Source organism: Capra hircus, chromosome 3, assembly GCF_001704415.2.
Source record: "Capra hircus breed San Clemente chromosome 3, ASM170441v1, whole genome shotgun sequence".
NCBI lineage: Eukaryota > Metazoa > Chordata > Mammalia > Artiodactyla > Bovidae > Capra > Capra hircus.
The window spans coordinates 589,536-727,106 of NC_030810.1; the positions used below are offsets into that span (position 1 = coordinate 589,536).

Genomic DNA, 137,571 nt, shown 5'->3' on the forward strand with positions numbered 1-137,571 from the left:
CTGTCCCTACCGTGAATGAGACCTTGCTTCTCTCACGTTTTCTACCCGGAGGGCAGACATCGAGCTCTCATTAGAGCTCCTTTTTATCAGTTCCCCTGTAAATCCTTTCTTTCCAGGCTTCGTGGCTCCTTCTTTCCAGCTGGGATCACCAGTACAGAGCTGTTATGTACTGATGTTCATGCGAATAATTCCTCCCCATTTCTTATACACAGGAAATGCAGAACTTTCTCTGAGTGTTTCCGAGATCTTACACCTTTACCTTGTAAAGAGCCAATAATGAGAACTACTCACTTAATATCTAAACAATAGTGCTTTATTGGTGAAAGGTTAGTTTCAGCGGATACAAAATTGCTGTGTAAAATAAGTTTTCAAAATACATTTTTGTAGGTAAAGTTTTATCTCTTAGTAACTAAAGAGCAATTATCCATTAGCAAAAGTATTTAGATTGGGGCAGCAAAACAGAAGGGAATTTGAAAGTGCAGGCCCACCCACACCCACGCATCCATTAGGTGGCAGCTGGCACTGGGCTTATTGGGCTTATACCGTCTACCACTTTCAAGTACTGCCACCCCACCCCCTTTTAAAAAACTGCTTTTACTAGCGTAGTTGATAAATGCCAAAATGGAACACTTCTTGGTAAATAAAACCTGTACACTGCACCCAAACCTATAGCTCTTGACCACTCACAGTCAGGCAGCAGTCAAGGGCAGTCGGGAGAACACCCGACGGCCTTCCGCAGCGCACCTGGCTAACGCTGCCACCATCTCCCTTCCTTCCCGGGTGGCCTCGGCCCTGGAGCGCAGCGCTTCTCCACATCAGCCCCCGTGCTCCAGTGGGATGAGAACGCTGAGCCAGCAGCCACTCCCTCCAGTCTCCTTCCATGTGGCACTTCTGGGGACCGATCAACCGCAGGGCAAGGAAACCAGCCAGTGCGGCACCCACGGTGGCACCGTCAGCCAGCCCACAGAGCAAGTCTGAAAGAGCCTTCACTCTCAAGCCACCTGTGGACAAGTCTGTGCTAACACGTCAGGAAGGAAACCACGGCGGCTGAAAACGGACGGGACAGGCCACACACGGCTATCTGCCTGAACACCGCTGAGAGTGGGGTTAGTCCAATTGAAGCCAAACCAGGAGAACTGCGCTGGGAACCGTGGCGGCGCTGCCCAGACGCGGCTTCCACACCGCAGTCACAGGAAACACGCCAAGCCTGCCACAACGGCAGGCTTCTGCACAGACCAACTGCTAACTCCCCGTAAGAAGTTACGCTTGAATCTAGTTGAGTACAGAGCTCACCGACTCTCACCACACAGGCCTGGGTCTCAGCCATGACGTGGAAACGGCCGCTCGCGGGCTTTCGTGGCAAACTCTATAGAACGTGGCTTGTGCTGAGTCCTCTGCACAGTGGTTTAAAAAATGGCCTCACAATTCAAAGACTTGTTTAAAAACTCACCCCTAACAGCCTGCTTGTAAAAAAGCTATTTAAGTATAAACATGTATCCAATTAGACACCTTTTCATTTGGTAAACAGATAATGTGCAGATGTATTAACAGCATGAAGTTATAGCAGCAGAACTGGTTTTGGATGTTGTGGTCAAACGAAAGCAAGGCAGGGAAGCAGGTGCCATGGCTTGGGGAGAGACGGCCTGGTACCTGGGCAGCTCATCCTTCTGTGTTCATGTCTCTGCTGCACAGGAACGTTCTCGGAAATCTGAACATTCTAGAAGTAAATCTCGATTAGTCGGTTAGGCCAGTCAAACAAAATTCCCCTATTAACTATACGTGCTGACTGGTCCCTGGGAATCAGTTCTAGCGTTAGTGGTTACTTAAAGTGGAAGAATAAGGAAAATGGACAGTTCACTTCACAAAATATAAAGTATAACATAACAATGAAATGCAAATGTTAAGGTACTTCATACAAAATAACACAATGAAAGTTCTAAAAAAAATCAAATTCTTAGGCACAGGTACTGTGAAATGTGGACAGGCACCCCCCCAACAGTCTTGAAAACACGCAGCTGTGTTACTCATCGGAATAGTTATCTTGCAAAGTGTTTCCTGGAAAGACAAAACACAAGACATTTATGTGGGAGTGAGGCCCTGCCCACTACTCAGACCACAACCAGCAGGATTTTTCTGTGTAGTAACAAAAGGGCAAAGGTTGAGTAGACAGTGGGCCCCAAGGACCACAGTGTCTACTAAAGGCAAAACCTCATTAACAAAGTTCTTGGAAACCGGGATGAAACGTATGCAGAAATGTATTGGTTTTATGTACCCAAAGTGGAATTCTCATAATTCCGTAAAGCTTCAGAAAGAGGAGCGGCAGGACAGAGAAGTGAGCCAATAGCCATGGCTCCCTCCCGCCCCAGGGCAGCCCTGGCGCTCCCGGGCCCCTCTCCCTCCCACCGCCTCCCGGCAGGCGCACACCTGCCCAGGCAGCACCGCCCCCAGCGTCAGAAGGTCCACCAGCTGCCAAGGGTGTGACCACAGCGCCAGCGTCCTCCCTGCTGAAGCGGGGCCTCCACACCCACTCAGAGAGGCCCCTGGGACCTTCCCAAGGTTCCAACACGACGACCAAGGAGAAGCAGTCACCCCTGACCCAGGTGGGTCCCCTGGATGCTCCCTCTAGAAGTGCGTGCTTATACCCTCCTGCCTCCTTGTGTCTTTCTGTGCAGCGATTTCACAACTAAAACCTCTCCCAATAAGCCACCAAGGGCAAGGGCTTTATTTGGTGACCAGCACCCCCAACCTGGCCCTGCCCAGGTCCTTCATCAGCTGTGTGTCGTGGAGACCTCTGACAGGTGCCCAACCTCAGGGCCCCTCACCTTCTGTCTCACCGGTCCTGCAATGTGGTAGCTCAGCCTTCAGCTGCTCACGTCGTCACAGAACGTAAGTGACGCTGCTACAGTCCCAAGCCCCTTAACCACACTGGAGACCCTCTGCCCAAATCCCGGCTTCTCCCTAGACCTGGGCTGGCGCGCACTGTCTCGCCCCGGGCAGCTCCTCCAGGAAGTGGGCCGGCCTCCACCCCGACCCCACTCCTCCTCCGGGCTCTGACTTTACCTTCTGCTCCCTCCTCTTGGAGCTAGTTAGCCACTGCCTGGACAGCTCTAAGCGTCCCCTGTCCAAGGGGCAGGGAGAGGGCACTGCGGAGAGGCCGCACAGCCCGGCCAGATCCCCGGAGCCACCGAGGACGAGCGGTCGGGGCGGCAGCCTCCCTCGAGGGGACCCCTCAGCCCACCTCTACTTCTGCTCTGCCTGAGCTGCGCCAGTTGCATGAAGTCCCCTCTGGCTCCTTCCTCCACTACCCTACATGCGGTTGAGTCTGCTCCCACCATGTCTTCTCATAAGACTTTTAGGATCAAGAGATTTCTGGCCAAGAAACGAGCAGAGTCGTCCCATTCCTCAACGGACTCGAGTGAAAACTGCTAATAAACCCGGGTAACCCCTCCGAGAGCAGATCCTGGAGCCAAGCTGGGTCTGTCAGGGCCTCACACGGGAGCTGCGAACTGCGCTGCCACGCCTCCCGGCCCCAGCAGCGAGCGTGCCACTGCCGCCCAGCGGCTCACGGGAGGGGGGTGCTTGGCTCCCGGTGCTCCCTGCTTTCTCACTAGTGGTCCATGCGGCTTAGCAAGAAACACGGGAAAGCTTTCACTGGAAAAAATTCTCTTTGTAAAGATACTTTGAGCCTTAACAAATTTCAAATTGTACGACCAACAAATTTAATATACAATTTTCTCCTACTGTTGAGATATTAAATCTCTAAAGTAGGAGTCTGGAGAGTTCTCGGGGGTGAATCCACCGCTACTGGGAAGGTGACAGACCCAGCTCCTCGGGGACAGAAGCTCTGCACTCGTTTCAGGCCTCACCCTGTAGGTCTTGTCATCTGTATACTGAATTTTATCCTTAATAAATGTGATCTAGGAAGTCGGACATTTCCTGTAGGAGTGTGGGTGGCATGGGAACCTTTAACCTCTTGCCAGTCCGTCCGAGGGCAGCTGACAACCTCAACTTGTGACTGGCATCTGAAGTGGGGGCAGACTGGTGCCCAGTCTGGGACTGAGCCCCATGCTGCGGGGTCGGATGTGAGCTCCAGGCGGCAGGCGTGGGGACCCGCATGCATCTGGGAACAGGAACGAGGTGTCCCAGGTGGGAGGCAACACAGGAGGGAAGAGCGGCCTTCTTCCCTACACAGGAAGGACCAGCTCGGCTTCCCACTCCAGCTGCTGACCACGCTTCCAGGCTGAGAAAACATGGCTGCCCTCCACTAGATGGGGCGTGGGAAGCCTTGGCCTCCCGGGAGCCACCCTCCCTCAGGGGCCGCGGCCGCTCCCCGGGCCGGGTCTTACCTCACACGTGGTGCCCGTGGACTCCGCCGTCACCGTCGCCTCCCTGCAGCTGCAGCTGCATCTGCGCCTGCATCCGCGCAATCATCTCCTGCATGCGGCGGAGCTGTGGGTGCGAGCGGGGCACGTGAGCCTGGGGCCCTCATGGGGCCTCGACTGCAGCCCCACGAGCCAACTCTCGCCGACTCTGACCAGCCAGTGAAAGACCCAGTCTCAACAGAACACCGAGCACACGAGAAAAGGCAATTCAAATGAAAAATGAAAAAGACCAAGAAACGGGAGAAACAGGAAAGGAAAGACAGCACGAGAGCGTTTGACGTAGAAAGGCTAGAAACAGCTGCTGCCCCCCGGCAGGGACCATCCCTGAGGGGCCCGAGACCCGGCCACTCCCGAGGGGACCGTCCCTGAGGGGCCCGAATCCCATGGTGACCGTCCCTGAGGGGACCGAGGCCCGGCCACTCCCACGGGGACCGTCCCTGAGGGGCCCGAATCCCACGGTGACCGTCCCTGAGGGGCCCGAGGCCTGGCTGCTCCCGTGGGGACCGTCCCCGAGGGGCCCGAATCCCGTGGTGACTGTCCCCGAGGTGCCTGAGGCCCGGCCGCTCCCGTGGGGGCCGTCCCCCCATCCCCTCACGGGCACGCTGCGCCTCCACCCCAGGTCTCCAGGGCAGGCGGCCGCCCCGTCAGGGGCCCTGGGGCACCCGGCAGGCAGGCTCTGCAGGGACTACGCCGCGCTAGAAGCCGCGCCGCCCCCTGCCCCCTGGAGCTTCCTGTCGGCTCCGACTCAGCACACTTCTCGGGGCAGCTTTCTCTAGCTCCATCCCCCGTGCGAGTCACGCGTATTCCCTAAGTTTTTCTTAATGATGGTGAGTGACAACTTCTGTCGTTATATCTTCACTGTCTGTGTGTATGAAAACTGCTGTTTTTTAAACCTTATACAAATCAGCCATGTTACTAAACTCTATTTCCAACTTTTCCCATTAAATTGCTATTGAACATTAGAAACTACAATACTTTTCAACTTACCTCAGCTTCCTTCTCCAGCAGTATCTGGTCTTTATTCATGTCCTCATTTTCCACTTTCCTAAGAGTTGAAAGAAATCACAAGCATAATATTACGACAAATACGGCTGGTCGTTTCTGATGAGAGATACCCAAAGTAAAATTTCACTTTACAACTTCTCAGAAACACAATTTCTGAGGAAAATCTATTGGAAATCATACAGACTAACTATTTTTCGGACTAACAACATGAATAAGAAAAGAAAAAACGGTCAAAAAGAAAACACAAAATGGAAAATTCAAGACATTTTTCTTACTCTAAGCTGGGGTGCGTGGGTGGGTGGAACACTACCAACTTCACTCCCAAAACAGCAGATTTTATCTCAAGAGTAGGTTTCTAAGGTAAGTTCTGAACAAAGACTACAACCGTCACACTGTGAAAGGAACACGCTGTAAGCATCCAGGCCAAGAAGCAGGCGTGGAGGCCTCTGAGCCTGCAGACGCAGCTCCGCACGGCCACTGCACGGCACCACGGCCTGATGGTCCGCGGACAACATGCTCTCACTGCCTCTAAATCCGTTCTTAACGTCTGGTCCCCAAATTAACACCACCTTAAAGTAATCTCCAAAGTGCACCTCACACATGGGTACAAAGGACCTTCTATGGAAAAAGGATTCAACACAAGCCTGTGGCCTTTCTACTAGAACTGTTCTTGATATAAATGATTAGAGACGCCTTTCAACAGGCAAAGCAGATCAAAAACACACCCGGCCCCATGAGCGATTAAACTAGCAACAAGTATGTGGAGATAGCTCTGGGCAGGACGCCGAACGGCGATGCTGGCGGCCAGCTGAGCTGGGCGAGGGAGCAGAGGGGACGGCACAGCTTGGGCAATGACCTGCCGCCTCTCTTGAGCCTCTCGGACCGGAAGTTCTCATAGTGCAGGTCCTGGGTCACCTCCTGGAGATCCTGCATGTGAGTGCTGCAAGACAAGAGACGCACCGGAGTTGGGCGGCACACGCCAGGAACGAGACCCCGGGGCACCTCCCACAGGAGACCACCGCCCACAGTCAGAGGGCGCGCCGCCGAGGTGAGCGCTGCCTAAGCCAGAGCACACTCCTCTGAAGGGACTTATGAGAACATGCGGTTCAGACGCTCGTGACTCCGCAAGCTCAACCTTTATGCCAGAGGGAGCCTGTCACTGCCGCCCGCGGAGAAAACCATCAGGGCGTCCGAGCCTGAGGCGGAGCACGGGCCCCGGCAGGAGAGGCCAGTCTGCAGCAGTCAGAAGTGGGCGGGCCGCCACACTGAGCTGGACTGCCTGCTTCAGGGGCGCAAGGAACCCCCGCTTGGAAGCCCCGCTCTCCCCCCAGGCGCCGCCACGGGGACAGACGGCACTCACATGAGCATCGTCCTCAGCTTCAGAAAGTCGTTGTGCTCTGGGTTCTCCACCTCCACGACGCCCCAGGGGTACAGGCGGCCTCTGACCTTCTTGCCTTTGGCTTCAATCAGCTGATTGGATCCAACCACAGAGAAAGGGATGCTGGCCTAGAAGGAGACACACGGGGTAGGCTGACTCCACACGGGGAACCCCAGCTTTCACTGCAAACACAGGGACGCGAGCAGAGGACGTGCACACTGCCGCCCACCGCAGGCCCACTGCAAAGCCGAAGGTGCACAGGCCGCTTACAAGGGGCGGCTGTCTCCACGGGGGACGGGTGTACGGAGCTCAGCCTTCAGGAAGGGTTCTAAGCCTCGGGTGACAGCTGTGCCGAAGCACGCCGAGAGCCAAACCACTAGTGTAACTGAGCCTGCCTGGGCAAGCCCAGAGGTCAAGCCTCCAGAAATCTGGCCCTCCGCCAGCTCCTTCCAGGTTAAATGTACTGACTGCAGGAAGCGGGGCTTCCCGGGTAGCACTAGAGGTGAAGAATCCGCCCATCAGTGCAGGAGACCTGGGTTCAACCCCGGGGTCAGGAAGATCCCTGGAGAAGGAAGCGGCAACCCACTCCAGTGTTCTTGTCTGGGAAATCCCAGGGACTGAGGAGCCTGGTGGGCTACAGTCCAAGGGGTCACAACAGAGTCAGACACGACTTAGCGGCTAACTAGCAGCCACCACAGGAAGGTAAGAGGGACCGACCCTGCACATCTGGAGACCCAGCGCCCACCTTGAGAAGCCTCGTCTGCTCTTTGAAGTCCTCATCTTCGTCGGACTCTGCGTCGGGTAAGTGATAGATCTTGATGCTGTGTTCCTCAATCTCATCCAGAATCTGAAAGGATGGCCACACCAGGAGCAACTGTAGCACACTGCGTACTGTTCCAGCCACAGTTAGTGCCCCGTATGAGAAATCTGTCGCAGCTATCCAGCCGTCAACAAAGAATCCTACTGACTAAAACCACTTTCAAATGACCTTACAAACCACTCGAAAGCCTGGCGGGCACTCCGAGGGGTCCTCCGGCCAGAACAGCGACAGGAATGCAGCCCCCGCCCTGCCGAGGCCGCGGACTGACAACCGTCCCCGAGCAGCGCAGAGGGCGCCGCGCGCAAGCAGCCCGGCGAGGGGCCGCTCGGCGGGGCCGGGGGGGGGGGCAGGGGGACACCTGCCAGTGGCCGGAGGGCAACAAAGAATCCAGGAGGGCTGGGAGGCAGGGCCGGGTGTGACTGGGGCTGACAAGCAGGCAAGTCCCTAGTGTCAGGAAGGGATCGAGGGTCTCGATTTCATCTAACAGGCCGAGAGTGCTGAACCAAGTGGCAGAGGTGCCTAGAGGAAAAAGACTGGGCTGGAGTGGCAGCTAGCACGCATTCACCCGCCAAGTCTACCAGAAACCTAGCCCCCAAGCCCTCGCACGTGCTGGGCCTCCACCAGGTCTGGGGCAGGCTGGGCCTCTGCTTACCCTCACGCTAGACTCTGGGCTCTGAACGGGAGAGAGAACGACAGGCCAAGGCAGCAGGAAGCAGCTCTGCTTCAAGCCTGCTCCCAACTTGTTCTCCTTAACGTGGCTAGGGCCTCGCGTGGCCAAAGGTCCCGGATGAACTCGTGGTCTACACTAGGTCACGAGCTAAGAAAAGGCCTCCCTGCATCCTGGCCTCAGCAAGCTAGCCTTGACCTGCTCAGGATGGCTCACTCCCTCCCTGCTGAGATGGAGAAGCTGAGCAGGGAGCCGGAAGCTGCTCTGTCCCCTGCCCCACAAGACAAGGCTTACGCTGGGGATGAGAACAGAGCAACGTTAGTGACTAGGCCACCCAGAACTGGAAGAGAGAAGAAAGTGATAAATCAACACTAACCGTGCGAGCTCAGTCTGGCTGACGACAAGAACCGTGGGATCGTTTTGACAGGGAGGGAGGGGCGGACAGAGGCCTGGGGACAGACGTCTGTAGACAAGGAAAGGAGCGTGTGGACAGGCACAGGAGAAAACCCAGGTAAGAGGGGACTGGAAAGGCCCAAGATTCCATTTCACTTCAGACTCTGAGATCAAGACCTATGAGCTCTGCACACATCATCAGCGATGGATATAGAGCATTCTAACCCCGACAGCTCTTTTCACTGCATGTCTGAAACATTATCTCCTATTAAGGTGAAGTCCCCTTCAGTGTGAGCTGCTCAACTGTTTACTGTCAGGAACAAAAGTGCCTAAGTTCTCAGGTGCTCTTCCAAGGGCTTGCGTGTTTTCTAAAAAACTGGCAGCATTTAAGACAATAAAGGAGAAGACTGACAGAAGACATCAGGAGAAACACAAGAACAGAAACGTCAGTAGACGAAATCTTTTACAACCCGATAATCAGCGTCTAAAAATACAGGCGCATCTATGAGGCGGTAAAAAACGCAATGGAGCAGCAAGGCTCTAAAACCCGGGAAACACCAACGGGGTTCAAGCGCCTAGAAGAGACTCGGACCAGCGACCGGGCGAGGGCCTCAGAAGATGGCTACCCTAAACACGGCAATGGTCCAGAGCCGGCCCGGGGTGCTGGGGAGGCCCACACCCAGGCTCCAGAGAGGCAGACAAGACGCCAGCTCATCTGAGGAAAACACTCTCTTTCAAAGCACAGCGCACATCCATTTCCCCCTAAGCTTACACGACCGTGAGACGCAGACGCGCGCTCACGCTAGCAGCGCCAGCACCAGGGAGGCCTGCTCGGCGGCCACCCGCCGCCCCTCCCCGACCAGGAGGCCTGCTGGGTGCCCCTCCCCCCAGGCCCGCCCCTCCCCCCTGCTGGTGCCCCCCCCCCAGGCCCGCCCTCCCCCTGCTGGGTGCCCCTCCCCTCCCAGGCCCGCCCCCTGGAGGCCTGCTGGGTGCCCCTCCCCCGCCCGCCCCTGGCCTGCGGTGCCCCTCCCCGCCCTCCCAGGCCCGCCCCGGGAGCCCAGCACGCACCCTTTTCTTCAGGCGCTCCCTCTCCTTCAGGGTGAGCGTGTCGGCTTTCGCGATGACAGGCACAATATTCACCTTGTTGTGGATCGCCTTCATGAACGCGACATCCAGTGGCTTCAGTCTGAAAGTCATGTTTAAGGGAAGCATGTTTCTCAGGACCGCCTCCCTTCTGACCGCGGCGCACGCAGGTCGGGCGCGGCGCGGCGCGGGCGCTCAGGCAGGTCGGGGGCCGCGCGCGCGGGCGCTCACCCGTGCCCGAAGGGGGAGATGAAGTAGAAGCAGCAGTGCACCCTGTTGTCCACGATGTGCCGCCTGTTGAGGCCGCTCTCGTCGTGCAGGTACCGCTCGAACTGCTCGTCGATGTAGCAGATGATGGTTTTAAAGCTGAGAGACACAAACACCAACCATCACGGGATAGGAAGACAAACACGTTTCTCTAGCCCCCGCCCCTCTAGCAGATGTGACTTAATAACCCAACTGCAGGATGGAAACAGAAAGCCGACTCCTAGCTTTGGCAACACAGTGGCTTTTGGAAACTGCGCCAAGAATCATCTCCTCTACGCCCGGATGCGATAGGTTACAGAGCCTGCGCTGGCTGACAGGAGACAGACAGGAGCCCGGGGGAGTGGGAGCAGGACTCCCGCAGACGGGCTGCAGCAGCGACGGCAGGAGCCAGGGAGGAACCTCAGGAGGAGGAGAGAGATGAGGGAGGCCCCCTGCCCCTCCCGCCCTCTCCCCGTCAGTGCTGGAAAGCTGCTGCCTTGGGTTTGCAGGATTAGGACCGAGAGCGGCTGTACAGTGAAAGCGGTGCTCTCTCCAGGGGGCACAGCCCAGACTGCCCTCACAGTCCACCTCCTCACTTCCTTACTGTGCAAAGTCGCCAATAAGCAGCCAACTACAGACACTCGGTCTGGAGCAAGTCTCTTCAGAGATCTCATCTTCTTGAATATGTAAAGGAGGAAGACTCCTATAATATCTCATTCACTAGCCATGGTCCAAATGAAGGTGCTTTATTGATGTTAGCATTTGCTGTTTGGCTGGCTTTGTGATATCAGATCTCACTAGAATGCTCTTAAGAGAAAATACTCATTCCTTGGGAAATTCCTCATTAAAAACGCTATAATGAGAATGGTTTAAATCGCCTTATTCTGTCACACACAGCTACCCCAGACCCAGCGATTGTGAGTGACATGACGGACTGAAGCACATGGAGACACGCTTGGCAGGGGCACAGCCGCATCACCGAGGGCCCTGGGGACGCACCAGTCCCTGCAGTTGATGGCGTCCCCGTAGCCCGGGGTGTCCACCACAGTCAGACGCAGCTTCACCCCTCGCTCTTCAATCTCAACAGTGGAAGCCTCAATCTGGACAGTTCTTTCAATTTTCTCTAAAACAGAAGCAACCTTGTTACTTTCCTATTATTAAACAAGTGACTCAGAAGTCGCTATTTCTCTTTAAGGACAGTTCTCAGAAGGTAACATGAAGATTGTGTAAAAAGGATCCCAGGGACAGCAAGAGAAACATTGTAGCTGAAATTAAAGGGCTGTAGTGAGGTTAAAAAAATGTCAATATTGAAAATTGCAACTTCTCTTCCTGGGACAGGAAGAACAATGAATGACTCATTTAAAGACTGCCCAGGGACTGCAGCCCTATTGTGGGGGCCTAGGGCCCAGGCATGGATTCACAGCCGACTCAGCAGCCTCACAAAGCCCAGTGGTCAGTGCTGGACACACACACCCAAGGGAAAGGGGTCAGATGACACCCATGCCCACAGAAACTTTCTCTGTATGCAGGTTTTTTCATGAGCAACCATTTTCACTTGATCCTCATCAAACACGTAATACAGGCAGGAACTATCACACCCTGTAGACAAAACAATCAAGTGTGGGAAAGACGGGCCACCGGCCATGCAAGCACGCCGGGGCAGCGCCCCTTCCCCTGCCCGACAGCTGTGCCCTGCGTCCAGAGCCACAGAGAGCAGCAGGGCCGAGGCACAGGCCCCTGGCTGCGCTCTGCAGCCCCAACCTCGCCGCGCTGCCACTGCGGCGCGGGGCCTTCTGTACCTGCTGCTCCAGGGATGACTCTTTCCGGGTAGAGGTCGGTCAGAAACAGGCTGTTGATGAGCGTCGATTTTCCGAGCCCCGATTCACCTTGAAATGAAAAGGAATGTGATGTCATGATGTTATCTGTGCGACACAGTCAGGCCTGCTGAGTGCTGACGTGAGGCCTGGCCCTGGACTAAGCACCTCACAAACATCCTTCTCTGCATCCCGTGTGACCACAATGGATTTGGCACAACCGCCCTGGTCCCACTGATGGGAACAGGGGCTCTGAGGTCACTAGCCTGCACGCTCGGGCTGCTGTCCAGAGCAAGGCCTCAGTTGGAATCCAGAGAAATCTGGAGAAATCTTGAGAAATCATAAGACCATAATTCCGTATGTGGTGGTTTAGTCGCTCAGTTGTATCCGACCCCTGAGACTCGCCATGGGCTGTAGTCTTCCAGGCTCCTCTGTCCATGGGATTTTCCAGACAAGAATACTGGAGTGGGTTGCCATTTCCTTCTCCGGGGGATCTTCCTGACACAGGAATCAAACCAGAGTCTCCTGCATTGCAGGCAGATTCTTTACTGACTGAGCTACAAGGGAAACCCAACTCCATCTGACCTTTTGCCAAATATGTGGAATGGACTTGAAGTGGCTCCTTATTTTTTGATAAACAGAATGCACAGATTTTTAGGTATGGGCTCTGCTAACCTTTAGACTTAACACATTTCAGAAAGCTGAACAGACACAACAGTGTCAAAGGCACCCAGCTTCCCGAGCTGTGGGGGCAGGGCGGGGATGCTGGGACACCCAAGACTCCCGTCACGTGACTGGTCACGTGACCAGCCGGCCTGCAAGGTGGGAGCAGGCCCCCCCCCCTTCCTGTTTCACTCACAGCCCCACACCCCCTGCTGGTGGCCACCACAGGCAGGGCAGGCAGCTTCCCACTCCTCTGTGGGTATCACACCCCACGGCAGGCAGCACATGTTCCCCCAAGCAGTTAGTGAGTTAGAAACTGCTCTTCAATATTGTACAGTAGCCTTCAATTAAAATAAATTTAATTAAAAGAATTAAAAAATTCCTCTTCAACCACTAACTACGTATTCTGAATATTTGAAACTTAACTTCAAAGAAGATGTAGAACACCAAGAAATTGAAATGTATATTCCAAGGAAGAACAACCAGACCCCACCACTTGGCTGGAGGTTGTCACCTAAGGCTCAGTTTTGTACGTGTTGGTCTGACCGGCCCTAGGCACCTCAGCTCCACCCCCTCTCTGTTATGTCCTGCAGAGTCAGGGAAGGAGCACACATCTGATCTGAAAATTACCTCTGGGAATATCAAGAACACAAAATTGAATCTGAAATTGGCAGACACATAATTCGGACTGTACTTTAACTAGAGTGCCGTTTTCATAGATGAGAAGTAACATTAAAGGGGCAAAACCAGAATCACATATTGAGCCTTTCCAAATATGAGCGTAAGAATATGACCAAATGCGTGCTCTCGCGTAAGTCACGCTTTTAATAAAGTGTCCAGTGATGCTCGTCCACTGCAGGTGCAGGGGCCCTGACCAGCTCGCCAAGCCCTCTCCGAGCGCCTGCCCAGGCGCAGATGGGGACACAACGGCGAGTCCCTGCCCCCGTGGGGCTCTGCAGTCCAGCAGGGGAGGTGACGGACAAACAAAGCCACCCTGTTACCAACAGAGTGGTGACAGCTCTGAGTAATCCAGCTGAAATCGGACCCAGGCTCGAAGACAGCTCAGCAAAGGCGTCTGGGCAGAGGTGCCCGACTCTGAACCATGAGTCTCAGCTTTTAGGGTGTAAGTGACTGTTTCCCTGGGCATCACTTTGGGGTGACATCCACAACCTGCTCATTAGCTCAGCAGACGAGGCCACCCCGGGCGGACCTCTGAGCACACCCAGCCCTGCTCTGTTCTGCACTAGCATCTCCATCTCCGCTGAGAGTTTCCCTAACAGGTACCTGGCGATGGGCAGACAAGACACACACACGAGGCGTGGGCCAGCGTGAACCCATCGCCACTAACACGTCTGAACGCAAAGCACAGGACGCACTGTGCTCTCCAGCTCTCACGCAGCACACGCTCGGCTCCGGAGGCTGCTTGTTGCCGCCGCCCCTACTGGTAGCCCATTTCTCTGCGCTGTCGAGCAACGTTCCTCGAGTGGATACAACCCGTGTGGTGCTGGGCCGACGCCTGCGCGTGTCCAGAGAGGCGGACCCAAGCACTCACCCAGGCTGCAATGAGCCATCATTCCTCCTGGGCACACACCTGGGAGCGTGCGGCCGTGAAGAAAGCCCACGCCTGAGCACCGCGCCCGCAGTGAGGCGGCTCCCGCTGCTCCACCCCCTGCCCAGCGCAGCAGCCATCTGAGGGGTGCGCGGGACCACCCGGTTGTGGTTTTAGGGGCGCTTTACTGTGACCCGAGGAGACGACACCCTCGTGCGTTTGCCAGCCATCTGCTTATTCCTGTGAAGCGTCTGTCCACACCTTTTGACTCTCACTCGTCTTCTTACTGAGCCTGCGGAGGTCTTCCATATTCCAGATAGGAGTCCTGTGTCACAAACGCTACAAGCGCTTTCTCGGCCTGTGGCCCACTTTCCTATCGCTGCCTTTTGAGGAAAGCAAATCTTGAATGAAGCACAATGTATCATTTCCTTTTGTGATCAGTGTTCCTCATGTCCTAAGCAATCTGCTACTCTGAAGTCATAACCTTTTTATAGCTTTCCAACTAGGTCAACAACTGGTTGAGTGAACAGGTGATGCTCAGGTTGGAATTCATTTTCTGCCCATCATTCAGTTGTTTCAGCACCGTTTGTGAAGACTGACCTGTGCCCATGCCAGACCTCCTCGGCACCTCTGTCCACCGTGAGCTGAGTGCCTCTACACCTGCCTCACACACTGTGTGGGTGCGGGAAATCAGGCTGTTGCTGTCATATCCTGGGCCCTCTGCATTTACAACTGCATTTTAGAACCAAATGGTTAACTCCTGTTGTCAAAAGCCCCTGCAATTTTGGCTGGGACTATACTGACTCTACGGACCCATCTGGGGAGGGTGGACACCCGCAGAGCCCAGCGCACCAGGGCAGGGGTGAGGGTTCACCCTTCCTCAGCCTTCCCCTGGTTTTTCCTGGCAGCGCTTCACATTGGCAGTGTAGGCCCTGCACACGTTAACGTTTTGTTAAGTTATCCCTAAGCAGCATGTGGGAGGAGGAAATGGCAACCCACTCCAGTGTTCTTACCTAGAGAATCCCAGGGACGGGGGAGCCTGGTGGGCTGCCATCTATGGGCTCGCACAGTCGGACGCGACTGAAGCGACTTAGCAGCAGCAGCAGTATGTACGTCTTATACTACTGTAAATGGTACTGTCTCTTAAGATTTTATTAATGTAATTGCCTTTGACATTATATTTTTAAGTTTGTTTTTAAACTACTTGTTGGTAACATACAGAAATAAAGCTGGTTTTTATATACTCACTGGGAGCCTGCAACCTTGCTATTTTGATCTAGTAGCTATGTAGTTTTCTTATGATTTTAATATACACAAGTACATCATTTGTAATTAAGGAGAGTTTACTTCCTTCTCTCAGTTTTTTATCAGTGAGAGTGCTGCTAACTACAGGTATTTCCCCTTCAGAACCAGTGACTGCTTTCCCGTATTAAACCATGCATTCCTGCAATAAAACCCCCTTTGTTTAGGAAGTAGTCAGTCTTGCTATATGACATTTGCTTTGAAACTGACAATCTGTTCCAACATAACGGATATATTAGGGGACAATTTCCACATAATACAAACCTCACACTTTCTTACAGGTGATGAGAAGCCAAGTCCAGCCAGCAGAACCAGCCCGAGGAGCACTCCCACGGCACCCAGCTAGCTGTTTGCCATAGGCCGCCGCCAGGCAGCACCCCTGCTCACAGCAACGCGCAAGCTGCACTCTGCCGAGGCCCGCTTTCCCACCTCGGGCTCAGGGGCTCGTCTGGTGTGGTACTTTCCTCAACCAGTTCACGTGTAGACAGAGGCGGTTTTTGCTACTGTTCAATGTGCGGTAGAGGAAGGCTCTGAGTGGGCCCGCTTCCCCACAAGCTGCACGGCCGCACAGCATGACGCCTGCTGAAGACGACGCAGACACCGCATCACGCTGGAACTGAGTGCAGCAAGCGATTTCACAGCGCAGGACTCGCGACCACCGCAGTAAGGTGTCATGTCTACGCTCCTGAGGGGGTCAGTCTGCGTCTCCAGCCACCTGTAACAGGGCAGCGCTTGGCCTGGCATTCTCCTCGGAGAGCGTCTCTGCTGAACGCTCCACGTGCGTTCACAGGATGTCTGCCCTGCAGCTGTTCAGCAGTCCTGGCAGCGGCGCCATAGTTTGATGATATAATTTAAACATTCTACACGACTGACTTTCTATTTGCTTCCTCAGCTACTGTGAGGAGTGCTGGAAACTCTTGTTAGTATCTCTCTCCTCAGATCCTGCATCAGGCATATTTAAGATGGTGCCGCTCTGAACAGACCCCTTTCTCGTTAGGATATGACGTTCCTCACGTTTGGCATTCCTCGGGGGCAGACGTAGAGTCTGCTCTGACGGGAATGAAAGCACCTCAGCTTTCTTACGATTGGGGCGTGCGTGATGAGGCCCCGCTCCTTTACGTCTCGCTGGTTCTGCACAGAAGGGCCTTCCTGGCACCGCGGGACCGCCGTCCACGTGCACACACCACCCGGGCTGCGCTCACGCCCCCGGACGCCGCCCTGCTTCTCCTCTCATCTACGCTTTCATCTTTCTCCACTCTCTTTTGGACTAAATACTTGTTTACATTCTGTTTTAACAAACCTATGGCTGCCAGCCAGATCTTCATTTTCCCAGCGGCCGCTCTGAGGTTCACAGCGTGCACGGGTAACTCAGCGTCTCCCTTTCAAGCACTTTCTGTCACCTCACCCATCATGAAAGCTCACAGCCACACGCTTTTATCCACCCCCTGCCCGCTGTGTGATCCTGCTCACCTGACCCGTGCACGTTTCACACTATGGATTCTCTCTGAAAAGAAACAAAAAGCAGACAGTCTTACTTACCAACCCCACCTGCCATTCCCAGCGCTCCCCTTCCTCCGCCAACCTGAAAGTTTCATCTCTCTATGGTGTAGTCTGATACCCATCAACTCTTTCCACTAACTTACAAGAAAATGTCTTTATCTTCTCTTTCCAACTTCCGTTTCTCAGGGTGATTTTCGATGGAGCACGGAACTCCCGGCTGTTAGGAACTTCAAGCCGTCCTCCGCAGGGTCTGCGTCAGCCCCGATGGGCTGTCAGTGGCCCTTCCTGCCTCTGACCCTGTGTGTGCTGCTCTTCTCTTTTCTGGCTGCCTGTGAGATGGTCCCATTCAGCAGTGGTTTTCACCTTCTGATCCTGGGTCCTGGTGCACTTTTCTATTTATTCTTCCTGGTTCCCTGGATGCTTTCCATTATCCCCTTTCTTCTGCAGTGAATAATCTGTTAAGCCCATCAGAAGATTTTTCATCTCAGGTGCTGTATCTATTTTAATCTTTACAAGTTCCATTTTCTTCTTTTCTGGATCTACTTCCACTGCTCGGTCTCCCTCCTGCTTACAGGCTGCTTTCTTCCCCCTTGTCTGCAGAACCAACAGCTTTCTGCCGGATGCTCAGCACTGTGCGCTACGCTGCACATGTCCAGACACTGACGTCCTTTAATAAGTCGTAGGCTTTGTCCCGGCAAGTAGCTGGATCATTTGTAAATAAACTTGATCCTTTTAAGGTTCATTTAGAAGTTTTTATAGGGAGGGTGTAGACCAGCCTTTTCGTGAGTTTATCCCTGCTCCCACGCGAGGGCTCTGCTCAGCGTCGCAGGCGCTCTCGCCCCTGGTTGGCTGGACTCCACTGCCTCCTGACGCCCCTCCAGGCAGCCTCCAGCTCTGCTCCGCTCCTTCCTGGTGGCTGTGTCCTACCGGACTTCCTGGAAGCTCCCCACCCTCTACTCGCACGAGGACCACCTGCAGCCCCAGGTGAGAGGGAGCCCCCGCAGAGGCGGAGGGAGGCGGCCTTGTCTCCAGAACTCTGCTGGGGCCTCAGCCCCTGAACTGTGGTCTTCCTCAGCCAAGACCACTTGCTCTGGTTCACTCCTCCCTGGGGAAGGGCAGGCGGCTGGCAGCAAGTTGGGATAGCTTCACAGTTCATATAATTTTTCTCTTCTCTCAAGGATCCAGGCACTGCATTCCTGCTCAAAGTCTTAAAAGGGCTGTTCCATGCATCTTGCCCAGCCGTCTGGTTATTCACACCAGGAGGACTGGTCTGGTATAGTCATTTCAGGATTCAGCAAACTACAGTGCTCCAGGAAATCCAGCCCACTAGCTCGCAAACAAAACAGCTTCACCAAAAGCTGTGAGGCTCACGGTGCCTTCAACACTCACTGTCTGACCCTTTGCAGAAAGTTGTCAACCCGAGTCATTCCACCAGGGCCGGAAATACAAGGAACGGCCTGGCTTGAGCGAAGTGGCGGACCCGTGTCCCAGGCTGCACTGCGTCTCTCTCCCGACTAGAAACCTGAGTCTGCGCGATCACCAGCATCACGCAATCAACTAGAAACCTGAGTGCGCGATCAGCAGCATCACGCAATCATGCTCCTCAAACGCGTCGCTAGTCACGTCTCCGGGCCCAGCGTCCCACACTTCTTTCTCCATCTCAGATCTGTGAACTGGTTATCCTAGGAAACAACTGCTTGTCCCATTCCTGCGTGACCACCCCATCAAGGTTTTCCAGGGGCATCTTAGCATTTGGGGAGAATTCTGCAGCTATCGAGACTGTAATACAAAGTGATACAGTAAGGAGAACTAACTGTTCATCAACTTCACTTTGCTCTGGATACACTAAAACCTGATATGCATGCCATAATCCATGATAAAATGCATCTGATGTAACAGGAAGAAATTTCAGGTAAGCACTCGACTTCAAAGGACTGTACACACTCATTTAAAAATATGTGCGTAGTAAGGACTGTCCCTTGTTTAAAATAGATCTACTACAAAAACTATAGTTATTTTTATGAGTATTAAATAAACACTTCTAGTTAAAATATATGTTACCTTTAAAGTACAACAAATTACTGTAAAATTCGGAAGGCTAAACCAACCAGACACTCATCATCTCATGGACTCTCTGGGTTTGAAGTTGGGGAGTATCTAAGGTGGGTCCTTACGGCTTGAGGGTCTCTCTGTGGTCACAGTGATGTCAGCCAGGAGTGGTGGTCACCAGCAGGCCTAACTGGAGCAAGGATGGTTCTGAGATGGGAGCCTCAGTGCCTTGCCTGTGCACCTCTCCATAAGGTACTGACTGTCCCCCGAGGGACTGCTGCAGAGAAAGCGAGGCACAGGCCAGTCTCTCTAGGTCACGTGTCCTCATCTGGCAACGTCCCATTGGCTGCCCGGGGAAGCCCTGCCCTGTGGGGGAGGGACCAGAAAGGCCGATGGGGCGGGGGACCTCAGAGGCTGTCACAGCGAGCACACCCTCTCATTGCACACAAACGAGGGAATGACAGGGCAGCTTTCCCTTTGTACTCCAGGAAAATTCTCTAGAGAGTTTCCCCCAAATTCTCGAGGTGTTTGATTCTGTCCACAGAGGAGTCCGTGGCTCCGGAGGCCACACTGTCACACCCAAGGGTGGGAAAGGGAGGCGCCCAGATTCAACAACCCGAGGGCATAAGTGAGTCTCTTACCAACCACCATCAGTGTGAATTCAAAACCTTTTTTCACTGACTTTCGGTGAACTTGATTGGGAAGGTTTGCAAATCCAACATATCCAGGAGTTTCTGGATTTATAAACTGAGCTGGTTGTTGCTAAAAAAAGAACAATTAAACACCTTATTAGTTGCTTTTAACATATTATTAAACCTGTGACAAACATAGATATCATTAGTGTTCACAAATCAAAAAGTATACACATAAATCAATACTTCCAAAAAGTCACTGCTATCAGAAAGCTTAACACCATTTAAAAAATCAATCCAGTATCATTTCATACCTACACGCTGACCTAAAATAACATTTCTGTTAAGCAACACACCAAAGATACGTTAACTCATCTCAGTACCATTTCAATCTTGATGTGAGAAACTGTCTATAGAGTGAAAGGAAAGTCAGTCAAACTTACAAAGTAAGGCCCAACTGACAGTGGTTTCATCCATCAAACTCAGCTCAAGAGCAGCTTCAGGAGAAGCAGGAAGCAGCCCTGTCTCCTGCGCAGGCCCAGCTCCCCAGAGTGGAGCCAGGGGTGAGGCAGGCCACCGAGGGGCGCCATGCTAGGAACCCCACCCCCCAGACGGAGAGAAAGAAGACAGAGAGGCCCTCGGAGAGCCCCTTGACAGCCTGTCACGAGGGGATGCCGCACCGCGAGGTCGCTAACACTGAGGGATCTAGGCTGTGGCTTACTGACCACGGGAGGAGAGCAAGACACAGCGATAGTTATTAGACGTAAAGCAAGGCACAGCGATAGAGACTTATTAAATGTGAAGCAAGACACAGCGATAGAGACTTATTAAACGTAAAAGGCAAGACACAGCGATAGAGACTTATTAAACGTAAAAGGCAAGACACAGCGATAGAGACTTATTACACGTAAAGCAAGACACAGCGATAGAGACTTATTAGACGTAAAGCAAGACACAGCGGTAGAGACTTATTAAACGTAAAAGGCAAGATTTAGAATGGTGTTTCCTTTGAGATATATTAACATATTCACATGTGTGTGCACACAGATATAAAAACAATATTCAGAAATGTTGCAATGTTACAAGTGGTTGGAGAAGGCAATGGCACCCCACTCCAGTACTCTTGCCTGGAAAATCCTACGGATGGAGGAGCCTGGAAGGCGGCAGTCCATGGGGTCGCTAAGAGTCAGATAGGACTGAGCGACTTCCCTTTCACTTTTCACTTTCATGCACTGGAGAAGGAAATGGCAACCCACTCCAGTGTTCTTGCCTGGAGAATCCCAGGGACGGGGAAGCCTGGCGGGCTGCCGTCTCTGGGGTCACACAGAGTCGGACACGACTGAAGTGACTTAGCAGCAGCAGCAGTAGCAGTACAAGTGGTTATTCTGAATAACGGAATTATGGTTAATTATTATTTTCTTTTCTGCTTATCAAAGATCCATACTGATGCCTATATAAAAAATGAAAATTACTGTGATGTTTCTGTATCACAGTAACAAACACCCAAAGACTTAAAAGGCAAAGAGAAACAATAATCTTGCAACTTTAACCACAAATTCTGCTTTTCTCAGCATGTCTTTTAGAATCAACTTCTTTCAGGGCTCTGGGCTAATTTGTAAGAGCTGATATAAGCCAATTTATCAAGTCTGAGAACCCCATCAATTCCATCATGATAAATTATTACAATTTTAAAATTATTATTTGAATGGTCTGCCAGGTATAATCTAAGGAGGCTAAACAGATCATCATTAATGCTTTTAGAAACATATTGAAAATCTGGAAAAAGATACCTCAGACCTTTTAGGATGACAGGAAAACTAGGACTGTCTTAATGAATCACACAGTTAGACAGTGACTCATATAAACCTTGACAGTAAACGGCTTGAAAACAAAGCAGTTTTCTCCTTATACTGTGGATACATGATGAGGTATGACCTCTTACCTTAGACATCTTTACTAATGAAGTTGATGAAGTTTCGTCAGTCTGTTAAAAAAAAAAAAAGTACATTCACACACACACACATATTTAATATAGTACGAACTGATACGCAATTACACATGAGGCGCAAAAGCTTCTGATTCACTCAGCTTCTCATTACATCAAGTACTTCCCCAGAAATGATGGAATTTTCAGCTCTCATTGTCTAAGTTAGGCACAGAAAATCGAGCTATGGAAAGCGACCATCTCTATGCCCGTATGCATATGTGCCCCGTGTCCTCAGCAATAAACACCTTCCTACTCCTGCTCATACACTGGGCACTAGATATGCAGCAGGAAAAGAAGACAAAGGCCCACCGCCTCTGGGACTGTGTGAGTTCCTTTCTTTCTCTGAAAACTCTGCACACGGAAGAGATTCCTGTCGGAGTCTGTCTGTCTGCTGCCTGCTGGGGAGGGTGCCTGAGCTCCGCAGACTAAACGCTGATCCTGGGACACAAAGAGCCAGCAGCTACGCTTATAAGTAAAGGAGAAAGGACCGAAGGTGCCTGAGGTTTGAACCGTGGGAGACAGGGACTGTGCTGGCCAGCCTTGGTTAAAAGTCAGAGATGTGAATGCCCTCCCATCTGATTCTTTCTGGCGCTTAGAAAACAACCTTCACTTTCCTGACTCTCCATATCCCCCAGATGGATATATTCATTCCTGAATACAGCACAAAGTTTCCTTTTTGAATGGAAATGGTCCAACCAGCCCCGAAAAAACGGTGAAGTGAGGTTAAGACAGTTAGAAATTGTAACTCTAATTCCCGGGCACGATGTCACAGAAGACAAGGGCAGAGCCTGGGCTCTCCCTTTCAGGTGCCCTTAAAAAGCCAACCAGAGGGGAGGGGGCGGCTGGAAGGCGCGTCTTCCTGGGGCCGATCCCCACCGAGAGTGGGGGAACGCTGGGTGAGTCGAGCGCACAGGAAGGACCACTGCTGACCCAGGAGACAGGCCAAGCCCCATCCAGGCTGCCCAGAACACGGCAGCCAGGGCAGCAGAGCCGGCGCCAGCCTACAAGGCAGCGGGGATGCTGGGCAAGCAGAGAAGCAGGAGATGAAGGGCCCCTCGGAAGGGAGGACCGGAAAGGAGCCGGCGAGGAGCCTGGGAACAGACCGCGGGGGTGGGGGCTCCAGGGCAGGGAGCCGGCCCCGACAGTGCGCCCTCTTTCCCGGCCTCCAGGACGAGCTCGGCGGGGAGGAGAACGAGCGGGACCAAGAAGGCGGCAGCAGCGCGACGAAGATGCGAGTCGCCGCTCCGCCACGTCGCCGTATCTGACTCTCTGCCACCCTGTGGCCTGCAGCACGCCCGGCTCCTCCGACTTCCACCGTCTCCCGGAGCCTGCTCAAAGTCCTGTCCACTGAGTCTGGGATGCCCTCCAACCATCTCATCCTGTTGCCCACTCCCCCTCCTGCCCTCAACCGGTTCCGTCTTTCCCAGCATCAGTGTCTTTCCCACTGAATCAGCTCCTTGCGTCTGGTAGCCAAAGTTTTGGAGCTTCAAATTACAGTTTTCCAAATAACACTTTCTGGACCTAAAATCCATGATTTCCAAACTCAAACTGTGGTAGCTGAATTGATGAAAGGTCACAGTAGAGACTTGAAATGTGACAGGGAAGACCAAATACAAGACACTTTAGTGCACGAGGCAAACGAGAGAGAGGGAGAGGGAGAGAGAGAGAGAGACATCGTGGGTAGAGGACAGCCTCAGAGGAAACAGCGAGGAAATGTACTTGTTAGCAGCGAGACTTCCTCCCGTGACTGAGAGGGACCGATGGAGGAAAAGAAAACGGTGACAGAAGAAACACTTCCCAAGAAGAGCAAGCCCAGGTCCACCTGGAGTTGCGTAACACAGGAGTGAAATCAGGGTCTCTTGAACAGAAGGGGCGTCCTAGGCGAACACTGTTCACAGTCCAGAACTTTAAACATGGAACTTCTGCAGCAAAACCTAAGAGCTGGGGGCAGGAGTAAGACCGGAGAGCTGAAATCTTTAAGGGGGAGAAGGGAGCAGTCAGATGGAACTCAGACGGTCCTGGCAAAAGAAGCAGCGGACACTTTGCTTTACATAATAGAGAGATAAGCATCTGACAATGAAACAAAAGGGGAAGGCAGCCATTAAAAAAAACTTACTTCCAAATTAAAAGAAAAAGATGAAAGACCAACTTGATCAAGCCAGTAAAAATATGGTAAAGAAACAAAAAAATTCAAGAGTATCAGTCATCAGTTTAAATGTGAATTCTCTCCTTAAAAGAGGAGACAGGTTGGGGTGCGGTGGTGGGGAGGGACACCAGAAAACCAGGGTACATTACATAAGAAACACGCTTCCAAAAAAGTAGCTGAAAAAAAGATGCTGAAAACAAAGGAAGAGATGCGAAGCAAGTGCAAACACAAAGAGCAGGGAGAGGTACTGTTAGCATTAACGAGGGCGGGGTTTAAAGGGAAGCTCGGCATTCATGGAGAAGGCAACGGCACCCACTCCAGTACTCCTGCCTGGAGAATCCCAGGGACGGGGGAGCCTGCCAGGCTGCCGTCTATAGAGTCGCACAGAGTCGGACACGACTGAAGCAACTTAGCAGCAGCAGCGGCATTCGTAAGAGGAACAGTTTATAAAAATTAAACATTCAGAAACCTGCACCCATGAACACTTCCATCAGATAAACACACAAAACAGAGACTAAGCGAACTTAACGGGAGTGCAGCCCCGGTGGAAGGCCTAACAGCTTCCCCCAGAGCTGGACAGACGCCAGCGAGCACAGTGTGAGGCGGGCCGGGGACTGCTGCTGTGAGTGTCCACAGGTCACCCTCGCTGAAACAGAGGCGGAAAGGAACTCCTGGCTGTTCAGAGCATTCCTGGATAACCCAGGGTAACAAAGCAAAGCCCTAAGTCACCTAGAAAGCCATGGAAAGAAGACAGTCGCAAAAGCAACGCGACACAGCACAGGCTCTCACAGACTCAGGAGATCCAGGTTTACGTATTTTCATTACTGAAGAACAATGAAAATAAAGAACTGGAAAATAACCCAGCAGAATAGTAAACAAACCCAAAGTTGGTTCTCTGAAACAAACTACTCACAAGTTCCATTAAGGAAAAAAAAATTACTGCAAAGAAGGTATAACACAGTCACAGGGACCACGGGTATGAAGATGGCCACACACTTGAAAATCCAAAGAAACGCATGATTCCTTAGACACTGTAAATGACCAAAACTGAACCAAGAACTGAAAGCCTGACTAGACAAGCATCACTGAACAGCAGAATAAAGAACCTACCAATGCAAAAGGGACCACGAGTAGACAGAATCAGAACTCAATTTCATCCAAACCTGAACAGATAAACGCCCCTGTGACCTTGACCAGAGCCGCTACGGATGAAGAGGAAGCACTCCAATTTATTTTACAAAGACAGCACAACTCCAGTAACAAACCCAGATGAAAAAACGGTGAGCAAGTGGGCTGGCTGCCGGTCAATCTCACTCAAGAATATGAATGCAAGATCCTCAATGAAATACTTGCTAGCAATTATAAGCCAGAAATGGACCAAAAGCAGCTATTAATGCAAGCTGCTACAACAAATTAGAGAAAACCATATGTGAATACATGCTCAAGATCAAGGTGATAAAACTCAGCAACCAACTCTAATAACACTAAGCGAGGCAGCTGCTTCGTACCTTTCAGATCTCTAAACAGTAGATGCTGAATTATTTAAATTGCAACCACTAATTAGGAAGGGATGCCCATTACCACCATAGCTGTCTTAAAACACTTATGAAAAATTCCAGACATATACAAAAATAGAACCCCACATAACACCCTCAAATATCCCCTCAGCCGCTGTTCCCATCCTTGATTATGAATACTAGATAGTTCTAAAAAGTTCTGTTCTGTGCTAGCGCTGAACACCGAGAAAGGGGAATGGCAGGGGCGAGGGGATGCCACTGACAACAGAGGAGAAACAGAGCAAGTGTGGGAACAAATCTAGAAAGAAAGCAGCCCTCGCAGAAGCAATTCATTTTTATTTTCCTAAATTAGTACGTAAACGTGGTTTAACCCCAGGTGGACTTCCTAATGATGCTTTTTTCCTGTAAGGACTGGATAAAATGGCTTTCAAGTTCACCTGAAGAATGAACGCCTGAGGACAGATAGGAAGACCAGCTGTCACAGACACCTGCTTCAAGCTGATCCCGAGTGGCCGAGGACTCTTGCCCAGTCTCTCTGGAGCTTCTGCAGGCCCGCCCTCCCAGAACTCGGGGCCCCCGCCTGTGCTCTGGCCAACTTCAAGGCAGCACCCTGACAACACTGAACCTGGAGCACACGTGAGCCCAGGACTGGGCTGCCCCACAGGCAAGAAGGGGACCATCACCCCTACCGGCCACCTCTCACTAAGACTCGTCTTGATGGACACACATGGGGAAAACGAGACGACTACTACCTGGAACAGGATGTGAATTCTTAAAAATCATTTGTCTAATTTTCAATTCTACCAAGTTTCTCTTATCACAACGCATTTCTTTCATACAATACTAAGGATTTTTTCCCCCTGAAATACAATTTGGACGCACTATGATTTTCCAACAGTTTAAGTTATTAACTGATTACTCTCTCTAAGATGAAAGTTGAAAGAAGTTCAACATTCTTCTGTTGAACTTAACTACCTGCTTATCAGTGAGAAAGTCTCAACCCAGCAACACAAAAAATGCCAAGCACTGTGATTAGTTTAAACCTTGGAAGAAGATCAATCAGATCCCCAAACCTCAGAAATTCAGTTAAAGAAAAACTTTTTGTACTCATTTTAAATAACAGAAATTGCTTAAAGTTCTTCTCTCCTGGACCCACGGCTTCCTTCTTCCAGACAGGAATAGCACGCCAACACACAGAAGTCAACTCTTCTAAAGCAAATGGAGACAGAGAACAGATGGCTAAAGCTCGCTTCTCGGCAACATAAACTTGCTTTGCTCAGTAGCGTGTGTGTGTATCAGTGGACCACCGCAAACCACCCTTCACTGACATGTCATCCTTGTAGTTCCATACATTACCCTAATGTACAAATGACCCTGCAATGTAGGACCTCAGGGTCTGTAATCCCTCATGCAGAGCCCCTGGAACACTTAGCATTCAGCCTTTGGGTCTGACAGTACACCACAAACGCTCTTCACCGCACAACAGCAGCACCCCACAATCAAATTCCTTTTCTCTAATGACAGTACGGCTATTAGCACAAAATGAGACAACTAAGACTACAAAAATGGCTTCATCCCAATTCTGCCTCCAGATGACTTTTCATTCTTTTCTCCCTGGAAAAAAAGCCAAAACCAACTTTTTCTTTTCCAGCAGTTTTTGTTTTTCGAGTTGGGTACAAAAAGGGCCTGAATCACATTTATTAAAGACCACACAGAGAGGTTCGTGCCTATGGGTCCTATCCCCATTTCCGTAGGTCACTCTGCTAGTTTAAGAACTGTCAGAATGCAAATTGGACAGAAAAATGAAAAAAGTAAAATAAAAATTATGATAAAGTTAATGTGGAGAAGATCACTGGCAAGGTTCATTGAGAGTTAGGAGGCTGCACGATGCAAAGAAAGCCTGAGCGGGAGCTACCGAAACCGGAAGGAGAACCTCAGCCTACAAACAGGAGTGGGCCTGCACGGCCCCGCACCGGCACCGCCGCTAGCCGCTATCAGCTCTCCCAAGGACGCGGTGGGGGTGGGGGCGGGGCCCCTTGGGGCCCTGAATTTGTCTGGAGGTATCGTGAGGATCTGCGTCGTTCGAGAGAGCTCCGAAAGTCGGCTATGTGCGGGTCACCGTGCCAGGCAACGAGTAATGCTGGGCAGGTCCGCGCCCCTGCCCCTCGCAGAACGGCGACCACACGGAGCAGCAGAGGCTGAAATCGGGCCAACACCTCCTTCGGGGGAAGTCTAATCCGGGCCGAGTCCGGGGCAACAAAGCCAGTACCAGGCAGCGAACGCTGGAAACAAGCGGCCCCAGACTCGAGGCAAGCTCTGCACCAGGGCAGACAGCTGGAAGTAACAACTCAGCGTGGAGGGGCCCGTGTGTACGTCTAGGGGACCCAGACAAGGTGGGGGAGACGAAAACTGGGCGGAAAGCCAACCGGCGGTCCTTGGGCCTTGCGGAGCCACAGGTCCACCCCACTTCGGGCCTGCGGGAGAACCGACCCCCTCCCCCTCGCCACGGCGCTCCCGCCCGCCCCCGGAGTCCGCGCTGCACGGGCCTCCTCCCCCCAGTCCTGTCCACCGCCGAGCGGAGGGGCGGCCGGCGCCTCGCGCGCTTCCTCTCGGCCGGGGCGGTCGGGAGGGGGAAGCGCCCACGTCGGCCCGACCCGCACCGTCCCTTCCGGACTACGTCCGCCGGCGAGCGCCCGGCGCCCCGGCCCCACTGCTGACCACGCCCCGCACAACTCCCCCGGGGTTAGCGAGGGCCACTCGGCTTCCCCGAGGACACACCCCGCCGCCTCCGCCCGCGCCAGGGCCCCGGGGGCGGGAAGGGCCGGGGACCCGCACAGGCTAGGGGAGAGGTGAGCGGGGAAGGCCCGGGGAGCGGGAGAGGGCCGGAGAGGTGCGAAGACCCGAGAATGGGGAAGGCCTGGGGAGATCCGGGGAGTGCGGGGAGGCCCGGGGGGATCCGGGAAGCGGGGGGAGATCCGGGGAACGGGGGTAGCCGGGGGGGGGGTATCCGGGGAGGTGGGCGGAGGCCGGGGAGTCGAGAGGGCCCAGGAGCCCAGGCCGGCCGCCCCTCCTCCGCCCGCGTGTCTTCCGGAGCGAACACGGCCCGGAGCGGGCGTCGGCCCCCAGCTCGCGCCTCCAAGGCGGCCGGGCCCCACGGGGACAAACTCACCGCCGCCTCGCCGAAGAACTGAGACCAATCGACCGCTCTGCAGACCCGCCCAGCGCCCGCCGCACGCTCGCGCCCCGCCCCGCCCCGCCGCGCGCGCGGGCGGATTGAGTCATCACGCCGCCCCGCCTCCTTGCCAACGCTCTCCTCCCCGCCCCTCCCGCCAGCTCCCAGGTGCGCAGGCGCAGCCTCGGCCTCCCCCGTTTCCGCCTCTGCGCAGGCGCCGTGCCCCTCCCACGACGGTTGGCCATATAGAGGCTGGGGGGTGGGGGGGAGGTCAAGCGTAGCCTCTTCTCCTTTACCAAGATGGCGGCTCGTCCCTGTTTCGCCACAGTTCCTACGTTATGAGCTTGATTTCCTTACACTGATAAGAGAGGAACAGGTAATGTAACACTTTGCCTTGTGGATAACGAGAATGAAGGGAAGAGAGTTTAGGTGGAGCTTAGTGACCAGAGAGGAGGAGAGAGGCGGACGGGGGGAGGGCAGGTGGCAGTAAGAGTTCGGAACGACCACGGGGAGGGGGGACCTTTCACATCTGAGTCTCTCCTCCAGGAAGATGGCGGCAGCACCGAGCAGGGAATGCTGGAGCTGGGCCGGGGAGCGATGGCGAGCGGCCCGGCCGGGCTGCTCTAGCCCCGGGCCGCCGTCGTCTCGGTGGTCGGGCCCGCGCCTCCATTGGCTGCCGCGGGTCACGTGGGCCTGCGGCGCCTACGCGGACCATAGAGTTGGGCGCCCGTCCCCGGGGACGTGGCCTTCTTGAGCCCAGGGCTGGGGCCCGCTCCTAACGGGAGGGAGGGTGGGCCGGCGGCCCCCGTCTTTCGCTAGGTGAGGCCTGGGGGCTCCTCCAAGCCCACTGCGGCTGCGCGGCTCGGGGCGGGAGGGCCACGTGCCCGGCGGGGGCCAGCCGTGTCTGGCCGGTTTACCCCGGCTCCCGCGACCTGCAGGCTCGGGAGGCTGGGCGCGAATGCCTCAACTGTCAGTAAACACTACTCTGGAGTTTCCATTGGGCGCCCGCGCGGTGCGGGGAGCCGGAAGGTGCTTGTGCCCAAAGGGCGTCCTGACGAGACGTCTTTGAAAAGTGAAGCGCTCAGGGCCCGGCTTCCCCTCCCGGCCCACTCAGGGGACGGGAAGGGCAGCCCCTGCGTGGCGTCCTGGCGCCACGTAAAACCGGTGGAAGGCCGGCCTCTGTGTCTTATTAAGCACCGTCCGAAGGAATGTAGATGAGTCTTAGCGGAATCCTCAGGAACAGGGTGGTTTACCCTTGAGGTCCTCGGTTCTTGTCCTCGGCTGCCCTCAGGATCGCCTGCACCTGCGGCGGTGTCCGCAGCAGGACACGACGGGACGGGCGCTTCCTCTGCAGCTGGCTTTCTGAGGCCCTGTTACGACGGGGTGCGTCACAGTTAGGGTTTTGTCTGAGGCAGCAGCCGGTAGTGCTCTTCTACAGAACAAGCTCCATGGGGGTTTCTGGGAGCAACCTGGGCTAATGAGACGTTGGACGAAGTCTAGTGCTCAGGGTGGCGTTTGATGACTCTGAGCACAAAGCACCCCCACGCTGAGTTCAAGAAGTACGGTTTATATTAGAGTCCTAAAGTAGTTGAGAAGGTATTTGGTTCAGAGTGGCTTCTGTTGTTTGAACTCCCAGTTCTCCGGATCTGAGACATCAACCACCCGCTTATCACGAGAGTTTTAGGTTTGGAGAAAACTGAGCGTACCCCCTCAAGTCTTGAAGGACATTTGAAAGCCATTGGAAACAGCGAAGATGAAACTTGCCTGTAACTGCTGTTAGTTCCGCTCTGTGCCACGCCCTTTCGGGCCTTACCTCCTCTCTAATCAGATTGAGGTCACCTGAGTGAAGGAAAGCGCTCCTAAGATGTCGCTGGCCCTCATTCCTGGGCACTCGAGACCCCGCTGGATCCTTGTCACATCGTGCCTACTAAGGGGCCAGGCTGACCTCTCACGGTCCTGACGGGAGAATTTCTTCTTGAACCATCAAGTATTTAGTTTCTCCTTGGGTTTTGTTGTTTGGGGTTTCTGGTGGTTTGACTTTCACCTCATGACTACTTCAAGGGTAGAAAATATTTTTTAAAAACTTACTGGAAATGGCACTGTGCCATACTCTTAAGGTTTCTGAGGATGCGTAGTAAGGAGGACATAGACCTTTGTTTTCTCTTCCTCAGGCAGTTTGTGGTCTAATAGGGGAGATCGCCTTGTTAAGGAGTAGGTTACAGTGTTCTAAGTGTGGCAATGGAAGTAGGTACAAGGTATGGAGTAGGAAAGGGGCTTCCCTGCTGGCTCAGACAGTGAAGAGCCTGCCTGTAATGCAGGAGAGCCAGGTTCTATCCCTGGGTCAGGAAGATCCCCTGGAGGAGGGCATGGCAACCCACTCCAGTATTCTTGGCCTGGAAAATTCCATGGACAGTGGAACCTGGTGGGCTGCAGTTCATATAGGGTCATAAAGAGTTGGATACAACTGAGCAACAAGCACTTTCACTTTCGTGGAGTAGGAAAAGGGGGCAGGGATTGCCTGTTGGAAAATCTTCACAAAGAACCTTGTCCTGAAACTGGGGTTTAGAAGATGAATAGGAGTTTTTCCAGGTGAACTGTGCTAGAAGGGACTAGCTTATGCAAAGGGGACAAGCAACTGGTATTTGAGGTGGCATACCCTCAAGAGGTTGAGAATTTGGTATGCTGCTGGTTTTAACACTGACTTGGTGTCACAGGGTTGGTGAACACTCTGACTTGGACAGGATTTCAACTGATGAGTGTCCACCAAGATGACTTGGTGATGTTTAGTCACGAGTGGATCGCACGGATTCACTGTTAATGACGAGGACCCTTTATAGTACCTGTATATTTGGTATGGCCCATTCAGCACACATTCATCTCACAGAGCTAATGATCAGAGAAAGGGTCTTCCTTTCCCTGTGAAGAAATAACCTGGTTCCTGGAAGAAGCAGAGCACATAGCTCAAGTCCAGTTGCTGAATTTTGGTAGCGAAAAGTCCAAGGTACATGTTGTAAAACTTTCTGATCAAGTATAGAAAGAACCTTAATGTGTCTTTTCTCTTGAATCGTAAAAGTGCCACAGCATTGAACGTTTGAAGACCAAAAAACTAAACTTTTTTATGTATATGCCATTTGAAACTTGATTATATAAGTTGTTTCGAGCTGAAGTAAGATTTTCCTTTCTTTTTACCTTTTTGTATTTTAATATCAGAGACATTTTAGGGGTGATATTTCCAGTCAGCTGCTGTTTACCAGGCGCATTAGCGTTGGTTGATGCCATTTGATGAGCCAGACTTGCCTAGGCACACTGTTAGTTGTCTTGCTGACGCTGGCTGACAGCCTGGCAGTTGTGCATGGGCCATTCATGCTCTCCCTTAGTACTGCTTATTGGCACTCATGGTTTTTAAAGTTAAAAATTAATTTTACTTCAAACCAGGATTATATCTTCATGCACCTTTTAAAAGATCAAATAAACCTGGAAAGACTTGAAAGAAAGAAAACCTATCAGTTTCCTTCCTCTGATCATGTGTCCTCCCCTGCAGAACACCTGTCTTTTCATTTTTTAAATTTATTTTTATTTGGAGGACAATTGCTTTACAGTGTTGTTGGTTTCTGCCGTACAACAGCAGCAGTGTGAATCAGCCATAAGTGAGTATACAGGTAACCCTACCTCTTGCGCCCCCTCCCAGGCCCTCACCCACCCCTGTAGGTTGTCACGAAGCACAGGGTTGGGCTCCCTGTGTCACATAGCGACTTCCCTCCAGCTGCTTCTGTTACTGTTCAGTCGCTCAGTCGTGTCCGGCTCTTAGCGAACCTCGTGGGCTGCAGCACACCAGGCCTCCCTGTCCTTTACCATCTCCCGGAGCTTCCTCAAACCTCATGTCCGTGGAATCGGTGATGCCGTCCAACCATCTCATCCTCTGTCGTCCCCTTCTCCTCCCGCCTTCCATCCTTCCTGGCATCAGGGTCTTTTCTAATGAGTCGGCTCTTCACATCAGGTTGCCAAAGTATTGGAACTTCAGCTTCACCATCAGTCCTTTCAATGAATATTCAGGTTCCTTTTCTTTAGGATTGACTTGTTTGATCTCCTTGCAGTCCAATGGACTCTCAAGAGTCTTCTCCAACACCACAGTTCAAAAGCATCAGTTCTTCAGCTTTCTTTATGGTCCAACTCTGGCATCTATACATGACTACTGGAAAAACCATGGTTTTGACTATGCAGACCTTGGTTGGCAAATTAATGTTGGCAAACTAGCTGTATAACATATAGTGTATATTTCAGTGCTCCTCTCTGTCCTGCCCACTCCTTCCCACCCCCAGTGTACCACAAGTCAGTTCTCTACCTCTTTGTGTCTATTCCTGCCTTGCAAATAGGCTCATTAGAACCATTTTCCTAGATTCTATATGTATGTCTGTAAGTATACAATACTTGTTTTTCTCTTTCCGACTTGGTTTTACCGTCTATAACAGGCTCTAGGTCCATCCACATCATTCCCACTGCCTCGTGTTCCAGGACACCTGTCTGTGATGCCACCTCTCACATCCATGCCTGACTTGCTCGCTCACTTCTCTTCCCTCCCTGTCCCACACATCGTCTCTTCACTTGTCAGGAGGTGCACCATTTCTTGCTCTCATTCGCCCCTCTGCCTTTGCTGCACAGACAATGCCCGCAGTAGGTGCCCCTTTAATCTGCTTGTTGGGTGTTTAGTCTTTATGACTACTGGCATACTGCTAACAGCTGTGCCAAATGGTATAATGGCACTTCTGGAGTTTTTGTTTTCCCTAAAGTTCATATGAGTGGTTTTGGTGGTTTTCTTAGTTTTCTATGTATTTGCTGCTAGCATTCAGCCCCCAGTTCACCAGTTGTCTAAACCTCCATCAGGGGACCCCGTCTTTCACCTGGTCAGGCTCTGCTGGCCCATGCCTCCTGCCTGCTGGAACCTCACTGCTTTCGGTTTCCTGGAACCCCTGTCTTTCTCATTCTTGATCCCACCCCCCGCCCCCCGCCCCCAGCCCCCATTTTGATGGAGCACTTCCACAAGGAATTGGCTGGCAAATAAATTTTGAGAGCCTGGATATCTGGAGTGCATTGTTTGGCCCTTGTACTCGAGTGAGAGGTTGGACATCGGTTGCCCGCATTTTCATTTCTCAGTGTCACCCTAGAAGTGTTCGCAGTTCTGGTTCTTGAGCCTTTGTGTCTGACTGTGTTTTCTTTGAAGCTTGCAGGATTTTGTGTGAAATGCAAAATACCCAGTGCAGTGATGGCCCTTGGAGTCTGTTTTCGTCTAATGTCCTGCCGGCCCTTTGAGCCCCTTTATTGTGGAAACTTCTGATCTTCAGTGCTGGGTGTTTTTCTCGATGCAGTTGATTTCTTTCTGTTCTCACACTTCTTTCCAGAATTCAACTGTTGGCCCTTCTGGAGTGGCAGTGTGACTTCCTGAGGCTCCCCGTTTCTCTCTGGAAGCATCCTTGTGGCCCTCCTGTTGAGCTCTCCTCACTCTGTTAGCGCTTCTCTCCACCTTTCTGTGTCTTGTAGCTCCTCCTCTGTTTGTTTCCTGGATGTCCTCTGATCTCTCTGAGGACGTTGGAGAGTTTTCCCTGAGGTCACCACTTGCTTCTGGTTGCTTTTTGTGTTGGGGTGTTGGCTTTCGGGGGGTTAGAGCCTTTTCTGGGATCTCCAGTGAACTTTGCTTGCCTGCATACATGTCAGAGGGACCCTGGCCTCAGGGTTGGTTGGGGTCTGCTTCCTGTGGCACGCACCGTGGAGGCACCTGGCTGGGCCATTCTGTACAGCGCCCTGTTGGCTTGTGCAGGTCTCTTTGGATTCTCCGGAAGAATACCTCCCAGACTCTTGCCTGGCTTCCTGTCTTTAAGGGGCCTCCAGTGAGAGGAGAAGGCCAGGACCTTAGCAATGTCTGTGTTGGAACTTCATTCCCCTGCCTGCAGAGTAGCTTCCCAACACTCTGCTGTTACTGGCGTCCCCAGGGCAGGGATTCAGGTTCCCTTTTCCAGAGGTGGGGAGCCACTGCCTTCGGCCAAGAGGCCTGACAGGCAAAACAAAACAAAAAATGGTCTTTTTTGGTAGTGTTTCCTAACTGCTTCTGTCTGGGCGCCCTTTCGCAGCGCTATCTTAGCTACAGCTCGAGTCCTGCTCACATTTCCTGCTCTGTCTGCTCTGTCGCTTGGAGCCCAGCTGCGCGTTTTCCTTGTCTTAAACGTGTGCTCAGGCACCCTGGTAGGAGTGTGGATGGAGGCTGTGAACAGGTCAGTCTCCACAGTCAAGAAGTTCACATGGCAATGTGCAGAGCAAGATTTCAGTTGCTCATGATCAAAGATGACATTAAAATCATATTTTCCCTACAGATGCGAAAAATAAACATGAACATTTTAGTTGATGAGGGTGAGGGGTACAGGTACACCCAGATGTCATGCGGTGTTTCAGTAGCTTGGTTCAGTTCAGTCGCTCAGTCATGTCCGACTCTTTGCGACCCCATGGACTGCAGCACACCAGGCCTCCCTGTCCATCACCAGCTACCGGAACTTGCTCAAACTCATGTCCATTGAGTCGGTGATGCCATCCAACCATCTCATCCTCTGTCATCGCCTTCTCCTGCCTTCAATCTTTCCCAGCATCAGGGTCTTTTCAAATGAGTCAGTTCTTTGCATCAGGTGGCCAGAGTATTGGAGTTTCAGCTTCAGCATCAGTCCTTCCAATGAACATTCAGGACTGCTCTCCTTTAGAATGGACTGGTTGGATCTCCTTGCAGTCTAGGGAACTCTCAAGAGTCTTCTCCAACACCACAGTTCAAAAGCATCAATTCTTTGGTGCTCAGCTTTCTTTATGTTCCAACTCTCACATCCATACACGACCACAGGAAAACCATAGCCTTGACTGTACAGACCTTTGTTGGCAAAGCCATGTCTCTGCTTTTTAATGTGCTGTCTGGTTTTTCAGTCAAGGAGAGAGGAGCCTGGGGGTTGAAGCCCCTCGCAAGAGTGACTGAATTAAAAAAAAAAAAGATTAAAAAAATTAAAAGAAATTAAGAAAAAGAAGACGGAAGCGTGGCTGAGTTAAGGCCACGCCGTGTGCACTGCCGGAGTCCTGCTGTCAGAGCCAGCGAGGAGGCCCTGGTAACAGAAAATCCCCCAGCTTGCTCTGCCAGGCCAGGTTAAGCGTCCGTGCGTGAGCTCCTGTAATCCTCACAATGACACCAGAGGGCGGGTACCAGTGTCCACTCCCTTTGCAGGCCAGGGAGGGGCACACCGCAAGGGTTCGGGATCTGCCCTGGTCCTCGCTCTCAGAAGTTTGCACGCTTAAACATTCACCCTTGACAACTTACCTGGTGTTTCCTCTCAAGGTCTCCAGAGGTGATAGAGCGTTCAGGGCTGGGGCCAGCCAGGCCTCTGCAGCAAGGTAGGCATTTTCCCTCGAAGGAGACACTGGAAAATTGTCCTGTGCCCTTTAGAATTTTGATTATCGTTGAGTCCATTGTCAGGCCTTTGTTTTTCACAAAGTGCATACCTGTCAGTAGATTTTCTGGGAGGAAGTGAACAGATCAGGGTCCCCAGGCCTGAAGCCACTGAGCGCACAGGGCCTGCGCCTGCAGGGACATGCAGTGCCCTGTCGGGCCAGCTCTCACTCTGCTGGGCTCGTCTTCCCACCCTCCATTGCTGCCGCCTGGCTCCACCACCCGTGGCTGCCCCCGATGTCACCTTGGGACTCCACAGGCTCCGGGGTCGCCTCCTCTTGGTTTTCCCCATCCCCAGCTTCATCTGGGCTGCAGGAGAAGCCCGCCCGGCGCCCTGTGTGTTTGGAGGGGTGACCTGACGGAGGACAGTGTGGCTTCTGCACCGTGTCCTTGACTCATTTTGCTGAGTTGCAGGGGCTGCTGCAGGCTGTGGCAGCTTTCGAGGCTCGCAGGTACCGCTGCCCCTGGTGGCGCTGGTGTGGGCTCTGCTTGCACAGAAGGGTTTGGAGCAGCCTCCTCGGCCTTCTGTGTGGCAGGTCAGCTCACGCCCGGGCCGCTGGAGCCCGGAAGCCGAGTGTCCTGCGGCCTGATTTCTGTGCTTCCCACCTTTATCTGCTCCTTCGCTTTCTCTCCATTTCTGGCAGCTGGTTGGGTCAGGGCTGAGCGCGGGGACTGAGCTCCCGAGGTGGGGCAGTAGCCTCGGCCCAGATCTGCGGGGAGGGCCCTGTGTCTTAGTGGCAGCCGCTCTCTCGGCAGGCAGGGTGCAGTGTCTGCTCGCCTCAGGTCAGCACCCCCGCTCCCAGCTTCTGGACAGGACGGCCTGGCCCAGGCTGCTGCTGGTTTCTTTGTGGAGGGAGGAAACGACTTTGGTCAGAGGCTGCGTACAGCGTTGGCTCTGCTGCATAAACCGGAGTGTGCTCCGGGGCAGTTCCGTGGCACAGACGCGGAGGGGGGCCCCTCCCGCCCCCCAGGTACCGTGTGGCCTGGGCGGCTAGGGTTAGAGAAGGGGGGCTCTGCCCCAGCCCCCCACGTCCATCTTGCAGACCCTGGGCGTGTGCTTCTGGGGAGCGCAGGCCGCGCGCAGGTGCCTGGGGAGCGCCGCCTGCCTGGCAACCTCCCCGCCCCTCGGGAGGCCCCCCGGGCCCCTGGAGAGCGCTGCTGTTGGGGTTGCCACAGCAGACGGCCTGGGGGAGATGGCCCAGCACAGCACTTGCTGCCCCCAGAAGGGCCCGGCCCCTCAGCACCAGGAGAGGCCAGAGCGGGAGAGACAGCCGTGGAAGTGTAGAGTTCAAAACCAGTTCTGAAAAGGCGGTGTTCGTTTGGCAGTTTCTGCCACTGTTGAGACTCTGGTTGAGGTGAGTGATGTCTGAGAAGTGGTTCTGCCCCTCAGGGCTCCCTTCTTAGCAGACAGGGTGTGGGTTCTGATGCCTTGAGAACGCATCGTCCTCGCTTTAACTCTCTCTCTTTGAAATTAAGGAAGAATGGAGAATGAGGTGTTCTGTCGTTCGGCCTTTCCGATGTGCTCTTCTGACAGTTGTGAGCCATGCTTCACTCGGTGGTGTCCTGTCACTTACAAACAGGAGGCCGTGGGCTTTGTTGGGACTGTGAACTCACTCTTCACCACTGTAAGGTGGTGCCCTGACCCTTGGACGTAAGGTGTTAGGTGATGACCGTTTGGGGTGGACTCCCAGCTTCTGCTGGCCACTGTGAACAAAATCAAAGAGAACGCATCAACCTCATCAGTTTTGTTTTGTGTGTGTTCCTGGCTTCCCTGGTGGCTCGGTGGTAAAGAATCTGCCTGCCAGTACAGGAGATGCAGGCTTGATCCGTGGTCTGAGAAGAGCCCCTGGAGAAGGAGGTGGCAGCCCGCTCCAGTGTTCTTGCCAGGAGAGCCCCTTGGACAGAGGGGCCTGGAGGGCTGCAGTCGGGCACGGAGAGTCAGACACGACTCAGCGACTCAGCAACTATTCATTCACCTCACTGTTACGTGGTAGCTTCTCATTTCATTAATACTTAGCTCATTTGTAAGCATCTTTCAGATGGAATTGCTGAATTACATTGGCAGTTTTGACTTTTTCACCTGAGTATGAGATTAGTTAGGTGGTCCTGTCGCCCTGGCTTGAATCAGTGTGTGTGAGATCAACTTGAAGAATAGTTTTTTCCTTTAGAAACGTGTTCCTTTATGTTCTATTTTGACACGTGTGCTTTTGCTTGGAGCGGACTCCCCGCCCCGAGACCAGGGTTCTGTGCTGCCTCTGTCACCGCAGCAGTGAGCTCAGCGGAGCGGCCGGGCTGCCTGAGGCCCAGGCCCATGGGCCGCTCCACTTAGCCTGGCGGTTTCTGCAGCGTCCAGACCGGATCCCACCGCAGGCGGTGACCTCAGACTTGCTGCTGTTGGGGGCCGTCCCGTGATTTCACAGGTGCTGGACATGAGCATCGTGTTCCCTTGAGATTGGTGCTTGTGGTTCTTTCTGAAAGATGGGGCAGAGGCGATAGGGTGGTGCTGCTGGGAGGGGCAGCCTCCTGGGATCTTGGAAAGCACACTCGGCTCCCCCGGACCCGGAGGCGCGTCCGCTCCTGGAGCGCTGAGGCGTGGCGCGCTCCGTCGCTGGGGCTTGAGGTGTGCCTGGGGCTGGGGCGCCCAGGCACAGGCCACAGCCCTGACTCCTCTGCACAGCTCCACACCGTGCGTCGGGTCGGGCCTAGGTCTCTGGGGGAGACGTGGCATGGGAGGGCTTCCCGTCAGCCCCACGGGGATAGTTACAGGTTCCTGTTACCGGTTAGTGTGTGGCTTCACTAAAGGTGTTTGGTTTTTGTTTCAGCCTGTTAAGAACTTACTTCTATGCGTTAGCAGGCTTCTTACAGGGCTCTTCTAATTCCCCAGTGTCCCTTTTCTTGGCCCCCTGTCTCCTCGCCACGGTCCTGCAGTGGTGGTGCCATGTGTCTCTCCTCCTCCAGCCCGTTGCTGATGGGCAGGCGGCCTCCTTGCCCAGCCTGAATGTCGCCGCGCTCTCCCTGGGCGGTGTTCCCTTCATGCAGCGTAGCTGGCCCAGTGCTGCTGGCTCAGTTTTGCTTCTTGGTTAGAGAGCAGCCTGTCGGTGGTGGCTGGCTCCGAGGGCGCATCCTTTCCGGACGTGGTGTCTGAAAAGCTCTGAGAGCGCCTCCGGACTCCGTTGGGCCTCCTGCCACTCTGGGGGCACGGACTGGGCGTCCCCGTGGGGGCCCTGGCGTTGTTTGAGGTGTGCTGCTCAGCACGTGGCAATGTACTGTCAGCAGCTTCCTTGACGCTGTCTGATGGTTTAAAAGTCCGCTTTCAGGAACTCTGAACAAATAGCATGTAACAGGCTCTAGTATTGTTCCGGTATATCATATTCAGCTAGAAGCTTTGTTACGCTGCATAAACTGTGAGTGGAAAGTGCACTGATCTAAATAGTGGGCTCGGTTGTTGCTCGGTCACTGAGTTGTGTCCGACTCTGGCACGCCAGGGACTGCGGCCCGCCAGGCCCCTCTGTCCTCCACTGTCTCCCGGAGCTTGCTCAAACCCATGTCCATGGAGTCGGTGATGCCATCCAACCATCTCATCCTCTGTCGCCCTCTTCTCCTCCTTGCCCTCAATCTTTCCCAGCATCAGGGTCTTTTCCAGCAAGTCGGCTCTTCGCATCAGGTGGCCAAGGTACTGGAGCTTCAGCTTCACCGTCAGCCCTCCCAATGAACACTCAGGACTGATTTCGTTTAGGATAGACTGGTCGGATCTCCTTGCAGTCCAAGGGACTCTCACGTCTTCTCCAGCACTGCAGTTTGAAAGCATTAATTCTTCGGCGCTCAGCCGTCTTTAACCCTCACGTGACTGCTGGGAAAACCACAACCTCAACTAGATGGGCCTTTGTTGGTGGAGTGAGCGCGCCGCTGAATGCGTGTGATTAAACTGGGTTTTGACTTTGAGTGAGTGCTCAGCGTCGTGCACCACCCCTCTCCTACATCAGTGTTTTTGCTTCCAAATCAGGTGTTTATTTTTTCTAATTACAAAGGTAGTACTATTCTCCATTTAGATATTTAAGAAAAAACATTCTAGCTCGTACTTTCCGAGCAGTTTCCGCTATGGTGCAGAGCAGGTTTCTGCACCGCCTGCCGGTGGCTGGGGCCGTGAAGCCCTGGCTGTTGGTGTGTGTCCTGCAGACAGGACTTGGCGCAGCTGTTGCCACGCGCCCTTAGCACCTGAAGGCCGGTTCGCACTGGCTCCGCCTGACCGTGGCGCGTAATGGCCGCAAGCAGCTATTTCACGGGCGTCTCTCAGAGCGGGCTTGTCGGTTTTCTTTGGGTTAGATGCAGGTTTTGCGTCTGCGGCTGGAATGGCACAGAGGTGTGCTGGGCCTTCTCTGGGCCTTGTGTCCGATGGCACAGTTTCAGTTTGTCCCTCCTGGGGATGGGTCACTTGAAGGTGGAGTCTGCACACTTCTGGGTTGTGAAGTCTTTGTGGTTAACCAGTGTGTGGGGGGAGGTGCTTTTGAAACTAAGTATCTGTTCCTTCAGGCCCTCTCAGTTTACTGGTTTATTTCTATCAGTCTAGGCCAAGCGTTTTCCCGTTTTATTCAGCTGGTTGTCCTCTTTTGTGGTGGTTTATTTTGGTGTGCGTGTGCTCCCGGGTTTGGCCACTGGAAGCCCCTTAGAGCCAGTCCCGTGTCCTGCTCTGGTGAGTCCCCGCCGCTCGCGTGCAGCTCCTGCTGTGTGGCCAGCCCTGCGCGCCCTCACGTGGCCTCAGCCTGAGCTCTGAAGGCGGCCTCCCGGGGCTGCCGCCTGAGCCCCCGCTGCTTTGCTGGGGGCACCTGCCGTCTGGCGTGGGCGCGTCACTGTGCAGGCCGTGACCACCTCCCCTCTGGCGCACACGTCTCTCTGCCGCTCTCCACGTGTCGCGGCGCTGCTGTGAGCCTCCTGCCCCTGTGCTCTGTGCTGCTGCTTCTGGTGAGCAGCTCCTTTGGATGTTACCACTGAACTGGATTGTGTGCGTTTTACGAGTTTAAGTTGCTTCTGACTTTGCACATCCTCGGTGATCAGGAGCCTGTTTCCCTCACCATTTCAGAACAGATGGCATCACTTTTGTTCATCCTTGTTGACCTCATGGTATAAGGACTGAGTGAGGATGAGCGCACGAATCCCTGTGTGTCTGTAGTGTGTCTTAGTCTTCTATGAACTGTGTGTTCAGGTGTCTTCCAGCCAAAGAGCTCTGTGGACCCTGACCTGTGCATTAGGTCGCCTTCAGCGTGTGAAGCCGTGGAGCGCTCGGAGACTCGAGGGAGGCTGCACCTTCCTTGGTGGCCTCTGTAGTCTGGCTCAGCGGTAGGCTCTCCTCCCCAGTCTTCCTGTTCCTCAGGCTAAATTCTTTTCCTTCAGGTTTCTAATCCAGCTGAAATTTGCTTTGGCTCTGTTGTGAGGTGGGGATCAGTCACATATAGTTTTTCAAAATGGCTTGCAAGTGGGCCCAGTTCTGTTGATTGTCTAGTCCATCCTTCCTTGCTGACTTGAAGTGGCGTTTGTTTCAAATGCTAAACTCACGGATACACCTGAGTTTGTTTCATTTATCCATTTTCCTCTTCCTTAGCCGAAACCCCAAGTGCTAGTGACTATTGCTTTATGGTGTGCTTGCTAGTTTTAGGTTGACTCCCCCACTTTTTTTCTTTTTTTCAAATAACCTGGGACAGTTTTATTTTTAGATGAATTTAGGAAGCCCCCCCTTTTTTTACAGTACATATCTATATTTTTAAAAAACCTACTGCGACCTTGTGTTATGCTTCCTATGGCTGCCAAAGTAAATTATGACAAATTTAACAGCTCAAAACAGCAGGAATTTACTCTCTCAGTTCTGGAGCTGGAATCTGACCCCTGACCATCCGCTCTCCCTCTGGGGCTCCTGCCTCCAGCGTCTCGTGGCTGCTCCCGCGCCCCGTCTCTGCCTCCAGCTTCGTGTCAGCCTTGACCTCTGTGTTCTCTCTTCCTCTCTTTCAGAAGGACCCACTCAGATAATTCAGGGTAGTCTTTACTCACTAGTGGAAAGACTTCTTTTTCCAGGTAAAGTAATGTTTACATTCCAGTAGCAGGACCTGGTATCTTTGGGTGGCTGTTGCTCTGCTGACCGCAGATGTCATCCGGCATTTCTCGGGGTGTAGGTGGACTCGGGAAGACAGGCATCTCGGAGGTCAGTCTCCTCGCACGTGGCGCTGCTCTGTGACTCGGGCGTCCAGCGAGCGCTTTGTTTTGCCAACACCGAGCCTCCCTTCAGTTTCCTAACTCTTCGTTGTCGCAGAGGGGTTTTCTAAACAGGTGGTCATCTGCAGGTACTGGCGTTTGTCTCTTAGCTTAATTATTTCTCCTTAAGTTGCATGTCTGGCAGTCTTTGACCCTAGTGTCAATAGACATCTTTGCTGGTTTGTTACTTAATAGGATGATTTTGGCTTTTCGCTAAATGTGGTATGTTTCTCTTCCGGGAAATGTTCTTCACGTGGCCATTTCCTTCTGTTCCTGAAGTTACATTCCATAAGAAGCAAGGAATAGATGCTGAGTATCATCAGCCAGACAGGCTTTTTCAAATGGCCATCTTCCAGCTCTGCGTATATGTTTGTGCCCCTTCTCTGAGCTCTGCATGTGAGACTACATTACCTAATAACGAATCCTCACTGCGTCCCTAGCACAGACCTACTTACTCATGGTGCCTTGTTCTCTGAGTTTAGAGTGGATTTGCTGGGCTGGTGTTTTAAATTTTATGTTTGTAAACTGGTTTGCAGTTGATAATCTTCTCTGCAGCGCCCTCTCATTGTTTTGGGGAGGCACCCTTACTACCATGAGCAGGCCATGTGTTGGGGATGAAGTGGCCCAGCTTGTGGGAGCACCGTGGTTAACTGTGGCTAACAGGCATACTCCATCCCCTTGGCCCCTGACGGGCTCAGAACCCAACCAATGCCCGTGAGACACAAAAGTAATTCCTGGAGCTCTCGCAAGATCTAACTACTGCCATTTATAACCCTGTCCTCACTTCAGCCCCAGGTGCCCAGAGCTCCCGGCTCTGTGAGCTTGTGTCTTTGGTTTGCTCTTCCCTTGTCTGACAGGCTTGAAAGAGTTAATTGCTTTTTTTTTTTTAGAGAAATTGATTTTAGTTAAGTTTTTCTTTTTCTGATTTTGGTTTTGATTTACCAGATCAGCTGTATTTTGCTTATTTTTGTTTTCTGTTTCACCAGTTCTTAGTTTATTTATTCCATGTACTTTCTTTGATTTTTCAGTTTTCCATCTTAAATGCTTGTTGGCTTGTTTATCTTCATTTCTCCTTGTAAAACTTATAAACTCTGCAAGTTTGATTCATCCTCAGAGGACAGCTCTGTACACCCTGCTAGGCAGCGCTCTTCCACCTTTTGCTTTCCTGAGCCCCTTATTGTTAGGAAACCCTTCAAGCATACCCAGATAGGAGAGGATATGGGTACTTCATGTACCTGTCACACAGCTTCAACAGTGGTCGCGTTTTGCCGTTTTTATTCCTCTTCCCTGCTTGTTCCACACCTTGAACGTTGAGTATTTTAAGGCAAAGCGCACTCTTCATGTCACTTGTAAATACTTTAGCATGTATCTTCAGTAGATGAGGGCTTTAGTTATACCTAACAAAACTAGCTACATTTTGTTACTATCATCCAGTATCTATCCTGTGTTCAGTTTTCTCCAAATGTCAGAAGATATTTATAAGGTCTCCATGTTCTGGACTGGGTCAGTTGTTTGTGATGGTGGCGTGTCCACTGACCCTCATTATTTCCTGTAAACTGGTAGCTAGATCTGGACGTTTAATTTGTTGGGGAGGGGTGTTTCGGATTTGGGGGTTTTGTTTCTGCCAAGATGGAGCAGGGAGGGTGTCAAGAGCACAGCCCAGATTGTGCCGGGCACCACCTGTGCGTTCTCGTGTGCCTTCCACCAGGAGGCACGGCGTCTGGCTGTCTTTCTGTTCGCTGTGTTATGGCCGATCAGTGAATGTAGTGTCAGCAGGCTGATTCTGCCCCTTGTAAAGTTTTTTTTTATCATCCATTATCTAATGGGCTCCACAGCCCTTTGGCTTGCTTCCCCCATTTGGTTGGTGTATTGGTTTCCTGCTGCTGATGTAACAAGTCACCAGGAACTTGGCTGAGATCAGCCTCTATGGGGTCAGGTTGAGGTGTCAGCAGGGCTTCCTTCGGGGGGTTCTGGAGAGACTCCATCTCTTGCTTTTCACAACTTCGTGTGCCCCCTGCAAGCGTGAGTGCCCCTTGTCACGTAGTCTTGCCATCTGAATGGCCTTCACTTAGCTCGTGGGTTGCATCCGCAGGTTCCAGGGCTCCGCACGTGGGCGTCTTCGGGGCCGTGATTCAGCCTACAGGTGACAGTTGCCAACGGATGGTCTTTCTAGTTTTGCTTCTGCGGTTACTTACTGGCGTTTTTATGTGAAGTTTTCTCTTACTAATTCTGATGACTTTGAAATACAGTTCCTATTGGAGAGAAAAGAGAAATTATTTCTTTTCATTTATTCATGTTTAGAGTATATTTGGACTAGCAACTTCTGAAGCAACAATGCATTTTTGCTACTTCCCCCCCAGTATTCTGACCTTGTAGATATATATATATGAATAACATATAGAGTTGTCTTTCAACCCCCTGCAGCAGTTTTTTCTGAAATTATCTTTCACTGTGCTGGGTCCTCCGTGTTGTCCAGGTGTGGCACACAGGCTTAGTTGCTTTGTGCATATGGGATCTTGCTGGCTGCTGCTGCTAAGTCGCTTCAGTCATGTCCAACTCTTTGCGACCCCACAGACGGCAGCCCACTAGGCTCCCCCGTCCCTGGGATTCTGTAGGCAACTGGAGTGGGTTGCCATTTCCTTCTCCAATGCATGAAAGTGAAAAGTGAAAGTCAGGTTGCTTAGTCGTGTCCGACTCTGTGCGACCCCATGGACTGCAGCCCACCAGGCTCTGTCCATGGTATTCTCCAGGCAAGAGCACTGGAGTGGGCTGCCATTTTCTTCTCCAGTGCATGCATGGTAAGTCGCTTCAGTCGTGTCCGCCTGTGCACCCCTATGGACAGCAGCCCTCCAGGCTCCCCTGGCCACAGGATTTTTCAAGCAAGAGCACTGGAGTGGGGTGCCATTTCCTTCTCCCAGGATCTTGCCGGACCAAGGATCAGACTCGTGTCCCCTGCAGTTGCCACTGTGCTGCCAGCGTGATGTCCAGGTTGTCCCCGCAAGTTGGCTTCTGCGCTCTTTGGAGGTGACCCCTTTGGTCTGTGGCTGCACCCTTGTTCTCTGCTGCAGCACGATGTCCCGCCATGTGGCCGGGATGCAGCCATCTTGTCATGGTGGGGAGTGGTGGCCACGGCCACGGCCCGCGTGCTCAGGCACCGCCTTGCTTTCGTAACAGACGGGCCTGGGAAGCAGTCATGAGTGCAGGTGTTTCCCACTCAGGCCACCGTCTGCATGGTTTTCACTTACGCTGAAAATTGGTTTTTAAGGATGATGACCTTGTCTAACAAAATAAAATAGTTTTAGAATAACAGTAACTAATGTTTCTAGGTTATCTCCCACTTGGAATATACTGTCGAGTTATTGTGTTTTAAATTTCTCTGATGCTTATGCCATGTTGTCACATTTTTATTTAGGTTGCTTTCCAACTTTTTTACTAAAACTGTTAATGAAGTATGGTAAACAGAGAACTGTGCAGACCCTTAGTGAAGATTCATGGAGCCATAAACAGTAACTGAACCTCCCATATAACCAGCATCAAGATAAAGAAGCAGGACTTAATTGTTCTTAGAGTTTATTTTTCTCTGATTTATATGGTTCTAGAGGCAAAGGGTCCATACAGTCAAAGCTGTGGTTTTTCCAGTAGTCATGTACAGATGTGAGAGTTGGACCATAAAGAAGACTGAGCACCAAAGAATTGATGCTTTCAAATTGTGTTGGAGAAGACTCTTGAGAGTCCCTTGGACATCAAGGGGATCCAACCAGTCAATCCTAAAGGAAATCAGTCCTGAATAGTCACTGGAAGGACTGATGCTAAAGCTGAAGCTCCAGTACTTTGGCCACCTGGTGTGAAGAGCTGACTCTGGAAAGGACCCTGATGCTGGGAAAGGTTGAGGGCAAGAAGAGAAGAGGGATGACAGAGGATGAGATGGTTGGATGGCATCACCAATTCAGTGGACATGAACTTGAGCAAGCTCTGGGAGACAGTGAAAGGCAGGGAAGCCTGGTGTGCTGCAGTCCGTGGGGTCGCAAGGAGTCGGATACAACTGAGCCACTGAGCAGCAGCAGAAGCAGGCAGAGGCATGGTGTTGGGTCGGCCAGTCAGTCAGCCCGTTTCCCCCGCGTGGGGACTCTGGTGGCGCTGAGTTGTCCTCAGCTTCATGCAGAACAGCTGTCAGGTTAGACTGGGACAGTGGTCCTTTCAGTGTGCATTTAAAAAGCCACAATTGGTGAATTTCTGTGTAGCCGTTTTAATGTTGAAGATGGAAGAAAAGCAATATTTTTGCCATATTATGCTTTATTATTAAAGAAATGGTAAACACACAACTGAAACACGAAAAGAGATTAGTGCAGGGTATGGAGAAGGTGCTGCCACTAATGGAATGCATCACAGGGGTTTTTGAAATCTGGTGCTGGAGACTCTGGACGACGCTCCATGGTCGAGTAAACCAGTTGAAGTTGACAGCGGTCAAATCAAGACATTAATTGAGAATAGTCAGTGCTGTACCACACTGGAGACGGCTGACATACTTGAAATATCCAAATCAAGCATTGAAAATCATTTGCACCATTTGATGTTTGGGTTCCCTATAAGTTAAGTGGGGAAAACAAAACAAAACACCTTTTTCATCATATTGCTGCAGGCAGTTCTCTACTTAAATGTAACAAAACTTCTCCATTTTTGAAACAAACTGGGGGCAATGAAAAGTGGACCCGGTACAATAATGTGGAACGGAAGAGATCGTGGGGCAGGTGAGGTAAGTACCACCAGCCACACCACAGGTCGGTCCTCATCCAGTGAAGGTGATGTTGTGTGTATGGTGGGATTGGAAGGGAGTCCTCTATCATGAGCTTCTTCTGGAAAACCAAACCATTAATTCCAACAAGTCCTGCTCCAAATTAAACCAGCTGATAGCATCACTTAATGAGGAGCGTCCAGCATAAATCTTCCATCAGGGTAGCCAAGACCGCATGCTCCTTTGATGACCAGGCAGTAACTGTTTCAGCCTGACTGGGAAGTTCTGGTTCATCCTCGTATCCACCAGACATTGCACTTTCAGATTTCCATTGATTTCGGGTTTGACAGAATTCTCCATCTCCTCCTGACAGAGGAGGAAACATGGCCTTTGCGGAGATGGATGCACTCAGGGTCGCCAAGCAGACACGTGCCTGCCAAGGCCACTGCTGGAGAGGAGAAAATCTGAACACCAGGTGTTTCTGCTCCGTCCGCTGTAGAAAAGCACTCCGTTTCTGTTCGGACAGGACTGGTTCTAATTCTTAAATATTCAAGTGTAGGTTTAGCTAGCTCTATATTCATAGCAAAGTTCGTTATAAATTTGAGCTAAGCTCATTCTAACTCATGGAACTTTCGAATGTAAATTGTAGGAAGAAAAACACCTCCAAGTATATAGCCCTAGGTCAGATTTGGGATTATTTTGTTTCTTGTGGCTCAATCGCAGGACTGGGGGGGAGCCTGCCCGAGCCCTCCTGCGGTCACCTTCCTCGTCCTGCTTTTCCAGAGTCCCCAAGCCTGTGTGTGGAAGGGCTGCTCTGAAGCGTGGCCTGCACCTGGAAGCAGGTGTTGCTTTCTCTAATGACACAATCAAAGAGCGCCGAGGAGTCCTCTGATGGAGACGGCCGCCCAGTGAGGCGCGGGGAGGCTTCTCGGTCTCTGGTGGGAAGTGCTCTGCCTGGTTTCCAGGCGCAAGGCCCCGAGGGCGCGGCCTGAGGCGGAGGGAGTCTGTGCGCGCCCGTTTGTGCTGCAGACACCGAGAGACTGCGCGGGCGTCTCGATCCTCGAGGCTTCACGGGGTTAGGGGAGAGCCGCGTCCTCTCTGCTCAGCAGCCCGTCACTCAGACGCCACCGCGGAGAAGGCGTATTGCTGTAAACGTGGTCTAAGACCACAGGAGAAAGGCCTGTGACCCTGGCTTCTGCTCTCCTATCGCATCCGAGCGGCTTCAGGCGGGGGTCTGCGCTGGAGAGAGGCGCCTGTGTGGTCTAAGGCCTCTCTCGCGTGCTTGCCTGCGTGCTCAGCCCGGCACGCGCACCATCGCTGTGAGAGGCGAATGGAGTGCGCTCAGCTCCCAGAGCCGCAAACCTGCTGTCTCTTCATGTCGGTGAGAGCGCTCCTCCATCGCTCCGCTCTGCTACCGTTCGCTGTCCGACCGTGCGCTGGGCCTGGTCTCCCTGGCCCGGGTGTCCTAGAGGTGCTTCATGCGGACAGACGTGCCTCTGACACGGCTGGGCACGCAGCATCAACACAGCGGAGAGCGGCCCCCCTGCTGCACGCGCTGCACGGACGCTGAGCCTCCCTCTGACGCAGGGCGGCGCTGCCTGAGCGCCTGCGGACCGGCCCTCCACGACCCCGTCCTACACGCGCCAGACTGCTGGCGCGTCGTCCAGGACAGTCACTGTCAGTGTGGAAACAGTGTTGAGGTGTTCCAGAAACCTTTCTCTTTGCTTTTATTTCCTTGTTTGGTGTTATTTTTACATTACGTGATTAAATGAGAAGCAAGCCTGGCGTGAGCGTAGGGGCGGGGGGTGGGGGCGGGTTGCGGCGTGCAGTGTCGCAGGCGGGGCTGGGGTCAGGGCGACTGTGGGCGCAGTGGCGTCAGGCATAGCTGCTGGGAGAACGGAGACTCGGACCTGTGTGGATGTCGGTCAGGAGGGTACCGTTCTCTTCCTGCTAGGAACAACACAGACGGCCAGCCTTTCGCTCCTACGAGAATGCAAACAGTACCTGTATCTTTGGGTATGTTGAAAATTCTGAGAGAGATGGGAATACCAGACCACCTGACCTGCCTCTTGAGAAACCTGTATGCAGGTCAGGAAGCAACCGTTAGAACTGGACATGGAACAACAGACTGGTTCCAAAGAGGAAAAGGAGTACGTCAAGGCTGTAGATTGTCACCCTGCTTATTTAACTTATATGCAGAGTACATCATGAGAAACGCTGGGCTGGAAGAAACACAAGCTGGAATCAAGATTGCTGGAGAAATATCAATCACCTCAGATATGCAGATAACACCACCCTTACCGCAGAAAGTGAAGAGGAACTAAAAAGCCTCTTGGTGAAAGTGGAGAGTGAAAAAGTTGGCTTAAAGCTCAACATTTAGAAAACTCAGATCATGGCATCTGGTCCCATCACTTCATGGGAAATAGATGGGGAAACAGTGGAAACAGTGTCAGACTTTATTTTGGGGGCTCCAAAATCACTGCAGATGGTGACTGCAGCCATGAAATTAAAAGATGCTTACTCCTTGGAAGAAAAGCTATGACCAACCTAGATAGCATATTCAAAAACAGAGACATTACTTTGCCAACAAAGGTCGGTCTAGTCAAGGCTATGGTTTTTCCAGTGGTCATGTATGGATGTGAGAGCTGGACTGTGAAAAAAGCTGAGCGTTGAAGAATTGATGCTTTTGAACTGTGGTGTTGGAGAAGACTCTTGAGAGTCCCCTTGGACTGCAAGGAGATTCAACTGGTCCATTCTGAAGGAGATCAGCCCTGGATTTCTTCGGAAGGAATGATGCTGAAGCTGAAACTCCAGTACTTTGGCCACCTCATGCGAAGAGTTGACTCATTGGAAAAGACTGTGATGCTGGAGGAATTGGGGGCAGGAGGAGAAGGGGACGACCCAGGATGAGATGGCTGGATGGCATCACTGACTCCCAGAGTTGGTGATGGACAGGGAAACCTGGCGTGCTGCGATTCATGGGATCGCAAAGAGCCAGACATGACTGAGCGACTGAACTGAACTGAATGAGTGTATATGTGGAAGCTCTGAGAAGAGGGGAAATTGTATTCAAATTACGATGTGTAATCAGACTGGTCCTCAGAGAGGCCACTCAGTCCTCCTTCCAACCACACCAGTGTGCTGACACCATTGCTGTCCTCAAAGTTTTATTTTTTTGCCAGTTTGAGAGGTGAAATATAGAGTCTCCTACCTTCAAACTTTTTTAAAAATTACAAATTAAATGTTTCCTGCATGTCTGTGAAAGATCTTTGTATCTTTTGCCTTTTTTTTTTTTAAATGGGTTTATTAGAGTGGAAGAAATACTGTACGCCCCTTGGTCACTTCTCTCTTAGATCTTTGAGGCTCATCCTCTGCCCTCAGGTGCGGTGGGAGAGGAGAGATTTTCATGACTAAGACAAATACTCATTCTGTATTTTATAAAGTTTATTAATAAGAAAAATATTTTGTCAGGTTACGTTTCTTTCTGCCTTGGTTTGGGAAACCAACTGTGTGGCACTGCTGCTCAGTAAGAGCTACAGATGTAATAGAAAATTTTCTAGTATCCACTTTAAAAAATGTAAAAAGATGCAAGTGAAATTTAAGTTTGATACTGTATTGTTTAACCTAATGCAAAATATTATCATTTCCACATGTCATTAACATAAAGTCATTAATAAGATGTTTTACATTGTGTTTATTGTACTGCCTCCAAAAAACTGTATTTTAGACTTTGCAAAATTGTATATACGTACATATTATTTTATGATAGTTATAAAATATTTATGTACATGTGTATAGAAATACTGTATGAATGAAAATTGTATAAAGTCTGATCACAAAATTATATACACATGCATGTGCGTGGCCCTCTTGGGATTTAAGTAGGGTTTGCACTGAATTTCTATGCAAGAAAACAGAAATTATTTTTCTACTTATTCTACTTAACTAGAGAATTGCAGTCTGTATGTTTAATTGGCTTTACTGTATAGAAGAGTAGGTCGTTTCTCCATTTATTTTGTTTTTTTTTTTTTCTGTATTTTGACAAAGGTTTTTACAGTATTCTCCATAAAACCTACTTTCTTACTAGATTTATTCCTAACAGTCTGTTGGTGGTGTTTTAGAACATAATTGATTTTGTGTGCTGATCTTGTTTCCAGAAAACTTACTGAGTTCTTGGTCTAACTCTAACAGTGTGTTCATACAGGCCCTCCTGGGTCTTGTGCTGGACAGATGCACTGTCCGACACTGGCAGCCTAATGTCCAGCCATGCCTGCCATCTTCCTGCCTCACTGCCCTGGTTAGGCTCCCTCTGCAGGTTTGAATAGAAAAAGCTCAGCAGCCTGTCTCCTCGTGACCCCAGGACAAGTGCCTCTGATGAGGTGCCTGTCATTGAGTTAGGGAATGTGTCCTTGCACTCCTGGTTGTTATCAGGAATGGGCAAACTGTCTCTTTATTCTTTATCCTCAAATAAACCACATTCTTTATTTGAATGGTTTGAGATGATCAAATCATTCCTGCTCCAGTGCTAATAATGTGGTGAATTGTTTTAATCTGTTTTCTTGAAGCTTACCACCTTGCATAACTGGGTTGAACCTGACTTTATATATTACACATTTGCTCTTACATCTTTGAATCAGTTTGCTAGATTATTTTAGGCTTTTGTTTTTAAGTACCTAATGAAACACACACATTTCCTCTTCTCATCTGGGAGGTACTGAAGTTCCCTGGCTTCGTGAGTAAGTTGGGAAGACGATTTCTTGGGGCTCCTTTACAGAAGCATCTGGGTCTGCCTTTCTGTTGTGACTTTTATGTTTGTGTCTTCAAATGTTGGAGAGTGTTGGTTATTTAAACTTTCTTTTCCTAACAGATTCAGTTTGGGTAACTTATTTTCCTAAAAATTACCTGTTTCATGTAAGTTTTTGATATTTCAGAGTCTCTATTGTAGTTGCAGCTTTTGACACCCTCCCTTACCCCTTTGAATTCTTCCACCAGCTTCCCTGGTGTCTCAGATGGTAAAGCGTCTGCCTGCAATGTGGGAGATCCAGGTTCAATCCGAGTTGAGACAATCCCCTGGAGAAGGAAATGGCAACCCACTCCAGTGTTCTTGCCTGGAAAATGTCATGGACAGAGAAGCCTACTAGGCTACAGTCCATCGGGTTGCAAAGAGTCGGACACGCCTGGGCGACTTCACTTGGAATTCCTCAGTCCCCTCAGTTCACAATCTTGTCTGACTGTGGCCCCGTGGACTGCAGCACGTCAGGCCTCCCTGTCCATCACCAATCCCCGGAGCTTGCTCAGACTCAAGTCCATTGAGTCGGTGATGCAATCCAACCATCTCATCCTCTGTTGTCCCCTTCTCCTGCCTTCAATCTTTCCCAGCATCAGGGTCTTTTCCAGCGAGTCAGTTCTTTGCATCAGGTGGCCAAAGTATTGGAGTTTCAGCTTCAGCATCTGTCCTTCCAATGAACACCCAGGACTGATCTCCTTTAGGATGGACTGGTTGGATCTCCTTGCAGTCCAAGGAACTCTGGAGTCTTCTCCAACATCACAGTTCAAAAGCATCAATTCTTTGCCGCTCAGTTTTCTGTATAATCCAACTCTCACATCCATATATGAATACTGGAAAAACCATAGCTTTGACTAGGTGGACCTTGATTGGCAAAGTAGTGTCTCTGCTTTTTAACATGCTGTGTAGGTTGGTCATAGCTTTTCTTCCAAGGAGTAAGCATCTTTTAATTTCATGGCTGCAGTCACCATCTGCAGTGAGTTTGGAGCCCAAGAAAATAAAGTCTCTCACTGTTTCCATTGTTTCCCCATCTATTTCCATTGTTTCCTCATCTATTTGCCATGAAGTGATGGGACCAGATGCCATGATCTGAGTTTTCTGAATGTTGAGTTTTAAGCCAACTTTTTCATTCTCCTCTTTCACTTTCATCAAGAGGCTCTTTAGTTTTTATTTGCTAAAATAATCTAGCAAACTAAATTCTTTGAATTCTTAGTATCGCCTATTCTTGCATATTCTGTTTTTTTTCATTGATCATTTTTGCTGGAGATCTAACTAGTTTTTTTAGATTTAGCTCAGTTTATTCTGTGCTGTGTGTCCTTAACTTCATTGATTTCTTTATTTCTATTTCCTTTAGGTTTATTGTTTTTCTAATTTTAGAAGAGGTTAACTAGATAGTTTTTACAGTTTCCTCTTCACCAGTATGATGGCTAAGATACTACTTTCAGATCTTCTTTGATCCATGAGTTATTTAGGAGCAGGTTTTAAAAGTTCTAGGCTTTCAAACATTTTAACTTCTAATTAATTGTGTTGTGGTCACAGAATATCTAATTTTTTGGCCATTTGTTGGAAAAGATTTGTTTTGGCCTTAGCTCCTGGTCAATTTTGTAAAAGTTAAATGTATTCTTGGAAAGAATGTGCTTTCTAATCATTGGGCAAAGGATTATATAAGTCCAATAAAGTAGGTTTTAATTGCATTGTTTTAATTTTCTGTGCATTTTTTATCTCCATAATCTGTTACCAAGAATTGAGTCAGTCTTCCCTTGTAATCTTGGCTACATCAATTTATAATAACCTTCAGTTTTTACTTGATATACTTTGTAGCTACAATTGGATACATAATCAGAGTTGTTTTTATTCTTGGCCTTCTTTGTTGTCAGTAATGCTGCTTGTCCTACAGTCTGTCTTACCTGACAGTGGCGCAGATTGCCCAGCTTTCGCTCTGTCAGTGCTTGCCTTGAGTGCTTCCTCCACTCCCATCTTCTCACCTTGAGTGTCCGTGTCCTCATAGCTTGGGCTTCTTAGATAGCTTGCAGCTGGACTTTGTAAGTGGGCAGTTGGCATATGCTGACATTAGACTGCCTCCACATCTGGATCCGTCTCTCCCGCTGCATTTTGTGCTGGATTTACCTTGCTTTTACATTGCTTCTTGTTTTACTTCTCTTGCTTCCCAGTGTCTTGTTTTTTCTCTTTTACTTGGTAATTAGTCATACAAAATAACCAGTAAGTAACGTATGACTGTTTCTGAACCTACAGTCTGATACAAGTTCTAGAACGTTGCCAGTGACTTCCCGGTGGCTCAGATGGTGAGGGATCTGCCTGTAACGAGGAGATGCAGGCTCAGTCCTTGGGTCAGGGTGACTCCCTGGTGCAGGAGACAGCAGCCCTTCCCGTACTCTCGCCAGAAGAATTCCATGGACAGAGGAGCCTGGCGGGCTACAGCCCACAGGCGTAAAGAGTTGGACTCGACTGAGCCACTAACACTTCATTTCCATTTGAATGACAGTTTGGATTTTGGCTTGAAAGTTTAAAAACTTTCTGTTTTAATAGATTTAATTTTTATTTTTATCATTCATTTAACAAGGACTAAAATTAATCTGACTTTCATTTTATTGTTGGTGAAATATGTCCTTTAATAGTTGTTTTAGCAGTTATCCATTGATAGTAGTTGCTCTATTTCTGTCTGAATATGTCTGTGTCATTCTTAAATAAGATAAAGAATTCCAAGTTGACAGTTACTTCCTTCAGCGCAGTTTCTAGGTGTTGTTTCATAAGTTACCAGTCATTTCTCTCTCAGTTCAAATCAGTTCAGTCGCGTTTGACTCTTTGCGACCCCATGGACTGCAGCACACCAGGCCTCCCTGTCCATCACCAACTCACAGAGTTTACTCAAACTCAAGTCCATCGAGTCGGTGATGCCATCCAACCATCTCATCCTCTGTCGTCCCCTTCTCCTTCTGCCTTCAATCTTTCCCAGCAGCAGAGTCTTTTCAGATGAGTTAGTTCTTCACATCAGGTGGCCAGAGTATTGGAGTTTCAGCTTCAGCATCAGTCCTTCCAATGAATATTCGGCACTGATTTCTTTTAGGGGTAGACTGGTTGGATCTCCTTGCTGTTCAAGGGACTCTCAAGAGTCTTCTCCAACATCACAGTTGAAAATCATCAATTCTTCGGCGCTCAGCATTCTTTATAGTCCAACTCTCACATCCATACATGACTACTAGAAAAACCATAGCCTTGACTAGATGGACCTTTGGCAAAGTAATGTCTCTGCTTTTTAATATGCTGTCTAGGTTGGTCATAGCTTTTCTTCCAGGGAGCAAACATCTTTTAATTTCATGGCTGCAGTCACCATCTGCAGTGATTTTGGACCCCCCCGCAAATTAAGTGTCTCACTGTTTCCACTGTTTCCCCATCTATTTGCCGTGAAGTGATGGGACCGGACGCCATGATCTGAATTTTTTGAATGTTGAGCTTTAAGCCAACTTTTTCACTCTCCTCTTTCAATTTCATCAAGAGGCTCTTTAGTTCTTCGCTTTCTGCTGTAAGGGTGGTGTCATCTGCATATCTGACGTTATTGATATTTCTTTCTGGTTGTTTTAAAATCTACTCTTGTCTTGGGCATTTTTGAGGCTTCACTGTTCTATACGAAAACAATGCTGGGCCCCTGTTCTCTTTTGAGGAGGGGAGGGAAATATACCTTTACATTCCAGATTTTTCCCAGTATTTTTCCAATATTTTTTCTCTGTCCTTTGTATTTCCCTCTGTGGACTGCCTATTAGACATGTGTTGGACTTCCTCATCCTCTCATCTGAAGTTCTTAACCTCTTTGATTTGTTCCATCTCTTGATTTTTTTTACCTTGCCGTTGTTCCCCCTGCCCAGGTGCTCTCCTGGTGACGCAGGGTGCGGCTCCGGGGACCGTGGCCTCAGCTCGGCGGCTCTCCCTTCGCGATGTCACGAAGTGCCGCAGTGTGCTGCCGGCCGTGCTGGGCTCCTCCCTGGCCTTCGCCTCGCATGTGCAGTTGCCTACTCAGGTCCTCGCCCGGCCCTCCAGTGGGCGTGTCAGACATTGTACCCGAGTTTCTGCATCACAGTTCCCCTTACCAGCGTAGACATTCAGGCTCTCCATCTCAGTGAGTGCACCCAAGAGCCTCCCTGCCTTTCTTGACTTCTGTTGATGGCCTTCTCCAGTTAATAGGGAATTTCTGGTGCTGCTGTCTGAATCTGTCCGCTCAGTGCAGTCTCCATTGCCAGCGATAATGGAAAGCCGTAGCCACCTTTAGGCTGAATGAATGACTGCTGGGAGCCCCCCCACCCCATTCTGTCTGTGCTGACAGAGTTCCACGGGAAGCAGTGCCTCTGGGCCTGCCTGCTCCTGCTCAGCCGCAGGCTTCCGTCTCCCTGAGCAGCACCTGTGTCTTGCCTGCTGAGGAGGGCCCGGGCCCAGGGCCGCTGGCACTGGCTGCCCTGCCCTGCCCCTGGCATCGGTGGTGCCTCCCCTCACCTCCGGGAGGATTTTGCTTGATCTCCGGGCATGTCTGTCGCTCTAGGCCTGGAGTGAAAGTGGCTCAGTTCAGTCGCTCAGTCGTGTCCGACTGTTTGCGACCCCATGAATCGCAGCACGCCAGGCCTCCCTGTCCATCACCAACTCTGGTTGTTCACCCGAACTCAAGTCCATCGAGTCAGTGATGCCATCCAGCCATCTCATCCTCTGTCGTCCCCTTCTCCTCCTGCCCCCAATCCTTGTGTCCATCTGTTTGCGACCCCATGGATTAGTGAGTCCACGGAATTCTCCAGGCCAGAATACTGGAGTGGGTAGCCTCTCCTTCTCCTGGGGATCTTCCCAATGCAGGTCTTCTGCATTGCAGGCAGATTCTTTACCGTCTGAGCCACAAGGGAAGCTGAGCCCTGACTAAAGAGGCCGTTGTGGAGGCATCTTGCGGAGGAGTGCAGACCTGGCTTCTCCCGCAGCCCCTGAGTGGAAGCCGCCGAAGGGGGGGCTCTGTTCTCCTGTTTGTTGTGTAGGGCTGGGTGCCTCTCAGGCAGGCCCCTTCTTACCTGCGAGAGTCCTTCAAGGAAGGAGGGTTTGCATTTCTGTAGGGAATTGAACGAGTAGCCAAGGACCCGAGGAGGAGTATTTTATGCAAGTGCAGGACAGAGGAAGAGTGTTTGGGCTCCAAACGTCCGGGCAGTGGGCTGTTTCTCCGAGTCGGTCAGGCCCGCTCGTGCTCCGGCCTGTGGAAGTTGTGAATGGCTGGGGCGGGCAGCTCATTCCCTTTGTGTTGCCCCTCGAGGTATCCTGTTTCTTTTTTGGGTGTGGGGGACCCCGCTGCCAGAGCGGCCGCCCCTGCCCGCGCTTTGCGCAGGTGGCGGTCGTGCCCGACCCCGACGCCCCTCCGGAGCCGGGCAGCCTCCGGGTGCGGAGCGCGGCGGGCGGGGCGGCGCTGGCCGGCGGCGGGCGGGGCGGCCGCGGTCTGACGTGTCCGGGCGGGATTGGAGCCGCCGCCCTATATAGCCGCGGGGGCCCGGGCGCCGGCCGGAGGAGCCTGCCTGCGGGAGCGGCGAGCGAGCGGGGGTCCCGGCCTCTCCCGAGGCGAGCGGACGGACGCACGGACGGGCGGGTGCTGCGCGGGGTGAGCAGGCCGGGCGTGGGGCCGGGGCCGCGCGGGGACGTTGGGGCGCCGGGCTGCCGACGTGGAGCACCGGGCGGGGGGGAGACGGGGGACCCTGGCAGCGGCCGCCCCGCGGGGCGCCCCCCCCCCCGCCCCGGCTCGGCCCCCGGCCCCGCGGGGCGCCCCCCTGCCGGCCGGGGAGGGGCGGCTACGTGTCACCAGTGCGCATGGGCCGCGGCGCTGGCACCGGCCGAGCGAGAAAGTTTCCCGAGTCCCGCGGCGCCGGCCCGCCGCCCCCCGCGCGCCGGCCGCCCCCCGCGCGTGCGGTCCGGCCCGGTCCCTGCGCCCCGGCCCGGGAGCCGCGAGGCGCCCCGACCTGCGCCAGGCCGGTGACGTGGGCGGCCCGCCGCCCCCTCCCCCGCCGCTCGCGCCGGCGCGCCCCTCCCCCAGCCCGGCGGCGGCGGCGGCGGCGGGGGCGGCGGGCCGGGCCGGGGGCGCGCCGCCTCACCTCCACCTGCGGCCGCCGGCCTGCTCGGCTGGGCGCGCCGCTCCCCTGGCGGCCGGAGCGCCGCTCGGGCGCGCCCCGGGGCCCGCGGGCGAGACGGACCGCACGGAAAAGTACCGAACCCGGGCGGGAGGCAGGGCGGCCGGCGCGCTGCCCCTTTAAGCCTGTCCCCGCCCGCGGGCCCGCGTGGCCGGTGGGAGGGCCGTGCTGAGGTGGCATACGCGAGTCCCTCCCGCGGCCGGTGTGGCTGGAGCGCGGCCTCGGCTGTGCGAGCTGGGCTGCTTGCTCTCAAGTTCGCGCTCTCGAAAGCACCCTGAGCAGTCTTGTCCTCACCAGCTTGCGGTGGGGATCAGAGCGGAGAGTCGTGACTCTGCAGGGGGAGGCCCGAAGTCCTGGGCGCCCCCGGTCTCCTGGCGCCTCCGCGCTCAGTCCTGCGCAGGAGGCGCAGGAAGCGCTGAGGTCGCATTCGCTGGCTGAGAAAAAGTTCCTTCTGAACTACCGCTCCTGAGTTCCCTTTGCAGAAGACTTTCTTTTGAATGTGTAATTGAAAATATACAAGGGGATCAACTTATATTTTCTTGGTTACAAGCAAAAAACAAAATCTTTCTCTTAAAGATTTGTCTGTTGTACCTTCGTTAGGACCAAACCTGTGTGACACCTTCGCATATGCCATGGCTTCCCGTGGGGAGGTGGGTGCTGGCCGTCCATCCTGTGGGAGCACTGGCCCTCTCCGGGCTGGGGGGAGCAGGAGAGGAATCTCCGCTTCTGTCTAGCCTTCTTTCTTTGGCTCTAGTTCTGCTGCTTACAAAGTTCCATTTTGAAATGTGGCTTTTTGCTGTGGGTATTTATACCCTGAGAAACAAGACTAAAGTCCCAGCTAAGGGTAGTTTGAGATCTGCATTAGGTGGGCCTGAATGCTTCCCGCAGGGAAGGTCATTGAGAGCACCCACAGTGATGGAGGGATGGGGCCGTTTTGGAGGCGTTGCTCAGATACTAGGGTCCCTCCCAGTGCTGGTTGGAGTGGCAGCAGCCAGCCAGTGAGGAGCTGCACCAGCTGTGTTTGGCCTCAGCTCCTCATTCAGGTCTCCTGGGACTTGAGATGGCCAGTTAGGGCGCCCAGGTAGAGGTGTCACCCACCAGGAAGGCTCAGAGGGGGTCGAAAGACCTCTGGCGATGGGCCTCGTTCTGCGGGGGAGCAGTTTCCTGGGAGGGGGCATAGCAGGAGGGCTGGTGATGGCCCAGCGCCTCAGGGCTGAGGTCTGCACATGGCTCATCAGGTCGGCTCTAAGGTGGATTCTTTAAAGACGGGATCTTGAGATGTTTATAAGAAAAATAACAGCCTGCTTTGGTGAGATCAGACCTGATGTTCATCTGAGGCTCACTGTGGTCCATTCACCGCCATCTGTGACAACCGCCGCTCGAAATGCGGAGACTAGAGACCAGTGTATCCTGTCAAACCAGCTTGGGGTTGGTTTTCTGTGGGTCCACTCTGTGCGCTCAACTGCCCGAGGGCCTGTGCACACGTGCGGGCGTTCGGGGCTCTGATAGGCTGTCCCTCCTTGAGCCTCGTGGACTGAGGGTCAGTAGGGCAGCTGGCTGGGAGGAGCATGAGTGGCCTCCGCAGCGAGCCGCAGGAGTGGCCTGGTGTGTGACCCCAGGTGCGGGGTGGGGCTGGCACAGCCCTGTGGCTCGAGCGGACGTGGCGGTGGTCACCCCGCTGTGCAGCCTTCCTGTCCGGGAAGGCAGGGGCTGGTCGGCGGCGGGCCAGGAGGGTGGCCTGGCATCAGGGCGGTCTTGGGGGCGAACCCGCCTCTCAGAGGGCGGGTGTGAGTGGGTTTTGAGACGCTGTCGGCACCAGGCATGGGAGGCTCTTCAGGTGGAAGGCCAGCAGGCGCGGGGCTGCCTGGAGAGTGGGTGGGCCCCCGGGTCCCGGCATCAGTGGCGCTTTCCCGGGAGCACCCGCGTCCTGGTCTGGGTGGGCTGTGCGTAGGCTGACAGCACCCGGGGGGCCCAGGGCAGCTCACCTTTCACCTCTGCCCGGTGTGGATGAGCGTCCCTGTCGGTGTGATTTAATGGAAAAGTCTTTTTTCCTTGCCTTAGTCATTGAGACCTGCAGGTTAGAATCTGTCTGTAAATAAAATGGCCTCGGTCGTTTTGTACCCACCCTCACCCCTTGAGGACCACATGTTGTGTGTATTTGACGGGAATGGGCCTGCAGAGAGGGGCTGGCCTCTGGCTCACAGAACTTCCCCCATGTGACTCAAGTCCTTCCTTACGTTTAGAGGATTTTGGGGTTTTGTAGTTTTTAAATCCTGAAATACCACAGGTCTGTGTCCCCAGCTGGGACATTGAGACCTTTCAAATCCAGAGTCGCTGGTGCAACCCCGGTGGCTGTGCACCTGCTGCCTAGCTCCTGAGCACACTTGTCCTGTGAGTGAGATTGGAGGTGCTGCTTGCCATTCGGCGGGGTGCTCTTGCCACAGTTGTGACTTCCCCGTTGTGGGCCGTGCCCGCCCATGCAATGAAGTCTACTTCGTCACGTGCATGTGGCAGCCTCGCCACCCTGAAGTCCCCCACGGCAAGGTGACCCACACCTCCTTCGTCACTGAGCAGTTCTTGGTCCTCCTAGGATGGCCTTTAAAGGTTCTTTCCAGCCCTGCTGTTTTATGGCCTGGTTTCTAAATCCCCAGTGGATTACAAGGGACTGAAGGACTGTTACAGGATAACAGCAAGAACAAAGTAACCACCAAAGACGCCGGAGCTCTTAGATAGTAGCCCTCCGTCCCCCTGAGGAGCTCTGTGCCCGGCGCACTCGCTCCGTCAGGACACAGCGTTGCAGACCTTTTCCCTTTTGGCTCAGCGGAGACGAGCAACAGGAGGACGGGAAAAAACACTTATCCGCAGGGGAACAAACAGCAGCTTTGTCAGAGTTTTACTTCCAAGTGGTTGCGTGTGAAAGTTGTGGTTCCTAAGGTATCACTCCCTGGGTCCCGGGAAGGTGCCTCTGCAGCTCTGGCTCAGGCTCCGCTGCAGTGTATCAGTCTGAAGCAAACGCGTGGCCTAATGGAAGCGCTGCTTCCTTTTTTTTTTTTCTGCCCCAAGAAATTTTCCTAGTATTGGTTAGTAGCCAAAGTGTAAATAAATAACACTTCGACCTTTTCTGGTTGAGAGGGAAGTGATCTGGGTTGTCGGAGGCAGATAAGTAACTTTTCTCTGGTTTTCTCCTTGCCGGTTCTCTCTTCCTGCCCCGAACCAGCAAAAGCTGGCAGGCTGACAGAGGCGGCCTCAGGACGGACCCTCCGGCTCCCGACCGTTTTGCTGGTGAGTGTGCCCGGCCTCCTGGCCCCGGGCTGCGTGTGCCCTTTGGCTGCGCATTGTCGTGGAGCTGCGCGCCGTGCTTCAGCGGGAAGCCCTGCCGCCCGCCTCCCAGGGTGGCGCGGGGCGTACCCCTGTGCCCTTTTGGGGGGTGGGCCATCTGGTTCCCATTGACTTTCAATCTTTTCTCCTTTTGGGTTTGCCGAGGGTATCTGATTTTGGACCTTGCTTCTAGAGCTTAATTTTTTTTAATTTGGGGAGGGATCTTACTGAATTGTAAAAATGATGGAAAAAAAACTCACTGAAAATGACTTGACTCTCTTACATTTTTTGCCTCAGTGGCACAGAAACCCTGGGAGCGCGATTGCGCCTCTGTGTGCGTTAGTGTTGGGGTGCAGCTGGAGTTGGAGAGGGGCTCCCCCGTGCCACTGAGCCCCTTTCCCACACAGGCGCTGTGGCTCTGAGAGCCGTGTGCCCGGGTCCTGGGGCCGCTCCAGGTGGGGTCTGGAGGCCAACTGTGGGGCTCCTGCCCGACAGCAGAGCCACGTGCCCTCGGCTGGCCTCTCCGCCGCCGCCTGAGTCCCCCGGCTGGGAGGCGCCCACGATCCACCCCCTGCTGCCGCACTTGTCCCCAGAGCAGGGAGGCTGCCCCCCGCGGCTCCTTGTAGCTCCTGTCCTGCCGTGCATTGTATGAGCGTCAGGAGGTGTGGCCACGGCAGATTAACCACGTAGCTGAGGCTGCTGTCAGCAGAGCCCCTGGGGTGGACCTGTGGCTGGGGCCGGGGGGGCCATGTGGGGCGGGGGTTCGGACATGGTCTCTGCGGCCCCCGGGGTCCTGTGCTGAACCTGTCGGCCATAGCCTGCGTCTGCTCCATCTTGGGCAGGGAGCCGGTTCTCCATTCCGTCCCCTGGTTGGAGTCTGGGAGGCCCCTCACATTGGCCGTGCTGGCGCAGGAAGCCAGGTGCCCCTGCCAGTGAAGTGGCGCCGTCGTTGGCTGCGCGTGCCCCTGGGTGGATGCCCCAGGCCTGCCTCTGACCCCCCTCTCCCCGCAGTGGCTCACCCGGATCGAGTGGCGCCCTGAGACCAACCATGAGCTCCGTTGCAGTTCTGACCCAGGAGAGCTTTGCTGAGCACCGCAGTGGACTGGTTCCGCAGCAAATCAAAGGTGAGGCGCCTCCTCACTCTGCTGGTAACCATGCAGCCTCTGCAGAGGTGCCTTTGCGCCCTGCGTTGTGAGCGGGCCTGGGCCCGGCAGTGCTGTGGGCTCCGTTTGCACCGCCCTTGTCTGCAGAGTGAGATTGGCCACGGGTGGCGGACGGATCGACGACAGATTCGAAATGTGGACAGTGTGGCAAGCCAGGGGTCTGGCCTTCGTGACTGACGGGTGCTCTTTCAGCATGCCTCCTTCCCTCGTGTGGAACTGGACCCGGGGCGGCTGGCAGAGGCGGACGCTGGGCTGTCAGGAGATGCAGGCGTGGCACACGGGCCGCGGCGTCTGTCTGGTGCAGACGCCTGCCTGACAGTCTCTTCTGTCCCTTCAGAATCGGATGCGTATTTATGGCTGCAGGACAGCCTGATTTGAGGGCTCCATGTCCATGCAAAGCCCTTCATCTGGATCTCGTTTTTAGAAAAATTTCAGTTGAAAGAGTAGCTTGTTCTACTATTTGTTGTTCCTAACACTCCTTAAAACTTTTCCAGTAACGGAATTGAGTATCAGTTCCAAAGTTTCATTAAAATTAAAGATGTATTTCGTTAGTCACAGCAACTGCATTTTGAGCAGCTCATCTCCAGGCAGTGGAGACCAGAACTGGCCACTTGCTTTGGTCCTTGGTGCCTGCAGGCTGGGCCTGCCACGTGATCAAAGACCCTGTGGGGTCCGAATCCACTCAGGATGGGAGCAGGCCCTGCCGGGCTCCAGCAGCTGCTCACATGGAGGCTTTCCTGGCCTCCAGGGCAGCCTGGCCACATGGCTGAGAGTGGTGACCTCGGAGTCGGACACAGGCCAGCCTGACCCCAGAGGTTGTCCCTCTGCTGTTGGCCCCTGCCATTGCCAGACACTGCCCAGCCCGGGACCTCCGGGCATGACCCAGACAGGCACATTCCTGCTGGTGTGGAGGTGTTGGGTCAGCATGTGGACGGTGAGGGCCTGTGGGTGGAGCGGGTGGTGCAGGGGCCCTGATTCCCCTGGGTATTCCCTGTGGGTGGCGGGGGCGCAGAGATGCCGCTCTCGCGAGAGCCCTTCCAACATCGCCTGTGGCACCGGGCGCCGGCTGGAGTCTGCCTCAGGGTCCTCACGGGCAGTCTGGGCTGCAGCACTGTTTTCTCCTGCAGGTTTAAGAGCTGGCCATGTGCCAGGCCTTGGGGGGGGGGGATTTGTTTTTAAGAATACAAGATTAGAATAGTCTTGAGGGATGAAAAATCTGTGCCAAGGCCTGCCTTCCAGGAGCTCACCCCACCGGGAGTTGTGGGGCCCAGGGTCTGAGCTGAGACTCCTGGGGACGCTGTGCAGGGGCGGGGGTGCCCTCAGGTTCAGAGTGGCCCGGCCAGTGCACACGCTGACCTTGAGGGTGCTGAGCCTGCCGGCCTTGGGGGCCCTGCCCCGTGGCTGAGTGAGGGGTCATTGTCAGCCACTAGTGCTGTCTCTTGGCATTGAAGCACTCCTTGTGTTTTCTCCGTCTAATACTCTTGATCTGTGTTGGCCGGTCCAGTTGCCACTTTAACTTCCGAAGAGGAGAGCGACCCTCCAACCTACAAGGATGCCTTCCCCCCACTCCCCGAGAAAGCAGCCTGCCTGGAAAATGCCCAGGAGCCTGCTGGCGCCTGGAGTAACAAGATCCGGCCCATCAAGGCTTCCGTCATCACTCAGGTAGACGCTCCGTCCCACTTCACCTGCCGCTCCAAGTAGGAAGCCATAGTAGCTGATGGGAAGCGGCTTGGTTGGTTTTGGTTTTGGCCAGGAGGCTTGCGGATTCCTCATTCCCTGACCAGGGGTTGAACCTGGGCCTTTGGCAGTGAAAGCAAAGAAGCCTGACCATTGGACCACCAGAGAAATCCCGACAGGGTTCTTGAACATCAAATATGAGATTGCTTTGGGCGTGAAAAGGGGCCTCTGGATTAAGTCAGTCTCTTCCCAACCCTGCGTGCGCCCAGCCCAGGACATGGGTCAGAACACGTCCTCCTGCACACCCTGTGCCGTCTTCCTGTCCCACCCCAGGGTGGGCGGGGGGCCCGTGCCCGCTGTCCCCACTGCTCCCCCACTGCACACGCCCCTCCTCCACTCGGCGCCCCCCGACGTGGCTGGCCGGGCCCTCCCTGTCGCCCACGCCCCTAGCCCGCCCCCCTCCCAGTTCACAGCCTTTGCTGACCTGGCCCCCTGCTGCGTGGCGTCCCATGGCTTCATTTGTACTCGGGGTAGGGGGTTTCCACTTCACTAGGACAGCAGCCCCCTGCCCTTGGGCACTTCCTGCTGGTCTCTTAACTGTCCTCCTAGACCTGGGAGCAGTAAGGAGGAGTGACAGTGAATAAACAGACTCGTGCTCTTTACTCCACGTGTCCGGTTCCTGGGCACCTCTTCTGTCCCCTTAACCTTCCCTCTTTGACCTTTTCTGAGCAGGTGTTCCATGTACCGCTGGAGGAGAGGAAATACAAGGACATGAACCAGTTTGGAGAAGGTGAACAAGCAAAAATCTGCCTTGAGATCATGCAGAGAACCGGCGCTCACCTGGAGCTGTCTCTCGCCAAAGACCAGGGCCTCTCCATCATGGTTTCAGGGAAGCTGGACGCTGTCATGAAAGCCCGGAAAGACATTGTGGCCCGACTTCAGACTCAGGTGCGTGCTCCCGGCAGGCCTTCCAGGGGGGCATCTGGCCCTGTGGACACGGCCCCGATGCCATCATACGCTCTCCCCCAGGGGGGGAGGGCTGGAAGGTCCAGGGTAGGACAGCAGCATTCAGAGCCCCTGACTCTGCTAGTGGACAAGCAGCAGCTCGCTCATAGGCCCGGGACACCACCAGCTCTGCTCCGCAGGTGCAGGAGCTGAGAGCTAAGGGCCAGACGCTGGGGTGAGGACACGCATGTGTAGATGAGCCAGGTGAGCCGGTTCTGGCTCTGGGGGCCAGCAAATACGTGAGCTGTTTAAACACACACTCCCCACCCCGGGCTTGGAAGGTCACCAGTGCCGTCGTCCTTAGCCCTCTGATGCCAGAACTTGGAACTGATTGGAGAACTGTTGTCGTAAAGAAGTAAATCAGTGATTGAAGAGTTTTTCCCTTAACACTGAGGGGAATGTAGAGAATGTTTATTAAAATGTAGGACAGAGCTTTGGGTGGGCTCAGTTAGAAATGAGGGTTCTTCCAACCTGTTGCTGAGTCTCTTGAGCTTTGGGGGAGCTGGTCTCGGTGTAGGGGCTCAGAGATGGGAATCTGATGTGTGGGGGGCTTCATGGGGGCACTGTGCTGTGGAACCCTGGGCTCTCACACTCAAAGCTGAAAGGAATGTTCAGGGAGTTGGTCCGCTGTTCAGTGTAGGGAGTGGAGAATGTGTCTCCGTTGCTGCACGTTGTGGCTGGTGCCGATGGATCTGCTGGCCAGTGGGTTTTGACAGTGTCTGAGGCATTCCTCCTGCTCTGCTCCCCTCCGCCCCCCAGTTTTACTTTACAGCAAACCCCAGATACGTTCTCCTGCAAATAATTCCTGTGGGCTCCTTCTCTTCTTCTGTTTCACTGAATATAACCACATGTCGTTAGCTCACTTCTAAAAGTCGATACTAGTTTCCTGATGTCCCCACGTCAGCCCAGGCAGTGTGAGGGTTTCCCGCTGCATCTCAGACGCTCCTTCCCCGCTGGGATTTTCCTCCATGTCCAGCTGAGGCTGCCTGCTTGCTCATACCCCAGCAGGGCCCTCCTCACCTCTTCTTCGTGCTGCTGGTTGGTTCTGGGGGACACACAGATATTTGGTGGTTCCACTGCCCCCCATTTTTCCTGAGCAGTGGGGGCAGATCTGGGGGCTTGGCTGCTTCCGCGTTCATCCTGTGCAGTGAGCGAGCCTGTGGGTGGCGCTTCTGTGCCTGCTGCCAGTCCGCAGGTGGCCTGGTGTGCTCCCATCTAGCCGTTCTGCCAGCCTTGCTCACTGCTGCCCAGGTTCACATGGCTCAGAGACCTTGGCTCCCGAATCGTCGGGACAGGCACGATCCGTCGTTGGTCCTTTTCCCTTGGTTTTCAGACCACACTGGCTCTCTGGCGCCTTCACTGGTGCTCTGGTGCCTTCACTGCGGGTCTGTGCATCCTTTCAGTGTCATCGGGAACTTCTGGCGTGCTGATTAGCTGTGTTTTCTGCAGAGCTTGCCTCGTCTCTGACCTGTGGGAACTCCTCAAGTGGGCACCGTGCCGCTTTCTGACATATCCATTCATCTGAACCACTTCCTGATTTCTAACCCAGAGAGATGTGTGACCTGCTCTTCACTGCCGCTTCCACAGGCCTGAATATCCCTGAGCCCTGGAGGTTCACATTGGGAAGCTGCAGGAGTTCAGACTCAAGTGTCTTTTAGGATGAAAGACGTTTGGGCCCTGAGATCACTCAAGTAATTCTCTATCAAGGTTACTCTGTCATCTTGATACATAGCTTGTGCTGTATCTGATACATAGTTAGGTTCATTTGCTTTTAGTTTATTTTCATTTTTTAAGCATGCATGCTCAGTCGTGCCTGACTCTGTGACCTCGTGGACCGTAGCCAGCCAGAATCCTTTGTCCATGGGATTCTCCAGGCAAGAGTGCTGGAGTGGGCCGCTCCTTCCTACTCCAGGGGTCGCCCAACCCAAGGACTGAATTCACGTCTCCTGCGTCTTCCGCATTGATGGGCAGACTCTTTTTTTATTTACCCCTTGAGCCACCTGGGAAGCTTTCAGTTTTTTTATAGTACTTAAACCTGTGGTTGCCAGGTGAGCCCCATATAAGGCCCTCCTGGCCCTGTTCTCCCCGCTGGGTGGCCGTGCTTGGTCTTTGCGGGTGTGTCCTGCCGCTGAGGCGGGAGGCTGCCTCCTGGTGCAGTGGGTCGTGTGGTGCGCACAACAGCGGGCCGTGGCTCCCGCCCCCAGACCGCTGCCAGGCTCAGGTGTGCTGGGGTAAGCGTGGGCATGTGGGGCTGTGTCCCACCCAGCGCTGCGTGCACGTACAGTCTGCTGGTTTCCCAGTGCGTCTTGGGGGAGCTTTCCCAGCAGCGAGAGGCTGGTTCAGAGGGTACCTGCATCTGGAGTTGTGCTGGAGCAGCCAGACACCCCTCCCCTCGGCGCCGTGTGTGTGCCCTCCTGTTGGCTTTCTCACAGCCTTGCCAGGGCTGTCAAACGCTCAGGCTTTGGACTCTGAAAGGAGGCTGCTAATACTCTTAATTTACATTTTCTCTGTGCACGCTCTGTTCTCTTCCCTCTGCTGTCAAGTTCAAGTTGTCCGTCTGGCTCGAGGTGCTCTCGAGAGCCCTTCCTCAGGAATGTATGTTCCCAGTAGTGCGTGTCCGTTTGCCATCTGTGTTTTGATCTTGGTATGTTTTGCTGTATGAGTTTCATTCTTACGTAGTCAGGTTCATTAAGGTTTTTTTTGTTGCTGCTAGGAAGGTTTCCTTTTCCTTTGGGTTGTACGGAAGTTTATTCTTATTTTTCAGATGCTTATAATGACGTTGCTATGTTTCCCTTCCTGGTCTGTTGGGAATTTGTGTGGATTAGCAGTTTTCCCGCGGCGGCAGGTCTCATCACGCCCTGCGTTTCCGTGCTGCCCTCGGCCTGCTCCTGGGTTCTGAGCTAGCCCGTCTCTCCGTGTGCTGGCGCTCTCTGTGTTAGTGACGGTGGCTTTAGATTGGCACCGGGTGCAGCTACTGCACGCCTCCAGGATGTCCTATCCTTTCTGTCCCCTTCTGTTCTGCCCTGTGCGCGTGCTCATCAGCTCTCTGCTCCGAGCGGCGCTAGACTCCCCGGGGCTGTGCCCTGACCTGGGGGGCATGTGTCCCGCCAGCTCTGTTCTATGTCCAGCCACTGAGATGAGTGGTCTTCCTGTCGCGTCTTCCATCCACACGTTGTCAGCATGAGTTGGAGCTAATTTCTCTTTCTGTCCCGTCAGTAAGAGTTGGGTGGAGCCACGGCTTCTCCTGCCTTCCCTTGCGTGCAGTCTTGCGCCTCTTCCTGTCCAGCCTGCGTCTGCTCCGCGTCCTTGTGTCTCCTCTCGAGGGAAGCACTGGGCAGAGGGTGGGCGTGCAGGGCCTTGACACACGTGTCTCCCCCAAGCACAGCCTTAGGGTTGAGCGTGCACGTGTGCTTTATGTTAAAAATAGATTTTCTTTGGTTTCTGTTTTCATGCACATTTTTGTCACGAAAGGATTTAACTTTTATAGAGTTGATTGTTTGATTTTTCTCTTCTTAGATCTAGAAACATGGTGGATTATATAAATGGATTTCCTAACGTTGAGCCATTTCTAGGATAAGCCTCATTTGCCCACCGCTCTCTGTGCCGTTTGCGAAGTGAGGGCCTTGTCACTGCCCGTGAGAGGACCCGACGCCGCTTTTCTGAGTGTTGCTCACTCCGCTCCGAGATGCAGCCCCTGCAGTGGCGGGAGGCCGGCTGCTCTGGGGTCGGGAGCCCCACGCCGTGCTTCTCCTTTCTCCTTTTTCACAGTCCTCTTGATTGATGACTGGTTTCAGTACAGGTTGGGAAAGAGTGGCCACCTCTGTCTCCTCCCAGAGTTCCCCTGTGACCTCAGAAAGCTGCTGAACTTCTGGCAGTTTGAGGATTTCGATTGTGTTCATTTTCTTTCCCCACACGAGTTGTCTGTTTTAACTGGTTGTGAGAGAGAGGGAGGAAGAGCTCTGTGTACCTACACGCCGGGCTCGTGTCTGACAGAGCGTCCTGCTGCAGAGACAGAATCCAGCCTGGCTAGTCAGCACACGCCTGCCCTCTGGCTGCGTCCTGCCTGTTGTGTGGCGCCACTGAGATGGGAACAGGCTCGGGGCTGGCCGGGTAGAGAACCGACAGCTGGAGCTGGGAGGCCGGTTGTGTTCACACTCCCTGGGGCCCGCTGCCCAGAGGTGACGCTTCAGCTGAGCCTGCTCTCAAGCAGGGCCTGGGGCCGGGGAGGCGGGAGGCGGTGGGACGGGCATCCCTGCACGGGCGAGCGTCGTGGAGAGCGGCTTTTCCGGAGCCTCCAAGTGGCTTCGTTTCCATTGGTCCTTTTCCTGCCGTAGGCTTCGGCAACCGTCGCCATTCCCAAAGAGCACCATCGCTTTGTAATTGGCAAAAATGGAGAGAAACTGCAAGACCTGGAGCTAAAAACTGCAACCAAGATCCAGATCCCACGCCCGGATGATGCCAGCAATCAGATCAGAATCACGGGCACCAAGGAGGGCATTGAGAAGGCACGCCACGAGGTGCTGCTTATCTCTGCGGAGCAGGTGAGGCCAGCCTGTGCGTGCGGTGTGCGTGTATCACAGTGTGGGTGTGATCCCGCCGACCCCTGCCGGCTGCTCTCGCCTGCTCTTCCCTCCTGTGTGCGTGTGGTGTGGGTGTGATCCTGCCGACCCCTGCCGGCTGCTCTCGCCTGCTCTTCGTGCCTGTGTGCATTAGAGAGAGACCCCACCCCGTCCACCCCCAGGCGGGCCCTCACGTCTGCCCCTCCCACCCAGGACAAGCGTGCTGTGGAGCGGCTCGAGGTGGAGAAGGCCTTCCACCCCTTCATCGCAGGGCCTTACAACCGGCTGGTGAGCGAGATCATGCAGGAGACGGGGACGCGCATCAACATCCCGCCGCCCAGCGTCAGCCGCACCGAGATCGTCTTCACGGGCGAGAAGGAGCAGCTGGCCCAGGCCGTGGCGCGCGTCAAGAAGATTTACGAGGAGAAGGTAGCCGGCCAGGGAGGGAGGGGGACCAGCGCTGCCCTGGCCGTGGCCTTTTGGTGATGCCCCGGTTCCCAGGGCCGAGCCCCGCCTGTGCTCCCCTGCCCTGCGTGCAGCGGGCACCCTGTCCCCAGCTGACCAGGCCTCCGAGGGAGCGGGGAGCCTGAGACGGTGGGCTCTGGGGTCTGAAACTGGCTCCTTTCTTTGGAGACAGGACGTGGCCTGTTGGTTTCCGCCCGGTTGCTGTGGTTAGTTAGCCTGGCGTAAACTCTGCAGCCAGCCTCCCAAGGCGAGGCCCCGGGCGGTGACGAGCAGAGTTCCTGGGGGCGGGCTGGGCGCCACCTTCACGCGGGGCTCAGCCACTGCACGTGGGGCCTGCGTCCTGTCCCTGCCGTCGACACCCTTGTGCACGGCGCTCCTCCTCAGAAAAAGAAGACCACGACCATCGCGGTGGAGGTGAAGAAGTCCCAGCACAAGTACGTCATCGGCCCCAAGGGCAACTCCCTGCAGGAGATCCTGGAGAGAACCGGGGTCTCCGTGGAGATCCCGCCCTCGGACAGCGCCTCTGAGACAGTGATACTGCGCGGCGAGCCTGAGAAGCTGGGGCAGGCGCTGACTGAAGTCTATGCCAAGGTGACCTCCTGGGGCTCAGAGGACTGGGGCGGGGGGCAGGGGGCGCTCTCCCTGGCACGCCCCCAGCCCGGTGGGCACGGGAGCAGACTCCGCAGAGCCATCCCTTGTTTCCTGGTTCCCTAGGCCAACAGCTTCACCGTCTCTGCAGTCTCTGCTCCCTCCTGGCTCCACCGCTTCATCATCGGCAAGAAAGGGCAGAACCTGGCCAAAATCACCCAGCAGATGCCAAAGGTGAGGGGCTGGGCTCTGCTGTGCCGGTGGATGGTCCATGCCCTCTCCGGCACTCGTGCTGTCCTGTGGCTGCCTCTGAAGACCGCTGGCGGGTTGTAGAGATGAGCGGTTGTGTGATTGTCGGCTGGTCCGTGGTCACCAGGCAGAGCAGAACACGTTTTTTTTTTCAAATATCCATGTTCCTTTGGGAGAGTGTCTCGAGAAGCATCTCATTTAGCTACGACACTGTTATGATTTGTGAGCAGTTATGTCCGAGAAGCCTGCGGTGCAGAGCCGGCGCTTGGGCCACGGAGGGAGCGGGGGCAGCCCCTCCCTCCCCCAGTGCCCAGAGAGGCCCCTCTTCCCCCAGTGCCCAGTGCTCCGGGGGCTGCAGTAGGTCGAGCGACCCTGGCAGGGACCCTGTGCATGGTGTCTCGTTTCTGTTCTGCTCAGAGTCCTGGTTCCCGTGGGGCAGGGGTGTGGGCGGTGCGGCTTGGGGTGCTTCTCAGTGGTTCTGGTGACAGGCAGCGGGCCTCGCTGTTGGCACACGGTGGTTCCTGCCAAAGCCACGGTAGTCCCCACGTTCCCCCTCACCTGTTCTGGAGCCTGTGGGTGGGCCACGGCCCCCGAGGGCAGCCTGGGCTCTGGAGGGGCTTCTGTGCCACGCTGTTCTCACGGATGGACGCGTGTTGGTGCGGCAGGTCCACATCGAGTTCACGGAGGGCGAGGACAGGATCACACTGGAAGGCCCCACGGAGGACGTCAGCGTGGCCCAGGAGCAGATCGAGGCCATGGTCAAGGACCTGGTAAGAGGTCCCCAGCCGCACCCCGAGCGCCGGCCGAGCGGGCACAGCCATCAAGGCCTCGGGGGGCCGGGGAGGGCCCGGAGTTCAGGACGGCCCAGGGAGAGAGCCCGCGCCCGGAAGGAGGGTCTTTTGGGGGGCCTGCAGCTGAGGGAGCAGGGCAGTGGCAGCTGCTGGCCTCCAGACTTCGGTCATGGCGGCCTGCCTGTCTGTGGGGAGATCTGGGTGCGTGCCGTGGACTCCAGTCTCCACAGCCTGCTCTGTGCACCGCCTGCAGATTAACCGGATGGATTACGTGGAGATCAACATCGACCACAAGTTCCACAGACACCTCATCGGGAAGAGCGGAGCCAACAGTGAGTGAGGGGCTCTCCAGGTCGGAGGGCTCCCTGCAGAACCTTGGACAGGGCCCCCAAAGGCTGGCGCTGAGGGTGCACGGGCCGTGTCCTCGCGTTGAGCAGACCTGCTGGGCTGGGCTCTGCCTGCCAGAGCCCTCGCAGACGCCACTTGACCACATGCCTGCTGGGCGAGCGGCCTTAGCTGAGGACCAAGCCCTGAGTGGGCCAGCGGGGAGCCGCCGAGAGAGCGCTCTGCCCGCATCCACAGGTGTCGGGCGTGGTTCAAAACCCAGGCCTCCCCTCAGCGTGACTGCGCAGCCCCACGGTGCTCTCCAGCCCTGAGCAGCCTGCCCCTGGCCGTGACCCCTGCTGCAGGTGAAGGGAGCCACCCCGTGAGCCTGCACTCCTGAGGTCCACCCTGTGCGGTCCTTGCTTGCTCAGAGTCCGCAGGGACGAGTCGCGGCTGCCCGGGTCTCGTGCTCACCTTCACAGAAGGTGGAGGCAGGTCCTGACGCTGACTCCTGGGTACTGTACCCAGAAGGACAGGCCACCGTGGTGTCTGCTGTGCTTTCTCCTGGTTCACTTGCTCGCCTTGATTTTGTTTCATGTAAACTCTGCTGCTTGTCTGTTGTGTCCTTGGTTCTTGTCCTACAAAGACCAGCCTAGAGCAGCCCCGCCCCACAGAGACTGCCCCGAGCAGGCAGCTCCCGGCTGTGTCTGCGTGTACACAGCCCCTTCTTGGCGCCCCTCTGAGGAACTTGGTTCCCCTTGACTATCCAGCGTGCAGAGCGCTGACCCCGTTTCCTGGTGGGCAAGCCTGGGCCTCTGTTGACAGGGGGTGACAGGAGGGCTGAACAATCCACTGGTTTTGCAGACAGTGAGGGGTGAAGTCTGTCTAGACAGCGTGGCCCCATGGGGCTCCATGGGGGTGCTCTCATTTTCAGGTACTGTGGACTCCTCTGGGTTACATGGCTTGTTTTTTACTGTGTTTTTTTGAGAGTGATTTTTTCTAAGCTGGAGCATGAGCTGCCACAGTGGTCTCGGTCCACATTAGCACCGCCCCAGCACGCCCAACCCAGCCATGTCTCGGGTGCTGGGCGGGGAGAGCTCTCAGGGAGGCACCAGCATGTGGTCCCTCTGGGTGGTGGCCAGCCGGGGCTCCTCGTGGGGCGCAGGAAGGCCTCTCGCCCTGCCTGGGGTGGTGGCTTGGGTCGGGGCCAGGGTAGCTCTGCGCCCAGCGGTGTCTGCCATGTCCCCAGTAAACAGAATCAAGGACCAGTGCAAGGTGTCCGTGCGCATCCCGCCTGACAGCGAGAAGAGTAGCCTGATCCGCATCGAGGGTGACCCACAGGGCGTGCGGCAGGCCAAGCGGGAGCTGCTGGAGCTCGCCTCCCGCATGGTAAGCCTGGCCGGCCCGTGCTGCGCCCCTGCAGCGGGTCCACGGCCTTCCCCGACACAGCGCCCAACGGCAGGGGTGGTTCCCACGTGCAGCTGTGGTCAAGGCTCACAGCCTGTGTTGTCTGCACAGCGGGCAGGGGGGCACGTCTCTCCCCTCCCCGAGACCAAGCTGCGGCCTCCACGCGGGAGCAGACAGGTGTCTGCCTGCTCTGCATGTCTCATCTGCAGCCCCTGGCGTTGTGGACAGGGCTCCCTGGCTGCTCGCGTGTCCCCGCGTCCCAGGTCTGGTCGCTGCTCCGTGCAGCATCTCCCCTGATGGGGGAGCCTGCCCCGAGAGGAGGCTGTGGGCCGCGGGGCTTGCAGCCTCTCCCGTGGCCGTCCATGCAGGGGAGCATCTGAGCCACTCTCTGCAGGAGGCCTGGTTCCCGACCGCAGGCAGACGCGCTGAATGAGCGCTGCGGGCGCTGCCGGGTCGAGGGCCCTGCTCAGCTTCGCGTCGTGCTTTGCTCCCACAGGAGTGTGTGGCGTGGCCGCTGGTGGAGACCACGGGCGCTCGGTAGGGGCGCTCTGCCCGGGGCGACGCCTGGGGCTGCACCTGGTCCCCCTCAGTGTACTCTGTCGTGTTTTTAGGAAAATGAGCGTACCAAGGATCTAATCATTGAGCAGAGATTTCATCGCACAATCATCGGGCAGAAGGGTGAACGGATCCGTGAAATTCGGGACAAATTCCCAGAGGTAAAGCGTCCCTAGCGGCGCCCTTCACCGCCGTCTCATCAGCAGTTGGAAAAGGGGTTCAGTGTTGTGAGGTCCAGTCCCTGTTGATTATCGAACTTGATCTCCCAATTATTTGTTCTAGGTTATCATCAACTTTCCAGACCCAGCACAAAAAAGCGATATTGTCCAGCTCAGAGGGCCCAAGAACGAGGTGGAGAAATGCACAAAGTACATGCAGAAGATGGTGGCCGACCTGGTGAGGGGCACTGCTGCCTTCTGTCGGAACAGCGTGAGGGTGACGTGGGGCTGGGGGTCCCCTGAGCCCGCTTCAGGGAGCACTCTTGGGCACCGGGGCGGCCCGCCCTCAGCATTCAGACCGGCAGAAAGGGCTCTGACCTCCGTGTCCGGTGGGGGACCACCTTGCCGTGCAGGTTGCTTTGTTTCCTGGGGGGTCCTCAGATACCTCGTGAGAGAAACTTTCCCACCCAGTAAGCAGAGGGGTCTGCTGAGTTGCATGAGGCATCATTTACTGATTGGTCGTTTTTCTCGAAACTTGGAATGTGAAGAAGTGGTTTGGAAAGTGGTGAGGCGGCGGGTGGTCAGTGCCCGGGGGCTTCCCAGCGGTTTTCTGGGAGTTGGCCTCACCCCCTCAGGAGGCACTGCCGGGTGGTGGGTCCAGCGACCCTCCTCCGTGTGTGCTGGCTGGAGCTGCGGCCTCTGGGCGTGTCCAGGCTGTGAGCCGCAGGTGTGAGGCGCCTTCCCGGGGGATGGGGGCCTCTGTCCGGGCCCTGCGGCCACCAGACAGGCACACTGGTCAGTCAGTCGGCTGTGGGCTCAGTTGCCTCCGGGCTCCTGGCAGACTCTGGGGTCAGACAGGGAGGGGAGTGGGCCCTGGCCTGTCTGCGTCACAGGAGCCCGTCCTCTGGTCTGGCCTTTGGGCCTGGGAGGGTCTTTTCACTCGACTCATTGTGCCATCCTTGGTTTTTAAGGTGGAAAACAGCTATTCGATTTCTGTTCCGATCTTCAAGCAGTTCCACAAGAACATCATCGGGAAGGGAGGCGCGAACATTAAAAAGGTGACCGCTGGCACGCCCCCCCTCACCTCGCCTCTGCCCGCTGGCACCCCCCCTCACCTCGCCTCTGCCCGCTGGCACGCCCCCCTCACCTCGCCTCTGCCCGCTGGCACGCCCCCCTCACCTCGCCTCTGCCCGCTGGCACGTCTCCCCTCACCTCGCCTCTGCCCGCCCTGCCCCGAGCTGGCCTAGCTTTAATGCAGGGGTAGGGGCGGGGGGATTGTCGTCAGCTCCTCACAGGCCTCTCTCCTTGCAGATTCGGGAAGAAAGCAACACCAAAATTGACCTTCCGGCAGAGAACAGCAACTCGGAGACCATCGTCATCACTGGCAAGCGGGCCAACTGCGAGGCCGCCCGCAGCCGCATCCTGTCCATCCAGAAGGACCTGGTAAGGGGCGGGGCGGGTGGGCCAGCAGCCTACCGCCTGTCCCCGGCCCCGGGAAACCCACACTTTCTTTCTCTTTGGGGGGTTTTTTGAGAGAGTAAAAGGCAAGAAATGGCCGGTGTAGAGAGTGCAGTTTGCGTTGCCACGTGTGCCGCTCCTCGGGTCCCCACCGCAGCACCCTTGTGGGTCCAGTGCACGCGCTGTCCTCCACACACCCTAGCCCCCTGCGCCCTGCTCTCTTGGCGACACCCGGCAGCGTGCTGGGGGCTGCTGCTGACTCTCGGCTCTGTGCCAGCTGTCTCATGTCCTTTGGCCCTCTTTTGACCAGGGTTTCGTGGCTCCGTTTACCCCTTTGGGCCTGTGACTGGCGTTTCATGGCTCCACCTCTGCTTTGGGCCTGTGACGGGGTTTCGTGGCTCAGTTTCCCGCTTTGGGCCTGTGACCGGGGTTTCGTGGCTCCACCCCCCGCTTTGGGCCTGTGACTCGGGTTTCGTGGCTCCACCCCCGCTTTGGGCCTGTGACCCGTGTTTCGTGACCCGTGTTTCGTGGCTCCGTTTCCCCCTTTGGGCCTGTCTGTTTCCCTGTTTGATGTCAGGGGCTGCTCCAGGGGTTGGGGCATCTGGCTGGCTCAGTGCTGCTTGGAATGCAGGGTAAGGGCCTGAGAACGGTGGGCCCGCAGCCGCTGTGCTGTCCACACATTGCAAGCCCCACACACTTCCTTAACCTTTGTGTTTAAATGTCCAGTTATCTTTTAGAAGGTTCAAACAAGAAGAAAAGGGCAGGCCGCACGTACTTAGCACGCACATGAGCCTTCTGCGCCAGCCGTTCGTGCCTCCCTCCCCAGCCCATGCAGCCCCTGGCCCGTCGCTGGCCCCACGGTTGGCCTTTGCAGACTGTCATGTAGCTGGAGTGGCGTGTGGTCCTTTCTCACTTGGTGATGAGATTGGTTGCGTGGTGTGAGGAGGGCGTGTTTCTGTAAGGGGCGTCCTCCGCAGCGGCTGCACCACCTCCTCACGTCCCCAGCAGCCTCCACACCTCGGGCTGCTGGGTTTTGCTCTGTCCTTTGCCTGCGTGTCTCCCGTGTGGTCCACGAGACAGCTGGTGTCACCCTGCGAGTTTGCTCTTCTGGCTTGTCTGATGATGACGCCAGTCTTCTAGCAAGTTCTGATGTGTCTTAGTGTCACTTCACTCATGTTTCTTTGCTTGGAGTTCCTCAGACTTCTTGTATACGTGAGTTTAGAGTTGTCCTGAAATGTGGAAAGATCTGGGGACTTCCCTGGCGGCGCTAAGACCGCACGTCAAGTGGAGAGGGGGCGGGGCCGGTCCTTGTGGGGGCACTGTTGATAAGCTCCCACATGCTGAGCAGGATGGCCGAAAAAGAAAATCCAGCCAGAGAAACAAATAGCTCCCAGTGTTCATGCCACTTTCTGTATGTCGTCCTCACCGCTTAAGTTCAGTTTCAGCCCTTTGTTGTTATGCTTGACACGGTCAGCCTTGCCTTTGGCTTCTGGACCACGTGCAGTGTAGTGGAAACCCCTGCTTCAGGGTCCTGGGCCGCTGGCTCTCACGTCTGCCTCGTTTCGGGCTGTTTTCCGTCATTCGTTCCCATGATGGCGGGTGTTTTCTCGTTTCTCTGCATGCCCAGTTTTTCTGCTTGTTCTGTTTGTTTTTATCGGATGCCGAGTGTCATGGAGTTTACTTTGGTGTATAGTAGGTATTTTCTGCGTTCCTATAATGGATCTCCAAGCTTTGTTATTTCACAGCACTTTGCTCCTTTTGGGCTTGCTGTTCAGACTTGTCAGGTGGGGTCACAGTGCTGAGTCGAGAGCCACTGGCTTCTGCAGCGCAGCCAGGCTCCGTGCACATCCCGCCATGAGCCTGCGGTACTTTGGCTGCCCGCCCCCTGAGCGTCCTGCCGTGAGCCTGCGGCGCTCCCTGGACGGTCGGCGCTGCGTCCTTGGTGTGGGACTTGGCCGGGAGCAGGGCCAGGTGCGGCCTGCTGGCTCCGCCTCCAGCATCTCACCACTGTGCCCGGTGGAGGAGGGTGCAGTCCTGCCTTGACTCAGGGTGGGGTCCTGGCTTACAGAGTGCTTGGGCAGGCTGGCCCTGGGGCTCTGCGGCGGGCCTGCCCTTCTGGCCACACAGGCCTTCTCCCTCATGTTGGATTCCAGGCCAACATCGCCGAGGTGGAGGTGTCCATCCCCGCACGACTGCACAACTCGCTCATCGGCACCAAGGGCCGCCTCATCCGCTCCATCATGGAGGAGTGCGGCGGGGTCCACATCCACTTCCCTGTGGAGGGCTCGGGCAGCGACACCGTGGTCATCAGGGGCCCGTCCTCGGACGTGGAGAAGGCCCGGAAGCAGCTGCTGCACCTGGCAGAGGAGAAGGTGAGCGCCGGTCGGGGTGGTCTGTGCTCACGTCCCGCTGAAGGCCCTGCACAGCCTGTCTCTGTGGCAGGTTAGAGCACATCTGTGCGCACGCATGTGTCTCCTGAAGGGCCTCTCCAGGCCGGATACCTGCATGTTCAGTGGAGAAAATTAATTTGCTGCTGGGCTTGTTACGTGGGGCTTTTTCCTCCTAAGCGTGCTTTGCATACAGGAAGTCTCTGCGTGGTTCTGGGTTAGCAGGCCTGCATTCATGGGACCCCCCACTCAGGAACGCCCTTCGACAGGTGCCGCTTCCCACGGGCCTCCACCGATCCAGTCGCTCCGCCCCTTTGTCACAGCACCCCTGCGGCTGTTTCTGGCCTCCGCTGTCTCAGCGGCGCGACGGGGTGACTGCCCGCGAGACAGCTCAGGGCCCTCAGCATTGTGCTTGTTGAAACTGCTCTGGCTCCTCCAGGCTCTCTGCCTTCCCATGTGCACTGGAACCAGCCTGTCAGTCTCTTGGGGAAAGTCTGTCTTGGATCCCCGCTGGAGCTGTGTTGAGTCTGACGATGAGATGCCGGAGGACTGCCACCCCGACAGTTTGGAGCCCTCCAGGGTTTACACCGCTTGGTTTTCACTGGTGCTTTGTCATTCTTAGCGTGAACATCTTGTTCATCGTGTTTGGCTCGTGGCTTTTTGATTTTTAGTGAGATTATGAATGGCACTGTTTTACCCGTCTCCATTTATCGCGCATATAGGAGCAGACGAGAGCCTTGCGTTCGGGCCATGCTTCTGGTCTACGGCCCGCTCATTAGTGGCAGCACCTGTCTTGTGGACTCTGGCGAGCTTTCTGTGTGACGCGCACCGTGTGTGGATGGGCAGCTGCAGCTCTTCCCCGCTGGCACGTCGCCTGCTCGTCCTCTTTCACAGGGCCGCTCGCACTCCCTGTGTGCTGCTGGGCAGCGCGACGAGCAGACAGCCTGGCCGGCTGCGGCGCGGGGCGGGCTGGGTCTTTAGCAGCTCTTCCAGCTGAGGAAGTTCCCTTCTGTGCTGGGTTTGCAGAGAGTTTTTCTCAGGAATAGGTGTGGGATCTATTGAGATGCTTGCCTGGCTTTTCTTTCTCTAGTATAAATGCAAGGTTGATTTAGTGTTTGACCACCCTTGAAGTTTCTGGGGTGGGCCCACTTGGTAATGATGTATCCTTTTATCACATTGCAGGGATAGGCTCCCTGACTCGTTCAGTTCAGTTCAGTTCAGTCGCTCAGTTGTGTCCGACTCTTTGCGACCCCGTGAACGGCAGCACGCCAGGCCTCCCTGTCCATCACCATCTCCCAGAGTTCACTCAGACTCACGTCCATTGAGTCCGTGCTGCCATCCAGCCATCTCATCCTCGGTCGTCCCCTTCTCCTCCTGCCCCCAATCCCTCCCAGCATCAGAGTCTTTTCCAATGAGTCAACTCTTCGCATGAGGTAGCCAAAGCACTGGAGTTTCAGCTTTAGCATCATTCCCTCCTAAGAAATCCCAGGGCTGATCTCCTTCAGAATGGACTGGTTGGATCTCCTTGCAGTCCAAGGGACTTTCAAGAGTCTTCTCCAACACCACAGTTCAAAAGCATCAATTCTTCAGTGCTCAGCCTTCTTCACAGTCCAACTCTCACACCTATACATGACCACAGGAAAAACCATAGCCTTGACTAGACGGACCTTAGTCAGCAAAGTAATGTCTCTGCTTTTGAATATACTATCTAGGTTGGTTATAACTTTTCTTCCAAGGAGTAAGCGTCTTTTAATTTCATGGCTGCAATCACTATCTGCAGTGATTTTGGAGCCCCAAAAAATAAAGTCTGACACTGTTTCCCCATCTATTTGCCATGAAGTGATGGGACCAGATGCCATGATCTTCATTTTCTGAATGTTGAGCTTTAAGCCAGCTTTTTCACTCTCCACTTTCACTTTCATAGAGGCTTTTTAGTTCTTCTTCACTTTCTGCCATAAGGGTGGTGTCATCTGCATATCTGAGGTGATTGGTATTTCTCCTGGCAGTCTTGATTCCAGCTTGTGTTTCTTCCAGCCCAGCATTTCTCATGATGTACTCTGCATAGAAGTTAAATAAGCAGGGTGACAATCTACAGCCTTGACGTACTCCTTTTCCTATTTGGAACCAGTCTGTTGTTCCATGTCCAGTTTTAACTGTTGCTTCCTGACCTGCATATAGGTTTCTCAAGAGGCAGGTCAGGTGGTCTGGTATTCCCATCTCTCTCAGAATTTTCCAGTTTATTAGTTTTTTAAAATGCTGCTGTTGGAGTGTCTGAAAAGTTGAAGATTTTCAGTGGTGTTTGTGAAACCAGCACTTAGAGATAACAATTCAGTTATTTGATGTTCAGCTTGGGGGCTGGTTTCACAACAAGAGAAAGGAGAGAGTGCCCAGTGTGGGCTTGTCTGCCTGGGGGTGTGTCCCCTTGAGTTCTGCAGACCCCCTGCCAGAGGACCGCTCAGCGAGGTCACTGGGCCGGGGCCTCTGCTGGGCTCCGGTTTCATGGTCAGATACGGCCTTGGTTGGCTTGGCGTCTCTGACCTGGGGGCATGGGTCACCTGGAGCCCTGGAGTTAGCACTGGGCAAGGCACTGTCCCCGGGGCCAGGCGGCGTGGGGGTGCCCAGGCCTGGAGAGGTGGGAACAGCTTACAGAGGCGTAGGCTGCTGTCGGGGGCAGGACTGGGGTTCTCGTTCATGGCGGGAAGGGAATGCACGTGCTGCCTGGTCTGGGTGTCCATGGTGAGATCCGAACAGCCCCGTTTGGAAGGTCGTTGGTGGCAGTGTGAGGAGAACTTCCTCATCCTGCTGTCCCGGGGGCTGCATAGGTGGCGCCAGGTCAACGAAGCTGGATTGGTTTCTGCAGCAAACCAAGAGCTTCACAGTTGACATCCGCGCCAAGCCTGAGTATCACAAGTTCCTCATCGGCAAAGGGGGCGGGAAAATCCGCAAGGTGCGGGACAGCACCGGGGCGCGCATCGTCTTCCCAGCGGCCGAGGACCGCGAGCAGGACCTGATCACCATCATCGGGAAGGAGGATGCCGTCAGGGAGGCCCAGCGGGAGCTGGAGGCGCTCATCCAGAACCTGGTGAGCCAGGCAGGCGGGCGGGGCTGGCCCTGGGCTGCGGGAGGCGGGCGGGCGGGGGCTCCTGCTGAACCCTCCCCAACCCCCCAGGACAACGTGGTTGAAGACTGCATGGTGGTGGACCCCAAGCACCACCGCCACTTCGTCATCCGGAGAGGCCAGGTGCTGCGGGAGATCGCCGAGGAGTATGGCGGGGTGATGGTCAGCTTCCCGCGCTCCGGCACGCAGAGCGACAAGGTCACCCTCAAGGGCGCCAAGGACTGCGTGGAGGCAGCCAAGAAGCGCATCCAGGAGATCATCGAGGACCTGGTGGGCCCCGGGTGGCGGGCCTGGGCCGGCAGGCGGCGGCTCCCTGCTGACAGCAGTGGGGACCTGGTGGGCCCCGGGTGGCGGGCCTGGGCCGGCAGGCGGCGGCTCCCTGCTGACAGCAGAGGGCTTCGCAGGCCCAGCCCCCACCTGCGCCGCCCCCTCCCCCCCCCCCCCGCCCCGGTGGGGAGCCTTTCCCACCTGGGGGAAAGGCGCAGCAGGGCAGACCGCTCGCAGCCTCTGAGGGTCCCTGGCGGGGCGGGGGCACTGCGACCAGTGGCCTTGGGGGGCATAGGCAGAAGTGGTGTGGACGTGAACTTGGCCGAGCGGCCAACCTTGGCTTCACTTGTCTTTCTGCTCTGTCTCCTCCCAGGAGGCCCAGGTGACCATGGAGTGCACCATACCCCAGAAGTTCCACCGATCGGTCATGGGCCCCAAAGGCTCCAAGATCCAGCAGATCACCCGGGACTATAACGTCCAAATCAAATTCCCAGACAGAGAGGAGAACCCAGGTGGGTCCTGGCTGGGGTAGGTGGGGGCTGTTGGCTGTCCGGGGGCTTCCAGAGGCTCGGGGTCTCTCTGGTCTGTCGCAGTAGGCTGTGTCCTGGTTGCAGGGAGATGAAGGGCCCTTCGGATGTCCTCAGGGGTCCCAGCGGCTAGTGACCTGGCCGGGGAGAGCTGAGTGCTGGTAGCCTCCCATGCGGGAGGAAGTGAATCTCCTATCTTCCTGAGAAGAGCTTGGGCTACAAGTTCAACCATCTTTCTTGCATTTATCTTTCACACTCAAACGTTTGCTCTCCAATTTTGAAACAACTTCACATTAAAGAAGAATTGGAAGGGATGACATAGAGATACATCTGCATTCGCCGCCTGGCTTACACACGGCATGCTGTTCTTTCTGAGTCATTTGAGTGCCCACACCAGGCCCACGCCTTACCCACGTGGCTTCCTCGCGAGGACGAGGCCTTTCAGGCGCATCAGCGTGCCTGGCTTGCGCGGCCCGTGCGCTCGGAGCCGTATGCCCCTGTGTCCTCTCACAGGCTTGCCCCAGCCCCGCCCGGTCGTGGCTGCCTGGGGCGGTGCGTCTGTGTCCTCTCTCCTGGACGCTGTCTTGCTCCATGAGTGTTCTTCGGTCTGGTTCTTGTGTGGCCCGACTGGACCACACCAGCCGCTTTCAGCCCCAGCGTGCTTCCACTTTGCTTGCTGTGCTGTGTTGTCAAGCCGCCTCCGCCCGTCGGTGGTCTCCTCCCTTCTCGGCACCGCGGGTCCTGCCCCGCCCCCCCTGCAGCCTCTGAGGCAGGTGTGGAGGCCTGGCCCCCTGTCCTCCCGAGGCGCCTCGGGGGTTCTGGGCCCTGGGTGCGCGAGGCCTGAGCTGCCCCTCTGTGTCCCCAGGGCACAGCGTGGAGGCTGCTGTCCACGAGAATGGCGAGGACGCCGCGGAGGGGAGAGAGGGCAAGGAGGCCGAGCCCGGCTCCCCCAGGAGGTGCGACATCATCCTCATTTCCGGCCGGAAGGAGAAGTGCGAGGCGGCCAAGGAAGCCCTGGAGGTGGGCTTGGACCCCACCCAGCCCCGCCCCCGGCCCTCAGCAGGGAGCCGGTGCAGATCTGAGACCTGAGCACTGGGGCTCGCATTAGGGGCAGAGCTGCCGGCCTGGAGCCACGGACAGGCAGAGCTGATGGGGCTCGGGCACTGCCCTGCCCCCCGGCCCCCAGTGTGCAGGGTCCCGAGGAGCAGCACTCAGCCCCACCGCAGCGGGCAGGATGGGGGTCCTGTCGTGATGCGGGAGCAAGCAGGAGACAGACGGGTCCCAAGGCGAGCAGGCTGCAGAGACGACGGGCCGTCAGCGCTGCCCCAGGAGGGGGCCATGGTCCCGGGCGGAGTCCCGTCGCTCTGACCTCTAGGGTCTCTGAGGCCAGGGTTGGGGTGCGCGTCTGCGTGGCCCCAGCCCCTCTGTGGGCTCCTAGACCCCAAGGCCCTGGGCTTGCACAGCTCTGCTCCTCCTAGGGGCTTTCCCGTGTCCCCTCATGTGGAGAGTGGTGCTCTGCCCAGCTGGGGCAGCATGGAAGGTTCTATAGAGCATGCCATCCCCATGGGGTCTTCCCCTGTGCCCCTGGAAGGCCTGCTGAGCCCACGAGCTTCCTACCCCCACCTTCAGGCCTGACCCTAGCCCTGTCCTGCAGGCGCTGGTTCCTGTCACCATTGAAGTGGAGGTGCCCTTTGACCTTCACCGCTACATCATCGGCCAGAAGGGAAGCGGGATACGCAAGATGATGGATGAGTTTGAGGTGAAGCGGCTCTGCAGGTCGTCTCCCTGGAGGCCGGGTGCTGGGAGGGGGCGCCGTGCTCCTGCCTGCTCCGTGAGCCGAGCCCTTCCCCCCACCCTCCCCGCCCCGAGGCCGAGCTGTGTCCCCATGGATGCCCTCTGCAGCAGGCCTGCCTCCGTCTCCATGCAGGTGAACATTCACGTCCCGGCGCCTGAGCTGCAGTCTGACATCATCGCCATTACGGGCCTGGCTGCGAACCTAGACCGGGCCAAGGCGGGGCTGCTGGAGCGGGTGAAGGAGCTGCAGGCTGAGCAGGAGGACCGGGTGAGGGCCGGGCGTCCTGGGGCCGAGCCCCTCAGCACCCAGGCCGCCCCTCAGCCAGGGGGTCGGGTGGCAGAGACGGTGCCGGCTGACCCTGCGTCGCAGCCCAGGGTCCCGCGAGCCGGGAGCTCCTATTGGGGGTGGTGTTGGGGGCCTGGCGCTCTTTTACGAAGACAGGAACAGTTGGCCTTTGTGTCATTATCTGTGTCTTACATAAATATGAAGACCTTTGCCAGCCTTCCAGAGAGGGTTCAGCTGGGAAGGCCTGGGGGCCAGTGCCAGAAGAGACCCCCAGCGTGTGCCCATGGTCCCGGGAAGGCCCCGCCAGCACCCTGGGTGCTCTCTCCTTGCTGACAGGGACACGAGAAGCCGCCGTGCCTCTGGAGCTGGCCTGACGCAGGGCGGGCACTGTGCAACCCGAAGCCCCTTGCGGATAGTATGGGGCTGACAGGAGCTCACATGCCTCAGGTCGGCCTCGAACACGGTGCCGGCCTTGGGGTCCCCTCTCTGCCCAGGGCCCAGCCTGAGCCTCTGGCTGTGGATGTCCTTTCACATTTTTGTTCCCTTTTGTGGGTCTGCTGTTCTTGTTTGGTTGGGAATTTGGCCTGCTCGCATCCCACCACCCTGAAAGTCCAGCTCTCTGCACACTCGCTCGTCCGTCTGCGTCTCAAGCTCAGGAGGTGGAGCCAGGCGGGCGCTGTGCCCGGTCTGCCTGAAGGCCTGTGCTCGCGGTAGCGGCGTCCTCGGGCCCTTGGTTCGGTTGCTGGGGGCAGGCTGCAGAGCTCAGCTGCAAAGCCAGGCCTCGTTCTTGGTGCAGAGTGACGCGATGCCCGCGGGCAGAGGATGGAGGGGCGCGGCGGCGATGGTGAGAGCCGGGTCAGAAGCGCTCATGCCTCACTGCGCCTTGTCTCGTTGGCAGGCTTTACGGAGCTTTAAGCTGAGTGTCACTGTGGACCCTAAATACCACCCCAAGATCATCGGGAGGAAGGGGGCGGTGATCACCCAGATCCGCCTGGAGCACGACGTGAACATCCAGTTTCCTGATAAGGACGACGGGAGCCAGGTGGGGGCCGGGGGCCTGCCCTGCTGTGGCCCGGCGTCTGCCCTCCTGGGCGGCTCTCAGTTCCTGCTCCTGTCTAGCGCCCGGATGTTCGTTGCTGTGCTCGGGTCCTTGGCATTGCGGCGTGTCCTCTGGGTTGTAGTATTTTGTCCTGTTCTGAGGGTCAGGGCCTCGAGTTGGCGTTTCTTGTCTCCTCCTTTTTGCTTTGAGTCCCCCCTTCCTCTGCTGGTATTTTCGGGTCTGGCGTCTCAGCGTTTGCTGAGGGTGGGGTGCCAGCCGCGGCGTCTGCGCCTTCTCTCCAGACCTCAGTCTCCAGCGGGAGGGCCTTCCCTGCGCCCTGGCCATCCGGCGTCTGCTCGTCTGTGCCCATGCCCTCAGCCCGTGGTGGCGACTGTCCTCGGGGAGGTGGGGGTGCTGCCAGCCTGCTGGGCCACCGGTTTCCCCATCAGGCACAGTGTCCGCGCTTGGCCCTCAGCCCGCCGTGAGCAGCTGCTCCTTGTGGCGCGTGCCCCCGGTGCTTGCGGTCAGGTGTCCCTAGGGTGCCTTCTTCTGACCGGATCCTCTCTCAGCCCCAGGACCAAATCACCATCACAGGCTACGAGAAGAACACGGAGGCTGCCCGGGACGCCATCTTGAAGATTGTGGGTGAGCTTGAACAGATGGTTTCTGAGGACGTCCCGCTAGACCACCGCGTTCACGCCCGCATCATCGGTGCCCGTGGCAAAGCCATCCGCAAAATCATGGATGAGTTCAAGGTGAGTCCCCAAGCTGAGCCTGGAGTGCGGCTCACCCTCAGAGCAGGTGGGGGGATGGGCTGCACACCCCAAACCAGCGGGGAGACCCGAGGCTCAGGTGATGAGGTGCTGTGGGCTCACAGCGGGGACTGCTGACACTGCTGGGCAGTGAGTGGCAGGCAGCTCTGTGTCCGGAGGAGCGTGAGCTCTGAACACCAGGCGCACACGGGGCGAGGGGACCCCCACTAGAAGAGGGCCGTTGGCACACACACAGTGGGGCCCTGGCCCACCCGGGCTCTGTGTGGACTCCTTCCAGGTGGACATCCGCTTCCCGCAGAGTGGGGCGCCCGACCCCAACTGCGTGACCGTGACGGGTCTCCCGGAGAACGTGGAGGAAGCCATCGACCACATCCTCAACCTGGAGGAGGAATATGTGAGTCCTGCAGGGGCGGCTGGCCCCAACAGGCCAGGGTGATGGGCCCCCGGGCCGGGGCGGGCTCCCCTGCCGCAGACTGACACCATCTGTGCCCACAGCTGGCCGACGTGGTGGACAGCGAGGCGCTGCAGCTGTACATGAAGCCCCCTGCCCACGAGGAATCCAAGGCGCCGTCCAAGGGCTTTGTCGTTCGCGACGCCCCCTGGACTGCCAGCAGCAGCGAGAAGGTGAGGCCTTGCCCCCGGCGTCCCGTGCTCGTGCTGTCCCGGGCGCTGCTGTGGGGTGGCCGTCCCTGAAGCCGCGTGCTCCCCCACAGGCTCCCGACATGAGCAGCTCCGAGGAGTTCCCCAGCTTCGGGGCTCAGGTGGCCCCCAAGACCCTCCCGTGGGGCCCCAAGCGATAATGGCTGAGGAGCAGCACCCGCCCCGCGAGGGTCCGTCTCACTCTGACCGGGCGGCCGGACCCTGCGCACGTGTCGATCCCGCCCGCCCTGAGGTCTCCCAGCGAAGCCGGCAGCCCCGGCCCGGCCCTGCGCTCGGCACCTCGTGAACACTAAGGAGGCCGTGGTTCGGAGTCACCCCGCCCGCCGGCCAAGCTCCCGCCTGCCGGGAGAGCCCGCAGCTGCGGCCGCACCTGCTTCCTGTCATGACCTCAGGAAATAAATTTCCTTGACTTTATAAAAGCCAAACGTTTGCCCTCGTCCTTTCCCACCTCCCTCTCCCCTGCCTGGCCCAGACGTCCTCCTGGAGGACCACCTGCTGCTTCAGCTGCTGGAAAGCCCACTGACCCCGACCCCGGGGTCGGGGGGAGGCCCCGCGTGCTCACTGGCCCAAGTGAGAGCCCAGGGCCGCCCGAGGACCAGAAGGCCGGTGGGGGGCGGTGGCTCTCAGACAGCCTGGCCTCCGCGTCGGGCCTCCACCCCAGACCACCCAGCCCCGCAGGCAGAGCCGAGGCCGCCGGGCAGGGCTCTGAGGAACGCAGGTGGGGGAGAGGGAGCTGGGTGCCCCACTCCTCCACTGAGGCCCCCCCTCCCCGCAGCAGACCTGCTTGTTCTGCACCACCTTCAGCTCCCCCGCGCCCACCAGCCCCCCCTCCACCCCCCACCCGGCCCCCCGGCCCACTGGGTTCTGCTGTTCACTGCGGCCTCGGGGCCACGCCCTCCCCAACCCCTGCAGTCCAGAGTGGGGAGTGCACAGGCCACCCCCAGGCGTCCTCAGACGCATGTACCAGAGGTAAGCAGTTGGCCCTGGGGTGCAGAGGCTGTCCCAGCCAGCAGAGGACTGGATCCTTTTCAGGAGTCTGGTGGGGTGGTCTGGGCGGCGGCCCCAGGTCTCCGCAGGGCAGGGTGCTTGGTGAAGGTGAACGTGGGGCCCTGGGCTGTCTGTCCCCTGGAGGTGATGGGCCACTGAGTTGTCCGGTCCCTGGTCCCCGACCTCCTGGAGAAGCTGACCGTGTCCTCGGGAGAGTCACCACTGCTTAGCCCACCTCCTCCCCCACCCCCACCCCACAGGAGGTTTTCCTCTCGGTTTATTAACTCGGGTTCAGGCGTCTTGGCTGCGATTCCTGAACAGACCGAGTAGCCTCCCCACTGCAAGTCCCCGCTGGCCCACGCGGCCTTGAGCATGCCCGTCCGTAGGCGGGGCTGATGGGGCATGTGTGCGGCCCCAGACGAGGTGGAGCCAATGGCCGGGGAAGACGGAAGGGTGCCCTCCTGCCTCCCCAGGGGGGCCTGTGCCCGAGAGCCTCTCCGCTGTCCGTAGGGTCTCGAGGCCTCTCCCCGGTCAGCTCCTGCCCGCTGCCGCTCTGACTCCCGGGGAGTCTGCCCACAGCTCCCTGCGTCCTTCCTGCAAGGTCCTCTGCCGCCTCCACCCTGCCCTCCCCAAAGGGACCTTTCTAAATTCCCATGAGAGACTTCGCACATCTGCACTCGTTGCGAACCCCAGCCTTCACTGTGTCTGTGCTGGTGGTGGTTGAAGGTCATGCGGTGACTGCCCCGGCCTGTGCCCTGCGGCCTCCGGGGCTGCAAGCACCTGACGGCCCGGGGCGTGTCTGTCTCCTCTTCGGATGTGTTCCGTGTCACATGTGTCCGTAGCTACCATCCATCCCTCGGCCTTAACTTTGAAATCGGGAGATTATATGCAAACATATGTGAAGGCTCATGAATATGGATGACACTGGAATTTTATAAATTCTAAAATAAAACCCAAACTGGATACAGTGTGCTGAGACTCGTCTTATCACACCCTGCCGAGCTCAGTCTCAGGGAACCAGGTGTGTGTGGCGTGCTCAAGGGTCCCTGGGCACCCACAGATGCTTGGTGCGGCCCCCCAGCTGGCACAGGGTTCTCAGCCCTGAATCCACAGCCTCACAGGAGCCAGGGCGCTGGGAGGCGTCACTGTTGGGGGCAGACGGTGACCCGACACCTTCCAGGGCACCAGGGGGCGGGGACGAGAGTTTGATGGCAGCCAGGCAGGATGGCCCAGTGGTCTTCATTTGGGGCATCACAGCACAGTGCTGCCAGGAAGGCTCACGGTGGTGTGCCTGTGGAAGAGGCCACGCCTGGGGGTCCCGCCCCTGAGGCCAGGGTGTGGCCACTCCAGGCGGGGAAGGAAGGCGGCGCGGGCAGGCCCTGCCAGGCACCGCACCCTAGTGACCAGGACTGTATCTTTGTGTGAACGCTGGTCATGCTGGTGCGCTGACTCCATGCAAGCCCAGGGTTCCTTATGTCTCCATGAGCCCACTTTTAAAAGTTTGAAACAACAAAGTCAACCATCTGGGAGGAAACACCTGTGGATCTTGTAACAAGGACACGGCGCACACAGCCCTGCCGCCCACAAGCAGAAGGACGGCTCATTTTCTGGATGGTGGGTGAGCAGGCAGCTGCCCCTCAGTCTCAACCCCCCCGGTCTAAGAAATCCTTGGTGCTGCCTGAGGCCCGGATCTGTGGGTTTTATAAAGGCGTCGACTGGCAGTTCTGGGGAGAAGCTTGGCGGACTGCAGTGCATCCAAGCAGTTTAAAAACCACGTGTTCTTTCTGACAGTGCTGTGCACCTCAAGGAACGCTCCCGAGGGAGTCAAAAGTGGGCACTGTCTCCTGGCGTCTATGCCGCGGGGCTTGCAGCCACAGAGCAGAGGACAGGGAGCAGCCGGCGAGGCTGGGGGTGCTGTGTGGTCAGAGCTCAGAGAAGGCAGACACAGGGCGCTCACAAAGGCGGGCGGTGGGTGACGTCCAGCTGCAGGCACCGTGGAGCTCCCTGCCCTGAAGATGGCCCCATGCAGACAGACGGGAAGTCTCGGAGAAGGAGAGCCACCAAGTGTCACCGGAGTGAATGTCCTTCCTCCGCTTGCTTCAAAGTTCAGTCTCCCTCCAAACCTTCCCCACTGAGGCACTCGCCACCCTGAGGCTGCTGCTGGCCCCAGGCTTGTGGGAGCCAGGTGCTGCCACAGGAAGTGCTGAAAGGGCTGCTCGGAGGCTGTGGACAGGCTGGAAGGAAAAGGCACCCGAGCAGTGAGGGGACGGAACTGCAGGGGCCCCGGGGCAGGGTGAGCAGACTCAGCTGTGGCTCACAACAGACTGGTTTGGGGTTGCCAGCTGGGGTATGTGAAGGGCAGGCCAGACCCCGCCTGAACTGAGTAAGAAGCGGCAGGGCTGGCTGGAGAGGGGACACCACCATTTGAGGGGCAGCAGGTACAGGGAGGGCCATACGGAGGACCCCAAGTCCACCAGCTTGAGGGGAGATGAGCCCCATCCAGGGCTGATGGGGGCGGACGTGTGAAGCCTGTGGAGGACACCTCCTGTGCCTGCGAGGCCAGGGAGGGGGTAGGGGGGCAGGCGAAGGCGGGGGAGGCCAGTGAAGGGCGGGGGCACAACGTGAGGGGAGGCAGCACCTCAGCTATGGAGCCATCCTGCCCGGGTGAGGGGGGAGGTGAGGCTGGGCTTGGCGGGAGATGGCAGGGAAAGCTGCCCCTGGGCACCACGTGCCCACCTTCCAGGTGCCCTGGCTGGAGACAGCGGGCCATGGGGCCAACCCATGCCAGGACCTGGGAGGCAGAGGGGCCGGGACAGGGGCAGTGGCCTCTGAGGTGGGAAGCCTTTGACAGCATCACCCCCTACCCCTCCTCCAGGGCCCTCAGCCGCCTCCTGTGGGGTGAGCTGTGATTCCAGCTCCTGGCAACCTAGGCTCTGGGCCCGGACTCGTCTCTGAGCCCAAGGCTTGGTTCTCTTTTGCTACAGTTGTTCCAAGAGCCTGTTTTCAGGAAAGATCAGAGGAGGAGGATCGTGATTAGGCTCTGACCGTGAATAGGCAGAGTGAGGGCAGGGCTGGGGGTGGGGGCTCACCTAGTTCTCAGCCAGCGTCCCCTTGGCTTGGTAGTACTTTCGCTTCACCTGATCGCCACAGATTCAGGGATGTCAGTTTCCACGAGGTCGAGGAGCCACCTGCAGAACACCACGTGTTGGGTGGGAGCAGAGTTGTTGGGGGGGGGCCACGCACCCTCACCCCTTGGCACAAGTGCCAGAGTGGGGCCAGAGGTGGGCAAGGGCTCCGCAGGCGTGGGCTGAGCCGGACAGCAAGCATCAGCGCAGGAAAGGAAACTCCGGAAAAGGCAGAGGCCGCAAGGCAGACCACCCCAGCTTCCACGGACCCTGCCGTGCCCAGGGCCCCCTGGACAGAGGCCAGGCCGGGAGGCGAAGACGCAGAGGGCCACCGTCCGCCCGCGGGAGTAGAGCAGGGGCGCCGGCCCGTGGCCTCCGCCACGCCCACTCCGAGGACCATGCGCTGACCTTGGGTGGAGCCCTGGGGTGGGAGCGGGGCCCAGCATCCTGCGGGCCTCGGCGCCTCGAACACCGTGACGAAGGCCGAACAGATGGCCCTAGAGTCCAGTAGGTCCGGGAATGATGTCCATCATCCTCCCAGGAGGCCTGGTACCTGCGGGAGCCAAGCGGTGGTGGAGGGCAGGCTGAAGTGCCAACGCCCTTCTCAGCCTGCCACCCGCTCCCCGCCGCCGGGCTCAGCCCGCGGGCGCCGAGAGCGCTGTCCCTGCCCAGGCTGATCCCCTCCGGCATTGCAGCTCGGGAGGCGGGACTGAGGGGCGCCAGGCCCTCCCAGCCTGGCCCCTTCGGATGCCGCCCCGCCCCTCCCCTCCCGCAAGAGCCCCGGCGCCGCCCCGCCCCGCCCCGCCCGGTGCCGCCCCGCCCCTCTCGATGCCGCCCCGCCCCTCCAGTGGGAGCCCCGCCCCCGGCGACCTCACCTGCACGGGCGGCTGCTCACAGCGCTGAAGGCGGGCGGGGTGGCGCCAGCGTGAAGCCGGCGAAGCGGCCGCAGGTCGCTGGCCTGGCTCCACTGGTAGTGGGCGCGCGGCAGGAAGTAGGCTGAGAAGGCCAGCAGGAACGCCCAGGCCGCCGGCGAGTGAGCGCGGGGCCGCGCGCCCCGGCCGGCCCGCTCTCCCGGCTGATGCCCGCCAGGCGCGGGATGCCTCCTGCATGCGGAACCAGATGCCCATGCCCAGCGCGCACTCGGCCACCGGGCGGATGAACAGGCGCGCGTCCAGGTGGATCTCCACCCAATCGCTAAGCAGCGCGAAGAGCAGCGCAAGCGGGCAGGCGGCCCCGAAGGTGGCAACGAAGCCAAACTGCACGACTGCGGGGATAAGGGTCACCGCCACGCCCTCCGGTGGCCACGGCGCGCGACCCTGACTTCCGCGCGCCCGGTTTCATCCGGCGATAAGGACCACGCGCACCTGCGGCCAGTGGCCAGACACTGCGCACCGCAAACCCTTCACCGCGCCCTTCAGGGAGGCAGGGGGGCCACCCCTGCTGCGCCCACAGTCCCTGCTTCTACTCATCCCACAGGCTCCAAGGCATGGCCCCCTTCTCCAGGAAGCCTCCCTGGAATGCTCTCACAGAGCTGGGTGCGTTTCTGGCCCGTCCCGGGCCTCCCCCTGCGGCCTGTGGTCTGGAACTTGTAACTGTCCTTCCCAGTGCCGCGCCCGCCCTGCGGACTCGCGGCAAGATTCTGGGAAGGGGCTCCTTGAGAGGGGCTCCTTGCGCTTATCCAGGATTCCTAAGGAGACCCTGGGGCCCGGCGGCCTTTCGTCCAGTGGTCACCCGCTCACGGTATCGTGAAGAAGCACGTTCCTCCCTGTGTGCCTTCTGCCCTCTTCATCCGCAGAACGAAGCCCCTGGCATCACCCCTGTTGCTCTGGCCGCCGGGGGCTCAGAGCAATGCCTTGCTCAGATGCAGCACTTTTGACTGTGCTGCGGTCCTCCCCTCTGTCATCAAACAGAAGGGCCGCATGAGACGCAGACCCTGGCCTCAAAAAGTGCAGCCACCCCATCCATGCGGGGCATAAGCCCCAAACACAGGCCCCCTCCTGGCAAGGGCACTGGAGGGTCCAGCGGAGTGTGGGCATTGAAAAGCTGTCCGGAGAAGCCCAGCTCCCCAGTGCCACCTCCGTGCAGCCTCGCCCCGGCCTGAGCACCCTCACTGCTCTCCTCACACCCTGCACGGGGCTCTGGCCCCGGCATTCGGGGGCGGGAGGAGATGAAGGCCACTCCAAGCGAGTCCCGTCGGGTGCCCCAGGTCCTCTCTGAGTCCCTGGACCTGGGGCACTGACCCTCCAGCCCTCAGCCAGCCCTTCTTGAGTGCTCCCAGCTGTGGCCCCCCACCATTTGTTTCCTGATCTCTCCAGGCCTGGCTCTATCAGGGACCCCCTGTCGTACCCATCCTTACATTGTGTTTCGAGGCAGCTGCAGACAGGAATGCTGAGTCTGGGAGGCCCCTTGGTGGTGCAGTTACCCTTCCCCACGTCGCTGGGGGTCTTGGCCCCTACTGCGGCCCCTGCCTATCTTGAGGTACCTGTCAAACAGGCCCTGGAATGGCAAAAGCTGGTAGTCCACCTCCCAGGGCCCCTGGCCGGCCTCCAGGGAAACCCCTGCCTTCCTCTTCCGGGAGCAGAGCTGGAACCATTGCCAGCAGCCTTTGGCTTCCTAGAGACAGAAACACCAGGAAGACGGCCCTGTCCTGAGCCCGCCCCTGGGGCCCAGGGTGGGCAGAGCCTTCTGCACCCGTGTCCCCCTGCTGGGGCAGCGTGCCAGCCTCCTAAGCTCCCTGAGGCAAGTCAGCGCTGCTCAGAGGAGGCGGCAGGAGCTACGTCAGGGAGGGAGCAGATGAGGACCCCAGGACGTGAATGTGTGGGCGCTTCGCTGCCCACACTTGCACTTGTCTGGCTACACCCTGTCTGCTGTAATCTTGAGTTCAGCTTCCCAGCCCCTCCTGCTCTGAGTCAGGGCCACACCACAGAGGGTATGTGGCTGGGCCAACGTCTGACAGCTGTCTCCAGGGAGATGAGGTGTGCAGGGGCTGGTGAGGGTATAGCTTCGGACCAGCCTTGGGCTGGATGTGAGGCCACCCCTGGGCAGGTCAGTGCAAGGGCTCTGGCCTGGGCGGGGTGGGTGGGGGGTTGGTCTCGGTTGCCTTGATTGCAGCCACAGTGGTGCCAGTGGGTGGAACCAGGGGATGAGACCCCAGTGTCCCCATTAAGGGCACCAGAAGCCTGGGGCCTCCCCTTGCTCCTCCCTCCCCAAAGAATGCCTGGCCCAGCCCCAGTGGGCTACAGACAGGATGGACCGGTGGTTGGGGCAGTGCCCAGGAACCCAGGCCTCCTGCCCTCCAGAGCCAGCCCCAGGGCAAGCGACCCCAGGGAGCACCTGCAGCAGCGACACACGGTGGGGGCGTCAGAGAGCCTGTGGGCCGGTAGCTGGGTGGAGCCTCCTCTGCACGTGCCCAAGTCGCTGGGGTCCAGGTGGGCTGGACCTGCCTTCCCCACAACCTCTTCTCCCAGGGGGGCTGGCTACCCCAGCCACTCCCGGGTCCCACGGTCCCTGGATGCTTTCCGGGCAGGTGGGGTGGGGTGGGGTGGGAGACTCACCCTGGGGAGTGTAGGGACAGGAATCTCCAGCACGGTGTTGATGCCCTGCTTGCCCACCATGATGACCAGGAGCTCCTGGGCCAGCTCGGCGAGGCAGCCCCCAGCTTCACACTGCGGCACCCGCCCTTCAGGTTAGCTTGTGGGAGGGACCAGCCTCAAGGCACCTGTCCTTTTCCAGGCCTCCAAAGTGGCCCCTGCCATGCCCTCACATTCCTTTCAGACAGGCCAGGGGCACCCTGACGCCTGCAGAGACCTTCCTTCCCTTCCTTCTGTCAGGCGGGTAGAACAGGGAGAAGGAGTCCAAAATGGCGCTGGCCGCAGACGAGGACGGGAAAAGCCCGCGGAAATGGAGCAAAAGAAGGTCCGAGGAGTGAGGACCTCAGGGAAAACGAGCACCACGCCCGGCTGGCCCCATCGACCTTAGGGCAGGCCCAGGGAGAGGCACACGCATAAACGGGAGCCGGAGCCAGCTCTCGCTCTCTCCCGCGCGCTGGGGCGCTCTTCTCCTCGTGTCCCTAGATTGGCGTGCCTTCACGCCTCCAAGATGGATTTTCCTGCTCTCTTCTAGATAAAATAGAGCTGTAGCACTGATTTGTCTAAGAATTATAACACGTCCATTCGAGACCTGACAGCTATAACACGATCTATCCAAGACCCGAGAGCTGTGACACGCCGAGGGGGCTTTAATGTCTGTCACTCCCAATCTTTGTTGTGACGAGACAAAGAACCGAGGAACACACACTCGCGTGACACTTCCCCATCCTGACCTCACTCAGGCCCCTGCAGTCTTCCCCAGGTCCAGCGGGCAGATGTTATGGGACATCAGAGGCATGGCCGTGTGGCACCCTGGGCTCTTTGGGGAACCATGTGGAGTCACATGGGGTTGACCCTAGCCTGTGGATCCGGGGCAGACCCAGGATGCAGGCAGGCCTCACCAAGCAGGGACCTGAAGACTCCAGTGAGAGGCGGGTCCCAGGGCTGTTAGGGGGAACCTGTGGGACGACGTGCCTTGCGCTGGGTTTAAGCTAGAGGGTTTTGTCCTGAGCTCTTGGGACATCAGCCCACACTGCAGGAGAGGAGAATCTGCCTAAAGAATCTGCCTGAAAATACAGCCAGTGCTAGGGAAAGCAGTGCAAAATTGTTCAAATGCCTGGTTCCAGCCATCCCTGAACTCACAGAGTCTCCTGTATTTTCAATAGACGAGCCCACGGAACTGCACTTTTTGCTGGAACCATTTTGTGTTGGGAACTTTTCCTGTTGATAACTGCAGGCTGCCTGCCTGCTGTGTGCCATGCGCAGTCCTGCCCTGAGTTTCAGCCCATCTGCCCTGTCTCCCCAACATGTGAACCTGGAGAGGGTTCCTTAGGGACAGCCCCTTTGCAGGGAGCTGTCAGACTGGGTCACACTCTGACCCATGGAAAGTTGCTGTTCTCCCTCCTCCTCCAAAAATGGGAGCAGAGGGACTTTCAGGGGAGGTGTTCCACGGCAACTCCTGGACCCCTACCTGTGCCTGCTTGGCCCTCAGCCAGGAAGGGACCAGATGGTCATTTTGAGAGTTTGTCTACAACGTCTCAGGCGGGTTGGGGCAGGGTTGAGCTCACAAGCCCACAGCGTTGACCCCCCCACTGGAGTGCTCCTAGGAGCACCTCCTTCTGCACAGCCCCTGCCCTCTGCGTGCTTCCCAGGGTGACATCCGCACCCGTGAACTGATCCCGGGCCTCTCCCTGGGGTCTGCTCTTGGGGACCCCGCACAACAGCGAGGCTTCATCCTGCAGGAAACCAGCTTCCGCTATCCAGAAAACAGCTTCCCTGTCTCTCAAAGCTGCAGGAGAGCCTGCTTGTGCTGACAGGCGGCGGGGTCGCCTTAGGGAGAAAGCCCCGTGGGGGGCCGTCAGCCTCTGCACCTCCAGCTTGCTGACCGAGCTTGCGGCAGCGACGACGGCGGCTCATGGCCCATGCCAGAGACTGCGGCTGGGTTCGGGTGCGAATCGGGTGCCAACGGGGACAGGCGGATTGTGAGTTTCTGTGGACAACTGTCTGAGTGGGGCCTGGTGAGGGGCACCGCCGGCTCTCCGTGCTCACCTCCTCGTTGGGGACCCCGAGCAAGGTGTAGCAGTTGCCGGGGTAGCTGCCGAACCTGGGGGGAGCCAAGCCTCCGCTCTCGCGGCCGCCTGCGGCCCACCTGGCGGAACCACGAGTAGGGCACGGCGGGCATCGGGGAGCGACCCCTGTGCTAGCCCACCTCTCCCGAGCGTCTGGGCGGTGTCAGGGCCACAGGGGGCGGGGCGAGGGCGTGACCGCCGTGTGAGGCGGGGCCGGGCCACTTGTGGTGGGGCGAGGCCAGGGCTAAGGAGGGGCGGGGCCAGTTGAGAGTGGGCGGAGCTGGGGCGGACTGAGGCGGGGGTCAGCCGGAAGGAGGCGGGGAAGAGGCGGGCCAGTAGGGAGTGGGCGGGGCTGGGGCGGGCTGAGGTGGATCAGGGTGAGGCCGAGGCAGGCCCGGGAGGGCGTCGGCGGGGCGGGCTAAGGCGGAACGGGGGCGTGCCCAATGGGAGTGGCGAGATGAATGGGCGGGGCTAACTGGGCTGGGCGTGACCTGGGCGGGGACGTGGGCATGGCGGACCCAGATGGGCGTGGTGTGGGCGGGCCGGGCAGGTGTGGCCAGTGCAGGCGCTAACCTGCTCTTGAAGAAAGCGGTGTAGAAGCGGCGAGCAGAAGCTGACCAACTGGAAGATGGACACCCTGCGGGTGAAAGCGCCCTCGGATTCGACCTGGGCGCCCCTCTAGGGCACAGCGGGTGCCTGCGTCAGACACCTCCCCGGCACAGGGAGTGGGGAGAACGGAGGGCGCGTTTCCGAAGCTCTTACTTCAGGACCTTCTGGAAGCGCTCCGCGGGTAGAGGAGGAGCCGGGCAAGTGCCGGTAAGAATTACTACGATGTGGCTCCACGGGTCTGGGGCGCTGGGCGCCGGAGGTGCCTGGTAAGGAGGCACTGAGACGGAGGCGGGCCTCACGAGGCCGGCTGGAGGACACTCCCAGGCCCCGCCGTTGCAGGGACACTGTGGGCGGTTCCCCAGGGCGCTGTCCCTGGCCTCCCGCACGCCGTCCCCCCGGCACTCCGCCTCCATCTCCCCGGGGTGCGCCGGGCTCTGTCTTGTCCCGGGGCCAGGGCTGCAATTCGTGCAGCTCGGGGGCGGATGTGTTTGTGCTTCGGAAACGGAAGGAGGTCGCAGAAGGGGCGCCCCGCCCCCGCCGAGGCCCCGCCCACTGCCGTTTAAGGGGCCTCGCGGGGAGAACGGGGCATGTCCCAACCGCGCCTCGCTCAGACGAGAAACGTGTCTGACTGGCCGGCGCCCAGCGCTCTCAGCGCTCACCCCATCTCGTCAGGACGTGTGCCCGGGCCACGTAGATCTTGGAGAGCATGAGGATGAAGACGAGGTGCACCACGGACCCCGTGAGGCTGGCGATGCACGAAGCCTATGGGGGACGACAGGGTGATGGAGGAGGGAACCAGAGCCCACCACCCAGCCAGCCAGCAAGAGCAGGGATGGAAGCTCACCCGGGCTGCGAGGATGCTGTTGTCCGACCCGGACACCAGGATGGACGTGATGGCCCGGTCCACAGTGATGGGCACCAGGCACAGAGCACCACGGCCACCTGCGGGGCAGCGGGTGCATGAGCCTTGCGGTTGCAGCCTGGCACCCCCGCACCCTCAGGCCACAGCCACATGCTGTCCCACTCCCAGACCGGGCTGTGCGCCCGGCCGCTCCTGGCGGGTTGCTGGGCCGCGGGCGGTGGCCGGCAGGGAGAGGAGGGGAGGGCAGTTCTTTAGAGTTGGAGGTAGGTAACTCAGCGACCTCTGGGCGGCACAGGAGCCTCTGTGCCTTGTTGTCAGCCGACCCCCATCTCACTAGCTGAAACTGGGAATTCTTGAGATCTCCGAGGGGAGTCAGTTAGGAAGTTCCTCTGACTAGAGGGCAAGACAGGCTGAGGACACCTGTGCTTGAAGGGTGCCCCAGGCCCCTGCCCCCACATAGCTGCCTCTTGTGGCCCAGATCCCTAGCTCAGCCCCTCCCTGGTGCCCAGGCACACCGTAGCCTTTCTGAGGCCCGCGAGGGCCTCCTGGGTCCCAGAGACAGTTTCCCGCCCTGCCCCAGGGCGGGGAGGGGGCGCCACTGCTCAGTGAGGACAGCGGCCCGACGGGCAGCGCCCGGCAGCAGGGAGCCTCACCATTGTCAGGACCACCACGGAGCTGGCCAGCACCTGGCGCAGGCGGCTCCTCTCGGGGAAGGAGGGCTCATCCTCAGCGGTGGTGGGATTCAGTGTTGTGGGAGCTGAGGCGGGAAACGGGCCGCGGCCTCTCCTGGCGGGGGAGGAGGGGTATTCAGCAGGGTGTGTGCTGGGGGCGCGGCCTCGTCGGGGGACCGCCCACCTCGAGGTCCCCGGCGTACCAGCAGCCTCAGCGGCAGGCCAGCGGGCGCTCATCCGCTTCCAGGAGCAGCGGGGCCCACAGCACCGGAACAGACTCCAGAAGACCGTGCCTCCACGGTCAGGGAGCCGGCTGGCCTGGGCGGGGCAGCGGGGTTTCTGCGTGCTTGGGACCGGGACCTTTTCTCCCTCCTGCCCGGCCCTCGAGGAATGCCCCCCACCCCAACCCCGTCCGTCTCCTGCCCACCCTTGTACCCTGGAGGCGGTGACCGTCTAGTGTGCAGGAGGCAACGGTGTTGCCCTAGAACCTCCCCCACCCCTGACTCAGGATGAGATGAGCCTGGGGACTCGGGGTTGATGCTGCAGTGGGTGACACTTTGGGGCACTGGGTTGGGGGTGACTGTATTTTGCTCATGGGGGCCAGAGGGTGGACTGTAGTGGCTTGAACTGTGCTCCTGAAAAGATGCGTCCTCCTGGACATACATTCTGATAGGAAGGCGATCAGAATACAGCCTTCCTTGGAAGAAAGGCCTTTGCATGTGTAATTAGGATAAGGAGCCCCCGATTGCCGGGGGCCAGCGTGAGGAATTCCGCCCATGGCAAAGGTCATGAGGAAGGAGGCTTGGCATACGCAAAGGCGTGATCAAGCCTCAGGAAACCCCCTGTTCCCGAGCATCTAACCCCAAAACCAGAGTCTGTTTTATGCTCTCACCTACACCTCTGACTTTACGGGGGGCTCTCCCCCATAACCGTTTCTCTCGGAGAAGGAGTAAACGTGCAGCTCCAAGGCAATAAACATTCCTGGGCGTGACAAGAGTGTTTCAGCTTACGGACTCCTCTGAAGGTTATCTAGCCCACCTGTAGGTTTGTCCGGCCACATGTGATTGTTTACAGCCTCCCAACCTGAGAGGCACGAGATGTTTTAGACTTACTAAAGGCAAAATCTTTTGGGGAGTTAGAAATTATTAGTATGATGGGTTGGTTAGGAATTATATTGGTGAAGGGTTCTTCATTTGTTGTGTCAATAATTGCTGCTAATTCCCTGCTCTGGGTGGGACAAGGATGTCTCAGGTCAAACCTCTCTGCTGACAGACTAGCTTGTGTGACAGGATTATCCATACTGCTGCCACTAGGCACATGATTGTTTACTACCTGTCAACCGTAAACAGCACAGAGAGTTTTGGAGTATTTTGAGAGTCTTAATTAGCATAGGGCTTTTTCTTCTTGTTGAGTCAATGATTGCCGCCAGGCCTCCATATCCTTAGGCACCTGGGAATATATTAATCAATGTATTCGGAATATAGAAAAGGGAATACAGTAGTTTTTGATGTTAGCAATACTAGACTTTTTGAGCTAATGGATTCTCTCTTTTGTAATAGATCACTGTACTTTGTTATAAATCACTGTGTCCTTGCTATGTAAGAATGTAACTTTATCATATCTTAAGACTAAATAGATCTTAAGGGGAGCATTGGTGAAAGGATTTTCATTTGTTGGGCTGATGTTTGCTGCTAAATCTCCATGTTCCCTACACTTATAATGAATATAACTAACATATCGGAGAAATAAGGATTAACCTTTAAGCATATAGGAGAAATAAGTATTAACCTTTGAGACTAATCATGTTAACCTTGGGTTAAATAAATTCCTTTTTTGACTGTAACTCACTACACCCTCACCCTATAGGAATGTAACTTTATTTGGAGGGTGGTGCCTGGTTTAAGAAAAGACACCCTTGGAAGAAATAAGTTTTTTGGTTATCAGAAAGAAAGGATCATAAAATGTCAGCAGGTCTCACTCATGGCCAGAAGATGATGTAATATCCCTAAGACCTTTTTTTTATACATTTATGTGAAGCACCTGATTTTGATAAAGGTCAGGACTGCTGACCCCCGCGTGACTCTGTATTCATCCCTATGTGTAACAAAAGGTATATAAGCAAACCCCAAAATAAAGAAATCGGATCAGTTTCCGGAAAGACTGATTCCCCCATGTCGCTTCTTTCTTGCTCCCGTTTTTCTGGCTGAATTCCCATCTGGAGCATGGATGCTATTCCACGTAATCCAAGTTATTCAGCCTCTTTTTCTCCACTGATCTTCCTACTACACTATCCATTTCTAATCTCTCTATATCTGTGATTAAATATGTAAAGACGCCGACTCCGTCCCCACCTTCGAATCACCCTGGATCCACCGGGGCTGGACCCCGGCACCCGATGAGAGCACCCAGATTAGGGGGACCTGGAACCAGCGGCGAGCCCTTGTAGGAGGAGGGGAGACAGACACGGCCTGCACAAAGGGAGAGGCCACGTGAAGATAGGAGAGATGGGAGCGGTGCGGCCACAAGCCAGCGAACGTCAGAGTTCCCAGAGCCCCTGGACCCGGGGCGGGCACCCCGCACCTTCTCCGGAAGGAGTCAGCTGCCAAGTTCCCAGAGCCCCCGGACCCGGGGCGGGCACCCCGCACCTTCTCCGGAAGGAGTCAGCTGCCAAGTTCCCAGAGCCCCCGGACCCGGGGCGGGCACCCCGCACCTTCTCCGGAAGGAGTCAGCTGCCGCAGCGGCAGTCCTGGCCTCTGTCTTCAGAACCGTGAGAAAACCAGTTTGCTGTTTTAACCCCCATTTGTGGTCATTTGTTAGGGCAGCCCTAGGCCACTGGCACAGGCGGGTCCCCGGCAGGGTGCTGGAGGTGTGTCTGTCTGTGGGTCCCTTCTGGGCCCCCAAGCTCCAGCCCAGGCAGCGTAGGTGCCGGCCTCTCGGCCGCACTCAGGGAAAAGCTGACCCACCCTGGAAGTGTGCAGGCCGACGGAACCGCAGCCTGAGGACTCTGTGCCTGAGGGCGGCAAGGTTTGTGTGCTCAGGGTCCTGCACTTGACCTTCTTGGCCGCCATGCCTAATAGCAGGAGTAACAGGAAGAGCTCCCACGGCGTCCACCGTCCAGCTGCTCCACTGAGCACTGCGGGCTGGGGGCCAGCCGGCCTCAGCCGGTGGGCACGATGCCTCCTGGGTGAGTAACGCTCAGGGCGCTCAACCTCGGATGGTGCCAAGCGGGGCTCCCCGGAGGGATGTGGCCAGACCGGGGAGCAGGGGGTTGCCCTCCGCCGTCGCCAGCCCGCCCTCCTCCCTGGACCAGGACGCAGGCGTGGGAGAACAGCCAGAGGGGCACACCGGGCAGAGGGGGCCCAGCTCCAAGCTGTCTCCGCCACGCACGCTCCTGCCTTCGCCTCAGCCCTGCCCTCTGTCTCCCCACTGTCTTTCCAGGCCCAGCATTTCTTTGAAAAAATATATGCAATAATTCTTGAGATAACTTTTTGAAATTTCAGCTTAAAAGCCAAGGTCTGTCATTTGCTTATGATAAGAAGCATTGACACTCTTGTAAGAAACAAGGGCGCGTGCCAATACCACTAACCTAAGGACACCCCTGCCCACTTGTGTTGGCCTGGGAGCACACTGGTCTACCTGTCAGTCTTCCAGCCAAGTTCTGGGGCCCTCCGTGACCTGCGAGGGCTGGGGGGGCTCCGTGCTCGCCTCTACCCCCAGCTCTGCCCTGGGCCTGGCACCTGGGAGCCCCTCCGACCACACACCCACCTCAGGAGACACGGGGCCAGCCTGCAAGCGGAGGGCAGAGGACGCTTACGTGGGTGTGTCTGAAGACACCATGAGGCGGCCCACGAGGAACACCCGCGTGCCCACCACTGCCACTGGCAGGAGCCAACCTGCGTAGAACCCTCAGGTGAGACACTGGGCTTGCCTCTGGGTGATCTGGGTGGGTCTGGTCTCCAGGGCTGGGCTGAGCCCCAGAGAGGTCTGCACAGCTTCATGACCGGCAGGGAGCCCCGCAGGGGCGGGGTGGGGGCGGCGGTGCAGGGCCTTCCAGGAGGAGGCTATGAGGCAATGGCCCCCAGGCAGCACTCCTGGCAGCTCTGGGGGGCTCCGTCCCCCTGCCCTCGCCCCTGACTCTGGACCTCTCCCCCTGTTGACCTTGGCAGCTGACCCCCGGGATCCCGCACCTCCCAGAACCCCCTTTCCTGAGCCTCAGTCACTTCACATCACCACGCCAGGGATGAGGCCCCTCCTGGAGAGGCACCCTGCTCAGCGGACTCCAGTCCTGGAGGCTGGAGTCGTTCTTGACGCCTCCGGCTCTGCACCCAGCCTGCCACGGCCAGGTCCTTCATGAGCGCCCCGTCTGCCTCCCACGGGTCACCCCCAGGCCCGCCCCGGCCTGGCGTCTGGCCTCCCCTGCGTTGGCCAGAGTGACCTCTGAGATGCAAGTCTGTCGAGAACCCAGAGGAGGCCCTACCCATTGTGCCCCAGGGCCCTTGCCCTCCTGGGGCCCTGTCCCCTGCCCGAGTCCACTGTGGCCATGGGTGGCCTCTCCTCTGTGTCCCCTGGTCAGTGTACAGGGCACACACAGCTCCCCAGCATGGCTTGCACGCTTGCTGTCCTTGGGGCAAGAAAGGGTTCCAGCAGCTGGGACGGTGGGAGCATGGCCGTGCAGGGCAGGGTAGAGCTGTGAGCAGAGCAAGGAGCCCGGGTGCCCGGGGCGGACGGCCAACCCCAGGGTGTCAGCCTGTCTGCAGGAGGCAAGGGGCTGTTCTCCCCGGGCCCCAGGCAGGGTTGACCTCCTCTGGGGTGGGAGTTCCGGGGCTGACCCCAGGCTTCTCGGGACATGCCTGGTGGGCTGGGGCATTGGGAGTCAAAAGGGGGTCCCCCAGAACAGCCATGGTGAGGGTTTACCCGTGCAGGGTTTATGGTGCAGGGAAGCGGCTGGGCGGGGCGGAGCTCGGCCAGGGTGCACTGGCCTTGGAGGGGTCAGCCTGGCTGCGGGCTGAGCCCCCCGGCATGGCTCGCCCCTGGGGGGACCGATTAGCAGACGCTGCCCTGAAGGCCAAGTTGGGTCCAGGAGGCCCTGAGGGCGTAGGCACGGGACTCACCGAGCCAGGCGAAGTGCAAGGCCCCCTTCTCACCAGAACCCCTTCGTACGTGGCCCACAGGCTGGTGCTCGCCCCCCTCGCCCCGGCGGGCCCAGTCCGGAGCAGGACCTGCCGCTGGCTGAGGCCCGGGGCCTGTGGACCCTGCGGGGGTGTCGCCAGGGGCCTGGGGACGAGGAGCTGTCGGGTGGGGAGACTGCAGGCAGGTGGAGGCGCCCTCCCCGCACCAGGCAGGGGTCTAGGTGTGGGGGCTTCAGGGCTGGGCGAGCCCCACAGTCCCCCCTGCCCTGGTGGACAGAGGGCGGACACAGACGGGAGCAGGACCGCTGCTCCAGGGCAGGGGGCCCTTTGGGGTGAGAGGTCCAGCAGGGCCTCTCTGAGGAGGGCTTCTGTCCTGGGGCTCCCGGGGTCCAGTGATGGGCGGAGGAGGCACCTGGAATGGCGGCCCTGGGGAGCCAGTGACTGCGGTTTGAGCAGGCTCCCTGTCTCTGGGCGGGGGTCCTGCCGCCCGAGGGTGCAGACTGGCCAGAAGCGGGAGAGGCGCTCCCCAGCACAGTGGGCAGACCCCCAGGTCACACGGCGGGGGGCAGGCCCCCAGGTCACACGGCGGGGGGCAGGTCCCCAGGTCACACGGCGGGGGGCAGGCCCCCAGGTCACACGGCGGGGGGCAGGCAGACCCCCTCTCCAGGTCACACGGCGGGGGGCAGGCCCCCAGGTCACACGGCGGGGGGCAGGCAGACCCCCTCTCCAGGTCACACGGCGGGGGGCAGACCCCCAGGTCACACGGCGGGGGGCAGGCCCCCAGGTCACACGGCGGGGGGCAGGCCCCCAGGTCACACGGCGTGAGGGCAGACCCCTCCCAGGTCACACAGCGAGGGGGCAGACACCCCCAGGTCACACAGCGGGGCGGCAGACACCCCCAGGTCACACAGCGGGGGGCAGACCCCCAGGTCACACGGCGGGGGGCAGGCAGACTCCCCCTCCAGGTCACACAGCAGGGGGCAGACCCCCCCAGGTCACACAGCGGGGGGCAGACCCCCAGGTCACACAGCGGGGGGCAGGCAGACCCCCCCCCAGGTCACACAGTGGGGGGCTGGCAGACCCCCCTCTAGGTCACACAGTGGGGGGCAGACCCCCAGGTCACACGGCGGGGGGCAGGCAGACCCCCCTCCAGGTCACACAGCGTGGGGGCAGACCCCCCCAGGTCACACAGCGGGGGGCAGACCCCCCCAGGTCACACAGCGGGGGGCAGACCCCCCCAGGTCACACAGCGGGGGGCAGACCCCCAAGTCACACGGCGGGGGGCAGGCCCCTCCAGGTCACATGGCAGGGGGCAGGCCCCCACCCACCTCCTGACCAGGCAGTGGACTCTTTGTCGGGGGTGGTGATAAGGTGGCTGAGTCCGGTCCAGCGGCAGCTGGGGTGGTGAGCGTCCCCCACCCGGCAATGCCCGGGTGACCTGGCTTTGTGAGGGGCGTGGGTGACCTCCCGAAGGGGAAGCTGCCCAAGGAGCCGGCCTGTCCCGTCACGGGGTGTCACCACGGCTGCATGTCCCCGGGGCAGGACCTGGGGTCCTCCTCGCCTGGAAGCTCCCCCTCTGGCACCCGCCCCCCGACCCTGCCTCCAGCCCCCAGGACTCACATAGTTCAGGGGAGGCTGAGCTGAAGACCCCCGCCCCTGCAGCTGGTTGATCCCAAACAGGCTTTTCCTCTAGTGGCCCTGAGAGGCCTTGGCCAGGATCTCGCGCAGCTGGGGGTCGAGTGGGAGGCCTGTCAAGGGTTGTGTGACGGTGCAGCAAGGACTCACGGGTCCTCCGGGCTGAGCCCACGACAGCCTCCTGGGGCCCCGGTGACAGAGGTGAGGACGCGCCCGCCTCAGCTCCCCGGGCACCGGCCCCCCCTGGCCTCCTCGGGCACCGGCCACCTCCCGGGCTCCCCGGGCACCAGCCCCAGAGGGAGTGTTCTTACACTTGGCAGGCCTTGGCCTTGGCTGGGAGGCTGGGCACATGGCGTTTGGCCTGGGATTGACCTCACACCCCTGCCAAGCACAGCCTGCGCAGGCCCCTCGGTCTGGGCAGCCGTTCCCCCAAAAGGAGGCCTGTGTCGGAAGGGGGCCCAGCCCCTGCTGGGCAGCCCACGTGGCCCTGCCCTCCCCCGCCACCAGCTGGCCCTGCCCGCGGTTCTCAGGGACGCTGCTGCCGTGGACCTGCTACGCCTTTGGCCTCCGTCCTCACTGACCCACTGGACCCACACCTGCCCCGGCCCCACAGCCTTGGCAAGTCCCTCCAGTTCTTGAAAGTGGTGTCCACTGGGGCCCTGCGGGCCTGCGGGCCTGGAGCAGCGAGGTGGGGACAGGCTCCCAGCCGCGGGGCCTCCCTGCCCTGGACAGCACAGGCCAGCCTTCCCGTGTCCACAGAGGCCTCTGCTGCCTGCTGGGGGCCCTGGGTCTGGGCCACAGGCTCTGAGCCGGGTTGGGACCCCCCACTCACCGTCTGGTGCCCAAGGGTGCTGGGGAAGAAAGGGGCCTGGCTGTCCCCGCTAGGGACCTGTGGTGTGAAGAGTTGGGGCCCAGCTGCCTGGGCCTCCGCTGGGCCCGCAGGGCGGCCTTGTCCCCGGCCACACAGGTGGCTTCTGCGTGGGGCTCTTCCTCTTCTGAGGTCACGGCAGGTGCTTGGGGGGTACGGGCACCCCCGGGGCAGGGCAGTGGCGGTGCTTGGGCAGACGAGCCCATGGCAGTCTGTGTGCCCGGGAGCTCCAAGCGCAGCGCCCAAGGCCTCTCTCTGGGCGGTGTCTGGCCGGTGGCTGACCGCAGGGCCTGCCCTGGACCCAGAAGCTCGGGAAGCCCTGGGGAGGGGGCACGAGTCTGCCCCCCAGCCCAGAAGGGAGCTGTCCTCAGCGCGGGGGTCTCGGTGCTGGGCACCCACTCGGGTTAGCCCCAGGCCTGGGTGCTGCCATAACCTGCATGCTGGGTGAGGCTGTGACTGGCTTCAGGGAGTCACTTGCCAAGGGAAGGACTCCAGAACAGTGTGGACCGGCCTCTTGCGCTTTCTGTGGGAGGAAGCCCTAGGCGCCCACCTGCCCACCGCTGACTCGGAGCTGGGTGGGGGTGGGCCTAACGCCCAGGGCCCGGGTCGGGTATGAGCCCCCGGCACAGCCTCCCTGTCTGATGCAGATACGTAGGTGGAAGCCCGCCCGCCCAAGACTCACCGTTGGTCAGAGTTCGGGGAGAGCGGCAGGTTTTGTTCACCCTCTTGGTGATTCTCTCACCCACCCGGGGCCCGCCTGAGGCTGTCGGGGGCCGGCGGAGCCCCTTGCTGTACAGCTGGCTCACTGAACCAGCAGGAGTGTGACTCCGGGCACGTCGGGCACGGCCTCAGAGGGCTGTTGGCGCCCAGCTGCTGCAGCTGCCCCCCATCCTGAGGGAACATGGGCGCCAGCGCTGTGGGGGTGTGTGGGTTTGCTCCCGCCCACCCTGGCCCGGCTGTGGACCCTGTGTAGACCAGGTGAGGCCCAGAGCTGTGTCGGCAGGAAAGGGCAAGAGAGCAGTGGCCTCCCCTTGTGCACCCCCACATCACGATGGTCCAGGGCTGCCCTCCCGAGGCTGGCCGGGAGCCGCTCCCCTCCCCGAGCCCCGCTGGCCTGGCCAGCCCTCAGCGGGAGGCCTGGGGGCTCCAGGCCGGGGATCCAGGCAGCCCTGGCCGCTGCACACACTGCCCGCCCCTCCCCAGTCCTGCCTCGGGGGGCGCCGCCCCTCACCCGACTTGGCAGCAGGGCTTCTGGGAGCACTGTGGAGCCGGGGAGGGGGTCACAGGCACCCTCAAGGACACGGAGCAGGAGCCCCCAGGCTTGTGAACAGCAGCGTGGGGCGCAGTCATGGGCGTCCCGTACCCGCAGGGGCAGCTTCCGACGCAGGTCCTCCGCGTGGTAGCAGAGCACGGCCCGGGGGTGCGGAGGAGGAGGTGGTGCGCCGTGCAGCTTCGTCCTGGACACCACGTGGCGGGGACCGCGGGCTCCGTGACAGCCTGGGGTGCACACGTGTGCGCGCAGGTCTGTGTGCCCGTGGCACATGTGGGCATCTTTGCACGTGTGAGTGCACACGTGTACATGCCTGTTGTGTGGGTGCACTGTGGGTGTGCATGAGTGTATGTGTGTGTTCATTCACACTGAACAAACAGGTGTTTCTGTAGCTGTGGTAAAAGCTCACCAGCGCCATTCTAAACCTATGTAATAAACAGCAGCGTGGCCTGTGGACCTGCCTCCGGAAGCTGCTGAGGGAGGACAGTCCCTGCAAGGCCAGGGGGCCACCAGCACTCCTGATCTCATGAGCAAAAACCAGCTTCCACGGGCAATGGCCGCACGCCTGTGCCTTCGACAAGCCACGGGGCATGTGTTGACGTCACGCAAGCACGAAAGAGATGTGCACACGGGGTGTGTGTGAAGGGAAGGGTGTGGCAGTGGCCGCGTGCAGAGGAGTCCCAGGTGCTCCTGCAGCCCTGAGCTGGGGACCTTCCACCCCAGGGCCCCGCATCCCTGCTGAGCACCCCGGCTGTCCCACACGGCCCACTCAGTGAGTGTCAGCCGCGGCTCCCGCCATAGCCCTCAGGGCTCCCCCGAGGCTGAGGCCACGGCCCAGCCCAGGCCAGGCGCCCGGAGGTGGGCACACGCGTCCCCGCTGGCTGAGACTTGTGCCGAGAGCTGAGGCCCCATCTGCTCTGAGGGCTGAGGGCGCTGGGCAGCGGGTGGCGGAAGCTGCCCATGCTGCCCCCGTGGGGTCCCCCGCGCCCGCTCGGGGCGACAGGTCTGGAGGGAGGTCCGGGAAAGTCACACCTGTGCGCCATCTGTTCCCATGACACAGGGCGGCTTTTCATCCCCTCTTCATCGGACTGTCTAATGGGTCCCCATCACCAGGGGGCGTCTTGGCCCCAGTCCCACCCCGTGTGTGTCTGCTGGCTTCTACGCGGCTCTGGAAGGGAGCGTGGCCAGCCGGGGGCGGGGGGCGGCGGGCAGTGGGGGCACCTTCCTGTTCCAGAGGGTGGGAAACAGAACATGAGGCGGAGGGGACACCACGTTGTCCATCAGCCAGGACACCGCGATGCTGGTGCCCAGGACGGCCAGGCCGGAAGCGTCCAGGACACCAGTGTCCAGCATTGATGACAAGGTGGATGGCCCAGCAGCAAGGGTGCAGAGGAGACAAGAAGGCTGTTCCCACGCCTGGGCACAGGCAGAGCCCGCGCATGCGCAGAAACCTCGCACGTCTTTAGGAATCGGGGCGACGCGGATGCGGACTGCACCTCCGTTCCCTCGGCAGACTGGGGACTGATGCCACCAACTACCCACAGGGGTTCCTGTTGACAGCGGAGTGCAACTGGGCACCGGTGTGGCCCAGCCCGCCCGCCAGAGCCAGCCCTGCGGGCACGCGCACACGTGAGCACTCACAGCAGCCCCCGTCGGGAGGAGGTCAGACGTCTGTGCACACGAGGACAGAGGGAGACAGAGGCGCTTCAGCCAGGACCACGGGCGAGCGCAACCACACCAGCGACGAGCATGGGTCTCACGGCCACCGTGTTAGGAGGCGTGGCACCAAGTCCTTCCACCAGGTTCAAACAGACAAAGCCGGCTGTGGTGTTTGGTGGCGTGAAATGTGTGCAGAGACACCCAAGAAACACAGGGATGTGGCTGACCTCGGGGCCGGTGACTCTGACGGCAGAGCCTGCCCCAGGGACCAGAGGCCGGTGGTCGGAAAGGAGGGCGGAGGGCCGGGGTGCGACCCGGGGGGTGGGGCAGAGGGGGTGAGGGGAAGGCGCTGCAGCCGGACACAGCTGCCTCCACCTGGCTGGAGCATCTAAGTGACACCGAGAGTTAGAGCTGACAGACTGCTTGGGAGCGAGTGTCTGTGAACAGAGAGTCAGGGTGATGTGTCACGTCCTAATGCCGGAGGTGGGTGGGTGAACGCAGGGTTGCTCCTGAGTTTCCAGGGGCCACGGGCTCTGGCTTCCCTGAGGAGCTTGGCCTCCTGCAGCAGGTAGGGCCTGATTACACCAGCCTGTGGTCAGTGGTTCCGCAGCCACCGGGGCTCACTGAGGGCCGGGCCCCCAGGGAGGTGCTGGGGCTTGATCTGACCTGCGGCTCTGGGCACTGTGCCCACAGGCCTGTGGGGTGAGGTCGGAGGTCACGGAGTGAAGGCTGAGCCTGGGCTCCACAGCCACCCCCCGGCACTGGGTCCAGGTGTGGTCCGGCTGCACGAAGGCTGCCCAGGAAGCTGTCTGTCCCTCCAGGCCCTGCATGTGCTGGTCTTGCTGTGAGTGGTGTCCAGCGGCCAACCCTGCTTCAGGTCCTCCTTCCAAACGAGGACAGAGTCTGCTGGAACCGACAGGCTCGGAGGCGGGGATGGGCCGTCGGGGGACGCCAGCCTGGGGAGGAGTCCTCCCCGGCTCCTGAGCGCTGGGCTCCTCCTCAGTCTCCTTCTCAGCCTCCACTCGGGGTGGGAGGGCTCCAGGGGAGCTTCTGGGACAGCCCCGCAGTGGCCGAGGGGGACAGGGAGGCCTGCGGAGGGGCCGGGGTCGCCCTCTGCACCCCCGAGGCTCCCGCCCCCGCTGGTGAAGCCCGGCTCCTCTGGAGTCTCCTCCATGTGTGAGTCATTCCAGCCTTAGCTCCCTCCCTGGAAACTGGAAAGGCTGGACAAAGCAGTCCCATGGTTAGCACCCTGCTCGTCCACTCCCGGGGGCCCGGGTTCAATCCCTGGCTGGGGAGCCCAGGCCTTCGAGAGGAGGGACCGTTGTGAGCTGAGCCCTGTGTTCACTTCTCTCTCTCCCAAAGGGCGCTTTCCAAACTGCGGGGCAGGGCGGCAGAGCCCGAGGGAGCGGAGGCCTTGCTGGGCGGGGAGTGGAGGTCAGACTTCAGGGTTGCCGAGGGGCCTCGCGCTTGAGGGGACCGGACCCCTGGGTGCTCGGAGCTCCTGAGCTGGTCACGCCCAGAGGCAGCTGCCAGAGGCCCGGGGCCGACAGAACCTCAGGAGGAGCTCAGCGCGGCCGCTCCTCCAGGGAGGGGGTGGTTGGTGGGCCTCCTGGCCTCCCAGCTGAGGCCGCTGGGCGACACCGTGGGAGTAAGGGCCTCACCGCGAGGGTGAGAAGCGCCCCTTGGTGGGTAGCGCAGAACCACTGTGGGCTTGAGCTGACACCCGAGACCGCACTCGGCAGGTCCCGGGCACCTCCTCCCCAAACCATCTCACCACCGTACAAGGCGACAGAGCAAGAGACGGACCCAGAGACGAACCACACGGTGGGGCTGGCAGAGAACTGTGGAACAGTGGCAGCTGCTGAGCTAAAGACCACGAGGAGTGAAGGATGGACGAAAGGGGTGAGTAGCAAACGAGAATTCTCTACCCAGCGGGAGTGTTCTTCAGAAATGAGACGGAAAGAGTCAGAATCCGAGAGAGTCAGTCCCACGCACGTGCTCCACAGGAGATGCTACAGGGAATTCTCCAGGCTGAGGGAGACCCTCTCAGGTGGAGGTGCAGATGAGCAAGAACGATCAGACAGCCCAGGAAGGCGATTGAATAGGCAGATACAAACAGGACACTGTCTGTGTGCAGACGGCGTAATCTGCATATAGAGCATCCAAAAGAAGTCACTACAAAAACTGTCAGAACTAACATCCGTTTTGGCAGGACTGGAAGACCAACATACAAAACAACTGTGTCTCTGTACACTAGCAGGAAGCCAGCCGGAAATAAAACGGAGAGAAATAATCCCACCTACCGCAGTGCCAAACCGAAACTCAAATCAATTTAACAAACAAAAGTGCAAGACTTAATACACTGAAAAGGGCCGAATGTTGCTGAAATAGCTGAAGAGCTCCAGATAAAGGCAAAAGCATTCCACGTGCAGAAATGCGAAGACAACACGGTGAAGACGCCAACCCCCAGCTGGCTGACAGACCCTCGTCAGAATTCTAGCTGGCTTTTTCTTTTCCCGGAAATTGACAAGTTCAAAATTTACATGGACATACAAGAGACCCAGAATAGCCGAAACATTGTTGAAAAAGAACAGAGTTTCAGGATGCGTAGTTTTCACTTCAAGACTTACTGCAGAGACAGTAATCAAGACAGCAGCGCTGACTTGAGAGGCATACAGAACAACGGAATATCCCTGAGATTTCAGAAAAAAGCTCGTATTTCACGTCAATTTTTTTTTAAAAAGTGGCCAACACAATCCATTGGGAAAAGAATAGTGATTTCAGTATATGATGCTGGGACAGGTGAATTTCCGCTTGCAAAAGAATAAATCTGAACCACCTACCTCACACCATATATAAAAATTACAGTGGAGTTAAGACAATACAAAAGATCACAGACCTAGGTATAAGAGCTAAAATGATGAAACTTTTTAGGAGAGAACATAGTTGCAAGTCTTAATGACTTGGTTTAGGCAGTGATTTCTTCGACATGACGCCAAAAGCACGGCAATAAAAGATTGGTAACACGAACTTCATCAGCGTTAAAGACCTACCTGCGTCAAAGCACGTCGTCAGGGACGTGAAGAAGCAACCCACAGAGCGGGAGGAAAACTGTGTGCCAACCGTGTGTCTGATGCAGGACTTGCATCCAGAGCATAAAGAAAATTGACAACTCAGCGAGAAGAAGACAAATAGCACAATTTTGAAATAGGCAAAGACTCTGAATAGATTTTTCTTTAAAGAAGATTGTCAATAAGCTCAGGAAAATATGCTCAATGTTAGCCATCTTTAGGGAAATACAAGCCAGAATCCTAATGCATGTGGCCACCCCGTACCCACCACTGACGCCCAGATAGACAAGAAGGAAGTGTTGGATCAGACGCGGAGAAGCTGGGACTCTCGTTTGTTGCTGCCGTTTTCTAAAACAGCACCGTCTCGGGAGTTCCTCGGCCTCCAGTGCTTAGGACTTGGTGCTTTCACAGCTGTGACCCGGGTGCAGTCCCTGGAGGATATAAGATCCTGCAAGGCACGTAGCATGGTTAAAATAAAATGAAGTGAAGTAAAAGACTTTGGACCTCAAGGAGGCCAAATCAGTCCACCCTGAAGGAAATCTGAAGGAGATCAGCCCTGGGGTTTCTTTGGAAGGAATGACGCTAAAGCTGAAGCTCCAGTACTTTGGCAAAAGAGTTGACTCATTGGAAAAGACTCTGATGCTGGGAGGGATTGGGGGCAGGAGGAGAAGGGGATGACTGAGGATGAGATGGCTGGATGGCATCGCTCACTTGATGAACGTGAGTCTGAGTGAACTCCTGGAGTTGGTGATGGACAGGGAGGCCTGGCGTGCTGCGATTCATGGGGTCGCAAAGAGTCGGACATGACTGAGTGACTGAACTGAACTGAACTGAAAGAAATCAGTCCTGAATATTCATTGGAAGCACTGATGCTGAAGCTGAAACTCCAGCACTTCAGCCACCCTATGCGAAGAGCTGACTCATTTGAAAAAACCCTGATGCTGGGAAAGCCTGAGGGCAGGAGGAGAAGGGGACGACCGAGGATGAGGTGCTTGGATGGCCTCACCGACTCCATGGACATGGGTTTGGGTGGACTCCGGGCGTTGGTGATGGACAGGGAGGCCTGGCGTGCTGTGGTTCACGGGGTCGCAGAGAGTCGGACACGACTGAGCGCCTGAACAGCAACAGTAACAGCAAAGTGAAAGAAAATAGGCTCACTTGGCTTTTTTCAATTTCTAAAAGGTAAACGATTCTTTCGCTGCGCCTTGTGGCTTACGGGGTTTAGCTCGCCGAGCGGGCACTGAGCCCGGGGCTCCGGCAGTGAGCGCCGCACTGGTCCTGGGACCCCGGGGACCCCGGGCTCAGCACTTGGGAGAGCAGCACCGGGGCTCAGGTGCTGAAAGTGGAGTGGCCGTGTGACGCGGGGACTCCACTCGGAGGTCCCTCTCTCCCCTCCCCGCAAACGAATGCTTCTCTTGACACACGACCTCACTGCTGCGTGGGCCACAATCCCCTGGAAACGGAAACCACACAAGCGCTCCTCATCTCTTGTTTGGGGCGCAGGCCTCGAAGCGTGGCTGCTGGCCGCGCGGCGGCTCTGCCCACCTTTCCGCGGGACCGCCGTGCTGCCCCCTCGCAGCCGCACCGTTTCGCGCTCTGGTCTCCCCACGCCCTCCTTTTTGTTCTTGTTGAAACAGGAGCCGCTCCGGTGGGTGTGAGGGCAGGGCACCTGCTGGTTTGAGCTCTGTGATCCTGGCGCTGGGTGGAGAGCGGGGTCATAGGCGGACCCAGGAGCGTGGTGCACACAGGTCAGAGCTCTGGCGGGATCCCGGGGCTCAGGGCAGCTGGAGCCGCAGGGAGAGCAGTGTGGGGAAGGGGGTCCGATCCACTTTGAAGGCAGAGTCAGAGCAGGCAGGAAGGGGCGCCCTGCCCTGGGGCCCCGGCCAGCGGTGCCCCCTCCCTGCAGTCTCCCCTCCAGCACACGGCTGGCCCAGGCCAGCTTAGGAGCTGGTGCTGCTTGGCGGGGGACCCAGCTCCCCCGGCCACCCCCGGGCACCTGTCTGGGTCCCCACCCCTGGGACTGACATGAGCTGGCAGACGTGGGCAGGGGCTCACGGGTCCAGGGCTTGGGGGGCCCTCCCTGCTGCTGGCACTGCCCGGCATCCCGCTGGAGCAGGATGGTAGCATCTGACCCCGCGGGCCCAGGGCCTCAGGGCACAGGTGTGTCCGGGGCCAGAACGGCCCCCCGGGGGCCTGCACGGACTCTGAGGGCCTGGGCCACAGTCAGGGTTACAGGCAGAGGGGGCAGGACCCGGGGCACTCAGCGTGCTGTGGCCTGCGGGCGGGCGGGAGGCGGTCCCGGAGCTCCAGCCGAGCGGGCAGGGAGGGCGGGACCAGTCCGCCCTCAGGCTGTGGGGTGGGGAGCTCCCCACAGCCTCACCCAGGGTGTCTGCGAGGGGAGGGGTGGGAGCCCCAGAGATGGGCTCGGGTGAAGGGGCCCTCAGCGGTGTGTGCAGGGGTGGGGAGGGGGAGCTCCCTGCAGGCCCTGGGTGGTGCTTCCTTCTCTGGCTTTGACCCCGCGGATCTGAGCCTGAGGTGGGGGTGCGGCCCGCAGAGTGGCTGACCTGGGCCCTGGGCTTGGCCGGAAGCAGAGACAAGCTGGGGCTGGGGGTCCCACCCTGGCACCTTGTAACAGCCCTCTGTACCACCGTAACCGCCACCCTGTCACTGGTCTTGACTGTAATCAACAACCTCAGCCGTGCAGAGCTCTGACCCTCACCTCACCCAGCCGGAACGTACGCACAGACGACCTGAGCCTGATTCTAAAGCCGGGCTCCCTCCTCTGGGGTGAGGGGCGCCTGCTCCCTCTGGGTTCTGACAAACCGGCAAATGGAAGCGGACACGAGCCGAGAAGCAGGCCCGGCACCGGGCGCCTCCACGGTGCTCGCGTGCCCACTTTCAGGAGTTGTGTCCCCTTTCCTCCCCCTTGGTGGGGACCCCGCCTGGCCTCGCCTACCCTGTCCTAGGGGTTTCTGCCCTCCGTCAGGGGTGAAAGACACCCCCTCTCCCCTGCGCCAGGACAGGCGAGGTCTGGGGTCGCGGGAGAGGGAGGAGATGGCCTGGCGGTGCCCGCCCCTCCTCTGCTCTGGGCGGCAGCCGGCAGGGTCCCGTGAGGGCTGGCCCCTGCCTCCCTGCACAGCTCGCAGAGAGCCCGCTTCTGAGGGGAGCACACGGCTGGCAGCAGGGTCTCGGGGAGCCCCCCAGATCGGGCCCTGGTTCCAGACCAGGTGAGGGAGGGAGAACACGGGAGACTGGCCTGCAGCTGTCTGTCTGTCTCTCTGTCCCCCTGTGCAGGAAGTGCCCGCCTCGCCCTGCCCCACCCCACCTGGGCAGGGTGCAGGGCCTGGAGGACCCTGAGGGTGGGCTTAAAGCACAGGCCTCCTCCTTCTGCTCGCCTGCAGGAGGACAGACTGGCTTTTAACAGACAGGCTTCTCCTGAGGGTCCTGGGCGGGACGGGAGAACGGCCTGGCCTGAAGACCCTGCGTCCCTCTCCTTGTGGGGGGCCCATAGCCGGGAGGGGTGGCGGACCTGAGCGGGGGCTGCTGGGGGCCGGGAGGGGCCGCAGATGGTGGGGGGCCGCCCGCTCCGCCCAGGCCGCCTGGGGCCCCGAGGGCTCTGGGAGGGCGGCAGCCCCCGCTGTGGCAAGGGGCTGGGGTGGGCGGGGGTCCTTCCCCAGTGCTCCCTGCAGCAGGGGTAGGAGCTGGCAGACGGATACCCCAGCTGCGAAGGCGCCACAGAGGGAGCCGCCCTGCGGTGCGTCCGGCGGGCCGGCGAGAGCACAGGTGCCCAGGCTGGGTGCCCTGTGGGAAGCCCAGTGAGCCACTGGCCGGGGGCAGACGCTGTGTCAGGCCCCAGGGTGCGGAGCCTCCACGGGCTGGGTGCTGCCAGCCTCCCCGAACCCCTCTCCCCACTTCCTCCCGGAGCTCCCGCGTCACAGAATGGGTTCCCACCTGGCACAGCGGCTTCCGGAAGAGGACTCCAGGGTCATGGCCACCCCCTCAGCAGCAGCCTGGTCTGGCCGCCGAGTCTGGGTCAGCCTTGAGGGCAGAGAGCTGGGGGACCCTGTCCTCACGGCCCTGCCCAGGCAGCGAGGGCCCCGTGCATCCTGGACACAGCCAGGGCGAGCATAGGGCCTCTGCGCATAGGGCCTGCCCTTGTCAGAGAAGGGGGCGCGGGTCTGTCTGCAGGGGCGTGCCCTGCAGCTGTCACACACCCTCGGCACGTGCTGTCTGGTGAGGCGGCTCCGCCTCCACACCCCCCCGCCCCCCCCCCACCACGTCCTGTGTTTGCTTGGGGCCTCCGGGCAGGCGATGCCTCTGTGGAGGGCAGCCGGGGGGCGTCCACGCCTGCTGCAGGCGGGGCTGCAGACGAGGTGGGGGGCCCAGGCTGAGAACCAGCTCCGCCACCTCCCAGGGTGACCTTGGGCACATCCTGGGGCTCAGGGCTCCGCTGTGAAGGGGGTCCCATCCCACTCAGACCCCTGTCCTGGCTGGAGCCCCCAGTCCCCACACGCCTCCCAGGGAACCCTGGATGGTGGGGCAGGCCTGAGCGCGTCTGTTCAGAGGACGGTCTGGGGTCCTGGAGTGGGCTGCTGGCTCTGGGACCGACACAGGACAGGAGTGTGAGGCCGGTGGGCTGGGAGGTGTCTGTGGAGAGGCTGGCCTCGGCCTGACCCCGCAGGGCCTGTAGGAAGAAGGCGCGGCTGAGTGCCCCAGCCTGGGGCAACTGGACACTCTGCTCTGGCAGCTCCTCAGAAGGACAGTCTGGGAAGCAGCCAATCCGCAGGGCCCCGGGCTCCCCACTCTCGGGGCACGGCAGCTCTGGGGGCCCCAGCGAGTCCGCCCAGGAAGAGCCGTGGGGGCAGGCTGCCGGAGGCTGGTGAACAGCATGGCTGGAGGCCTTGGCAGGAGACACGTGTGTATAAAGGCGTGCACGCTCCTGGGTGTAATTTTTAATTTTCACTTTATACAATGTTTTACGGTTTGAAAGTTTTTCAAGTTGGATTACTTTTGCAGTTTAAAAAAAACTAAGCAAGCAAGCTGGAACTAGCACAGGTGTATCACAGGGTCCCAGGTGCTAGGACAAACCCGGGCTGGCATCGGCTGCTATACTAGCTTTATTTGACCATGACTTTTAATGCATGTTTATACACTATTCAGAAATACCTTCAGGGGAAGGAGGAAAAGAAAAGCCTCCAATTGCTGTGGTTTAACACAGGTCTTCTTCCTCACCTCACAAGAAGTAGGGAGGAGCTGGCACCTAGCTTGGTTCAGTGGCTCGGGGGTGGGTGTCAGGGCAGGGTCTTTGCCTCATGGTTGCAGGATGGCTGCAGCAGGTCCAGCCATCAAGTCCACATTCAAGGTGTCATGCTAGCTGCACAGGCCCTTCTTCTCGGGAAAGCAGGTGTCGTCAGCTCAGCATGAGTCTCAGGCCACTCCTGGCCAGGAGACAGTCTGTCAAGAGATCCATCAAGCTGGCTTGGAACAAGTGCACCTCATCCCTGGGTGTGGACCCATTGATGATCTGAGCAAAACGGCTGAGGCGAGTGGCTGCTGTAGTGAGTGCTGGCTGGGGAGGACTGCCTTCCTGACACTTGCCTGCTCTGCACACAGCCTGAGCGGTGGGCCACAGATGTTCACGCCTTCCCACGCCCTGACGAGAGGCCCCACTCGCACAGCCTGCTCCCTGCCCCCCAGAACCCTCCTCTGACTCCTCCAAACCTTCTCCCTGCCCAAAGTGAGGACCCTCCTCCAGGAAGCCACCGGGCCTGCTGGTCTCTGCCTGCACAGGGCACTTCCACCCATGTCCCCCAGCCTCAGCCCAGGATCCAGTGTGTCCAGGCACCTGTCCCTCTGCCCCTGTGTCCCCTACCTCCTCTCGGGCCCACCCGGGACCCCCACCTTCCCTGCCCCCTGGTCCTTCCACCTTCCTTGCCCCAAGCCGAGAACTGGGGGTTCCCAGGCCTCCTTTGCCTTCTCCCCACCCTTTCAGGTTGCTGTGCCCACAGCTTCTCTCTGCTCCCCTCCCCTGGCTGCCACTCCTCAGGTGTGCCCCTGCCCCAGGGTGCTGGTCCGAGCTCTGGCCCCCCTTCAGGGTCGCCCCACTCTTGCTGCTAAATGACTCCGTGAGTCTCTCCAGAATGCTCCGCGTTCTTCCAAAGCACCGATCACCTTCCAGCTATATCACTGTCTTACTAAGATTACTGTTTAATAATTCTTCCAAGATTTATGCTTTTGGCTGTGGTGGGTGTTTGCTGTTTTGCCAGGGCTTTCTCCAGTTGCAGCGAGCGGGGGCATTCATTGTGGTGTGCGGGCTTCTCATTGCTTCCCTTTTTGTGGAGCAGGGGCTTCGTGAGCTAACTGGCCCCCTGGCCTGACTGCACCCCTCTGACCGCAGCCCCCCGGGCTGCCCTGGGCTTCTGAGTGGCTTGTCCTGGGCCCGTGCTCTTTCCCTCCGACTGGCAGCGTCCTGCTGCTCAGCGTCGGGCCCTCGCGCTCTCAGCTCGGCGGGTACCTCCTAATCTGCTCTGTGTCTGTCCGGGCTTCTCCTCTCTGTAAGCGTGGCTGGCTGTGCTCTGGGGGAGCAGCTCTCCTGCCATCGTAGCTGGCGAACGTGCCCCCAGCAGCCTTAGTGCTGCTTCCACACAGAGGCTCGGTCTCTGCCGTGGCCCCTGCCAGCCCCGCCCAGGACACAGGTTTTTTGTCCAGGGGTTGGGAAGGCCGGCTGGCCCCTACACTTCCTAAGGGGGGGTTGTAGGCTTTAGAACCTGGAAGGGAATCATGTCTCCTGACTAGTTTTCAAAGTTGACTAAACTTATTTAAAGTTTCGAGGTTCAATGTGGATCTTTTCTCTTCCACATAAATCTTAGCGTTTGAGGTTCTTAAAAAAAAATCAGATAGCATTTTCATTAGGATTGCGCTGGGTTTAGCACAGCTTCCCCATCCCTTCTACTGTGTTTTGTATAACTTTGAAAGTCTCTATTTAAAAATGGATGCTGGCCAGGATTTGCGGCCCTCTGAGGGGCCGTGGCAGGCGAGCTCTGGCCCTGTCCGCATGTCTGCCTGTGGACCTCTGTGTGCCCCTCTATCATGTCCTCTTTGCTTGAAGCTTGTGTTTCCCTACTTGTGAGTTGGATATTTGATTATTTATCTGTTCTATGGGCTTCCCGGGAGGCTTGATGGTAAAGAATCCACCTGCAATGCAGAGACCTGGGATTGAGCCCTGGGTTGGGAAGATCCCCTGAAGAAGGAAATGGCAACTCACTCCAGTTTTCTTGCCTGGAGAATCCTATGGACAGATGAGCCTGGTGGCTACAGTCCATGGGGTCAGAAAGAGGTGGACACGACTGAGCAACTAGTACTAAGGACTAGAGCCTGGGGCTGCAGTCCGCGGGGTCACAGTCAGACACGCCTGAGTGGCTGAGTGCAGCGTGAGCAGCTGCCTCTATTTCCCCCGACTTCACTTGCAGGCTCTCGCTCCCCTTTTACACCGAAGTAAAAACCTGCACGGTCTCTGCCTCTGTGCCCTGATCTCACCTCCAGCTTTAAGAAAACAGTAAGCCATGGTTCATTGCATGCAAAGATGGGCTCAATAACGGACAGAAATGGTCTGGACCTAACAGAAGCAGAAGATATTAAGAAGAGGTGGCAAGAATACACAGAACTGTACAAAAAAGATCTTCGTGACCCAGATAATCACGATGGTGTGATCACTCACCTAGAGCCAGACATCCTGGAATGTGAAGTCAAGTGGACCTTAGAAAGCATCACTACGAACAAAGCTAGTGGAGGTGATGGAATTCCAGAGGAGCTATTTCAAATCCTGAAAGAGGATGCTGTGAAAGTGCTGCATTCAATATGCCAGCAAATTTGGAAAACTCAGCAGTGGCCACAGGACTGGAAAAGGTCAGTTTTCATTCCAATCCCAAAGAAAGGCAATGCCAAAGAATGCTCAAACTACCGCACAATTGCACTCATCTCACATGCTAGTAAATGCTCAAAATTCTCCAAGCCAGGCTTCAGCAATACGTGAACTTCCAGATGTACAAGCTGGTTTTAGAAAAGGCAGAGGAACCAGAGATCAAATTGCCAACATCTGCTGGATCATGGAAAAGGAAGAGAGTTCCAGAAAGACATCTATTTCTGCTTTATTGATTATACCAAAGCCTTTGACTGTGTGGATCACAATAAACTGTGGAAAATTCTGAAAGAGATGGGAATACCAGACCACCTGACCTGCCTCTTGAGAAACCTATATGCAGGTCAGTAAGCAACAGTTAAAATTGGACATGGAACAACAGACTGGCTCCAAAGAGGAAGGCTGTATATTGTCACCCTGCTTATTTAACTTCTATGCAGAGTGCATCATGAGAAACGCTGGGCTGGAAGAAACACAAGCCGGAATCAAGATTGCCAGGAGAAATATCAATAACCTCAGATATGCAGATGACACCACCCTTATGGCAGAAAGTGAAGAGGAACTAAAAAGCCTCTTGATGAAAGTGAAAGAGGAGAGTGAAAAAGTTGGCTTAAAGCTCAACATTCAGGAAACAAAGATCATGGCATTTGGTCCCATCACTTCATGGGAAACAGATGGGGAAACAGTGGAAACAGTGTCAGACTTTATTTTGGGGGGCTCCAAAATCACTGCAGATGGTGACTAAAGCCAGGAAATTAAAAGACGCTTGCTCCTTGGAAGGAAAGTTATGACCAACCTAGATAGCATATTTGAAAGCAGAGACATTACTTTGCCAACAAAGGTCCATCTAGTCAAGGCTATGGTTTTGTATGGATGTGAGAGTTGGACTGTGAAGAAAGCTGAGCACTGAAGAATTGATGCTTTTGAACTGTGTTGTTGGAGGAGACTCTTGAGAGTCCCTTGGACTGCAAGGAGATCCAACCAGCCCATTCTGAAGATCAACCCTGGGATTTCTTTGGAAGGAATGATGCTAAAGCTGAAGCTCCAGTACTTTGGCCACCTCATGCGAAGAGTTGACTCATTGGAAAAGACTGATGCTGGGAGGGATTGGGGGCAGGAGGAGAAGGGGACGACCGAGGATGAGATGGCTGGATGGCATCACGGACTTGATGGACATTGAGTCTGGGTGAACTCCGGGAGATGGTGATGGACAGGGAGGCCTGGCGTGCTGCGATCCATGGGGTCACAAAGAGTCGGACACGACTGAGCGACTGAACTGAACTGAACTGAAGCCGCGGTTCAGGCCACTCATGGCTGTTTAGGCACCAGTTCCACGTCTTGTCAGGAACTGTGTCCTAGTGTTTGCAAGACCTGCAGCCAGCCAGGGACTCGCTTTCACAGTTTTCTGGTTTCGGTGCTGCTGCAGATTCTTCATTTGGACTCATCTTTAGCTTGGATGGGCTCCTCCACATTTCCCAGCGAGGGCACTCAGACCCTGAACCCACGTGTGTCTCCAGTGCCTCTCTTCGGTCCTCAGACCGTGCCTGGTTGAGGGCGGGGCCCCAGGCTCACAGCGCAGTGTGCAGGCTCTTTCTGGGCTCAGGCTGCACCTAAGCCTGCTTTCCTGGCCCACAGCCTGCTCGGCCATCCAGGCCACACGGCCCATTCTGGCCCAGATTTGAGTGAGGACTTGGACGTGACCTCACCCTCAACCCACTGAGCAGGGGTCACCTCTGAGTTCCCAACCCCCACGTGGATGCCCGGCTCTGTGACAAGCTCCTGGGCAGCGTGCCTGCAGGACTCCCTGTGACCACAGGGACTGGCTGCCCCCGTGAGATGTGGCTACGGAGCAGCCGAGGACATGCAGTTTTAATTCCATTTTAACAAACTTAACCTTGAACCGATGCAGACACACAAAGCAGGAGGGGCCCACACTGGCTGCTCAGCTTGAGCCTCAGAAGCAGGAGGAGCCCCGGGGTCCGTGTGGTTTGGTTCTCAGGCTACAGAAGGGCAAGTCTGAGGCCCCACGAGATGACAAGGTCCTTGTCACACCCAGGGTGACTGTGGGTGTGAGTTTTATACAGAAAAGCATACTGATAGGGTAAGAAGGGGCAATGTAAGCGTGGCGACGAGGGCAGCTCCCTGGACACAGTCCTGTTGCGACCCGGTGGGCTTGGACCCTGCAGAGGTCCCATGCCGTGCGTGGGGAGGCTGTTCCTCTGGCCTGAGGGCTGTGGGGGCCGATGGGGGCCCCTGCCCTCCAAGGGCGCTAGAGGCTGAGGTGCCCTCTGCCTGCAGTTTATTGCTAATACATAGTTTACAAATGGGCATCTACCAGCCCAAGAGACTGCAGAGTTGTGGGCAAAAAGGCCCAAGGGTCCTGGACACCCTCCCAGATTCAGTTTCACCCTGCAGGGGGCTCTGAGCCCCCTCTGAGGGGAGGACATGGAGACGGGCCAGGGGCAGGGCCCAGGGCCACGGAGCACGGAGGGGGGCCACACCCGGCCGGCGGGGACGGCCCTGCACACACAGCTTCACTCAGCGCCTTTTTATTGCCTGTGGGTTTGTGACTGCTGATACAGTGACGCTGCAGGAGCGACGGGTGGATTAAAACCGTGGCCGGGAGGCTGTGCAGGAGCGGGCCTCAGAACCTGACGAAGGTGGCGTCGATCTGCCGCACGCTGGGCAGGGCCAGCATGACCTTCCGCCGGTACTGCGGGTCGCGCTGCAGGGGGTTCCGCTCCAGGTACACCGTCTCCAGGTTCCTGGCACCCTTCAGCTCGTCCAGGTCGCTCCAGCAGTCCAGGAGGTTGTCGTTCATCTGGGGGGACAGGCGCACGTCAAGAGAAGCCTCAGGACCCCACAGCCGCCCCCAACCCCGCCCCACGCAGAAGAGAGGCTGGCTGTCCACCCGGGCGCATGCCGGCCAGGCCGCATCCCGTGGGATGAACCTGGCGGATGCCGCTAAGTCCATGTCCGGGTCCGCAGAGGGACGAAGGAGCCGACACACAGCGCCTGCCCCCACCCCGGGCAGGCAGGCTTTCTCAGACTCGCCTGCTTAAGGAAGCCCGTGTTCACGGAACTCCCTGTGGGCCTTGTGTGTCAGCCGCCCTGGGACACCCAGATTTCCAAAACTCGGAGGCTGTGGAGGCCCCGAGGCCTGCTCCCGGGGCGGGGGGGACCAGACGCCTCTACTGCAAAGGGACAAGGGCTGCTCCGGGAGGAGCTGTGACCAGCACCCTCCAGGCACTGCCCGTCCATCAGGCCCGCCCCGCCAGTCCACCTGCGCCCTCCAGGCCCCGCCCATCCACCAGGCCCCGCCCACGCGTCCATCAGCGCCGTCCAGGCACTGCGGCCAGGTGCAGTCACGGCAGGAGCAGGCCATGGCCAGCCAACAGGAGCTGCCACAGCGGAGCTGCGTGAGCACAGGGTGCAGCCTTCAACACGTGCCCCTTGGAAAGCACGCTAGCACTGGCTGTCTCCACCCTTCTGCTCCGGCTCCCACTGTGGCCTGGGGGGGCCCTGGACCCAAAGCTTATGTGCCATACACCTTCCAGACTGGACAGAAAGAAGGCTCTGTTCTCCAGATGGTCTTTAGTGTTTGTTTCGTTTTTTTAAGCAGCACTTTCTGCTGGGAGCCAGTGTGAGGAACCCCACCCGTGGCAAAGTTGGGGTCGAGCCTCAGGGGTCCCCCTGGAAATTCTCGAGCATCTACCCCCAAAACCAAAGTCTGCCTACCTTACTGCATTATGCTTTCACCAACTCCTCTGACATTAACAGGGGGCTGTCCCCCTACCACCTTTATCTGGAAAAAGTTAATTTAGAGCTTTTAGATAAGTCGTCTCCTGGGCATAAGAGTGTTTCAATCCAAAAACCCCTCTGATGGCTTTCCAGCCTGCCCACAGGACTCTTACGGCTGCGCATGTGACTGTTTGCGGCCTCCTGACTGCAGGAGGCACAGGAAGCTTAAAACATCCTAGGAATGTAGGGGCTTCCGAGGAGTCAACATCATCAGAAAAGGACTGATTAAGGGTTTCATTTGTTGAGCCAACACTTGCTGCCGAACGGTCCTATCTTTTATTTGTTGATATAGTTGGTATATGGAAAAAAACAAGCAGCAACACAGACCTGTGAGTTGAGCACCTTCTCTGCTGTAACCCACTGCGCCTTCGCTCTACAGAGACGCAGCTTCATTTAGTGCTTTAAGGAGATGCAGATTAAAGGAGAACACTTCAGGGGGAATGAGATTAACATCCATTAAGGAAGAGAGCCATAAAGCGTTAACAGGCCTCTTGGCCAGAAGACAATGTAAATCACCTGAGACCTTTTGTGTACGGGAAGATATGCAGAAAGGGTCAGGACTGCTGCCCCCGCATGACTCTGTATCTTCCATTACGTAAAACTTACGGCACCCCACTCCAATACTCTTGCCTGGAAAATCCCAAGGACGGAGGAGCCTGGAAGGCTGCAGTCCATGGGGTCGCTGAGGGTCGGACACGACTGAGCGACTTCCCTTTCACTTTTCCCTTTATGCATTGGAGAAGGAAATGGCAGCCGACTCCAGTGTTCTTGCCTGGAGAATCCCAGGGATGGGGGAGCCTGGTAGGCTGCTGTCTATGGGGTTGCACAGCGTCGGACACGACTGAAGTGACTTAGCAGGGTATATAAACACCTTTCAAAACTAAAGTTATGGGGTTTTTGCACAAGCTTGGCCTCCCCCGAGTTGACTCTCTCTCTCTTTCTCAGGCTGATCCCTTGGAATGCAGAGGCTCTCCAAGTCTACTTATTTGCCCGGGGCTTCTAAGACTCTCGAGAGAGGGAGCCCAAGGCGGGGCACCCTCCGCTATTCAAGCAGGCGCCGGTGGCCTAACGCAGGTGGTGCAAACTCCTTGTCTTGGAACTTTATTGCTTTTCCACGAAAACCAAGTTATTCAGCCTCTTTTCTCCACTAATTTTCCTACTACACTCTTCTTTCCTAATCTCTCTTTATATTTCTAAATAAATAAGTTTTCCCTTGCCGACTCCATCCCCGCTTCGAATTACCCTGGATCCACTGGGGCTGGACTCCAGCAACTTTCTACCTTTTTTTGGAAAAACAGAGTCTATTTATAAGCATTTTTTGTATTTTCTCCCTTAAAAAGCATGGCTTCTGTGTCTCTGCTACAAAACAGGGCAGCAACTGGGGAGCGCTGCGAGGTGTGTTCTTAAGCGCAGGGCCTGTGACACGTGAGTGTCAATAACGTTCACAGAAGTGAAAAGACACCTTCACTGAACAAGCCGAGCCCTGTCCCCCGTTCAGAGGGGAGGTCTTGGCAGCGGGATCTACTTCGACCCCTTTCCCGTGTCGCTGGTGGTGGTGTCCATGACTCGCCCGCGCCTCCTCGCCCCTCCAGTCATTCGAGCAGACGTACACCCCACAGGCTTCCCACGTGAGCCCTCAGAGCTCTGCTGACACCGCTGTCCCAGCAGTTACTATGTTCATAAGCCCCATGTCTTATCAGTTCGGGTGTTCCATAGCACGGCCAGCCTCCAGGCGGTTTCCTCTAGGATATAGTAAAGTGGACCTAGGGATTTTGCTCAGCACCAACAGTGCGTTGTAAAGGATGGCTTAGACAAGGTAACTCCCAGACGCGTCTTTGTACTTTTTCAAAATCAAACTCAAAACCATTCACCTGTATCATCTCCACAAAAACTCTAGAATATCTGGAAGGGTCACGCGGTGGGTGGGTGGGGGGGGCTTGTCTGTACGTCTCCCTTCTGTGCTCTCCCAGCTGAGGCGTGAAGGAGCAAGGTGTGGGGAGTGAGCTCCTGGTGCTCTCATCTTCTTAAAGACCCTCCTGGAAGCACCATTTTAGTTCCTTCCGATCTAGACTGTCTCCCGCCTCCGTCTCAGTTTTTCCTGTCAAATGAAGTGACCTTTAAAGCAAGCTGGCTGCTGGTCGTGCAGAAGGGCCCACATTCTGGATGCAGTAGGTTGCTCCCCGTGGCCGCGAGCTTGTTCTCCAGCCGCTCCACTCTCGACCACTGCATTACGTGGACACAGCGGAGGTCCCCCCAGCGTCCTGACCAGCACCCCTCGCAGACAGAGCGCATGGGGACGGCAGCCTGTGGCCGTCTCTCTCCCGGGCATGTTTGATCACGTGGGCACACTGGTGACCCCGACGACTCTGCCAACTCATGGCGGGTGATCCTGGGCTCGCACGTGAGCGTCCTGCCTGAACCAATGTGGGGTCCTGCTGCAGACGCAGCTGGGAGGGCGTTCCAGGCACATGGTCTCCGGAGTCTATTCCAGTAGTTTCTGGTGGTTGACATTTACATTCAAAATTCACATTCACTTCCCCTCAAATTCAGCAACGCTTGAAACAAAACCAAGGTCTGGGAGAATCCTCAAACTATTTTTCTTATGCAACAAAATCACTTGTAGGCTGCTGGCATGAGACTAGGAGTCTGTTACTTCATAGAAAGCTAGGGGTCCGAGAGCACGCGAGCCCCCCAGACACAGCCAGTCTGCTCACAACCCTGCCATGGGGGCGCCCTGCCTCCTCAGGGCTTCTGTCACTCAGGCCAGCACAGGCTCCCAGGAGGGCTGTGGGGCACGAGGGCCGGCACCCAGCCGGGCTGGGGTGAGCCCGGTCAGGACCCCGGCTCTGGGCTCCTGCTCTGGCTGTGCGGCTCCCTGCCTCTTCAGACCCTCTGCTCCGATCCTCTGCCGACCCCCGGCCATGCCCTCCTGCAGGGCTGGGCTGCACACCAAACCACAGCTCCTGCAGCTCGCTCAGCACCCCAGCCTTCAGTGGCCGGTCCTGGCATCACGCCCTGATGGCACCCAAGACCAGCACCGTCACTAAGGGGCAGCGGCGTCCTCACAGCGGGCCGCTGTGAGTCAGGGAAGCCTGGGTCATTTCTGAGACGGGGAGCAGAGAACACACAGGACGTCAGAGGGTTGGCAGAATGGCCAGCCAAGCAAGGGGCAGGCCGTGGACACAGCACAGATCTCTGACGACGCACGCTTTGCACACGGCACTCCCTGCAGGAGTCACGCCTGGGACACGCGTGTGGAACCTTGACACTGCGGATTTTAGCTGGGCGTCGACCTGCAACCCCCGCTTCTCATGTCTCGTTTCTCATCTGTGGGCTCCAGGAACCACACCCATTGCCGTGAGACCAACACCGGTGCCTTCCAGGTGACCAACCGCAGAGGCCCACCCATACCTCCTCCCGTGGTTCTAGCCATCTGAGCTGGAAGCATGGCCCCAGGGCTGCGTCTGGAAGCCCTCCAGCCACACGGCGATCCTGGGATGAACCCACACGGATCAGGGCTTCTCATGTTCTCACGCACCTGGCCATTGACCGCTCTGCTTCTGGGCTGGGGCAGGGCCTGACAGTCATGACTTTACCCAGCTCCCTGGTGACGCTGGTGCTGGAGGGCCACACGCAGCGTGGGGACCGCGTCTGCAGCCCCCCGAGCCCTCGGCCCCCGGTCCGGCCCCCAGAGCCACCGCGGACACACTCCGGGAACCGGGACCCGCTCAGCTGAGCGCCAGCAAGCGCACATGCGCTGCACTCACCCAGAATTCCTGCAGCTCTGTTAGGTGGCTGACGTTCTCAATCTTTTTGATTCTATTTGACGCAATGTCCAACATTGTGAGTTTGTTCTAGAACGAGGAGATAAAATTTCCTGCATTACCTCGGTTCTGCTGTGACTGTGTGGCTACGCACACCGTGCTGGGCGCTGGGCTTACAGTGCAAGGCGAGCTGCCCTCTGCCCTCACAGGAAAGGGGGTGTTGGCGGGGAGGGGTGGGGGGCATGGCCCTGCCCCCTCCTGCAGCCCCCTGCCCAGTTTACACCGAATCCTCTCCGCTGCCTCACTGAGCTCATCACTGGGGTCTGAAACTAGTGCCATCAGACTCCACAACCCAGACTCCCACATCCTGGTCCAAAGGACCCCAATGGGCAGGTAACACCTGCCAAAGCAGAAGAGGCCTGGGTGCTGGGAGGCTGCCTGGGCCCCTGGGGTGGGCCCTGCAGGGCAGCAGGTGTAGCACCATTTATCCAGTGCCTGTCCCAAGGAGATATCCAAACCCAAATGATTCTGAAACAGTCCCTTTTCACTTACGGCAGCAAGGGTGGGGAAGGGCCAGACCCCACACCACCCCTTCTGGAAGGGGCCCTGCTTCCAGTGCAGAGAGGAGCGCTCGAGCAGCCCGTCTGGGCGCTGACACGTGCAGGGGCTGCTTCTGCCGAGTGCTGCTCAGATGGCTGCTGACTGCAGCAGGCCAGCAGGCACCTGCCCGCAGGGTGCGGGGGCTTTGGGCGGAAAGGGACTCAGGAGAACCGCGCAGAAGGAGGCTTAGGGACGGTGGGGGGAGCTCCCAGCCAGGCCTGCTGTGCCCGCCTCAGAGGCTGGGTGGCGTGGGGAGCGCGAGGGCAGGAGCTGGCCGGGCTACAGTGTTGCTGGCATGTGTAGGCCGTGTCCCTGTGGCAGCCCCGTGCGGAGACCAGCGCGGGGGCGCCCAGCGGCCAGAACGGCCCCAAACCTCCGCACTAGGACCCTGTCACGTGCCTGACGGTACCTTGAGATTTTCTGGGGAGCTGGACAGTGGTTTGAAACCTCATTCAAAAGCAAACCAGTACTAATTACTTAAAAAAAGGTAAGGAGGGGGATGGGGGTAAGGTGGGGCGGGCAGACCAGCGGGAAGGCCTGGCCCCTGGAGAAGCGCTGAGCAGGGCGGCCCCAGGGCGCTGGGGGAGCAGTTGTTCTGCGTTTGGGGGAAAGATCACTGACTGCCTGGCCTCGCACCACAAGAGTAAACTCCAGGGAAGCTAAGAGATGCAGCTCAGAGAAAAATACAGGAGAATATTTGCTCTTGAGTTGGATAAAACCTGTTGCATTTGATTAGGAGGACCTCACAAAAATATAATTACTTTAAAGCCACAACTCTTTTGTTCTATTTAGCTGCAGAGGCCCACATGGGGTCCAGTACTGGGCTGGGCCGGGCGACTGCAACACACCTCCCGGGACAACTCCCAGGCTCCCGCCCTGTCCTGCTGCTCCTGGGGGCCACACCCTCTCCTGTGCAGACGCTGCAGCTGTGCGAGGGGACTGGTGTGGCGAGGGGGCCCTGCCCAGCCCCGCCTCTCAGAGCCTGGCCTCAACCTCCTGCTCTGCACCGCCCAGGCGTGCACCCAGGCTACACACCAGCTCTGCAAACAGCCCGACTGAAAGGCAGGGGAAGGTGACCACACCCACTGGATGCAAATTCCACCAGCTTTTCCAAAATTCTGTAAATGGTGGTGAAACCAAGTCCATAAAGTGGGTTTCCCCTAAAACCTCACTGATGTTGATGAGGCCCAGGGCCAAAGAAGCCCTCGCCAGGACTGAAGCGCAGCGCTCCCCAGGAGGCCGGCTGGGCCACACCTGCTGGCAGTTAAAACAGGAGAAATGCCCAGGGAAGCTCAAGCACTCTATTTGTCTCGAATACTGTGCTGAGGAAGAGCAGGCTGGCCTGCGGCAGCTGAGGAGGACAGGGGCCTCCTGCAGGCTCAGGGCCAGGGCTGCCCCCCTGGCCAGTGCTCCTAAGGCTGTCCTGTGCTGGGTGGGCAGGGCTGGTGGGGAGGGAGGGGGAGGAGGGAGGGAGGGGGAGGAGCGGGGAGGAGGAGGGAGCGAGGACGGTACAGGATCTGGGCCCTCAGCTGGGGGTGGGGCCAGAAGTCAGTGGCCAGGGGCAGGAAGAGAGGGCAGTAGCTGATAACTGAGAGTCGTCCGCGGTACAGGGACACCCAGGATTTCCGTTTTAAAGATTTTAACTATTGTTGGCCGTGCCACGATGCATGCAGGGTCTTAGTTCCCTCACCCGGGACCGAACCTGCGTCCCCTGCATTGGGAGCTCGAAAGCTTAACCACTGGACCAACGGGGAAGTCCCTAGGGTTTCCTTTTTAGAAATCTTCCCCAAGCCCGCAGGCCGTGCGCTGAACCGCCCGCCGCGGCCCCTGCGCCCCCGCCCCACGGCCGGCGGGCTCTTACATTGTTGTCCAGGCCCTCGATGGCCTCGATGCCGTTGTGGCTGAGATACAGCTCCCGCAGGTTCACCAAGCTCTGCAGGCCCTCGATCTTGGTCAGCCGGTTGCTCTGCAGGGAGAGTCAGAACGCGTGAGACCGGGGGCTTCTGGGAGCAGGGCAGCGGACACGGGGCTCCTGACAACAGGGCACCGCCCACAGCAGCTACAGGGGCCTGGCCCAGAGGGACCAGACCAGGGCCCTGCGTCTGCTGTCCTGGGCCAAGCTCGTGCACACGGCCAAAAGCTTTGATGCACAAAACTCACTTTTCAAAATCTACTTGAAAAAGGCCTACCTCAAATAATTTAATTAACTCAAAAATGTCAAAATCAGAATATTTAAAATCACTTAGTTCTCATTTCCTTTGGCATCCATCGTAACTCAAGTTAGAGCACAGCGCTCGCTCCTCACACAGATCTGCGCAACATCTGCTTTCCGAGAGGCATGGGTGGTCTTGGGGTTCCTGTCCCCACGGCCTGCCACCAAAGCCCCTGGGCCCACCACCACGCACCTGCTCCTGATGAAAGGAGCCGGGCCGCAGCCACGTGGGCACTGCCCACCCCACGTGGGTGCTGCCCAACCATGCCCAGGTGGCACACTCCTGGGCACGGACGCGACAGGATGGGGGGGTCACTCCCACCAGGAGCCCAGCACGGCGTGAGCTGTGGAGAGACGAGCTGCCCTGGCTAAACACCGCCTGGATGTTCATTAGAGGACACGTGGCGTGTTACGGAAGGAAACCTCAGGCCCGCGTGGGTCACGTGAGCTGTAGATCTGTGCAGTGTGATGTCTCCACTCCTCACTGACAGTGAAGCCAAGCGCTGCCCAGCATGGAGACAGTGGAGGAGCAAAGCCCTGCCCTGGGGGCCCACGGGGCAGGAGGCTGGGCGGTCCGCACCTGCATGCTGAGGACAGTCAGGTTGGTGAGTGCATCCAGATTCTGAAGCTTAGTGATCTTGTTTTTCCCCAAAAACAAACTCTCCAGGTTGGTTAACGTGTCAATATTTTCAATCACCTGTGAAAATCAGGACAGGCAGCAGTCACGGGAGGGGAAAGGGCCCGTCCCCTCGGGCGAGCAGACGGAGCTGCCTGGATGTCGGGCAGGTACTGCCCACTCTGGGATCCCCCAGGCAACCTCACTTCAGAGTGCAACCTGAGAACAGACGCTGGTGGTGTCCCGCGGGTGGCAGCTGCGGGAGCCCCGGGCCTGGGACGCCTGCAGGCTCCTCCCCGCTCTGCCCCGTGCTCCCCAGGGCCCCATGGGCAGCTGTGCTAGTGAGTGCCCCTGGCAGGCCTCAGGTCCCCGCCTCCCGGGTACACCACTCTCCCACAACAGGCTGGCTGAGCTTTTCCGGCAGGGGCTGCAGCGGGGCCTCCAAGGGCGGAGTGAGCCTCTTCTTCAGTCCTCACAGCAGGATGGGCCGGGGCTGGCCCGGGAGGACGAGGACTCAGAGGCAGGGCAGCCCCGCCTGCCGTCACCTGCGTCGGCTGTGACGCAGCCCCTCTCTCCCACAGGGATGCTGTGGAACACGCTGATGCCTGGACCACTCCGAGTTTCACACGTGCTGCTTTGCTACTTTCGACCACACCACCACCACCACCAACGGTCACAAGAAGCCCTTTGCCGCAAACACTCTCCTTGGTTTGCGTCCTGTCTAGCTCACAAGGGCCAACCTGAGCTGACCAGTGTGCTAGAAGCTGTCAAAAGTTGGAGGGGCATTTCTGGCATGCAGGTGGAGGAAGGGCTCAGAAACCCTGCCTTCAGCCACTCAGCAGGGGCGGATGGGCCAACTACGCACCAGGCTGTGCCCACCCTCCTATGGCCGGAGTGGGGGCCCATCCCCCGCTGCGCATGTGCCCCTTCTGCGCCAAGAGGTGCGTCTAAAACCACACCCAGCGGCATGTTCAAAAGCAAAGCGCTGGGGCTGCTGTCGGGCAGAGTGCAATGCGTCTGCTAAGAGTTACATCGTGACTCGAATGAGGAGCAAGAGAATGTTGTGTGTGGAAGAAAGGGCCACGCTCTCACTAACACCGACCCCCAGTGAGCACTCGGTCTCGAGAGACACAGCTGCACACCCTGCACACCTCCAGGCCGCGCCCCGCGCCCACACCCACCCGTATCCGGTTGGACCCCAGCTCCAGCATCTGCAGTTGGCGCAAGCTGCTTATGTTCTCAATCTTGCTGATCTTGTTGTTGACCAAGAAGAGCTTCTTCAGTCGTGTCAGCTTATCAACTCCTTCAATGTTTCTCAGTAGATTAAACGAAATGTCTAAAACCCTGGGAACAGGCAAAGCATTCATTAACGAGCACAGGTCACGCCGAGCTCAGGACGTAGCTGACTTAGAGGCAGCAGCCCGCCCGGGGAACGTGGCGGGGCGGGCAGCCCATAGGGCCCCCAAAGCCTGCTGCCCCGGCTCCCAGCACGAGGCTGAGGACAGAAACCGTCTTCTCCCCAAGGAGCTCAGCCTGACATCTCCAGTCAAAGGCTTCACGTGCAGGCTGGGACTGTGGGCAAGCTGGTGCCCCTGCGGAGCCAGGCACAGCCCTGACCGTGGGCGGGGGCTCCCCGGCCCGAGTTCGGGCTGCAGGGCTGGTTTTGGGGCGGCTGCCAGGCCCCCTGTAGCCTCACAACTCACTCCAGCTCTGTCAGCGCGTCCAGGTTCTCAATCCTCCGGATCTGGTTGTCGTAAAGGTCCAGCTCTCGGAGGCTCTGCAGCCCCTCTAGGTTCTCAATGCACTTGATCAAATTCTGCCGGAGGCAGAGCGTCTGGGGGACAGAAAAAGGGCAGCTAACAGAGGGGACGGGGAGGCCCGTAGGAAGTGCCCACTGTCCCAGACTCGGCCTCCGCACCTGGGGCCTGGGTGGGGATGTGGTTTTCCTCCTGTTTTCTAGTACGGTGCTGACCTGGAGAGGACGGGCAGATACCCGCGGGGATGGAGGGAGGCCCTGATGAGCGTTCTTGCTGTGTGAGGGAGGCGCTGGGCAAGGGGAGGGGTGCTGTTTTCCAGCAGAGGGAACTCGCTGAACTCCAGTGAGCTAAGCACATAGAGTCTGGGCTGCATGTGGCTGCAGGCAGGCTCCGACGGAGGCACCACCGATCTGAGCCACCGCGCGAACCTGGGGAGAGCCAGCTAGCCGAGCGTCCAGCCTATCACCCTGCAGGGCTCAGGATCAAAGGCGCCCGAGGGATGCTCCCATTGCAGCGTGGCACCTTCCCGAGCACGGTCACCGCGCAGAACTGATCTGTTCCGGTTTACCCACATCCAGTGGGGGGATGCACTCTGCAGGGTCACACGGGCCCCTGCCATGCAGGGACGAGTTCCTCTCACCTTCACTTTCTTCAGCACCTCGAATCCTTCAATTTTTCCAATGCGATAATGATTCAGATCTACATCCTGAAACAGAAAAAACCTAGCTCAGCTGCAGACAGGCACCTGGAGACGCGCTTCCCGGGCTTGGAGCCACGAGGAGGCTGGGAGGCGGCGGGGCTCGGGGAGCAGTGCCGCCCGGAGTCATGGGGCCAGCTGGCGCGGGCACAGCTATGCCGTGACAGGCAGCGGCCTGACATGAGGCTGACCCTCTGAACTAGTGGTGCAAGAAGCCTGCTCTCGCCTGCGCGCGCCCGTCACCCCCAGGGGCTGCCCCGCCCTCGCCTGCGGCTCCTTCTCGCACCAGGACGGATGTGCAGCGGTCACGGCTGCCTCTGCCACACAATTCTCCGTGTGTACAGCGCCACGCGAGACCAAGCCCTGGTGTTAAAAACAGTGAGAACACAAGGACTCTGACCAGCCAAGGGAGGCCCCGACCACTGTTGCCTCTAGGGAATCGCCTACTAATCTGGCACCTTCATAAAACACGGCCTGACGGCAGGGCTCTCCGCCACCAGGCCCCTGGGGTGGCCGAGCAGGCAGCGTTACCTCTGCGTCTTTGTCCAGGCTAATGGTCTCCATATCCACAGGCAACTCTTGTCCTTCTGGAAAAGGAAGAAGAAAAAGCCCATTCAGAGCTCTGGTCTCCAGGAGCAGGTGCCCGGCCGTTGGGGGCCAGCTGGGGCGGGCTGCCTGAAGCGCGCGGCCAGCTCAACAAAGGAGGAACCTGCAGGCGACACCCAGGGGTAGCGACCAAGCGGTGGGGCCGACACCTGACAAGCGGCACCTCTCAAGGCTCTGGGTCCTGAATTCAGCTACTGGCAAAGGTCTCCAAGACTCCACCTACGTCCTATAACTTCCCAAGAAAGGAAATGTGGTCTGAAGCTGTTGGCAGAAGGGGGGGGCGGCGAGCGAGCCTCAGGTGACCGCAGCCAGCAGCACGGAAGCCACCCACCGCCACCTTCCGGCACAGCCTGCAGCGGCACCTGGGGGCAGCCTGCCCCCAGTTTTTCCCTTCTGGTCTGCGGCAATGAATCAGGCCACTTGAATGTGGGTCACGCCAGGCACATCAGATGTTCTAGGACGTGCCTTTCATTGCTTTGGAAAATGGCCCTGCATCTACAGACACATCTCTCTGCACAGAGCACAACAAAATGAGGCTCAGTTCAACCGACAGGATCAAAGAGCCTTGCCAAATAAGTGAAACACAGCGCCTGCTGAGGAGCCGGGGAGGCTGGGAGCCAGCCCGCCCTGGAGAGCGGGTCTCCAGGGGCCAGGCGGGGCCGAGGAGGGCAGGTCCGGACCAGCGCGTCTGACTAGGAGGGCAAGCCGCTCTCCCAGCCTGCCAGGGGCATCAGGGCTGCAGGAGGCCACGTGCACGACCGGAGAGCACTTCTGTGGAGCCTGCCTCTGCTCTCACGAGCTGCTGCTGAAGAAGCTGGGCCGCCTGCGCGCAGAGCGCCTGGTCCTTGGTGGGCGCGCCTGCTGTCTGGCCTGCGCCCCAGGGACGATGGCTACCACCACCGCTCAGCGGCCTCCTGCCTCTGTGTCTCCCCTTCAGCAACACAGCCCACATCCTGGCCTCATAGCCCTGGTGCCTCCCCAGCACGGGCAGCTCACAGGCTGGACTGGAGGCCCCAGAAAGGCGCGCCCAACTCGGGAGCAGCCCGAGAGACTTCCTGGCCCCACACTGGCCAACTTCATTGGACCACCTTTTCCATCACTGTCAACAACGGCTGCTTAAAAAAAAAAACAAACACGCCATTTACTCTACGTCAGCCACAGCTTTATGGAATGTCAACAAATCCAAGAATTAAATGAAAGGAGTTGGGCAAAACCAAGAGACTGCCCCAAATGATCCGTCTTCAAAAGGCAGCACAGCCAACACCAGGAACTCAAAGCTGCAAAGAAACACATGCCACCACAAAGGCAGGGTGGCCAGGCCAGCTGGGGTCCAAACCCAGACACGCGGCCTCACGGCTAAGGGCTCTGCCTGTAATCCACGTAGCACACGCCCGCTTAACCTGTGAGACAGAAGCTACCAGCCATCTTCCTGAACCTGTCGCCCGCGTTTCAAGCGCCAGAACAGTCACTTAGAGGAAACAAGCAAAAGGAACAGCTGACAGGTAGGGACTTGTCCGCTGGAACCTAAAGACCCAGGCAAGCACAGGAAGCGGCAGGCCCGGGCCGCTGAGGGCTTACACAGGCGCGCTTTCCCGGAGGACCGCGAGCCAGGCTCCTGGAGGCAGCAGCCCGGGGGGGAGCGCCCACGCCAGGCGGTCGGCACGCCAGGCGGCAGGATGTGACGGCAGGTGGCGCTCCCCCTGGCCTTCCTGTGACTCAGCCGCAGGGAGGGCTGTCGCCCATCCCTCCCATGCGCTTCTCCACCCACATGGCTTCCAGAATGTTGCCTCTGAAGTTCCTAAATAAGGCGACTGGTACTCTTGTGGTAGTCGCCGTTTGCCTTGAAATTAGGTTGCCATGGTTACCGAGCATCTGTGCTGGCACAGAGCACGATGCTACTTTAAAGATTAGTTTTGCTTCCATTACCGTAAGGGGAACGCACAAGTACTGGTGCCTTAAAACCCCACACAGCGGAGGCAAGCCCAGAGAATGCAGGCTGCACAGGAGCCTCTCGAGCCTGCTGCTCAGAGACCCCCGCCCCGAGCACTGGCTGCGCTCTCTCTCTCAGGTGGGTAGAACTACATGCTATTGTCACTATTTAAAAAACAAAGATAGGATTTTAACATGCACATTGTTTGTAAAAAAAAAAAAATCTGCTTTTTTCACCTAATATATTTTGGACATCCTTCTGTGTGTATGGATTCTCTCACTCCTTTCAATGGAAACTGATTTTCTAAGCAAACAAAGAAAAAAGGTTTAGATCATGGTTCAGGGGGTGAAAAACCACCGTTACAGGCGGAGAACACTCTTTTCACCTCTAAATTCATTTTGCTGTTTCTAATCACTAAGAAGACAATTTAGAAGCTGACCCTCAGGCTTACAAGCATGGTGGAGCAGGACTCAGAAATGACTTCTCTGAGATACAGTTAGTCTACGTGACCGAGGCAGGAAAGGAGGGCACACGATGTCTACTGCACTTCCACCTCACTTTCAGAACACGTGGGAATAAGCGATTTCCTGGTTCTGTTCCAGAGGACACATCTGTACCAGTACCACTAGCAGCCGCATTTGCCTTCCGTGAAATCAGGAAGCCACCCATCTAGCCTGCAAGGGCCCTAAGTGTGGAGCTGACTCAGCGAGCACCTCAGAGGGGGCCCTGCTCCGAGCCCTCGCCCACCAGGCCCTGTGGGCCTCCAGAGTGGCCTGGGCACGTGCCGGGTGGCATCCGCCCCCCATCCCTCAGGCTGGGCACAGGCGACAGAGCCTGCAGCCTGCCGCTGAGGGGGTCTCGTGCTCTCCCCTCGGCCCGGTACCTTCTGGGTCCTCCTGCCCCCGCTCCTCTCCGTCCTTCAGGCTGTGTGCGCTGAGGTCCGCCACCATCCCGCTGTTCTGTGCCTTCCCTTCGTCGTCACCCGACTCTTCTGATTCAACCCGCCTGTCAACTGAACCCACACACACCGATAAGAACGCACATTCGCGTCAGGGGGCTCTGCGAGGAACATGTAACAGACTGACATCCAGCCGGAGTCAGAAAGACTGCATTCAAGAACTTTTGTTGAATTCAGGTCAACAAATATTTGAGTGCTTTCCAGGTGTGTCCTGGGCACCATGTGAGGCACCCAGAGGAGGGGGGCTGGGCTTTGGGAAGAGGGTAGACCAGGGAGGCCACGGGTTACAAAGGTGAGGAGCACACTATTCCTGCTCTCAAGGAACTCGTGAAACGCCAGGTATCTGGAAGGCCTGGGTGGCTCGTGGCTGAACGTGCTAATGGTAACACGCAGAGAAGCACCTCCTGTCCGCGCCCTCTTGCCTGGATATCCACACAGAGGGGACCGTGTGACCCTCCCGCCACATACCTTCATCCAGGCTCCACTATCCATTTGGCCAAGAAAACCAGCCCAGTTCACAGGCCCACGTTCTGAAAGAAATCAAGACTAACTCAAATCAGACTGTGGGCACTGGGGCGCTCTAGAAAAGGAGAAGACAGCCAGCAGCGCTCCACGCCCCACACGAGTCACGGCCCCAGGCACCAGGGCACTGCTAGCCCAGCACAGTCCTGTCCTGAGGGCTGAGTCGCCTCAGTCGTCAGACCGCAGCCCGCCAGGCTCCTCTGTCCAAGGGACTCTCCAGGCAAGAGTACTGGAGCCAGGTGCCGTGCCCTCCTCCAGGGGATCTTCCCGACCCAGGGATCAAGCCCACATCTGTCACGCCTGCTATGCTGGCAGGCGAGGCTCTTTACCTCTGGCATCGCCTGGGGAGCTCAGCTGAATACAGCTGACTGGTGAAAACCTTTTGGCAAGACTG

The 137,571-nt window shown here is 57.3% G+C and overlaps 4 protein-coding genes across 10 annotated transcripts in view; 1 reads left to right on the forward strand and 3 right to left on the reverse strand.

The window, feature by feature from the left end:
• On the reverse strand, positions 292 to 28,387 carry SEPT2 (septin 2). Its single transcript, XM_018039854.1, has 13 exons — positions 28,303 to 28,387; positions 21,426 to 21,467; positions 19,493 to 19,613; positions 11,774 to 11,860; positions 10,974 to 11,097; positions 9,960 to 10,094; positions 9,714 to 9,831; positions 7,511 to 7,612; positions 6,748 to 6,893; positions 6,244 to 6,327; positions 5,370 to 5,427; positions 4,347 to 4,449; positions 292 to 2,055 (listed from the first exon to the last, which is right to left on the reverse strand). Exons 2-12 carry the CDS (start codon positions 21,432 to 21,434, stop codon positions 4,348 to 4,350), a joined length of 1,086 nt encoding a protein of 361 aa, XP_017895343.1. The 5' UTR covers positions 21,435 to 21,467; positions 28,303 to 28,387; the 3' UTR covers positions 292 to 2,055; position 4,347.
• Positions 28,450 to 86,679, forward strand: HDLBP (high density lipoprotein binding protein). Of its 2 annotated transcripts, none has more exons than XM_018039844.1 (28): positions 28,450 to 28,681; positions 60,904 to 60,968; positions 62,016 to 62,128; positions 63,672 to 63,829; positions 64,577 to 64,792; positions 69,184 to 69,390; positions 69,622 to 69,837; positions 70,258 to 70,464; positions 70,588 to 70,695; positions 71,376 to 71,480; positions 71,755 to 71,833; positions 73,075 to 73,214; positions 73,844 to 73,948; positions 74,070 to 74,183; positions 74,917 to 75,003; positions 75,257 to 75,388; positions 77,557 to 77,775; positions 80,651 to 80,872; positions 80,960 to 81,178; positions 81,549 to 81,687; positions 82,568 to 82,722; positions 83,357 to 83,461; positions 83,630 to 83,764; positions 84,681 to 84,824; positions 85,391 to 85,576; positions 85,872 to 85,988; positions 86,090 to 86,218; positions 86,308 to 86,679. In XM_018039844.1, the coding sequence occupies exons 3-28, from the start codon at positions 62,053 to 62,055 to the stop codon at positions 86,392 to 86,394; spliced, it is 3,807 nt and encodes a 1,268-aa protein (XP_017895333.1). In that variant the 5' UTR covers positions 28,450 to 28,681; positions 60,904 to 60,968; positions 62,016 to 62,052; the 3' UTR covers positions 86,395 to 86,679. The 2 variants fall into 2 exon arrangements, with proteins under 2 accessions (XP_017895333.1, XP_017895327.1); XM_018039838.1 differs by lacking the exon at positions 28,450 to 28,681 and adding an exon at positions 57,045 to 57,163.
• ANO7 (anoctamin 7) lies at positions 90,331 to 101,232 on the reverse strand. The gene is given in 20 exon segments (XM_018046470.1): positions 90,331 to 90,380; positions 90,383 to 90,448; positions 90,832 to 90,864; positions 90,867 to 90,919; positions 91,242 to 91,386; positions 91,440 to 91,472; positions 91,475 to 91,630; positions 92,835 to 92,979; positions 93,921 to 94,031; positions 96,003 to 96,057; positions 96,596 to 96,618; positions 96,620 to 96,698; positions 96,785 to 97,124; positions 97,285 to 97,393; positions 97,476 to 97,561; positions 97,564 to 97,573; positions 98,147 to 98,348; positions 98,392 to 98,434; positions 98,437 to 98,617; positions 101,128 to 101,232. Coding segments are annotated over 20 exon segments (2,025 nt in total).
• The window catches only part of PPP1R7 (protein phosphatase 1 regulatory subunit 7), a 17,807-nt gene continuing 2,483 nt past the window's right edge, over positions 122,248 to 137,571 (reverse strand). The window contains exons 1-11 of one of the 6 annotated variants that reach the window (XM_018039907.1): positions 137,507 to 137,571; positions 137,124 to 137,185; positions 136,581 to 136,709; positions 133,693 to 133,748; positions 133,105 to 133,170; positions 132,411 to 132,541; positions 131,889 to 132,051; positions 130,672 to 130,788; positions 129,741 to 129,845; positions 127,283 to 127,369; positions 122,248 to 122,535 (exon numbers count right to left, since the gene is read on the reverse strand). The exon at positions 137,507 to 137,571 is cut by the window's right edge and continues 28 nt beyond it. In XM_018039907.1, coding sequence (XP_017895396.1) covers positions 122,359 to 122,535; positions 127,283 to 127,369; positions 129,741 to 129,845; positions 130,672 to 130,788; positions 131,889 to 132,051; positions 132,411 to 132,541; positions 133,105 to 133,170; positions 133,693 to 133,748; positions 136,581 to 136,647 — 969 coding nt within the window. In that variant the 5' untranslated portion in view covers positions 136,648 to 136,709; positions 137,124 to 137,185; positions 137,507 to 137,571 and the 3' untranslated portion in view covers positions 122,248 to 122,358. The remainder of the gene's footprint in view (positions 122,536 to 127,282; positions 127,370 to 129,740; positions 129,846 to 130,671; positions 130,789 to 131,888; positions 132,052 to 132,410; positions 132,542 to 133,104; positions 133,171 to 133,692; positions 133,749 to 136,580; positions 136,710 to 137,123; positions 137,186 to 137,506) is intronic. The other 5 variants (XM_018039876.1, XM_018039898.1, XM_018039885.1 and 2 more) reach the window with 5 other exon arrangements.

What these genes read in the sequence shown, in the direction of transcription:
- SEPT2 (XM_018039854.1), bottom strand. An exon ending in GCCATCAACTGCAGGGACTG is followed by an intron (nt 10,095 to 10,973) that starts GTGCGTCCCCAG and finishes TGTGTCTCTCAG; the next exon opens with CTTTAAAACCATCATCTGCT. An exon ending in AAGCTGAGGACGATGCTCAT is followed by an intron (nt 6,328 to 6,747) that starts GTGAGTGCCGTC and finishes CTTGTCTTGCAG; the next exon opens with CACTCACATGCAGGATCTCC.
- HDLBP (XM_018039844.1), top strand. Translation starts at nt 62,053, where the DNA reads ATGAGCTCCGTTGCAGTTCTGACCCAGGAGAGCTTTGCTGAGCACCGC. An exon ending in CGGGAAGAGCGGAGCCAACA is followed by an intron (nt 71,834 to 73,074) that starts GTGAGTGAGGGG and finishes CCATGTCCCCAG; the next exon opens with TAAACAGAATCAAGGACCAG. An exon ending in AGGCTGAGCAGGAGGACCGG is followed by an intron (nt 83,765 to 84,680) that starts GTGAGGGCCGGG and finishes TCTCGTTGGCAG; the next exon opens with GCTTTACGGAGCTTTAAGCT.